The 144,179-nt window shown below is 38.5% G+C and overlaps 5 protein-coding genes and 1 long non-coding RNA gene across 8 annotated transcripts; 3 read left to right on the top strand and 3 right to left on the bottom strand.

Annotated features, from left to right (window-relative positions):
* Nucleotides 1-8,052: 8,052 nt before the first annotated feature.
* LOC106081587 (uncharacterized) lies at nucleotides 8,053-9,860 on the top strand. 2 transcript variants are annotated; one of them, XM_013243649.2, is made up of 3 exons: nucleotides 8,053-8,362; nucleotides 8,419-8,728; nucleotides 9,601-9,860. In XM_013243649.2, the coding sequence occupies exons 1-3, from the start codon at nucleotides 8,195-8,197 to the stop codon at nucleotides 9,627-9,629; spliced, it is 507 nt and encodes a 168-aa protein (XP_013099103.2). In that variant the 5' UTR covers nucleotides 8,053-8,194; the 3' UTR covers nucleotides 9,630-9,860. The 2 variants fall into 2 exon arrangements, with proteins under 2 accessions (XP_013099103.2, XP_013099102.2); XM_013243648.2 differs by having other exon boundaries at nucleotides 8,068-8,362; nucleotides 8,419-8,709.
* LOC106081589 (single-stranded DNA-binding protein, mitochondrial) lies at nucleotides 9,731-10,641 on the bottom strand. The gene is made up of 4 exons (XM_013243651.2): nucleotides 10,511-10,641; nucleotides 10,358-10,451; nucleotides 10,192-10,300; nucleotides 9,731-10,121 (listed from the first exon to the last, which is right to left on the bottom strand). The coding sequence occupies exons 1-4, from the start codon at nucleotides 10,541-10,543 to the stop codon at nucleotides 9,902-9,904; spliced, it is 456 nt and encodes a 151-aa protein (XP_013099105.1). The 5' UTR covers nucleotides 10,544-10,641; the 3' UTR covers nucleotides 9,731-9,901.
* A 7,864-nt stretch (nucleotides 10,642-18,505) lies between these two features.
* LOC106081591 (uncharacterized) lies at nucleotides 18,506-21,776 on the top strand. Its single transcript, XR_001220390.2, has 2 exons — nucleotides 18,506-19,508; nucleotides 21,258-21,776. It is a non-coding gene; the product is annotated as an uncharacterized LOC106081591 (long non-coding RNA).
* A 37,259-nt stretch (nucleotides 21,777-59,035) lies between these two features.
* Nucleotides 59,036-138,948, bottom strand: LOC106081586 (metallo-beta-lactamase domain-containing protein 1). The gene is made up of 3 exons (XM_059361872.1): nucleotides 138,911-138,948; nucleotides 138,078-138,853; nucleotides 59,036-59,225 (listed from the first exon to the last, which is right to left on the bottom strand). Exon 2 carries the CDS (start codon nucleotides 138,820-138,822, stop codon nucleotides 138,160-138,162), a length of 663 nt encoding a protein of 220 aa, XP_059217855.1. The 5' UTR covers nucleotides 138,823-138,853; nucleotides 138,911-138,948; the 3' UTR covers nucleotides 59,036-59,225; nucleotides 138,078-138,159.
* Nucleotides 64,041-133,484, top strand: LOC106081585 (TPR-containing protein DDB_G0280363). Of its 2 annotated transcripts, none has more exons than XM_013243645.2 (2): nucleotides 64,041-64,380; nucleotides 129,999-133,484. In XM_013243645.2, exons 1-2 carry the CDS (start codon nucleotides 64,363-64,365, stop codon nucleotides 132,579-132,581), a joined length of 2,601 nt encoding a protein of 866 aa, XP_013099099.2. In that variant the 5' UTR covers nucleotides 64,041-64,362; the 3' UTR covers nucleotides 132,582-133,484. The 2 variants fall into 2 exon arrangements, with proteins under 2 accessions (XP_013099099.2, XP_013099100.2); XM_013243646.2 differs by lacking the exon at nucleotides 64,041-64,380 and adding an exon at nucleotides 117,822-119,175.
* A 1,935-nt stretch (nucleotides 138,949-140,883) lies between the features above and the next one.
* Nucleotides 140,884-141,977, bottom strand: LOC106081561 (mediator of RNA polymerase II transcription subunit 4). The gene is made up of 3 exons (XM_013243585.2): nucleotides 141,878-141,977; nucleotides 141,636-141,825; nucleotides 140,884-141,569 (listed from the first exon to the last, which is right to left on the bottom strand). Exons 1-3 carry the CDS (start codon nucleotides 141,943-141,945, stop codon nucleotides 141,057-141,059), a joined length of 771 nt encoding a protein of 256 aa, XP_013099039.1. The 5' UTR covers nucleotides 141,946-141,977; the 3' UTR covers nucleotides 140,884-141,056.
* Between the last annotated feature and the right edge of the window lie 2,202 nt (nucleotides 141,978-144,179).

The raw sequence follows: 144,179 nt of genomic DNA, 5'->3' as shown, positions 1-144,179 counted from the left end.
TGCAAGCGAAAGAAGTCTTAACGTTTTGTTTACGGTCTGCTTGGTGTGTGGGACATGTGGAACACCTCACCATCCAGCCAGCCACCAGATCTACCTACTAACTCTCTGGGAATATGCACTTGCCGCTGCTGGCTAACTTTGTATTAAAACTTTTTTTGGGTGGCATTCGTCACGTTCTGCTCTCCAAAGTATACTACGGAGATAATGACGCCAATTAAACTGGTTTCATATAAGGCGAGAGGTAATGCAAAATCCCCCAACCCATCGATAATGGCAAGAGTGCAAAAATCTACAAAACAATAGGTAGTCTTATAAACAACAAGTACATCAACACCAACACCAAATAGACAATGGATACAGCTAATCCCATAAATGTGTCTTAACTAGAGCTCATTTTTAAGCTATTTTGGACTACTTTTAAACATTAAAATTTGATTGAATGCAACAGTTGCCATAATTAATCATATTTATTAGCAAAAAATGCATTAATTATAACTTACGTGTTAACTTGGCCTTCAAAACTTTGCCTTCCCTCTGGACAGCAAAGTCGAAAATATTCTTGATATTCACACATCATATGGGTCACTACATGATTAATTTTAATGGATAATTTTAGTTTCTGGAAGTTCGTGAAAGAATTATGGAACACTCAACAGGCATTAGGGCATTAGTTTAAAGAATTGACGTTTTATAGAAAGTATGAAATTTTAAATTGCACGGCGTGACGCAGTGCGACACCACTTTGGGGAAAAGTTTTTACGTGGCTCTCATACAATTTTTTTTTTCAAATAGCATGGTTCCTAGGGGATAACCACCGCTGAACATTTTTTCTAATGTTCTCGCCAGAATTCGAACCCAGGAGTTCAGCATCGAAGGCGGACATGCTAACCTATGAATATGAAATAGACACGCCAATTTTTTGCTTAATGCAAGAATCATAAAATAAATGGGAATTAATTTAAGCACAGTATTCTGTTTAGCTTTCGAAATTGTTGAGAAAAATGTTAAAAAAATATCATAATTTTTTTAAACATAATTACATGAAATTTTTTGTGCTAACTCAGTCTTACATTCCCATTACACTACGATTAATTGTTTTTAAGTGCTCCTTTTAACAAGGAATAAAAAAAGGCATTTATTTATTTCACATGTTTTTATTTATTTATTTGTTATAGTCAATGGAATTTCATATGCTTACAGACTGGGATAAAAATTCAAAAATATAAAAATATTTACAAAAATTGTGTTAGGGGAGAAGCATAATATATATGTACTTGATTTAAATACTTCATTAGTTGTGCAAAAATCAATACTTGGCATCGATTCAGTTTGAAAATTTACATTAAATCCATTTAAATTTTAAAATAAGCGAGTTTGTGGTCCATTGCGGGCATAATTGCAAATATGAAATATGTCAGTAAATATATCAGTAAATCGTAAACTCCTTACAGGAACAAAAAACGAAACTAAAGCCAACAATTCAGATGAATTGATACGAATATTTGTTAAATCAAAAATAAATAAAGCTGGCGCCGAATTACCACATACGTGATCGAGTGTGCTGTTGTATCGAATTAAACTTCATCTTGCATTCAATGGATTTTACACAGCTTTTATAGACATTTTTATGTAAAATTGTTTATTTGATAGATTTTAACATTTGCGTTCTTAAATTTCAAAAATCCTTGTTCGATAAAGAAATATATAATTGACAATAGATTTCGAACGATTTTACTCGTTCACGAATGCGGTAATTCGGACAAATTTTCTACGACAAACCAACAAACTCTGTACTCCCAGTAACAAACATCGCGACCAATATGGCGGACGTTGCAGAGGAAGGCCGAAGGCCAATATGCGAAATACAATAAGGATCCCAAATGATGGCCGCATACTCTAACATTGATCTTTTTAGCTCATACGTTTGTTTTTTATTTGGAGTTTGACAATTGTTCACGTGAAAAGCCGAATAGAGTACTAACCCTTACTAACAAAGAGAAAATTAGAAAATTGTCAAGCGTTATTGGTTGCTCTTGACCAACATACAGAAAAACATTGGCAAATTCCACCATGTATACGCTTTGACATGTTGCCATAATTACGGAGAGTTTGTTGATTTAAACGTCGATGTCCCAAAAACTATTCGCTTTGCTAAACAATAGGATCTAAATAGGTTCCACAACCATTTCCCCAGAGAAACATAAAAGGTGCCTAAAAGTATGCTTAATGAAATGCAAAATACTGGCCGAATGAAAAGAGCGTATACAAATAAAAATAACAGTTATTGAACAAAATGAACTCGACCTTCAATCTCGCTATGTATGTGAAAATAAATTTGAATATAGAATTAAAAAACATTCAAACCTCTACTCGGACATAACCATAAATATAGCATACCTTTTATATATTCACACACAGATAATATTTATTGAAAATTCCAAAAAACTATTTGCATGGTAGAATCAAATATAGGATTCTACCATGAGGGTTTTCCTAGGCGTTAGATACGTGAGTGTACCTTTTTCAAACATAACCTATGGATATGGGTTGCCCAAGGGTTAGCAGTTAGCAAACTTTTAAATAATCTATTCTCAATTAAAAAAATTAAATTCGTTTATAAATTTAATTATTGTAAGTTAAATTAAAGGTCGTTAATAAGGAAATGTACATACGCCATTCTTTAAGGAATAATTTATCATAAGATTATGTAACTGAAGCAAATGGATTTATTTCTTCAAGTACTTTATAAAGGTTTGGAGGACTCAAACGAACCAAAAACTTTCTTTTCATTTTAGTGTTTTTTGGTATTTGAGGGAATATTTGTTTTAGTTTTGGTGTTCACTTTTTGGGTATTTAAACAATTTTCTACCTAGTCTTGTGTATAATTTATGACCTATTAAATGAATTTATGAATCTTCTCCGAATCGAATTTTTAAAAAGTTATTATGGGAATTAGGTTAGCATGCGAGTATATGCCCTCCCTGCGGCTTTACTAATGGACTAAAATAGTCTAGGCGGGGTGATACCTCGAGCACAGTTTAACCTCTATTCATCCTCCATTCCAACCCCTCCAGATGGCGTAAAGATCGTATCACATGCGGACGATTGCACGATCATGGCATCATGCCCCTACCCATTGTTAACGTCTGCAATAGGTTAAACGTCTACCTCAACGAACTTGCCTCTTATTTCGCTGCAAGAGTTCTGAATGTGATGGTCGATGGAGTAACAACTCCGATCATCAAGTCTCCTAAAATACTTGGTGTCATATTTGACAGCTCTTGCAAATTCCCCTCACATTCCACTGAAATCTGCGATAAGGTCAATGCACTTGCCGGCAGCACTTGAGGTGCTGATAAAGAAACCTTGTTGACCACGTACAAAGCAACTATACGTTCAGTGGTAAGTTGTGCAGCGCCGGTATGTTCTCGTCAGCTATGTGATACGTAGTGGGCCTGGCTGGGCAGACCCACTCGACTAAGACACCTACCCCCAGTTCCTGGATCTGAAACTAAGCAGACGAATGATTAGAAAATAGTCTGCCACTCTAGCCTACTTCAAAGTAGCTTTTCTAATAGCATACTTGTGTATTTTTCTAAATGTTTCTATGTTTTGGACTTTTGTTTTTAAAAATCTACTTTAAAAAAAAAAGAATTTTTAATTATTTTTATTGCTATTTAAACAGAGCTATAGTGTTTATGTTCCATTTTGTTCACCGTACAAGCTTTCATTGATTAGTAGTTATCTCCGTATTTTCATTTGCAGAGATCTCTTTAAACGTGTAATGTATTACACGTATACTCGTATTTGTCACATGGATTCCATTAGCAAATATTTGCTGTTATTGATAACCCCGGGTTACATTTGTGCGATATAGGCTCTCATGCTCGTCGGAAATGGCAGAAAAACAACAGCGATCTAATTTGAATGTCAATATTTGACAAATAACAGAAATGTGGGCATATAAATGGTAAACAATACGGGGGAAACCATCGCCATCAAAAGATATGGAGGGAGAAATCAAATTCTAAAGACAAAATGTAAGTGCGCAAATAACATAGGCAACATAAACGGCAGAATTTTTAGTTATTTTTGAACAAGAAAAAATAAAATTAATATAGAAAATTAATTTTTTTGCGGATGAACGACGAATCGAACCAGACATGCCAGGCTAACAAAAAATGTAACACATTTATAACCTACTATCTCATCCAGTGCGATTCAATATACAGGGTAGCTGATACGAAAGCCAACGCCCAACCGTAGTAGTTTTCCATCTCAAATAATGGTGTGGGCAGCTATGACCGGCGTTGGCCGCTCAAAACGTCAACGTTAATGCGACTCATTATCGGGAAAATATATTGGAAGCGGTTTGGAGTCGACGGTAAGCAAACATTCCGGTCGTTTGCCATGAACCGTTCCCTCGGCACCGTCACATAAAGCACTTTACACAATGGCTGTCCAATTCGCTAGATGGCAGTCTAATGACTTTTATATTTGAGACATTTAAGAAACCAATGTAAAGATTGAAAAGATGCCGGTATGAATGCGCTGAAAAAAAGCCATTTGTGCAGTTTGCAGGTTTTGGCCGTCTCAATAGTCCAGCAGAAGATGGTTGCTTGAATTGGTAACAATTCGTGTCCCGGCACGGGATAGCTATGAGCACCACACAGGCTGGAACATTGAGGTCCGATATGTGTGGTGTTTATTGCTGTCACGAGAAGCTTAGCTACGATCTACCGGGCGCGTCCACAGTTTGCGGATAGTGGAATGCTCCATCCGGAGTAGCTGTAACTGTAGTCGCGGACAATCAGCGATATCGAGCGGAGAGTCTCAGTGAGAGGTCGGGTGGCACCGGCTCTTACACAAATACTGAGTGCCTACGATGCTCGATGTGACAAGGCGAGTTATTGGCGCCTTAAAATAACCAATGGCCACACTGTTCCCGCGGCGATCAGTCCTTTGGACCGGAACGAACTTGCTCACCTACATGAGCTTGACGAGGATCGCCACCTCTACATGAAAATTTTGTTACAACAACAACAATTCGTGTCAGGTACCCTGTAATTAAACTATAAATTTTAACTAAAACATTACAACTAGGAACAGGGGCAAACTTCTCACATATCAATAATCAAGTTTTCCTTTTTTATAGTCGTGCCACAGGGCGACTTTTCTTAGGGAGAAGTTTTTACATGACGTTAATGCATGCCATAGTTAGAGAAATGTTGCCAATGAATGCCAAATTTGTCTGATGTTCTCGTCAGGATTGAGGTGAAAATGCTAACCATTGTGTTGTATACCCACCCCATAGGATGGGGGGTATAATCAAGACATATTAACTTACAGGTAGAGGCAGTTTCCCAACAACAAAATATTGTGTTCACTATCTGTCAAAATCAGTGATTAATGCAACTCAAATTTTGAGTATGTTACTCGTTCGCGCCATTTTTCATTGTTTATGTGTGCTATGGTTCTTAACTGTAATACTCACACACAACCAAAACTTGTTGACTGATAGTGCACTCGCGAGAAAAAATTTTACTCAGTTGTTTAAGGTACACAACCTGGTAATTATGTCATGGGTATACTAATCTACGAATTCCGTTTGTAACACCTCAAAATATTGATCTGCGACCCCATGAAGTATATCGGCGGCTGAACCCAATTAAGGCCGAATGGGTAGAAAAATACCTTAAAATAGAACTATCTTAAAAAAAATTTTACTCGAGTTAGGAAAAAGGTATCGTTATGAAATTTGGATTGGCGTAAAGTGAACGAATGAAACTATTAGTTAAAAAAATAAAAAAAATGTTCCTGCCACATAAAGACAGCTTTTGAGGGAAAATTGGCTTCATTTTTTAAAGCTCATAAATTTAAACAAAAAAATTTCCCAAAATTCTTTGTAGTGAGATTTCTTGTATCTGGTATCTTATTGCACTTGGTGGTTTCTATATTTAAAAAAAAAAACAAATTTATAGCGATAAGCCTACTACTTTTGGCAGCGGGAGTGATTTTATGTACAAGCCATTAAAATCCAATTTTCTTCGCTAAATGGTCTTAAAATATTAGGAAAATGGTTTTTTACCCACCACCGTAGGATAGGGGGTATATTCATTTAGTCATTCCTTTTGCAACACATCGAAATATCAATTTCCGACCCTACAAAGTATATATATTTCGGATCGTCGCAAAATTCTAAGACGATTTAACGTTGTACGTGTATCTGTCCGTCTGTCCGTCCGTCTGTTGTAATCACTCTACAGCCTTCAAAAATTGAGTTATTGGCACAGATATGTATGTTTGACGCACGCTGGTTAAGTTCTTAAACGGCCAAATCGGACCATATTTGGATATAGCTGCTATATAGACCGATCTGACGATAAAGGATCTAATGACCAAAAATGCTTTAATTTTTATCCGATTTCGATTTGAAACCGTGAGTATTTTAAGGCCTTCCAATATCTGACCCAAATATGGTCTAGATCGGACTATATTTAGATATAGCTGCTTTATAGACCGATCTGCCGATAAAAAGGTCTGAAGCCCATAAAAGCTTTGTGTATTATCCGATTTCGCTGAAATTTGAAACAGTGGGTAAATTTAAGCCTCCCGATCTCTGACCTTAATATGGTTCAGATCGGACTATATCTAGATATAGCTGTCATGTAGACCGATCTCCCGATTAAGAATCTGAAGCCCATAAATGCTTTATTTATTACCCGATTTCGCTGAAATTTGAAACAGCGAGTTGTTGTGCCTCCCGATATTCGAGCTTGATGTGGTTGAGGTCGGACTATATTTAGATATAGCTGCCATATAGACCGATCTGCCGATAAAGGGTCTGAAGTTCATAAAAGCTTGATTTATTACCCGATTTTTTTGACACAATATAGTTGACAATATTCAAGTGACTTATATTTATTAGACCACTCAATGTCCGTGCCGAATTTGGGTGCATAAGTTATCCAATTTTCATCGGATTGTGACAAAAGGGGGTTTACATATATACCCGAGGTGATGGGTATCCAAAGTTCGGTCCGGCCGAACTTAAGGCCTTTATTTTTTTTTTGTGGTAAAGCCACTATGGGAAACAAAAACAATTTTTTTTTAAATTTTTTTCAAAAATTTTTTGTTTAAAAAATTGTATACGTTAATATAAATGCTAGAAATAATAAAAAAATGAAAGTTCACCAAAATCGGACAAGGAAATCGAGGGTCAGTCTTTAATGGGCTTATATAAAAAGGGCCAAAATCATTTTTTTTTTTTTTTTTTGCAAAATTGCATATTTTGTTTATTATAGAAGACAAATGTCAGATGTACATGGCCTCAAAATTTCAGGCGGATACAAATGCAAACAACTCAGTTTTAATGATTTCAAAAAAATACCTATGTCAAGTTTTTTTCTTCGCATGTAAAGTAACAAGCCATCAATATATTCTCGTCGATCTTACCATATCGGTTCGTACTTCTGTGGAAATCAAATCATCAAAATCTTTCACACATACCTCTTAAAGATGTAGGTCGTTAGGAATTGCAAATGGGTCATATCGGTTGGGATTTGAATATAGCTCCCATTCTTTATATGGGAGCCACATATATTCCTTTCCTTCGATTTAACTTGTTCAACCCCTTAGAAGCTGCAAATATTATCTGATTTGCCTGAAATTTTGTACCTAATGTAGTGACTTTCAACGATCATGCCAATTATGGTTCAAATCGTTGTATAACCTGAAACAGCTCCCATAGAAACCTTTCTTCCGATTTGACGTCGCGAGCGCAAGGAAATCTCAATTGTTTTCCGAATTCGTTGAAAATTTTGCTTGTGGTCAAAAGACTTCCTACACCCGGGGTAAGTATCGTGTTTTTATTCGTTTTAAGAAGTCTAGAATATTTTTTTGGGATTTTTGAAGAGTCACAACTCGGAAAGTACATATGGAAATGCGTTCTTATTTCAATCATAGTCGATCAAAATCCAGATCTTTTTTTCTATTGACTGCTTTCGTTTTATTCCCACATACCACAGTGCATTAGATTTTTACGATATTGTTTTGTAGTGAATATAACTTTGTTGGGTTATTTGTCAAAATTGTTATAAAAATCAAAACATGCTTGGTATAAATGTACCCTGTATCAAACATAGAATTTGTGTATTTCAAAATTTCATTGTGAACGAGTAATATAATCTCGAAAATGGCAGGATGTTTCAACAACGGAATTCACAACCCTTTGACATTTCAGCAATTAGATATTTTGGCTGATATATTGAGTCGCGAAATGTTGTCAGTCCATCAAGAGTATTGCAATAAGACAGAATTTGTTAACGAAAGACTAATGAAAGCTACCCAAAATGAACATCAGGTATGAGGTTTGATATTTTACATATCGTTTAATATATCCCGCAATTCTCTTCTAAGATTTATGATGTGGTAAAATTATTGGGAAAACTTAAACTGGATGTCGAGAGATTGGAAGTAGAATTGCAGTGTATGGATGGCGAATTACAAAGCTATATGAAAACAGTTGACGATATGCACAAGCCAAATTATGGTTACTGCAGTTATCGGCGTGAAACTAAATCAGAAAGAAATGGTTTTATGGAGTTGATGCAGCAAACAGATTTTAAAATGTTGGAAATGGAAAATTTTTTATGCGAAATGCAAGCATTTCTGAAGTTCACTGGCCTCAACAAGGGTCCATATGATGTTGTAAGTTTATGCAATATAGGTAGGTAAAGGGGGTTTTCTGAATTATAATTTTCCTTAAAACCCACTCGTTGTTATAACGCAAACAAAAAACAAAGTTAAAATGAAGTCTTGGTCGCGAAAAACATTGTTTTTTTTAGAAATCTTATGATGAAAATTTAAGAAATCTTAAGTAAGCATTTATATGTGGAGGTAACGTTCCTCGTCAAGCTCCATAGATGAGCTCGTTCGCCGCGGGATCATTATAGCCATTGGTTATTTAAAGTCGCCAATAACTCGCCTTGTTATATCGAGCATCACCACCGGTGCCATCTGACCTCTCGCTGAGATTCTCCACTCGATATCGCTGATTGTCCACGATTGCCTTTGCAGTTACTCCGTATATGGAGCATTCCACTATCCGCGATCCATGGACGCCCGATAGCTCTCAGCTAAGCTTCTCTTGGTGACGTTGAACACCTCACAAATCGGACATTAGAGATTCAAACCAAGTAATGCTCAGTCATCTCGTGCCGGAATAATATCCAGGTCTTTCAAGGGCTCAAAGGAAGAAAGAGCCTTCGAACGCACCAGTTAGTCGTGAGGCAATATGGCAGTCGTTTCGAATTGAGCATATCTAAGAGACCTCTATAATTAGTCCAGTCGCATATCTACTAAAGAAGCAACGTATGTCTTTTCTTCGTTGATTGTTAATACTTTATTTTTACAAAAAAGGACTTCACTAAACATTTGTTCCCTATTTCTTTCCAAAAGCATAATTTGTCAATAGCCTCTTCTAATACAAGTGCGCCAATATGCATTAGTAATTTTTCACATGTAAGAGGAAACACTGATGGCTATCATGCATGCATTGAAATTTAGTGTTCCTAACAGATTAAATTGTCCTTTTTATAGATCATTCAAATTTTAAACTATCACAATGAAGTGCTTTGTAGTTTGGAGAAAAAGATGGATGTGATGCTGGATAAGATCCTGATGATATCCACCACATTACAATTACCACCTACAAATTAATAAGTCATAGTTTCTATATGAACGATGATGCAATGATTTTGTATTGTCCCTCTTATTGTGTATTAACATTTCCAGCATGTAATGTGACGTTTTGTTTATAAAAATACATGGTAAATATGATTGTTTAATGAACCTTTGAATGCTTGTTTGTTTCTTATCCTAAACAATAACAAAAATAACTTTAGGCATTCTCTCGGAAGAAAATAACATCATCAGCTATTATGCTGGTACTGGGCTTGGGATTGCCTTGTTGATCGGTAATTTCGCCATAGGTAATTTTTCCTTGCACCATTGTTCGTTGGCCCTTCTTTAGAAATTGCATCACAGATTCGCGCAGGTTTGGTTTAAACACTACCACACGATGCCAGTCGGTACGCTGAGCCCAGTCTCCATTTTCATATCTATATTTAGCCAAAAATATTGAGAAGTGAAAAAGATTGAACTTTTGGTTCTCCTCCATACCATACATACTTGTAGTTTGTGTGTGTAGCCAAGGAAAACGTTACTACTGGATGTTCATTGTTTCCACGTAGCTGTGGATCAGCCCCAACACGGCCCAAAAGTGAAACAGTGTTAATGGCTGCAAGAAAATTTCAGTATTAGTTGCATGCACAGAGAAAATACAATTCATACTTACTTTTCTCAGTACGGGCCGGTGCTTCACTTGAATAAGGCCGGCTAACTGAATGTAAAACACTGCCACCGCTGTTGAATAACATGGTTGGTCTCATCTAAACGAAAATAAACATTTAGAAGATTTTTAAAAATTAAAATACCAAATAAAAACTACCAAGAGTCTGCTTTGTTTCAACATGGAAGCCATAGTTTTGTATTAAATGCACTTTTAACTTATTTAACTAGAAATAATACGGCAAAAACACGCGCTGCGCTGACTTTATATTATCAGCTGAAACTATAAATTAAACGATAATTCTGTATATTTTATCGAAATGTGTTTAGTTGCTTGAAAACTACAATTACTTGCGATCGTATGGCAAGATTCAAATGTTTCGTATGGTAACGTAATGTGCAAGTCTTTATCATAAAGCTGAAACGCAAGTCAAGCTAAAATTTTATTGGCAAAAAAGTACAATGGCGACAGTGAGTTGGAATTAGAACTCTGAACATTTCATATGCCAAATTGTATATCTGGTTAACGGAGGATATTTTAATAAAACTTTTGCTTCACAGAGTGAGTGGATAAACAAAATAGAAAAGCTTTTTCGGTATTAAGAAGAGGAAGCGTCATTAGCACCTCTATCTACCCTCAACGAAACTACCTTGATTGGCAAATGCCGTAAATTCACATACGAAATTATCAAATATCAATAAAAAAAAAACAAAATAGGTAATTTTAATTGTAAATAAATGTTTTTCGGAATCCATGAATGTTTTTTTTTTATTGCAATCCTAAGCAATTTTGCCATTTCAGAAGGTTTAATCAGTGGATAGATGTGTTGCGTTCTTCCTCTTTTAGTTTTGTCATTAAAATTGAATGATGACACCACATTTTTAATAAACGGCGATAGTAAGCGGCGAAAAGATTAGCCGCTTAGCTAAGAGGAGATAGCATTTTTCTCCATACAAACTAAGTGCGCAAAGTGCACTATCCTAGATATATTCATTTACAGGTAGTGACAGTTGCCCAACAACAAAATGTTATACACTATTTGTCAAAATAAGTGATTAGTGCAACTCTGATTTTGTGCATGTTACTAGTTCGTACCATTTTTTGTTGTTTGTTGTGTTATGGTTCTTAACTATTATACACAAACACAACCAAAACTCGTTGGTAGAAAGTGCACTAAGCGAGAAAAAATTTTACTCAGCTGTCAACAAGTTTTCATAATGTTCGGTTTTGTGTGCGTACTATAGCAGAAAGAGCCCGTTGAGAAGCGTCGCATTGAAAAATGCAACTCTGCTAACAAATGTCAAAAAATAAACTCGCAAAAGTTATACAATTATTAACTTTGACGACTAAAAACGAACATAGTACCAGTCATAAAGCTGAGTATTCTGTTCAGCTTTTCAGGCAGGCGTGTAACGAAAACTGCGATGCGTCACTGCGTCTCCCACTAAATACATACGTAAAGCCGTAAAAATAATAAATATCGAATTTTCGTCTTCATTTATCGATTTTGATTTTTTCAACAAAATGTCAATAAATGTTATCAAGTCAATTTTCCCTTTCCAATCGCATATATATATATATATATATATATATATATATATTCGTTTTAGGCTTGTTTATTTTCTTAAAAAAAGCATTAGCCCAAAAGGTCTTATTTTAAAGGATGCTGTTTTTTTTCCAATCCAACGTTTATCGATTTTGTGCAAAGCATTTTATCGAGAGAAGAGCGCCCATTTCGATAAATACCGTTATTTTTGATACTTTCTTTCAATAAAGCAAAGTATTCTGTCCAGCTTTCGAGCGGAATGCTGTCAAACTGCATATTAAAAAAGAAAGACGAACCGTTGGCGAAAAATATTCGGGAAAGTAGTACTCCGATTTAGTGAGGAAAATAGTGAAACCATTGTCGGACCCATTTTTTTTGTTTTATTTGTTTCAATTGTTTTATTTGTTTAATGGTAAATTAAATAAAGAAAAAAATCAGTGCAGATAAAAATAAATAAAGAAAAAAATCAGTGCAGATAAAAAACATGTTTTGGTATGGAAACAAAAACATTTGATTACTGTCAAATTTCGCTCGCGAAACAATCAAGAATTTTCGCGACTATTCCGAAAGCAGAATAGAATACCAACCCTTAAAAAGTAATTTTTAAAATTTAAGTTGATATTTCGAAATAGCAGTAAATCTTTTGGAATTAGAAATTTAAAAAAAAATAAATTTTTATGGTTTTCTAAATTTATTTTTATTTTCAAATGTCAAACTTTAAATAACGACGTTGCAAGTTTGACCATGAACATTCAATTACATGACAACTAAGCATTGTATTAAAATTCAGTGTCATGTCATACACTTACCATCATCGCCCCGAACGCCAGAGTTCAAATTCAAGAATGTTATGTACATACCTACTAAAAACTAATGACATTGAGTAATAAAGGCTCTTCTATTAGCCCAAGACATATAATCAGGAGACCGGTCTATATGATAGATATACCCAAATAAAGCAAGTAAGGAAAGACAACATTCTGGCGGTGTAGAGTATATCCCTACCCTATAAATGGGAATTGGTCAATATCACGATATGGATGCTATATCCAATTCTGGCGACCTTTGCAGAAGTTTTCAGATGGGTAATAAATCCGTCCCAAATTTCGAGCGAATCTCTTCAAAGTAGCAGGCATACTAAAAAAGTCTGTTGTTTGCTAAAAATGACTGCTGCTTAAATATGAAGGGGATGTTAGAAGAAAACATAGAACACATATGTAAATGTGTGTCTCAGTGGATGTTTATATTCACCACTGAATGTATTCTTTCCATAACCTTTTTCCTTTAAATTTAGATACCAAAGGCCATGCCAGTCATGTGCATGTTAGTAGAGCAACAACAAAAAATGCGAGCTAGCTCAGCTACATTTCGAAATGTATACCAATATATGGGTCACGTAGCTTCTTTACGGTAATATTCCATAATATTTCATTCTTCCGCCAAAATTTCTGAAAAAAAATCTAAACAAGTTATGGTCCGATTCGGACCATAATTGAGAGACCATAGTAAAAGTCATTGTGTAAAATTTCATCCAATTCGAGTAAGAATTGCGCCCTTTAGTGGCTCAAGAAGTAAAATAGAGAGATCAGTTTATATGAGCTTTTTCAGTATATAGACCGATTCGGACCATAATTGACACGTATATTGAAGGTCATGGGAGAAGCCGTTGTACAAAATTTCAGCCAAATCGGATAATAATTACGCCCTCTGGAGGGTCATGAAGTCAAGATCCCAGATCGGTTTATATGGCAGCTATATCAGGTTATAGTTCGATTTGAACCATATTTGGCGCAGTTGTTGAAAATCATAACGAAACACGTCGCCCTACAGACAGCCCTCTAGACGCTCAAGAAGTCAAGACCCCACATTGGTTTATATGACAGCTATATCAGGTTATGGACCGATTTCAGCCATACTCAGCACAGTTGTTAGAAGTGATAGTAAAACACCTCAGCTAACTCGGATAAGAATTGTGCCCTCAAGTAGCTCAAGAAGTCAAGATCCAAGATCGGTTTATATGGCAGCTATATCAAAACATGGACCGATATAGCCCATTTAAAATTCATCCACATTAAAAAATTGACGTTCGAAGTCGATAAAGCCGTGTCGATCCGTTCGTCCGTCTGTCGGGAGCACGCAAACTTCCGAAGGAGCAAAGCAATTATACAGAGAAAAAATTGGCCGCAAATTTAAGATCTTCCCTATTTGTGAGATTTTAGCAATGAAAAAGAGCCAAAGAACCAAAACTTTGGAATAAAATGGTCGGGTGATCTTCTCGGGGTGGAGGTTTCAAATTCGAAGTTTATCTCCAAACATCTTTCATATGATCCTCATATTGTATCAAATGTTTAAATATTTCCATTACCAGGAGAACGCTATGGAAACTGACAACCACCGTTGCACAGTAGTGGCACTTGTATGGAAAGGGGTGACAAAAAAAAGTACATTGATATTTCGGCCTAAAATTTTTAGAATGAGTTCGTGTCAGGGCCAGAATTTAAAACATGCAACGTAGTGTTGATGCTCTCACTATAACCCGCGAAAATCCGATTTTCGTCTATGTGATAACAAATGTGCTTGATTTGGAACAAATAAATTTTGCCCAGACTATACTGTCGCCATCTTCTTTAAGTGTGCTTATTGTGGACTAAATGGGTTCAGATTCAAATATAGCTCCCATATATAGTTTTGTTCGATATGAGCACATAATTCACAATTTTATCCTGATTTAAAAGAAATTTTGCTCAGACTAAACTATACTGTTGTCATTTTCTTTATGTGTGCTTATTGTGGATTAAATCGGTTCAAATTTAGATATAGCTATATAGCCCTTTTAGAATTTTGTCCGATATTGTGCAAGAGCCGGTGCCGCCAGGCCACTCACTGAGACTCTCCACTCAATTACTCCGATTGTCCACGACTGCGGTTGCAGCTACGTTTTTCATATCCTTACCGATATTTTGGATTTTTAGTTGTAATCTGCAGATCTCAGCTGACATTTTGTGTATAGTTTGTCAGTTAGTTTGGCCTCGCGGGGTAATCGATATTGAGATATTCTTAATTTATATCGAAAAATTATCGAACCTAAAACGTTAATAATATTGGGATCGTTCGATTAATCGATTAATTAAGATCGATTAATGAGATGAGTTAAGCTTCAATTAGAGCTTTTACTAGCCATCAAAATAGAATTAAAAAATATCTTATAGCACGTTTAAATTGAAATGTTTATGATATGGATTTATCTAAATCCAAAAACAAATCCTGTCCGTTTACACTGCGTTTTTGGGGATTCGAGTGACATATACAAGCATAGATGCGTATACATGAATGTCCATATATCACATCCATACACAATTCTTGAAAACAGTTGCATATTTTGTTACTTTGATCGATTATTCAGCCATTAAATCGGATTTATTTAGGATTTAAAATTAGATCCTGCAAAAATGTACTAAAAACTTTTCTAATAACGTAATTTTATGTACTTATAAACTATTTAATTATTGTTGCATCAAAATCGCGATATCCCTTTTTTTGATTTTTGTCAATGGTTGGGTTTTTTCAATGCTTGGGTTTTTTTAGTTTCACACCAGGATCGCAGGTGTGAATTTCAACCAAATCATTTGTGCGATAATTTTCACATGTGCAAACTTAAAAATTTCCTAGCATGTGTTTTATTTAATTGGTTTCTGCTAAACTTTGCCTTGATATTTTGTATACCCGCTACCATAGAATAGGGGGTATATTCATTTAGTCATTTTGTTTGCAAAACATCCAAATATACATTTCCGACCTAACAAAGTATATATATTTCGGATCATCGTAAAATGCTCAGACGATGTAATGTTGTCCGTGTGTCTGTCCGGCCGCTGTAATCACGCTACAGTCTTTAGAAGTTAATATATACAGTTGAAATTTTGCACAGACTGGTATTTATTCAACTAGCAGCTTAAGTTCACGAAAGATCGAAATCGGACTATATTTGGCAATAGGTACGATATAGACCGATCTGCCGATTAAAGGTCGCATTTTTTGTCCGATTTCGATGAAATTTGAAACAGTGAGTTGTACTAAGGACCCCGACATCCGACCTGAATATGGTATATATCAGGTCATACTCACATATAGCTGCCATATAGACCGATATGTCGAATTAATATCTTAAGAGTGTACCAGGCGACATCCATCTTGAATTTGATCCATATCGGCCAATATTTACATATAGCTGCCATATAGACCGATCTGCCACTTTAGGGTCTTAAGTCTTTAACAGCCGGATGTATTACTCGATTTCGCTGAAATTTGCGACAGTGAGTTTTATTAGGCCCTTCAATATCCGAACTAGTTTTCATGTAGACCATTCTGCCGGTCTTAGGCCCACAACAAGCGAATTTATAACCCGATTTTGATGAAATTTAAATCAGTGGGTTTAATCACCGAAATATGTTCTATATTGGATCACATTTAGATATAGCTGCCATATAGACTGATCTTCGGCTATTGGGTCTAAAGACCATAAAAGTTTCATTCATTACCAGATTTCGCTAAAATTTGAGACATCGAGCTGCTTTAAGACACCTAAATTGGCTGATCGATCGACCTAAGTATGGTCGATCGATCAGCCAATTTAGGGCTTGGGCACATAAACGGGCCACCGTAGCGCAGAGGTTAGCATGTCTGCCTATGACTCTGAACGCCTGGGTTCGAATCCTGTTGAGACCATCAGAAAAAATATGTTCAGCGTTGGTTTACCCCTCCTAATGCTGGAAACATTTGTGAGGTACTATGGCATGAGATCGGACTCGGCTCTAGAAAGTAGACCCCTCATCATTGAGCTTAAAACTTAAAATCGGACTGCACTCATTGATATGTGAGAAGCTTGCCCCTGTTTCCTAGTGGAATGTTCATGGGCAAAATTAGCTTTTTTTTCACACAAACGACGCATTTATTGTCCGTTTTGGATGAAAACCGTAAATTGTATTAATATGGTCCAGATCGAACTATATTTAGATATAGCTGCCATATAGACCCATCTGCGGCCATAAAGGCCGCATTTATTTCTCGATTTCGCTGAAATTTAGAACCGTGAGTTGTACCACCCCTTCTCTTGTCAGAGCCTGAGATGATCAAGATCAGACCATATTTCAATACCGATCTGCCGATTTAAGTTCTGAGCGCATAAAATGCTCATTTATTACCCGATTTCGTTGAAATTTGGAACTGCTACTTATGTAAAGCTTCTCGGCACCTGAACTACATATAGTTAAGATTTGCCTATATTTTGATATAAATGTGAGTTATAATAATAAATATATACTACATATATATTGTAATAGCGGGTATCAAAGGTTCGACACGGTCGAACTTAATGCGTTTCTACAAACAGCGGAATCCCTTGCACCCAAGGAATGCAACCAATCTAAGAGTTTTCTATTTTGTCCATATCACAGCATATCTTGTGACTTGCTCCATGGATACGTTATAACGTATGGAAATACACTTATATAAAATGCATTTTTATTTAAAATTGCTGGGTAAATGAGGATACGTTACATTACGAATATTTGAAAATCTGTTTCATTATTAGGGGTCGTTCATACTAACGAATGTGTGCCACGTATGTTGCAAAATAAAATGGGTTAAGAGAACTTATTGATTGATTAAATACCAAATTCCCAAATATGTTATATTTGGACCAAACGGCAGCCACCACCTAATTTGTTTAAAATGAACTCAGATGCCAACCATGCCTATGGCCAGAATAGTCATGCATCGCTTTCGACGCAATCACCTCTTTATGCTACTTGCTGCTCCCCATTAGCTGTCGATGGAAAGAAAAACGGTTCCGAATCAAAATATGTAGGTACAAATGTGTCACACATCCCACCCCTCAATCCCATTGAAAGAAAGGGCGAGCAAGTGGCATCTGTGATGAATGATCAGAAGCCCCAGCTGTGGGTGGATGAGGGCTAAAAAATGCATTATTGAATGACAGGCATTTACAGAAGGGCCCTTAAATGAAATGCACTCGGCTTGAATGCCTTTCTCCACGATATGGTGGGTTCAAAAATGCATAGCATTTTCAATTTTTTTGATATTTTTGCAAGCAATCTGCCGATTGCCCTTCGATTTACCAAAAAAAAAACAAAAACAAAAATAGACAGATCTACTTTCTCCTACAAGAATATTCCCCCAAAAAATTTATTTCTAACTTATCCCTTGGACTTCAGCAACTATGGCTGCTAGTCTTAAAGACCTTAAAAGCATTAAACCCCACTGCCACAGAGTGTGTTCATATTAAAGTGAATATATTTCGAAACCTAAACTCGAATAGAAAACAAAACGAGCACAAAATAATACAAATGAAGTACATACAGACATTCACACAAATCTTGATGGCTATGTGAGGCGGTGTGTATAGTATTTGTGTGGTGTATTCGTACATTTGGAGGTTGGATGGATGTAGGGAAGGAAAAAACCAACACAAAATTACGACGACGACGACAACCGACATCCAAAAGAAACTACGTACGTCGTATGGCAGAAAACCAAGTACCAAGCACAAGCAATCCAGCAAGCACTCAACGAACCAAGCACCAAACAGGCAACAACACACTGCGGAACGAAAAAGATAAGGGAGGGCAGCACAAGGAACGAGACATTAAAGCGCACAGTACACAATGAAATCATAGCAACGTTGTTCGCCATTATATTCGGAAAGAGGAGGCAGGGGCCTTTTTGGTTTCTTTCTAATCATTTTGATATGTTGAAACTCGCTTGAGACCACTTGTGGATCCTTAAAGCTTATAAGGTTTAAGGCAAAACCTTATAAAAGTTAAACATAGATACTTAAAAGTGCATTAAGCTATGAGTGGCATAATTACAACACCCAAAAGATTGAGTCACACAGTTTTTTCCCCAACTTTGCTTGTAATGCCAATTATCAATTATCTATAATGCCAATTCTCCGGACTTGGCATTATGGGAAACTTATCGTTAGCAAACGGCATTAAACACCGCTATAAAGAAAACACTACCGTACGGTGTTGATGATATAAAGCATTTGCTAATTTACAAAGTAATACTTGTACCGACAGGTAATTTTTCTATCAGTATAACGATGTTCGCCCACTATATTCTAAACCATTAAAAAATATGATCAGGTGGGATTGTAAATGCCCTAGATAAGGGTTTGAGCTTAAGAACGCAATTGCCCATCATAAGGTTAGTTGAAAAAATTTTCAGCCAAGCATTTCTCTATGCATTACCAATTGCATTATCGTCATACGTTTTTTTGCACGCATTTATGTCGAGGGCTCCCTTGAATGCAGAAGGCCTGCAGTTTTAACCCTCGTTCGCTGCTGGTGTGCTAAATGCACACAGCAAATGGAAGCAAATGAACGATCTGAGCTAAACTGAACTGAACCGAACTGAGGGAAAAAACTCTGAAAACAACATAAGCCATCACAAAAATTGTAATAAAAGCAGCTCTCTACGACACAAACACCAACAACAACGACATCGAGCGACCGAGTAGAATAACACCGAGGCAAACAACATTCAATGTGCCAGAGTTACCCTGTAAGTGAGCATACTTACTAACTAAAGGTACGTACTAAGTTCGAGTTTCATAGTGAAAATCAGCATAAATCTAAATGATACCATAAATAATTATTGGGTTGCCCAAAAAGTAATTGCGGATTTTTTAAAAGAAAGTAAATGCATTTTTAATAAAACTTAGAATGAACTTTAATCAAATATATTTTTTTTACACTTTTTTCTAAAGCAAGCTAAAAGTAACAGCTGATAACTGACAGAAGAAAGAATGCAATTACAGAGTCACAAGCTGTGAAAAAATTTGTCAACGCCGACTATATGAAAAATCAGCAATTACTTTTTGGGCAACCCAATAATTCAGTGGGTAGATTACTACCCATAGTAAAAGATATCCTTGACATAAAGGTAACAAATCAACCAAAATTTTCTCGGCATATCTATAAGATTGTGTTTTGGGGTAAATTGGAAAAATTGGCTTATCAAAAAAGAAACAATTTTTTCAAATTCTTTGCAGTGATATTTTCTAAAATCGCATAAAAATATAATTTTTTTTATCTTAAAAAAATTTTTAATACATTTTTTAACATCGCCACTTTAAATGAGTATATGAAATTTCATCAAAAACAAATCGAGCTCGAGGTCTCGATTTTTCAATAAGAAACAACAAATATACGAAAATAGATCGAATATTTAAATAAATCCAATTTGAACAAATTAAGTTATTAAAATTTAATAATGTCTTACTGATAAAAAATCACTTTCGCTGCGAAACACAAACTTAAATAAATGGATAACTTTTGTAACATTTAAAAAATTAGAAGAAACGTGTGTATATAGTCTAAATAGTTAATAAGTGACATATAGAACTTTTCAACTCAAATCGCCTTGAAAATGATTACCGGCTGTAATCCAAATACTGGCCGTAAAAATAAATAATAAATAAAATTTAATCAAAAATTAGGGTACTTTCAGTCCTTTGGAATTGGGTCCATTGGAATTTAATTAAACAAAAGGACCTCGAACAAAAAATTAGTTATTAAAAAAACAGGTCAATTTATAAATCAAAAGTAAAAAAATAAAATTTTAATTATTTTACTGTAGTTAAGGATTAAAAAAATCACTTTCGCTGTGAAACACAAACTTATCTTAATAACTTTTGTAACATTTAAACATGACAGAGACACTAAATAGTTTATAAGTGACACTTAGTACTTTTCATCTCAAATCGCATTGAAAATAATTACCGGCTGTAATCGAAATATGGGCCTAAAAATAAATAAAACTTAATTAAAAATACCCAACGTCCAATGGAAATTAATTAAACAAAAGGACCTCGAACTGAATAATTCAAGAAACAGGTCAATTTACAAACAAAAAGTAAAAAAATAAAATAAAATTTTTTTTTACTGTAATTAAGGAAAAATTTCAAATTTAGTATAATGACTAATCACTGACCAAAGGTAACCAAAAATAGAGCTGTCTGAGAAAAATTCGAGATGAAAAATACTTTAATTCGATTTTCAAGGCAAATACTGAAGGACTGGAAATAATTGAATACATTCTAGTATATGGTTTAGAAAACTTTCGGCTGAAAAATTTCTCTGAAAACAGTATTAAACCATGTTTCCACTTGGAGCAAATCTAGATTTGCGACGAGATTTCGGAAATCTCTTGTTTTGTCTTAGCATTCAGTCATATACTAAGACGGCAGTTATGCCTGATTTCTCAATTAAGCAGATATAAACTGCTATTGAAACAAATTTTTTTGTTTTTTTTAATTCATATCTGTTTTATGTTTAGTTCTATTATTTAAGGGAATATTCGGCAAATATCAACAGAAGAAAATTGTAAGCACCAGTATTTAGTAAAATTTTAGTGGCGGCATCCCTGATTTGTGCTGAACAAACGAACCCAACTTTATTTTTGAGCAGCAACAAACCAACGAAGCAACCAGCCAGCCAGCCATCCATCCATTCATTGATATTTTCATACATACGGACGAAATTGTGTGTGTGTGTGAGTGCGGGTACATATATGTACGTGTGTATCCAGTATCTATGGCTGTACGAATAACGTCAGCCAACAGTCAGCTAGCCAGCCAACCCCAGTTTTTCAGATTCAACGACGTCGCATCAGCCCAGCACAAGCACCAAGGCACTGGCAAAGGCAAAAGCAAGCAAACAACTTATGGAGCATTGTACAAACGGGCATTAAAGTTGAATTTTTTCATCTTTTTTTCTTCTTTTTCGTAATCAGAATAAAATGAAAACTCACTTAAATGGGCACAGTGGGCCTAAAATTTTTCAAGGCACAATCTAACCTCAAATTGTTTTTGACTATCGAGCTGTTATTTTAAATTTGTTGATATTCAAGAAACCTTTCTAAAAAACAACACATAGGTGTTGTTATTTATTTAGAAAGTGACGCAAATCTTTTGTTTTTATGCGGATTGGCGGGCTTTTGTGCGTTAGTAAAAACATAGAATCAAGTTGGATAAAACGACTCTCAAATAGCCTTAGCTTTCATAGTTCTGAATGACGGAGACAAAAGTGGGAACTTGTAAATTATGACGGCACCTGATGAAATGGCGCAAATTTGAGAAGTGAAATAGGTATAGAAGGATAGTTATAGCAACGTAGATCATAATTAGGTAGGGTCAGTTGTCCAATAGCAAGTATCTGGGCCCATTTAATAGTATATGCTCTACTTGGCACAATAACATAAGCATTAATAGAGTTGTAAAATTCATTGACTTATCTCATTAAAAAAGATTTTTTGTGATATCTTCTTCAATAAAACGTCCCATTTGCTGATTTTGCTTTACATTTTGAGGACGACTGGTCCTACTTTTTTACTTTTGGCAAACAATTGAAACTGTTTAAAAAAAAAAACCAGTTCAAACTAAAAGGTCTGGTCAATTCAAAACAAATTGAAAAGATTGCATGACTAGAGTCCGGTCGGCATCAACTCTTGCTAAAATACTGATTGCCAATGAATCGCGATATGACAAGGGGAGTTATTGGCGCCTTTAAATAACCAATGGCCATAACATTCCCGCGGAAGTCGATCCTTTGGACCGGTACGAGCTTGCCCATAAATGTGTTTACAACAACAACTAGAGTCCGGATTTTTGTGCAAAATCGAAATTCTTCCATCTATTATTTCGCAAATGCGTTGATATTTTGCATATTTTCAACGGAATTGAGGTTTTCATGTCAATATTAGTTTACAAAAAAAATATTGGAAAATACCACCGCATTAGCCAAATAATAGACATGACCCAATCTTCTATTGATCTATTTAGATGTCCTAATACAAATTTGCAGGATGTCCCATTAACTTTGTCGCTAGTATGTCAAAATCAGCTGATTTTATAATGGAAAACAGATGCTTGAGTGAGTCGAGTCACTCCCACAGCATTGGTAGAAGAGGCAGTAATTCAATTATGCAGGCATATCGCTAGCAAGAGTAATTAAAATTGCACTGGACCCTGAAATGTTTGCTTTTTCTTTTGGTTTAAAAATGTATTCTTCCTAAGGATTTGATACATTCCCATTTCTTTCAATGTTTTCTACAGACTCTGTTGGTAAATTTCCAAGAAAATTTGTTTGTAGTCTAATAACATTCTATTTTGACATCCCACTGTACATAATAAAATATCGTAACTCCACTCCAACGTAAATGTCAAGACACACCAGAATAAAAAGAAGCATATACTACGTATGGGATGTAGGGGCGAAGGAACGTACGTACCAGAATGAGTACATTCAAATATTCACCTCAACACCCTCCACGACCACGACCACCACCATCACCATTGTCATCTCATTCTGAAGGAAATACCATTCTACCAGAGTACACATTTCATGGAGCCAGGCTGCCAGCCAGCCAGCTCAAGTAAAAACTTTCTTACACGAATTGGAATACGAACTTACGTATGGATGGTTGGGTGGATGTTTGTCAGTGTATGTATGTATGTACGTGCATTTAATGTACGCGTATTCAACTTAACCCACACACACACAAACCCTTATAGGAAATATCCACTAATAGTGAAGTGAAAAACTTTGGTACAATATAAAAATTCTAGCAATACTAATAGAGATGGTGCAATAAAGTTTACATTGATTCTATTCATAGACTCGATCAAATGAAAAATTCATAAATTTTAAACAAATCTAAAACATTGATCAGATGATATGTATGTGCAATGATATATAGAACAAAGATGACCGATTAGATTCAAGGGTTTGCTAACATGATTATACATGTCATATGTCACAACAACGAAAGGTAGTAAATACGACCAACATGGTGCCTAGACGTCTACCTCGCCAAGCGCCTGGGTTCGTGTAGAACAAATCCATCTTAAGATTGAGCTACGTCCTTTCTACTCAAAACCATGGAACGTATTGTGGACACCATGATAAAGAGTAGGACATCCAGCGAACTGCTCAAATACAAACAGCATGCCTATGTCAAGCGAAGGTCGGTGGAGACTGCCCTGCTCGAGGGCCTATGACTGGGCTAGACCCAGAGGTCTCAATGTTAACCCAGAGAAGACTGAAATATGGCTGTTCACGAGGAAGACGCAAGTGGGCCAATTTAACGCACCACGTTTCCTCAATTAGACGATTTCGATATCTGACAAGATCAAATACTTAGGTGTGATCTTGGACAGGAAACTGAATTGGAAGTGTCACGTTCAGGAGCGTACTGAGAAGGCTCACAGATGTTGGTCACTATCTGCATGGGCCGTAGGCTCGAAAATGGGGCCTGGATTCGAGGATAGTCCACTGGCTCTACAGGAGCGTGATTAGACTTACTTACGCCTCAGTGGTTTGGTGGACTGCGATGGGGAAAAAGTGCAGCATAAGGACCATGCAACAGGTTCGGAGAACATGTTGTCTTGGCATAGGCGGAGCGATGAGGACCACGCCCACTAGGGCACTGGAGACTATTCTAGATATCCCACCCATTGACTTACAGATTAAGTGCGAGGCAGCCACTGAGGCTATGAGACTTAAGGCGATTGGATTGAGAATGGGAGCAGCTCATACCATCGCGGTATAATAGAGGCGACGATAGGAAACCTGGAAGGAAGGGAAGAGGTTTCCGATCGGATACCTTAGATGAACCTTGAAGTCGAGTGCGAGGAACTGCTGCCATCGGCACAGTCTTGGATTGACGGAACCCTAGTATTGTCATCTGGAAGATCATGTTACACGGATGGATCAAAGCTAGAGGACAGAGTGGGCCTGGGGGTCTACATTAAGAAACCGGGGACCGAGATCTGTTTTAGACTGCCTGACCATAATACGGTCTTGCAGGCGGAGATCCGGGAGATCACGGAATGCGTGTAGTGGTGTGGTGCTAACGCGAGGACGTGGCGTTACAGTAAAATGGCCATAAGGGCAATAACTACCAGGAGGTAAGATCACGAACAGTCTTGCAGTGTAAGGAGATTAACGCCTTCTCTGAGGATGCAAAATCCGCATCGTTTGGGTGCCGGGCCGTAACGGAGCAAGGGCAAATGAAAGGGCAGACGATTTGGCGGTGAAGGCCAGAGGACTGCCGTCAATAAACTTGGTTAATCCGAAGCCTTTCGGGTCGACGGCGTCCGAGTTAAGGGAGTGGGCGACGAATGCGCATGCAACATTGTGGAACAGCGAAACGGTCGGTAAGATGGCGAAAATCCTATGGGCGAATCCAGATCGTGAGAAGACCAGGCTATTACTGAAATGAAACAAGAAGAAGGTCAGTATAGCTATTGGTATCAAAACGGGACACATAGGACTACGAGCTCACTTTTGTAAAATCTGTGCGGAAAATGATAGAATGTGTAGGGCAAGCGGGGAAGATGATGAGACGTTGGAGCATTTCCTTAGTCATTGCCCGACTTTCGCGTCTAACAGATACCGGCACTCAGGTGGAGACACAATACCAGACATGAACCAACTTAGGGGAGTGGTATTAAAAACAATTAAGCATTTTGTAAGTAGCACGGAATTCCTAATTTAAAAATTTCTTCTTAGAGTACAACAAGTCGATTACTGGCTGAGGTATATGTTCATAGGGGCGGATGAATATCTGCACTCTCTTTTCAACCTAAGCTAAGATTGAGCTTAAAATCGAGCGCTTATAAGCACAAGAGGAGTGACCTCTCGTGGGAGTAGTTTGTCCACCTTCCTTGCCCAAAGGATTGACGAATTTGTAGTTTGTATTTTTTTTATCTTAAGTAGGCCAATGGATACGACTCTTCGTGGTTTAGTCTATCATTTGGAAGTGAAGCTGGACTATGCAAAGTAACGAGGTTGTTATTAATATTATCCAAATTCCTATCTGGAACATAGGGCCAAATCGTGGTTAGCGTAGACATTATTGATGTACTGGAAAATTACGTAGATTGCATTTGGTATCTCTATCGTTCTATTTTTCTTTTTCCCATTATCTTCTTGGCAAGATTTACTAATAAAATATGTCGTCATTTGCAAAAAACCAAAAGTGGAAAGGCCCCATAAACATCAAGAATGTCAAAATGTACCAATTAAAAAACTAATGTAAACAAGGGAAAACTGACATTCTAAATGACAATAACTGTGAAAAATTCAATAAATCGTATGACGGCCGATTGCTTTCCACAGTATAATTTAGAGAATCTTGAGTTCTTAGGCTCTAAAATGTTAGTTTCGATCGTTCTATTTTCCAATTTTAACTTCCTAGACCCTGTAGTCGACTTTTGCAATTTAAGAAGACTTTTGAGAGAGGGGTGGTGACTAACATTTAAGCGAATTTGATTGGCACATTCATTCTCTTCACCAAATAACTTTTCTTTAACTTCCATATCGTAACATCATTCCACATTCAAGTTTTGAAAAGATTTTCAAGTAGGGCCCACTCCCCAGGCATTTTGTCACAATTTTGGATATAATATTAGTATCATACTTTACTCTCAAATAACCTTTCATTTTTATACTTGATTGCAAACTTCAATATAAGTATCTTGCTCTACTTCCAAATATCTGTAATTTAATTCACATATAATCCTAATCGCCTTCGGTTTTTTTAGTTTTTAGACAGTTTCTAACTAACTTTCATTTGGGACGTATAATATTCTTATGGGTCCATATAGTTTCTAGGAGGACTTTGTTCCCATAGCACATTGCCCGCCAACATACAAAGATTGCGATGACCTTTGTTATGACTTCAAATCAAATGTGTCTAAACTTTTGTTAGCAACTGTAAATATTTTTTAGCCCACCATATACCACCGAAGCTTTGCACACAAGTTGTCCATGGTGGATGGAAGTGGAAGTGGAAAAGAGCACATCATAGTGGGGCAACACAACTTCCAAGCTGAAGCTAGCTACAGCTTGTCGGTATCGTAAGGCGTCAACGGCGAAGCTATATATTTTCTACCAGGCAGAAACGGAATAATTTTATGAAAGTGTGTACCTTACACTCGCTGTATAACACACTGCCAGCAAACGAGCACTAGGCAGGGACCGACAAATCAAAAAAAGTTCCCCTCGTGGTTTAGCTTAAAACAAAACATCGTTGTAAGGTATTTTGGGTTCGAATATGCTAGAATTTAATTTGCCTATTTGTGTTGTGTTTTGCCGATGCGCAGTTTACTTCGTCCCCATTTTTTTATTAGACGACGATGACGATGATGAGGTTGATGGTGTTTCATGGTTGTTTCGTAGAATATTCGTTAGTGCCATAAGTTCGCAAGGTTTCGTTGCTGCAAGAAAGTTAAATGTAATTTTGCGGCTAAAAAAAGGAATCTTATCGATCGAGAGCACTGGTGGTTCCCACATATCTTCATAGAGAGGTATTAGCAAAACATTCCACATTCGATGAGTTGTTGAGTGTATGTGTATGAATACAAATAAATATGGAAAGATCTTTTTAAAGAAAATGTGGCAACGATTGCAAAGGTTGCCAGTTTCCGGTCAAGCAAGTACACAATAAGGAGTGCAGTAATGTCATTGTCTTTCTTTGGTTTACATTTTCTTAGTCCTGAATTTTAAATAGCAAACCGATAGCGAAACATTCGATAAATCCATACAACCTGATAAACATTTCAGCATTTGGTATCATGGTGTTTTATTATAATATTAAGGTATTTTTTGTATTAAAGTGGCAATTTTTTTTTATAAAAGTTTTTTGATTCCCTGTTTGTTTCATTTTTTTGCGGATTTTTTAAAAGAAAGTAAATGCATTTTTAATAAAACTTAGAATGAACTTTAATCAAATATATAATTGCCATTTTGTTCGATAACCTTTTGCCATCTTCCTGGCAAATTTAGTATTCCACGCTCACAGAACTTCTGGCCTTTATCTGCAAAAAACTGAACCAAGTGCGATTTTATAGCCTCATCATTGCCGAAAGTTTTACCATTTAAGGAGTTCTGCAAAGATCGAAATAAATGGTAGTCTGATGGTGCAAGGTCAGAGCTATATGGTGGATGCATCAAAAGTTCCCAGCCAAGCTCACTCAGTTTTTGGCGAGTGACCAAAGATGTTTGCGAACGTTGTCCTGGTGGAATATGACGCCTTTACGATTGACCAATTCTGGTCGCTTCTCCAATTGTTGACAGTAAACATCCGAATTAATCGTTTGGTTCCTTGGAAGCAGCTCAAAATATACCACACCCTTCCAATCCCACCTAACAGACAGCATAACCTTCTTTTGGTGGATATCAGCCTTTGAAGTGGTTTGAGCTGGTTCACCATGCTTGGACCATGATCGTTTTCGGCTAACGTTGTTGTAAACAATCCATTTTTCATCTCCAGTTATGATTTGTTTTAAAAACGGATCGAATTCATTGCGTTTAGGGTGCATGTCACAAGCGTTGATTCGGTTTGTTAAATGAATTTCTTTCAATACATGTGGTACCCATATTAAAATTGACGCCAAACAAACAAATGTAAACAAAATTCTGCGCACTTTTTTTCTAAAGCAAGCTAAAAATAACAGCTGATAACTGACAGAAGAAAGAATGCAATTACAGAGTCACAAGCCGTTGAAAAAATTTGGCAACGCCGACTATATGAAATATTAAAATTTTGTATGTACAATATTTATAAAAATTTTGAGCTGTTTTTTACTTTTTACCATTTGAAAACAGCTAAAATGTTCGCTGTTTTAGCAAAAAATTTTTACTGTCCCCTTTTCAGCAAACTTTATGTTGTGGTAGCAAACATTTTTCTTGTTTTTCTCTGAGTGTATACTTGTTGGGTTTCAGATCAACATTTAGATTCTCTCTCTCTCCTATGGTGAAGGGTATATAAACGCCTTGTCCAGTGGTTGAAAAATTCAAATCTGGGGATCGGTTCATATGGTCGCTATACACCCAGAAAAATTTGTCTGCTGATATCAACTTATATTGTTTGAACTTTGAATGAATCCATACAAAATGTTTTCACTTCTAAACAATAATTGAGGCATTTACTATATACTAATAGAAAAATTTTCCAACTTTAGGCGTTAGTTTTTTGTTTAAAGCTGTTGTTATTTAAATACGTAAAAAATTACCTTATATGCTTTTATCCCCTGTTCCTTAGTGGAATGTTAATGGGAAATTTAGTATGGTTGTACGAAGGTTGCATTTTTTATTTCGGGATTGAACAGCCCTTGTGTTGCAATCTGCCAATTGACAGCTCTATCGTTATGCTTGACATTTTTTAAGGTTATTCGTAATCAGAACTCATAATTAAATCTTGAACATTTTCATGCGATTATTTTTTAATATAAAATTTTTTTAAATATTTATGAAATTTTTGCGTTGTTTTAACTTTTCACCATTTGAATAGAGCAGAACATGTTCGCCGTTTAAGCAAAAAATTACTACATTTCCAATTTCAGCAGACTATCTGCTATTGCAGCAAACATTTTTGGGGTTTTTACCAACAAATTTCTCTGAGTGTATATTTTTATTAAACTATCTGGCATTTTACGTATTCGTAAAAGGCCATTTGAACTAAAGCAATTTTAAGTTCTGTTATGATTTCTTATACCTGTGAAAGGATGGGGACGGATAGCAACACACTCAGAAAAATTTGTTAGTAAAAAAACAAAAATGTTTGCTACCACAAAATAAAGTTTGCTAAAAAAGGGATAGCAGTAATTTTTTGCTTAAACAGAAAACATTTTCCGGTAATAAGGTAAAAAAACATAAAAATTTCATAGTTTTATATATCATATTATCTTTTATTTTTAGAGGTATATACGGCAAAATGTTTTCTAATTTTTGAACAGTTTTAAATAACCGCACAAAAAATAAATACCAACTAAAAATGAACGCCTAAAATTAGGAAACATATATTTTAGTATATGATACATTCGTCAATCCAAGACTATGCCGATGGCAGGAGTTCCTCGCACTCGACTTCAAGGTTCATCTCAGGTATCCGATTGGAAATCTCATCCTTTCCTTTTAGGCGACGATAGGAAATCTGGAGATTCGGGCGATCGCGGAATGTGTGAAGTTGTGTGGTGCTAACGCGAGGACGACGAGTGTGAACATCTTAACCGACAATAAAATTGCCATAAGGGCAATACAAACCAGGCCGGTAAGGTCACGAACAGACTTGCAGTGTAAGAAGGAGATTAACGTCTTCTCTGAGGATGGCAAAATCGGAGTAAGGAGAAATGAAAGGGCAGACGATTTGGCGGTGAAGGCCAGAGGACTACCGTCAATAAACTTGGTTAACCCGAAGCCTTTCGGATCGATGCAGTCCGAGTTAAGGGAGTGGGCGGCGAATGCGCATGCAATATTGTGGAACAGCGAAACGGTCGGTATGACGGCGAAAATCCTATGGGGGGATCCAGATCGTGAGAAGACGAGGCTATTACTGAAAGGAAGCAAAAAGGAGGTCAGTATAGCTATTGGTATTATAACGGGACACATAGGACTACGAGCTTACTTATGTAAAATCGGTGCGGCAAGTGATATCATGTGTCGGGCATATGGGAAAGACGATGGAGCATTTCCTATCTCATTGCCTGGCTTTCGCGGCTAACAGACACTGGTACTTAGGTTGGGACACGATACCAGACATGAACCAACTTAGGGGAGTGCTATGGAAAACAATTAAGGATTTTGTAAGTAGAACGGAATTCCTAATTTAAAATTTTCTTCTTCGGGATTACTTTTTAGTTTTTAGAGAGCACAACAAGCCGATTACTGGCTTAGGTGTATGTCTATAATGGCATGGGACGAATTAATATCTGAACCCTCTTTTTAACCTAACATAACCTAACCAAATGAGACATTCTCTGGAAAAAAGGAGGAAAAAACGTTACAAAAGCAGTACTGTAAACATTTGTTAGTAAAAACAGCAAAAAGTCAGCTGAAAATAAAACAGCAATCATTATTTGCTAAAATAGCAAACTTGTTCTGTTATTTTCAAACGGAAAAAAAGTTTTAAAAACCTCAAAAACGTTGAAAAATTTTATATTTTACCTTGTCTTTCAATTTTACAAGCATATAACGTAAATTTTTTTCCAATTTTCTACGATTTGCTTATTTTTGAATGAGTTTAAATAAAACCAGACAAAATAACTACTACTCATATATTTATACGTATAAACAAAAAATTAGCGCCTAAAATTGGATTTTTTAGTAATATAAAGCTAACGCCCCAATTGTTGTTTAGAAGTAAAATTTAATGAGAATTGGTACACAAATGACGATGTTATTGAAATCGAATGAACGTTGAGAAAGTCGGGCGGAGCTGAATAATAAAGTTATATCACATACAAATATAGATGTCTCAAAGTTTGTTTTATAGAGTAGAAATGAAATAAAATAATGATAATTTTTAAATAAGTTAAAAAACCGAAGGAGGGTTTAAAATTAGAAAAAAATATTTTTGTTATGTTTTTTTTTAATGTTCGGATACATACTTTTAAAAATTAAGAAATTCATTTGTTTTAATGTTTTGGAGGTTCAAAAATTATTTTGTTAAAAAGTTTGAATCACGATAATATGGAAACCTTGAATTATACGTACCTAAGATCATGCACTTTTAGTTTCCAAATTTAGCATCAAGAGAAATTTTGTTTGCACTCTTACAGTAACATAAAAACAAATATTTGTCATCCAAATTCGGCCAAATGGATAATGATAATATGAAACTCAAATGAAAGGTATTTGAGAGTAGATAACTAATCTGATACTCAAATGTGGGGCGGCTCAACCCCCAAAGACCTGCAAATCGGCTATTCGAAATTTTTTACTATGTACTATGACGTTATTTATGATATTAAACAGATTTGCCAAGTATGGCTCGAATAAGCGTCTGGAGAGCGCTTATTCTTATCCGATGTGGCTGAAATTTTGTTTAATACAATAACTTTTCCTATGACATGCAATTTATGTGCCTGAATCGGTCTATAAACTGATATAGCTCCCATATAAACCGATGGGTTGGCTTATATAGCTCTTCTTGTCTTATTTGACTGAAATTTTGCACAATGACTTTCATTATGATCTCCGACATTCAAACTATATAGTCTCGAATCGATCCATTACCTGAAATCGCTCTAATAACATAGCAATACGTATCCATTAGCCTTTGTTTGCCTATAAAGATATAAGATTCGACCTTAAGCACGCTTTACTTGTTCTGTTCTACTCAAGTAAAAATATCGACGGTTCTTATACCTTTTTGTTTTTTTGGGGATACTTCTCTCCTATCAATGAGTGCAGACCGATTAATGATAAGGGGCCCTTTTTTATGCCGAGTCTAACGGCGTGCCGCATAGCGACACCACCCAGTAAAGAAGTTTTAACATAAAGAGGATTCCTCACATATGTATCCGGCATTAGTTAGGAGATAACCACTGATGAAATATTTTTTCAATGTTTACGCATGGATTTGGATCCATGCATTCATTTTCATAGGCGGACATGCATATAGTGTTGAAAATTGTCAATATTGACGGAAAAGTTAAAAGGTACGTTTACATTGGCCACTAAATCCGGATTTATGGTATTTTCGAGATTTAAGTGCTAAATCCTGTGCTTTTCTGCAGGTTTTACCATACAAAAATAAATCCCATTTTTGCGGGACTTATTTTTTAATCCCAAATATACCCGATTCATGGCTGAACAATCGATAAAAGTACCAAAATATGCAACTGTTTTCAAGGAATGTTTATGGATGTGTGTGATATATACATTCATGTATTTAGTTAATCATCAGATCATAATTTCAATGTTAACGTGCTAAAACCGACGATATTACTGATAGTGCCATCGATAGTTTGGCATAAACCGATCTCCCGTTTTGATTTTATGAGTCCTTAGGAGGCGCTTGTCTTATCCGATATAGTTGTAATTTAAATCCTCGTATTTTCTTAATGACATCCAATATCCATGCTGCCATATAAAAAGAACTGCAGACTTGACTTCTGGAACCTCTAGAGAGTGCAATTTCTTTGGCATCTATTGTTGTGTTTTATTTTAGCACTTTATAGTAAAAATCGCCATTAACAAGTTAGGGCGCCCCAGTAGCCGAGTTGGTAACGTGCTGGGATTACAAGTGCAGGGGTCGTGGGTTCGATTCCCGCCAGGAGCCTTGGTCTGTCGCTACTGTGGTATCACAATGGACCTAAAATTGTCTAAGTGAGTCTGTAAATGACTGCCACTCTTACATAACCTAACTTAAGTTAGTGTTATCTGTTATAGCATGTTCGATAAGTTTCCAAGATGTTGTTATGCAGACCATGACTTCCACTGGATAGGACTTAAATAAAACATTTCTGTCAATTTTGGTTCATATCGGTCCGTAGTCTATATAAACCAATCTGCCGCTCTAACTTCTTGAGAAGCTAGGGTTGCAATTCTTATATCATTTGATGCGTTTATCTAAATTGGTGCCAAACAGCATAAAGCTGCCGTATATTACTATCCGCCTCTCCTCCGATTTGACAACTTGCGTATCTGAAGAATGAAATTCTAATCCAAATTGGTTAAGATTTTTGGTTTCTGCTTATAAATACTCATAGAAATCGTCCAAAGAACGTTACAGATGCGACACATGATGGAGCTGTTAAATAAGATTAAGCTTAGCCGAACTTAACGTACTTTATCGTGTTTTTATTCTGCATTGTTTCGGCTTAGTCCAGGGAAGGAGCTGAAAGGAAATTATGGTCAAATATATACCAACATATAATTAAGTATAACTTGCAAATTCCTTTCGCACAGTCTGTACACTGCCACAATTGTAACTATTTTTTATTGCCATTTATCCATGTATGTTACAACGGATAATACAACCAACACAGTTGTATTTTTGGGCACAGTTATGACCGATCTTAAGAGAAAACCACTAAATAGAGAAAGATAATGTATAGCAACCAGTGTTGCCACAATAAGCATACATTTGCAATGAAACAAAGTGAAAACTGCCATAATAACCTTGCAGCAGATCTGGTAATTGTACGTTCGACGCGTGTGTGTGAGTATGTGTAAAAAAATGAGAAACAACAAATTGAAGCGGACAAAGAATTGAATGCGTCATGCGATGAAACATTCCTCATGTTCGTTCGCTACGTCGTCGTTGTATTCGTCAGAGTGTTATTTTCGGAGTACGAGGAATTCAGATGAACGCATGCGAGTGTAAACAGAACGTAGACGACATGCGGCACTCAACGAGTGATACACCCCGATTTTTCGAGTCGATGAATATGCCAGTAAATGCATGTATGTGTGTGTGTGCGTTGCTATAAAATAAACAATGCACACCGACTTAAGAACAACCAAGGCAACATCATGTGTAGGTTACTTTTAAAATACATATCTTTTTCTTCTTTAAATAAAAACAAAAAAAAAAACCCAAAAGAAAAAGCTCATAATGCTTAGCATTGTTGTTCGCTGTGAAGTGCGTTCTCTTTTGACCGATACTGTAGCTTAATGAAGTTGCTAATGCACATCTGCTTGCCGATCTCCGATAACAAAACATTCAACATTCTTTTGTTGTCGAATATGAATTGATCACATGAGAGAAAAAAAATTCCCGCTTGTTCCGGTTTCTGAAATCGCATAACGCAAGATTTTCTTAGCTTTATTTCTGGCAAACCTTGTCACGATGATGTTTGAATGAATCTGATCAAATTTCTATATAGTAAGGTGAACCTTTAGCGATTCCAAAATGTTTTGACTTTTAAGATTTCAAACCCTGAACCAGGGGGGGTTTTAAGTTTTTTGTATTATATGGAGGGTAAACTTCACCTTAATACTTTATGATATCTGTTCCATTTGGAAATTTAGTATTGTGCAGAATTTTGTGCAGAATTCATTATTTTATAATTTGTGATCACGCATCGAAATATTAATCTGAGACCTGGCAAAGTATGTATACACTCAGAGAAATTTGTTAGTAAAAAAGCTTGATATTACAGCCAAAAGTCTTGTACAGTGACTCACAAAAGTATTCGTTTTTCTGTTTTTTTTTTCAAATACATGTGCATTCGATTTTTTGCAACACTTTAAACATTTTTTTAAAACTATCTTTATTGGGATGCGTTAAGTCGCATATAAGGAAGCGAACTATGGCAAAAACTAATTTGGGAATATCTTAGCAATCACTAAAAATAAATTATGTAAGTGCAACAGTTAAAAATGGTGTCGTTTCAATAACGGTTTGGGCTTGTATGTCGGTATAAGGAGTTGGTAAAAAGGGTTTCCAAGATAAAGAATTGTTTGTTCCAGGAAGATAACGACCCCACACAGCATCGAACGTCGAAGTTTGGCTTCTTTACGACACAAATCATCTGCAAACCTCATTGCAAAGTCCAGACATCAACCAGATCTTTGGTCACGTTTGAAATCTCGTATTGTACAACTCTAAATTTCATTTCGGTAGGTCAACGCTTAAACAAGTTCAACAGGAAAACTAGGACCAAATCACTCCAAAAATGTGTGGAGAATGTGGCAGAATGGATGCCACGACGATTAGAGGCCATCTGTACCAATTGGGATTATCATACACAGTTCTAAATATGATCAATATATAGTCCTAACTTTGTGATAAATTTAGCGACAACGGGGAGCACCGGTAGCCGAGTTGGTAGCGTGCTTGGATTACCAGTGCAGGGGTTGTGGGTTCAATTCCCGCCAAAAATCTTGGTGGTGGTACCACAATTGACCTAAAATTGTATAAGTGAGTCTGTAAAGGACTGCAACTCTTACCTAACCTAACATACCGACTAATACAATGCATTTTTTCTAATTTTTTGAAGCATAGTTCGCTTCTTTATGTACGTCTTTGCGCATCTCGATAAACCTATTTGTTCATAGATTTTCAAAAAATCTAATATATTTGAAGAAAACAGAAAGACGAATACTTTTGTCAGTCACTGTATATTACATTCTATCTTTTAAAACAAGAAGACACAATATCTACTAAAAACTTATTAATGCTTTTAAATGTAACATTAGCGCAAAAATGTACATTACTATATAGGAAATCGCTTAGCGATCGTTTAGACATTTAAAAATTTTAAAGTGTTTCCTTCAAAGGTAAAAAATGTTTAATATCGAATCGGCAGACAATGATTGCTGATATCAGCAAACTTATTTTTCTGGGGTACATATAGTTATGATCGTCTTGACATTCCAAGTCGATTTAGCCATTTTCGTTCGTTCGTCGGTCCGTCAAAAATATGCAAACTTTGAAGGAGCATCTGAGCGAGCATCTGGAAGGCGCAAAGTTTAACCGATTTTTCTAAAATTGTACGTGTTGTTCTGTTATTACCTCCAAATTGTTTCATAGCCTGATATGCTCTGTTCAAACGATTGCAATAACGTGAGCATTTATCAAAAGATCTTGACAAACTTTTTTTATTATATTTTGGATGATGGGAGATAAGTTTATTCACACGATACATAATATATAAGATAGTGAATCAGTTTGAACTTCATAATCGGCGTTAATTGATTTGGTAAAGAAAACCCACAAAAGTTAGGTAGGGCTTTAGAACTTTATAGCGTTTAATAAAAGCTTAGCGCTTAAAGATTTTTTCTATTTGAAATTCGAATGGCAAATGTGGCGAAATAGCAGACCTGACAAGATTTCCACTTAATTGTTGTGCAATCGCAGAACTAACCCCTTACATTCAACTTTAATACCCTAACGCATTTTTGATCCTTCACAGAGTTGTATTTTGAGCCAACCACAATTGTAGTGGTTGTTCGTTTCGTAAGAACTTTAAAAGAAAAAAATCAACAACTTTATCCCATTCAGTGAGCAACTGTTAAATTCAGGGTGCAACGCTGCAAAACATTCGCATCCTTGGATTTGTGCACATAGGGTTGCCAAATGGTTCATTGTTGGATGAATTACCACCCCATTTTGTATATTGCAACGGCATTTGAAGTGAACGCGACACTGAACGTTGTAAAGAATTGAAAAACTACCACGACAAGGGCTGCAGTATTTCAACCACCGACCATGGAGCCAGAAAAAAACAGGGTGACAAATTTATTTCTTCTTTTTTTTAGATTGCTTCAATTTAGCCCACTTGGTTCAATTTAGCCCATATGGCAAAGGGAACTTTGCCTTGGAACCCTGTTTTTGTTCAACATTTTAGACAACACATCCGCACCCACAGCAGACCACACACACCCACACTCACAGGCACACACATATATCTAGATATTCTCCATTCAATTTAAGCAAATGCGAACATGAATGTGGAACTTCAACTGAAATGACTGCTTGCTTGCATGCCAGTCGGGCTGACTACGGCAAAACCTCCGCACAGTCAGGAAAGTTACACTACCATGAGCCATCATCAGCCCATTGGCATCAGGCAATTCGAATAGAAGCCACCCACCAAATGACACAGCAGCAGCCCACATTCTCCTTCACACTGCCTCTGCAACTTGTGACAGCATTCAGTATTGCTGCCACTACAATATAATGTGTACGTGTGCGAGGGGGGATATAGGGAGCAGGGAGAGAGTACAACGAACAAAAATGATGATGATGACGACGACGGCTACGGTGACGGCAATGACTACAGCTACAACATACAGTATTGGTGAGTTAACCTATTCACCATCTCGCAAGGTAAATATTGAGCATGCACAACCATACACCCATACACGGCCAACACTAAGCCAAATATAAAAATACGAATTCATCGAACCAACCGCCACCCACCGCCCACAGCCCCAAAGAGTCGGCCACTACGACGAAAGGCCGACCCACAGTCGACGTGACTTGACGACAGACTATCGAACTGACTGACTGACTGACGAACCGAAACCAAAAACCATACAATGCCGAGCACTGGGGATGCGAGTGTATTCACATTATGCCAATATTCTGTGTATGTGAGTGTGCATCAGTGTGAGTGAGGTCGCAAATGTCTGTGACTCACTCACCGAAGGATACAGATGCGATTGCAGATACACATTCAACCCACCAACAAGGCAGCACAACAATAACAGCAGCAGCAACAACAAAAACAACAGCAATATCAGCCACACTCGTGTAATAAACCAACAACTCACTCACACCACCAACACAGACATACACAGACACACGCGTGTGTTTGTTTCTAACGCAAGCAGCAAGGACTCGTTTGAACAGAGCATACAAAGCCCAAGATATGATTGTAGTCAGCCGTAGCATCCTTGCTCTTCTTCGTCTTCTTGTTTTCTTCTGCCTTGTCTTTGCTTCTGCGAGTGAGTGAGTGAGTGTGTGGGTGTGTGTGTATGTTTGTGCTCTGCTTTTGATTCAGCTTCTATCCTTCCTTCTAAGCATATTACATTAGAAATAACGATAACAATACAATGGGGATAACAGGCGCCCAAAAACGACTCATTCCGCAGGACATCAGCAACCCCGGGCACGGCCAGCACCCCTCCCGCCACCAGCCTAACATACTTAGCACACCCCACCTTCGCTTCGGCAAAACCATCATCGAATCTACAATGCAGGCAGGCACACAAATCCATGACCAGACCAATGCAGAGGCGACGGGGAGAACATCGCCCGAGCGACAACTTCTGAATACTCTGGCGAAAACGAAAACCTTTACAGGCAGTGAGGGCAAGCAAAATTGTTGATTAAATTTCTTGCATGATGCCATTGCTGGCTTGCTCGACCGGCTATGCGACGACGACAATTGATGAAAATGGAATACCGTGCGTCGTCGAACCTCTAGAAGAACATCCAACATTGTCGGTCGGTCGGTCGGTCCATGGGACGGACAAGTGTAAACATCGTAAAAAGAAACTATAAAAAGAACAACAAAATATTAAGACACCGTAATGTCGATATCTACAGACATTGACACACACGAGTGTATGTGTCAGTGTTTGTACATGTGTACGAATGAATGAATGACGAGGCAAAGCAACGGTCCCAATATCGCATCGCATGGACACCAGGATAGAAGAGTATATATTTGTTGTCAAGGATGTTTCTTGTCTTTGTGTTTAGATGAAAATGTAATGTCCTTTGCCATACAAACGAACGGACTACACACACACACACACACACACACCCAACCAAACATCTACTTTTGCACATGTTTGTAGATAGATATGTGCTTGTCTCTATGCATGCATGAGTAAGACTCGAAGGATTTTCTAAGGGTAAACTCTTTAGCAACTGTCCAGGTCCAATAAAACGCTAGGCCATCGAAAGTGATTTCTTATGATGAACTTTTTTGCTTGCAAAGTATCATTGAGCAGAAGCTAGGACGGAAGATGAATTGCATAAATATTTTAGAAATCTTGGTAAAAAAGTAGTATATCTACCTGTCGACCTATAATAATTAATGGCTTGAAAATAATATCAGAAATTAATATTAAAGGAACGATTTTGTTCATCATGTTATTAAAATGAATGCCTTAAAATTTGTGTCCAAGTATCTGGGTGGAGCACTAACCCCTAAAACCAATAACCACAAATAGGTTAACTGACCGATCATGACAATACGGGGATCGAGGGATACATATTTTAAGTAGAGTGCGAATCTAACATACAAACCTACACAATTTGAAAATTTCACAGATTGTGAAGGTGGTCTGGAAGGTGCAATAGGCCTATCATATGCTGATATGGGAAGTGGACGGCGGACCCATCCCAGAAGCCGCTCACCCATATAGGGATCAAATGAAAGCTTTTTTGAAGTAGAGCAAGATTTTGATATCCGCTTCTAGGGAAAAATGCAATCTCCCAGCTTTAGACTTGCAAATACCTATATTTTCAGCCCCATATTGCCAAAATCGGTAACTGCCCTAACCGTGGGGTGTTTTGGGGGTTGGTGGCCACTTTGATCGACCTGTGTGCTCGTTTTTAAGGGCTTTATGGGAAATGACGATCCTCAGGTACTTAGACGCAAATTTTAATACAATTTACGCATTCTACACTCAAGTTAGTAAAAATAGCAAAAATGTTTGCTGAATCAGCAGAAAGTCTTGTGAAAATGGGACAGCAGTATTTTATTGCCAAAATAGGAAACATTTCCCGCTGTTCTAATTTTGAAAAGTTAAAAAAGCTCATAAATCTCAAAAATATTTGAAAAATTTTTATATTCCATCTTTTTTTCAATTTACAAGCACGTGACATATATTTCTTTAAAATTTTTTACAATTTGCCAATTTTTGATTGAATTTAAACAACAGCAGACAAAATAACTACTACGTTTTAACATATGATTTTATATGCCAATTTGTTTACTAATATATAACCAATGTCTCAATTCCTGTTTCGAAGTTCAAAAGTTTTCGACGGATTTATTTAAAAATTTATTTAAAAATTTTTATTTAAAAATTTTTCTTGGTGTAGATACTTTAACTCAATTTTAGATATCAAATTCGTACTCTACTCCCAAATACCTTTCATTTGAGTCCCTCATTGTCTCGATCGGTTCAATTTTATTTTTGGGCGGCGGTAGGGGGAAGGGCACGCCCCCTTCCGTTTTCAACAAATTATATAGTATATTGCTCCTTACAGACCATATGCACAATCTCCTCCCAAATACCTTTCACTTGAGTCCCACATTGTCATGAACGTCCAATATACCTTTTTGAGGGGGTTTTGAGGTCGAGGCGGCTCCCTGGGTACTTCGACCCAATTTTTAATATCAAATTCTCACCTTACTCCTAAATACACAGAAAAAAAATTGGGAAAAAATTTTCCATTAAAAATTTTTTTAAATTCGTTTTTAATTAAAAAAAAAATTAATTGATTCAATAATTTTTTAATTGAAGGTGCATTTTTTTAATTACAGTCGTGATTGAAAATTTTGCCATTTTAATTAAAAAACTAATTTATTCAAGTACTGTTTTAAATTAATCTGATTTTCTCAAACATAATCGTGATTGAAAATTTAGCAAATTTTCAATTAAAAAATTAATTGATTTAATCATTTTTTAATCGAATTTTAAAACAAATTCAAATATGGTGCTAAAGTAAATTTTAAAAAATTATATTTTGTTCCCTTCAATATGAAGCGAAGGAGATTTTAAAGATCCATAGTCCCACATTTCAGCAAATCTTTAGCAATATTATGGCAGCCGGTTCTACGTGCCGGATTCATCCGATGGAGCCCTTCATCGGCCAAGGGCTGCCTCCTAAGTGCACAACACACTGCTACGACAACAACAACTATTCTATAGGACACTCTTACCCGACATCCACATATTTTTTATACGGGTGCCTGCGGACATTTGCCCAAACAAGGCACCAGGAGGTAAACAACTATGTTCCAATTATAAAAATTAATTGAAATTTCCGAAAATTTTAATAATTTTTTAATTGAATCAATTAAAAAGTTAATTGAGAATTTCAATATTTTTTTAATTGGATCATTAAAAAATGTATCCATAATTTCAGTCGTTCTTTTAATTGAATACGCTGTTTTTTTAACTAAACATTTTTTCAATTACTTTTTCAAAAAACTCTGATTGATATTATCATTTTCGCCATTGAAGCTGTTTTAATTAAAAAATTAATTGGACCAATTAATTTTGTGATTGATTGAAAAATTTCAAGAATATCGGTTAAACCGTTTTTGAGTCTCTCCTGAACAAACAAATTTATAAACCTGCTTCCAAATCCCTTTTATTTAAATCTCACATTGGTCTATATGCTCCTTTCGGTTGTCTTTTAAGTGCAGGGCAACTCCCCAGACACTTGGGTCGGCATTCTCTTCCACAAAACATTTCCCCATTCTATGGTAGTGCGTACAACAGAATTTAACGAAGTATTTAAAAATATTCCCTATGAAAGCTTTAAGGCTTTATACGATCAACACCGAAAAGATTCATACCATTCGCTGCACATTTGTTGCCTTTGAGAGTGTAAGGTGAGATAAACAAAAGATATGCAATGCACGGTTTTCGTCATATTCTCTTTCCATGAGTAGTGTTGAATGCTGCTGTTTTGAAATGATGTAGGGTGACGACAATATGTTTTTTTTTTTACGAATGGATTCATAGGATATGAAAATGGCATTCGAACCGTTCTCTGGTGCTAACAACCATTTTGTTGTTCAATATCTTGGACATGGGCGCGTATGTTTACTTTTCGATTATTCTAACCTTATATGCCATACGTAATACGCCACCCCGTTCACTTATTCACTGGAACTAAACCATATCTCGCTCATTTCTGACACATAAAATGAGGAACTCATGGTTTTTCCTTATGATGTACTTCCGTTTGAAAGTAACGCTAATATGCAATTTTGAAAAATTCCGATAAAGATTTTTACATTTCTATACCCTGTAGTATAACTGTGGAGCAGAGTATTTTAACATTTTGCATTTATTTGCAACGCTAAGAAAGAGAAGAGCCACTGTTGAGTGTACCACTCGGCTTTCTTATTCAATTTAGCTATGTCCGTCTGTCTTTCTGCCAATATATTCTTGTAATCAAGGTACAGTTCGCATTTGTTGTCCGAGAAGCATCAAATTTAGAAAATTCCAGCCTTTTGCCGCAAAGGCGAACGCTATTGATTTCGGCAATAATCGGTTCAGATTTGGATATAGCTCCAATATATATTTTTCATCCGATGAGCCTGATATGGGAGTTATATATAAATCTGGATCGATTTTTTCCGATTTTTCCCTGGGCCAAAAATAATGGCATATGGAAAACTCGATGTTTATCGGAAAACAAATTCGTCCTGAACCTTTATTACAAAAATAAATGGACAGACAGACGGACATAACAAACTCAAATCAGGAAGTAACTGTTACCCGAGCGATATACTTAACAATAAATTTAGCACGACTCCTTCTTAGCGTTTATAATACCGTATTCCATAGTTGTGTAGGGTATAAAAACAGCTGTTGCCGGATTTACAAATCACGCTCCAATTTGAGACAGAAAAACTAAAAAACTCAGAGGACACGGACAATTTTTGGGTTTTGTTGACCAGTGTTATTTATTATCGGCCGATTAAATTCAATGATAGGATGTATATATACACCATCTCCCGATTTTACTTATTCAGCTTTTAAAAGGCTATTTTTGATTCGACTTTGATGAAATTCGGCACAGTGAATTGATTAAGACCCATCGATCCAGGCAGAATAGCGTCCAGATCGTACCATATTTGAATATAGCTGCAGTAAAGCCTTGGAAGCGCTTGAACCATATTTTTTTTTGTTTTAAATGCTGGGTCGATAAAATAGGCTTTATCCGATTTGAGTGATATTTGGAACAGTGGGTGCTCTACAACCCTTCCACTATGCATTGCGCCAAATATGGTTCGATTCTTATTATAATGTAATTATAGCTGTCGTGCAGACTGATCTTTCGATTTTGGACCTTGTGCCTCTACAGAGATTTGCATACAGCCACTTGAAATCCGTGGGGAATATATATCCGCATCAGATCATATTTGGACATAGCCACATAGTGGTGTATATCAACCAAAAACTACAAGAGTTTTTGCAAAGCAAACTCCAATTATACGCCACTTTAGTGTCACTGAATTTGGTGCCGGAACCTTTCAGCCAAGTCTTATGTATGAATGGCATCATTTAAAGTTGGAATTGGAATTTCAACGAAATTTCGGAACATTTCCCAACTACCTTTGTCATAGTAAATTTTAAGTTGAAGATTCGACCAACTATCTCCGTGATGGAGAATTTTCAGCTTAAAATTCGACAATTATCCTGAGCTGGTGAACTTCATTGTGAGTAACACAATATTTCGATAACGAAATGCTTTGCCAAAATTATGAGGCTCGACTAGGAAACTTGGTTAGTATTCCTAATGAGCTCATTGGAAAAACGTTTGTTAAGCTTATAGCATATGAATGTAGTTTAGGTTTAAACCTGCCAGATTTCAATCTTAGCTAGGCATTCTATAAAAAATCGTTTAATTCCCCTTTGGGTAAATCCAGTTTTTAGTCGATTGCAGTATTTGCCGAGAAATGGTCTGAACATTGAGATGGAATTAGAAAAGCAATGCAATGCACAATATTAATTGCAATTACAATGAGGCATACGCCAATGAAATATAAAAACTTCAAGGACACTGCAATTTTTGGTGCTGGAGTAGAACATCGTACATTGATAACATGGCTGTTTAGAATGCTAGTACGATCTTTCGAATGAGCCACTAAAACAAAGTGCTCTGGGTCATGGCAATTCGATGGCACCTTATCAGCCTTGGTTGCCGCTGTGAAAGCTCCTCAATTTCCATTTGACTTATTCTGCTCTTTGCCAGCTTGTCGTCCAACTTGCAAATGCCATTTAAGTTGTAATTCTGTAAGGGGCTGCATATCCTTTTTTTCGGTGCTGTAAGTACGAAAGGTATTTCTCTGGCCACCGCTTTGCCAATGAGGAGAAAAGGTCAGAGCGGCGGAGTCGTGTTAGTGGGGATTTTTGTGAATATTTGTATTTCGTTGCTGTTTGACCTACATACGAGTGCGAGCGACTCAAGGATTTTGAAATATCCTTCGCCGCACACACATGACACACTGCATGGCATGGCACCACACCAATACCCAATCGCATTACCAGCCTTCAAAACTAAATGGAGCTCGCAGCCTTCTAACGGATTTAACTACAAATGTCTGAAGGTACGAACGTAGCGCAGTAGGGCTGCCTAAAAGTTTGAGCGTGAGAGCGTTTGTATGCCAATGGCTGCACACAACCGACTGAGATGCAAACGAGCTCAACTTTAAGGATAATTTGAATGGTGGGTGCATTTTAATGGCTTGTATCGGTTGAGTACACCGCACAAACAGCAGCCCCCACAGCCAAGCATGGCCAATGATGGCGATGGGGCAATTGAAAATTTGTTTGTTTCCCAAACGACAACAGCGGCAAATGAAAATGGCACTTAAAACTGTTTGCATTTCAGTGGGCCACGAGAATAGACGCAAATACTCCCACAACCGCACTCATACACATGCAAACATATGGTTGGCGTAGGTTAGCGAGACTGGCTTGGTGGCTGCTGCCATGCAGATCTGTCTAGGTCTGCGGATATCGTCTATGACTGCACCTACTGTCGACAATAACATTTACTCTGCCAAATATATATGAACTGCATTTAGACACTCACAAACACACACACACACACACGCACACACTATAATAACTTAAACAAATTCTACTACTATGGCCACGTGCATGTGCATGTTATGACAGTCATCCTATGCAATAGCAATAGACACACACACACACACACACACACATGGAAGGCACCTACTCCATAGCTAGGATGTGGTTAAAAGCACGTCTGCCCAACCACGCTGCAAGTGGGCCTATTTAGATTCCCAACATACGAAGTGAAATACGCGTGGATTCCAATACCATGAAAGTGGCCACGTGTGTGCGTGTGTCTGTCGCCACGTTCGTTTGTAATCCATCAGTGAGCATGGATGGCATCGTAGTCCTTCTTGCTTCTTAATGAACGTGTGCGTTTACAAACATCCTTGCAGCAGCAGCAGCAGCAGCCGCCGCCATCAAGTGAAAGTTGCCGGCATGTTCCTGCTCCTCCATGGCAGACACTCTTCTTCGTGGCTTTGGTTTCGTTGATTTTTTGGGTGAAAAGTGAAAAACGCCACTACAACTTTTGAATGACGAATTTCGTAGACACAACATGCCTCTCATAAGCCGTGGACAACGTGTCGTATGAGTATTTCGATGCCGTAGCCATCGCCGTCGTTAACGTTGTTCTTACTTGTCCAACATTTCCGGAAGTGAAAACATTCAATGCCAATTCCATACCCCCTCCCCCGCCCCATCACTTCTCTGTGTGGGTGGCTGAGCCCCACACAAACACGCAATGAGTGCGTTGATATTTTGGGTTCCTAAAATCATCATTCAAATAAATCAAACGTTGGCCGAGTATCCTGGGTAGGATGTGTGTACGAGTTTCGTCACCGTCTCCTACATTACCGTCACCATCCATTGCCTTCTTCTTCCCGGCCTCCCCCCTCTGGACTACCGCCCTTCCATTGGAGGAATGCATTACACATTCCGTATTCGGATTTTGTTACGTTGTCGTGGCCTTGACTTTTGGCAGGAGAAGGTTCTTTGCTCTTGGGAGTATGCAAACATTTTTAGCCATAAGTGGTGACGAGGTGTTCTTCACCATTGCATACGAGTTTGTGTGTGTATTTGTATGTAAATAAACATGGGTTATTTCTTTTAGCCGCCAGCTCGCTGTTGACATATTCATAACTATGGACTTGTCTGCTTATCGAGTGGCAACGATACATTTGTTGGCAGCTAAATGAGCATATGCTCAAGTTTGCAAGACAATTGTTGAAGTAGCTGGACACAAAATACCACCACTTGTACGCGCAAGGGCAAGTTGTAAAGGCTATTCTTTCAAAGGGAAGTTTTTGCTTCAAGGCGATTCTGGTGATTGAAAGGCGAAAATAAAACCTTATTTAAATAATATTTACCATGGCTCATATTTTTATGTTCCCTTCTGTGGAGCACACAAGGGATTGCTTGGAGGATAGCAGTTTTCATTGCCACTGTATTTTAGAAGTCATTGTTTTTTAGTTTCCTAGTGAAATAACAAAAATCGTCGCACAGCTTTGAAGGATAATTTCATTTTGTTATTAGAATTATGCCCAGCCAAAGGAAGCGCAAAAACAAAAATTTCTTTTTATTAAAAAGAAAAGAAATAAAAATCGAAAAATATAAAAAAATTTTCTTGCAAACCCTATTGGATTGTACAATGCATTCATGGGAAACCTAAAAAAAGAGTTCGTCCATAACACCGCCATGGAATCCTTAATTTACTTTAGTTTATATGTGGAATTAGTGACGCACAGTGGGATAGAATAAAAAAAATCCAATAAAAAATACGCCTTTTGAGAACGGGTAATGATATTAATTTGAAATTTTATATGGTTAGAGCTGGTCTACGTGGTTCTAAATTTGTTCAACTCGGCATTTCGAAAACTTGTGCCTGGGGCTGCAAAAAATTTTTTGTGTGGTACGATTTCCAAATTTTTGCTGGATAGTGCTCAAAAATCCCTGAAAAAAAGTCCACCCCAGAGACCTACATACGATAACGCATTCAACTTGGAAATGCCATTTAAGATGTATAACTGTAAGGGGGTGTTGTAAGTACAAAAGGTCTCTTCCTGCCCTCCGCATTGCCAATGAGAAGGAAAGGTCAGAGCGGCGGAGCGTTTTTTTTTTTTGACCTACATACGAGTTTGAAATAATCTTCGCGGTACACACCCGACACACTGCATGGCATGGCACCACACCTTTTGTCACTTCGGCATTTCGAAAACTTGTTCGGGCTGCCAAATTTTTATTTGTGGTCCGATTTCCAAATTTTAGCTTGATTGTGCTCAGAAATTCCTACAAAGGTCTAAAATGTCTATTCTATATCTAGTCCCGAGAATTTTCGACACAAATTCTTTTTTTTTGGAATTTCGGCCGAGCTGGCTTTTGTATTTTGCGATTTACCAAGGCATTTTTTGATTCGATTTCCAAATTGTTGCATGATATAGATTGGTGACAAAATTTACAACGAATGCCGCTAAGAGTGTCCAAATCCGATTATCCAGATAAAAGTTATTCAGTTGGGAAGTCAAAAAAATAAAAAAAAAAAATTGTTTTTTTTACATAACCAACACGCAGGGGATGTCCCCTATATATGCAGTTCATTGCGTTGGCAATTAGGAAAGCAAAGGTTTGGAGGGGGGAAATAGAGAGTAGTGTGTATTGATATTCGTCTTAAATTTCTGAACGTCAATGTGGGTGGGAAAGACATTAGCCGGAAGTCGATTCCACATACGAGTGGTTCCGACGAAAAATGAATTTTCTCGGTAATGCTGCATGGTTCGGTCGACTGCCCAATCAATTAAAAACAGGTGTGAGTTCCTGGCATGTCTTGTATTCCTGGTGAACATCCTAACGTCAGGGATAAGAAGACGAATATCCCTGAAACACACGCCATGAAAATAACGATAGAGCAATACAACGCTACCCACATTCCAACGAAGCAATAGAGTTGGATACCCTACTTCTCTAATCAAAACCATCGCTCTTCGTACCAGGTCAAGTAGCTCCAAGGATGATTTTGAAACTCCTACCCATATATGAGAGTTATATTCCATCCTCGGCCTGATATAGGTAGTATGGATATTGCGAAGATCAGATGAAGTGAAATGTTTCTTGCCCAAACACTTCAATGCTTCCTTCCTTCCGCGATTTCTGCGGAACCCATACTGTTTGTCTCCAAGAAGGCCATTGGACTCTAAGTGTCTGACAAGATGATGGTTAACCATACTCTTCATAACCTTGGAGAGCGCGGAGCATATCGCAATTGGCCGGTAATTCGCCCCACCTTTTTTGGGGATGGGCTAAACGTTCGCTGAAACGGTTGCGTAGTGGATGAGCAAGCGTCGAAGAACACTTACAAAGGACAAGTGTTGAAATACCGTCCGGGCACGGAGATTTATTAACGTCGAGATCCGCAAGGACTCTTTAAACTCCACGTGTTCGAAAGAATATCTAAGGCATCGAACTAGGTACACTATCAATCACGGTAAGAGGCTGATTGCTAAACGGCAAGGAAGAATTTCCTGCAAACATTTCAGCCGGTAGATTAGCCTTATCAAGTGGGTCAGCGAATACCTGATCATCCTTCACAAGAGTTGGTATTGCCGATGGGTTGCCCTTTACTTTTTTTACGAATGGCCAAAAGCTCTTGCTTCTCCTCGGAGAAGCAATAACGAAAATGGTCAAGGCGTCAAGGACAACTTTCATTTCGTCTAAAATAGAAATTGATATTTTCACCAGAAGCGGCAAGGTAACCACGGTGACACCTGTCTCCTTAAAAGCAGAGAATTTTTGATTTCCTAAAAGTGCAATATACCCAAGTAAGTTTAGATGGACACGAAAATTTACTTCAACTCCAACATTTCGCATAGAGCAAGAAAGGCAACTCTTGCCTTCTACAACAGCAAAATGGTTGACCAAAAAGTAATTGCGGATTTTTCATATAGTCGGCGTTGTCAAATTTTTTCACAGCTTGTGACTCTGTAATTGCATTCTTTCTTCTGTCAGTTATCAGCTGTTACTTTTAGCTTGCTTTAGAAAAAAGTGTAAAAAAAAGTATTTTTTATTAAAGTTCATTCCAAGTTTTATTAAAAATGCATTTACTTTCTTTTAAAAAATCCGCAATTACTTTTTGGGCAACCCAATATATCAGGTTATGAACCGATTTAGATTATTCTTGGCAAAGTTGTTTGAAGTCATAGCAAATCGGATATGAATTGCGCTCTCTAGAAGCTCAAGAAGTCTAATCGGGAGATTGGTTTTTTTTTGGCAACTATATCAGGTAATAGACTGATTTAGACTATACTTAGACGGTTCTTCGAAGTCATAAAAAACACCTCACTCAAAATTTCAGCTAAATCGGATAAGAATTGCTATTTGAGTTTTCGTTTTCAAAAAAAAATTATAGAAATTTTAGCGCACAAATTTTAAAAATGGAATCTCTGACTATTTTAGTTTTTTGTTTTTTTTTTCTCGTCTGTGAACATTGAAAATTCAGAATCTCAAAAAATTGTCTACGTTTAAAACTTTTTTTTATTTAAAGAAGATGGTTCAGTTAAAGTAGTTATTGGACTAAGAATATATTTACCAGACTGATTATTTGGTAATAAGATTTTTTGCTGGGATAACTTATTCAACTCATGATGCTGATAGAGAAACTGAGGAACATAAAAGGATTATTCAAAATGTTAACTTTTTAGGCCAAATCGGCCCTCGTCTATTTATAGCTGTTACATACCGACTTCTAATATATGTGCCAAGTCCGGTTTGAATCGGTTCTTTGCCAGATAAATTTCCTAAAAAAACCGACCTTTTGACTTTTTGAGCTTCTTCAGGCCTCTAACTATACCCTACACCACCACCGTGATAGAGGGTCTTATAACTTTGTGTGACATGAAGCCATAGTTTTGGTCCGACCATTGCAATGTTGGGCGTAAGGTGTTCTATTTGACGTTTCAGTATGTGTACAGAATATCATTAAAATCTGTTTAGATTTAGATATAACTCCCCTATATGTGTGTGTTTTATCTGATATGGCCTTTGTAGGTTGTAGAAAGCCACCGTTTTTGTCCTTTCGTAAGAAAATCTTACAAGATTCTATTCGATATAGGTTAGGTTAGGTAAGAGTGGCATTCGTTTACAGACTCACTTAGGCCATTTTAGGTCCATTGTGATACCTTAGAAGCGACAGACCAAGGCTTCTGGCGGGAATCGAACCCACGACCCCTGAACTGCTAATCCAAGCACGCTACCAACTCGGCTACCGGGGCGCCCTCTATTCGATATAACTATGCAAAATCAAAGTCTGACTAGATTTGGAGATAAGCTCTATATATTGAAAGTAGTACGTACACTAGGTGGTGTAGGTTATTATATAGTCGGTTCTGCCCGACATTTACCTTATCTTAAGGTTTTTTTATTTAAATGTAAATTTGCCCATGAACATTTCATTTAAGATGCCAAATGCAAACTTGAACATTTCATTTAGGATGCCCCTGTTCTTTCTCACATCTGTCCGATTCAAGTTGAAGCTCAATTATAAGGAACCTCCTTTTTATATACCGAGTCCGAACGGCGTGCCACATGTCTATCTTTGGGGGAGAAGATTTTAGATGGCTGCTATACCCAAGGGTACCGTACTTCACTAAAGTCGCCAACATTAGGAATGAGGTTACCACCGCTCGAACACAGGCGTTCAGTGTCGTAGGCGAACACGCTAACCTCTACGCTACGGTGGCCTCCAATTTTATCCACAGTGAATAAAATGTATTATACGAGTATGGACTTCTGTTATCAACTCAAACATCCCTGATCGGTCGAAAAGGTTCTTAATTCAACACAGATTGCAGGACACATGCCATATTATTCGAATCGATCGAACTTGAGGCATACATATTTTCATAGTGTTAGATTGATTATTATGATAGTAAATTTGAACACGTACATTCCATTTAGGACCATGGGGCAAACTTCGCACATACCAGTGAGTTTTGTCCGATTTAAGTCTAGGCTCTATGATAATTATGATAATCTTATATTCATCTACCGCCACTTTGTTGGCCAACAATATTTTATTAAAGATTTATTTAAAATGTGTTTCCTTGTTGTAATTTATGTGTCAGTTATCCAGAAACTTTAAGTTCTAACATTTTAAAATTCTTGGTCCCTTATTGAGGAGTTACAATTGGTGTTGCTCCTTTAGCCTATCTCTGTCTTGTGTATGTATGTCTATACGTAGATGGAGTCTTTCATTCATTATTTGACCGAATTTTCTTGTGAATATTTGTGGCAAACAAGTAGAACAACAACAAAAAACTGCTTAATAAGTAAATGATGTTCATATCATTGACAATTGCAACGATAGAACGAATATCCTGGCCTTAAAGTCGGACTGAGTTACCAATAGCAAGTGATCGCTGTTACCTATTCAGGAGGAATCATGATGGGGGGGGGGGGGGGGGGGGGGGGGGGGGGCGAGGAGGCTTATTTGAGTGAAGCACTAAATGCTCGAATTGCTGGTTCTCTGTTTAATTTTGGTTGAAAATACCGTTCACATGTGTATGTGTGTAGGTATATTTTGCGATACTACATTGTTGGTTTTGTTATAATGCATTTATATACAGATAAAGTATACAAACACACACACACACACACATATGCATGTATACATACTTTGTGTTTGGCCATATTACAGTTAAGTTTGTAGCCATGTACATGACAATCGCTTGTATGTATCAGACTCAGGCCATTTCAACTCAAAGTGTGTGTAAATATAAAATCCCTAGCAACACATAGTGAATGGCATACACAGACACACACACATACATAAACTTGTACGCACAGACACAAATAGTTCAATGCATATACATACATACTCCCATAGTGTGGTATGTAGTCGATAGATACTCAGTTGACTGACTGTATGTCAGAAATCTATGATCGCACGCATATTAGTGCAAGCAAACGTATGCATGTGTGTCTACTACATTGAGGTGTGCTCATAAAACCGATACAAGTTAAAATGTCAAACCGAAGTATGCTACACAATTTTTATAGAAATATCATTATGATTTGTACTGAATTTTACAAATCAGTGAGAATACATTTGTAATTGTTTTATATTACAAATCAAAGGGAAGATATTAAATGGGATTTGGCAATTTACTATAAAATGAACATTATTTTCAGAACAAATAAAACCTTCACCCAATATGAATAATTGGAATTAGTTTATATGTATGATGTGTTTGCAACACATCGAAATATCCATTGCCCAAGCTATAATGTATATATAGTATATTTTTGGTTGTCGTATAATTCTAAGACGATGTCAGTCCGTACTTCTCTCTATCTGTCCGTTGAAATCATGCTAGAGTGTTTAAAAGAGAAGATATTGAGATGAAACAAATAACTTTGAGACCATGGGCATGTTCGACGATGGGCAATATCGGATAATATCTTGATATAGCTCCAAATATAGAACAATCTGCCGATTCAGCTGATAACAGGCGCATTTATCATCCGATGTTTGTCATTCCGTTTGTAACACATCGAAATATTGGTCCAAGACCCCATAACGTATATATATATTCTTGATCGCCTTGGCATTTTTAGTCGATCTAGCCATGTCCATCCGTCTATGAAAAGCACGCTAACTTTCAAAAGAGTAAAGTTAGGCGCTTGAAATTTTGCACAAATACTTTCTGTTAGTGTAGGTCGGTTGGGATTGTAAATGGGCCATATCGGCCTATTTTTTATATAACTCCCATATAAACTGATCTCCCGATTACACTACAATACTTGAGCCTCTAGAGGGCGTAATTCTTATCCGATTCGAATGAAATTTTGCACTGTGATTTTTTCTATAACCTCTAACATACGTGCCAAGTATGGCTTGAATTGGATTTAAATGTGATATAGCTCCCACATAAACCGATCTCTCGAATGCAATTCTTGAGTCCCTAGAGGGCCCAGTTATTGCCTGAATTGGCTGAAATTTGCACAACGGCTTCTTCTATGACCTTCAACACACGTGGCAAATATGGTTTGAATCGGTCCATAATCTGATATAGGTCCCATCTAAACCGATCTCTCGATTAGACTTCTTAAGCCTCGAGAGTTGACTGAAACTTTGCACAGTGACATTTTCTATGACTTCTAACATATGTCCCAAATATGGTGTGAATCGGTCCATGTTTTGCTATAGCTCCCATACAAACCGATCTCTCGAATGCACTTCTTGAGACCCTAGAGGGCACAGTTATTGCCTAAATTGGCTGAAATTTGCACAACGGCTTCTTCTACGACCATCAACATACGTACCAAATATGGTCTGAATCGGTCCATAATCTGATATAGCTCCCATCTAAACCGGTCTCTCGATTATAAAGGGTGATTTTTTTGAGGTTAGGATTTTCATGCATTAGTATTTGACAGATCACGTGTGATTTCAGACATGGTGTCAAAGAGAAAGATGCTCAGTATGCTTTGACATTTCTTTCGTTAGACTTACTAACGAGCAACGCTTGCAAATCATTGAATTTTATTACCAAAATCAGTGTTCGGTTCGAAATGTGTTCATTCACCGTAACGTTGCGTCCAACAGCATCTTTGAAAACATACGGTCCAATGATTCCACCAGCGTACAAACCACACCAAACAGTGCATTTTTCGGGATGCATGGGCAGTTCTTGAACGGCTTCTGGTTGCTCTTCACTCCAAATGCGGCAATTTTGCTTATTTACGTAGCCATTCAACCAGAAATGAGCCTCATCGCTGAACGGTGAATGAACACATTTCGAACCGAACACTGATTTTGGTAATAAAATTCAATGATTTGCAAGCGTTGCTCGTTAGTAAGTCTATTCATGATGAAATGTCAATGTCTTTCTCTTTGACACCATGTCTGAAATCCCACGTGATCTGTCAAATACTAATGCATGAAAATCCTAACCTCAAAAAAATCACCCTTTACTTATTAAGCCTCGAAAGCGCGTAATACTTAACCGATTTGGCTTAAAGTTTGCACAGTAACATTTTCTATGATCTTCAACATACGTACCAAGTATGTTCAGTCGGTCTATAACTTGATATAGCTCCCATACAAACCGATCTCTCGATTTTATTTTGAGCCTCTAGAGGGCGCTATTCTTATTCGATTTGCTTGAAATTTTGAACAATGGCATCTACTAAAGTCTACAACATCCCATCCCAGTATGTCCCGAATCGGTTCATAACCTTGTATAGCTCCAATGGCATAGCAAATCTTATCCGTTATGCCCTGTTTGCCTATAAGAGATACCGGGCAAAGAAATTGACAAACGCGATCCATGGTGGAGGGTATATAAGATTCTAATGAATAGTTCATGATAATATCCTCCATCCATCCTATTGTAGAAATGAAGTTACTCATTACTCGGTGATTTTTTGTAGTTTTAAATAATTACTCATGCAAGCAATCCTCCATATACACACCCACACACTCACACACACACACCCACATACATACAGTAGCAGCATTAAACAACATGCATTTTACAGAGCCGAATATTTTAACCCCTTCGGTTAGGGCATTTTGACTTATTTAATAACCATGGAAATATTGCAGGCAAACGACTCTCAAATTCGGCAAATGATTTCGAATTCCTTAACATTAGTGAAGAATCTCAACTGTAAACTTAAGAGAGGGAGATTTCAATTCTTTAATGCTTAATTATCATCCAAATGTGAAAACGTAAAATTGTGTTGAACAAGAGGTTGAAATTGGATCATAGTTTTGGTTCTTTCTCAAGGATAATATTTTAGAGGATTTTTCATAATGAAAACCTTTTTACAGCATAAATACAAAAACTGGACAGTTTTTTATCTAGGCTTTCGACTGGGGAAAATTTTGGAGAATTACCACCAAAATTCCAATGGGACGATACCAATTGCAAATTAAAGTTGACATTGTAATACCTTACATTAAAATTCTGTATTTGTTTGCAAAGCTAAGAAGCAGAAAGACTAGAGCCATTGTAAAGGAGAATCACTTGCTGATTCTAAAAAGCCATATCTGTTTGTCAAAACTTTTAATTCCTTTAATATGCAGGGTAGCTGACACAAAGTGTTACCAATTCAAATAACATATCTACCATATAAACCTATCTCCCAATTTGACTAATTGAGCTCCTAGAAGTCGCTATTATTATCCGTTCGGGCTGCAATTCTACAAGTAGTGCTCGGTTACGATTTCCAACAATCGTCGTAAGTAGGGTCCCAATTTCTCGACGGAATTCGAACCCAGGCGTTCAGCGTCATAGGCGGACATGCTAACCTCTGCGATACGGTGGCCTCCTATTCATCGTACATGGTAGGTATTGTACAAATCGACTAATAACCTGCTCCCATATAAAGCCACATTCCACACATTAGTCTACATTTCTATGATAGTGGGTTCCCAAGATTCTGCACGGCCGAACTTAGCACATTTATACATGTTTCATATATGTTGCATCCTTTCACGGAATATTTTCAGATCTTTAGCCATTTGATAGCCACTCCGGAGTGGACTTCATAGATTTCATCGAACCTTGATCGAACAACACCTGAAATGGTTTGGCAACCATTTCAGATGTTGTTGCGGTTTTTTCGACCACCACATCATTATAACGATTTATGGTGCGATACACAAACATTTTGTTCTTTGTGAGGTGTTTGGGTCCGCCAACAATAGGTTAGGTTGTAATTTTTCAATAAACCATAACACAATCGCACTATTGAACGCCATAACGAATAATTTTGTTTTTTAAATAAACTCAGAAGCAAATGCTTTTGGTGGCTTGTAGCTGTCATTGCAAGTTTGCAGGAGGTCTTGAGTCGCCAAAAGACTTGATTTTTAACCAATTGCGTTGACATTTTGAAAGTGAAATATACTTTTTTTTACTTCTTGTCAAAAACATTTTGCATACTTCAAGAAATTCTAAATAACGTGAGGACTATATAGAAAAATGTTTTAGAAATTCGCATTCCCTCAGCAAATCTCTCAAAAGCCCTCAAACATAAAAATCGATTGAAAATACGTTTTGTTTAAGTTCCACATTTTTATAATTAGAGATACATGTCCGCATCGGAGTTGCTTGATATCAAAGCTTATAAGTTCATTGATGCTTTGGACTGTGGAGTGAAAACCTACATAATTTCAGCCACTGCATTTCAGTCACTTAAAAGTCTTTGGGTGTTAAAACAGACTTGCAAACTTGCAAAATTAAGTCAGAGTTGCTGTGCTTAGTCGATAGATCTGTGATACACAAATTAAAATAAGATCGAGGGGCTTTTAAGACCCCGACACTTCGGCTGGGGCCAAGCAATACTAGTTGAGCTAAAAGAATGATGGGTCGTATGGCAACCAATTTTCAATATAGTTGCCAGAAACTGGAAAGGGAATGCAGTCAAAGAGTGTTGAGGCCATCAGTTTTTTGGCCATCAGTTTTATTTTTGCATTTTTGCAACGCGAACATAGCCCATTGCAGCAAATTGGCAACTTGCAGTGTCATAACTACCAACAAAGGGGCTGCACAAAAAAGAATCGTTGACTAACAACCATTTCGAATGACGCATCTGTCCTCCATTCCACAAAAACTTTGCCTTGCTATTAAACAGAGAAAAACGGTTTTGCGCACAAAATAGCGAACGACAAAATGCCGTGGAAAGCCAGCACTGGAGCTACGCTTGCATGGGTCGGCCGGCTGGACGGTCGGTCTTAGACAACAGAAAATCACCCTATCTCCCTAATGCCTCCTGAGGGCAAGACCATGACAGCATTGCAGAGGGAATATTTTTCTCTTCCATTTCCTTTTCATGACCACTCAAATGCACACATACACACGCACATTAGTGCCCAGAACAACAAAAGCTGCCAAAGGATCTTGCGAATTGTTTTGGCGATCCAGTAGAGTGCAACTGGAATGATTACTGGCTTGTAGTAACATACACGCGCACAAAGACAAAGCAACGCACACCATCGCAGATAGATATGAAAGCATTCAACACATTCACATGCACACACACACACACACACTCACATGGATGTATTTAGGTGTTTATAAACATTCATGGATATCCCCATGTTCCCTCACATACACAAATTGACAAGTGTATGCATGTATGTCAAGCCATTATATGAGCCGAAAGTGTATGCATGTATATGTGTGGGTTTGGTGTAGGCTGCTACCACGCAAAACATACAACAGCAGCAGCAAAACATTAATGCCAACGACTTTACAAGGCTTTAGGGCGAGGTGCTGGTGCGAGGTGGGCAGCAGGCGGCTCTAAATGAGCGACAACCGACCCTCTGTCAGACGATTTCGCCATCGTCGTCACCAGCAACGGACGGATGGACGGCCAGCCGGTCGGTCGGTTGGTCGGCCTTACGTTCATTTGGACGATAGAATGAATGTACGGCGCTAACTGACTTGCCTTGCTGGTCGGTTGATTGTTTTCGTCGCCGCACTCATTTTGTCGCAGCCATACACAGCTCCACACAGCACCGAGCGAGCGCACAGTTCAAAACGACTTCGGACTCCGTTTTTCGCAGCATACCAACCACAGACTACGGAACACAACTGCTAGAGTGTGGTGTGCTTGCTCGTGTTGTAGCTTCAAAAACTTGGTTGGTTGGTCGGTCGATTCGTTGGTTGGCTGACTCGAATGGCATCCAGCTTGGGAAATAAACTTCACCAGTATTCATGGACGGACTCATCGTCATGACAACGACTGCTTTGATGATGATCACGATGAAGTCAAAGACGATGATGACGTTGTGAGTTGGCATTGTTTGTTAGTAAACACGTTGCTTGTTAATTCAATGAAGCTTAGGGGGGAAAGTTGCAAACGCTTTTTTGTTTTTGTTTTTTTTTTCTTTTTTGTTTTAAGTCAGGCGCATGTGCAAAACCAAGTACGTAACGAACGGTTTTCGCTTCGCTTTCCGTCCATCAGCCATATCATGCTGCTGTATGTGGCTGGATGGCTGGCTGACTGGCTGACTGGCTTCGCAATGATTACGAGTGCCAAGAGGCAAAATTTTACAGGCTACAGATATCATTCCACTTGCCCACTTATTCCTTCACCAACACAGCCATGTACACAGATACAAATATTTCAAAACTTGTGAGGATGTTGCTGACTGGCATTATAGCGTCCTCGAGGACCCTACATGCGGAAATGTACCTTGTAATTAGGAAATGTTGGTTTTCTAAAAAAAATGTTGTGTGGCATTTTCATGTATTTTCACTCAACTACAGCGACAACTATTTCTATTGGAATTGAATTTTATTTCAAATTTTATGAAAATCAAAAAAAAAAATCCAAAATTCATTCCAGCAGAAAATATGCCACGACATTTTGGACTAAAGACCATATAAACTATGGAAACATGGAGCATACTGGTCATGGCTGTTCGATAGACTAGGAGCTCAACAACTAGCAGCTGAATAGGGAGATTGGTTTATATGGTAGTTCTATGAGATCCTTTCATTATAGAACAATGGGGATACTAATCTTATATCGATGAGTGCTGTCCGATACAAGAGAAATTTGCATGCCTGATTATCAAAGGTAAATACCTCACAAGTGTCACCAGCACTATGAGGGGAAACCAACGTTGAATTTTTTTTTTTCTGTTTTTGTCGCCAGGATTTAAACCCAAGCGTTCAGCGTCAGAGGCGGACATGCTATCCTCTGAACTACGGTGGCCCCGCATAGTTTCGAACACATCCCATAATAATGGTGCCTTCTAGAGATCCAGATTCAAAAACCTCAGATCTCGGTAAGGATTAAAGTAATCTAAGAGAACTGTTTTTGGACCGATAATGACAACTTTAAATAACAGTCATTTGGGGACCCGTATCTGGTAGTCCGCTGCTCACTTAAACTCACCACACAGACATGTAACCCCATCGTAAAACAATTTGTTCAGTGCAAGTGATTTTCTTCATATAGAAAAACCTTCCAGAAGTTGCGTCCGAAATAATTAAATAAAATTACAATGACTGTACCTTCAATAGTTCAATAAATGCTTCAATAGTCCGCAAAATGGTGGAACACCGCTTCACTCACATGGCTGCCTCAGCTAAAATTGCAAACAACTCAATTTTCTCAAAAAACCGGGATCCAATATGACAGCAATGTCGATTCAAAACACGACTCTGAAGAGATGGCATAGGAAATATGTCAAGAAAACAACCGCTAGATGGCCCTTTAAAAAAAAAATAATAAAACTAATCAACTGTTCCAATGCAAAGGAGTTTTAAAAAAGCTTTGAAAATCCTAGTTTTAAATACATACACAAAAGATGAAGAAAAGCGAAAAAATTAAATGTTTTCCTTGAATGAAGTCGAATTTTTATGACAATTTTGAGCCCAAGAACAACTCAAAAAACGAATTTGCTACCTTACCTTGCTCTGTTTCCAGGGTTACCGTCGAGAATTTTAGGAAAGGGTCAAAAAAAGAGTATTTATTAAAATTTTTTTTTTTTGGAGCATCATCGCCCTTTTTTTGGTTTTTGTTAACCAAAAACATTGCAATTCATTAAATTTGCTAAAGAAATCATAGGCAAAAAATCTAATTTGAGCTTCCAATTTTTGACGCCAATTATCTCTTAATTTATCTATTTCGCCCAGATGAAACGGTAGAAAGATACTTGGCTTTGTGCGGACGAACTGAAATAACTTCCAACGATCAATTTTGGACCTGATTACGATTTTGATAAATATTTTGTCGATTGATACACCCTAATATGGATATTTTTGAATCTGTTGCAAACTGAATGAATATACTCCCTTCTTCGTGGCAGGTGGGTATAAAATTTCATTTTTATTGGATCATTTTAAAAATTAAAGTAGAATAGAAAAAATCTGGAACAGTTAATTGCTATAAAAACGGATTTCTTGCCTTGGCGCTGACACGAAGTTTTACCAAGTTCCCACTGTTACATCTGTCATCATATTGTTTACAAGCCACCAATAAGTTATGTTTCTGGTTTATTTAAACAAAAAGGTTATTCGGGATAAAGTGCAAGCGTAATAGAGGAAAATCACAACCGGCTGTTGTTGGCGAACTCAAATACCTCATGGTGAACAAAATATTTGTGTATCGCACCATAAATCGGCAGCTTGCCAAACGCCATGGTTGTGGTCCAGAAAAAAAACTACAAAAACATCTGAAATGTTTCGTCAAGTGAAAACTGGATTTCAATAATAATAATATAAATATTTGTTTTGTTGTTGGTTAGTATTTAAAGCTTTTTTATACCCACCACCATATGATAGAGGGTATATTCATTTAGTCATTCCGTTTAGAACACATCGAAATATTCATTTCCGACCCCACAAAGTATATATATTTCTGATCGTCGTAAAATTCTAAGAAGATTGAGCGATGTCCGTGCGTCTATCCATCTGCCCTTCGGTTGTAATCACTCTACAGAGTTCAAAAATAGAGATAGTTCTCCACATCTAATGGCAAGTAAAGTCAAACATAAAAAAATAATAATGTAATTGGCACAGACCCGTATATTTTCTATACGCTGGTTAAGTTATTGAATTCGCTATATCGGACTATATCTAGATATAGCTGCCTTAAAGACCTATCTGCTTATTTAGGGTCTATAGAACATAACAGGCGCATTTATTATTCGATTTCGCAATAGTTTGGAAACGGGAATTTACTTAAGACCATCAACATCCGAACCGAATATGGTTGATATCGGACCATATTTACATATAGCTAGCATATAGACCGATTTGGGGATTTGGATTTACAACTGCTGCTTGTCGATACGATGTTGTCAGTATCCGCTGAAATAGCTGAAGTGCTAGAATCTGGGACATGCATTCCCAAGCATGAGTGGTATCTCCTCAGACGATCGTGCACGTTGGAAGTATTTTCGGTTTCTGCAGTTAATTTACTTTTTCTTTCGTTATGTGTGTTTGCCTCTCGGTGCTGCAATCGCATAACTGCCTTTCAGCGCTCCCCACACTGAGTGTGAGGGAGCTCCTACGTTTACCGTGACTTCAACACATACTCAAAATACTTCATAACTAAAGGGTGATTTTTTTGAGATTAGGATTTTCATGCATTAGTATTTGACAGATCACGTGGGATTTCAGACATGGTGTCAAAGAGAAAGATGCTCAGTATGCTTTGACATTGTTTGGTTTTCACATTACCAAGTTGAATTTAGGCGTTAATTTGTGGCTCTTGCTAAAAAATATTTGTGAAAAAATTGATTTAAAAAAGAGATACTACAACAAAGTTAAATGGATCGTTTTCTTTAAAGAGGTACAATGTGTACATTATGTAAAGGGTGATTTTTTTGAGGTTAGAATTTTCATGCATTAGTATTTGACAGATCACGTGGGATTTCAGACATGGTGTCAAAGAGAAAGATGCTCAGTATGCTTTGACATTTCATCATGAATAGACTTACTAACGAGCAACGCTTGCAAATCATTGAATTTTATTACCAAAATCAGTGTTCGGTTCGAAATGTGTTCAAATTTTGACAAATTTTGTTCAGCGATGAGGCTCATTTCTGGTTGAATGGCTACGTAAATAAGCAAAATTGCCGCATTTGGAGTGAAGAGCAACCAGAAGCCGTTCAAGAACTGCCCATGCATCCCGAAAAATGCACTGTTTGGTGTGGTTTGTACGCTGGTGGAATCATTGGACCGTATTTTTTCAAAGATGCTGTTGGACGCAACGTTACGGTGAATGAACACATTTCGAACCGAACACTGATTTTGGTAATAAAATTCAATGATTTGCAAGCGTTGCTCGTTAGTAAGTCTATTCATGATGAAATGTCAAAGCATACTGAGCATCTTTCTCTTTGACACCATGTCTGAAATCCCACGTGATCTGTCAAATACTAATGCATGAAAATTCTAACCTCAAAAAAATCACCCTTTACATAATGTACACATTGTACCTCTTTAAAGAAAACGATCCATTTAACTTTGTTGTAGTATCTCTTTTTTAAATCAATTTTTTCACAAATATTTTTTAGCAAGAGCCACAAATTAACGCCTAAATTCAACTTGGTAATGTGAAAACCAAACAATCGACAATATTATCGATGGACACTATCGTCCAGTCCTAACTGCTATCGATAGTAGCGATTGTGTCCAAGTGCTATCAATAGTTCTCCACCCCTAATGACAAGTTTGGTCAAAAAATAATAATGTATGTCGGCTGATCGCTTGATACAACCTTATCAAGTGAATCCTGCAATTGTGTGAACGTGATGAATTTTCAATCATGGTGTTCTCTGATGGGAAAATTCCTCAATTGAGTAATTCGTAAACTCCCAAAATAATCGTGCTTAGTTAACCGAAAAGTTCAGCCCACAAACGGTCACCTGAAGTAATTTTCCATCTCAAATGGTATGAACAGCTGTGATCGCCAATAGCCGCTCTCCAAACGTTTTCAACGAGCCCAGCTTCAAACTTTTTATCGAGCGTCGATGTCTATCGAGAAAAGATTTTAGAAACTGCTATGGACGTGCCAACAGGACTCCCCGCCGTTACGTAAAGCACATTTAAACCACGGCCCATCTCATGATTTCGACGTAATTTGGAACCAATTTGATAAATATGGTCTAAATTGGAGCAAATTTAGATATGCATAGCTGTTACAAAAACCGATCTTCCCATTTAAAGTCTTAAGCCTATAAAAGGCGTTTTAGCGAAGGATTTTCTTGAACTGCTCTCGCTGTTGCTGCATACGGTTCAATAAGAGTCGTATATAACTCCTATAAACTGTAGCTCATTTGATATAATGACCTATGTATGTATACTGCTATTATATAGATTTGTATGCATGTATCTGTGTGTATCCTTGTATGTACATACGTAAAAGGTCCACTCTAAAACCAAAGTACAGAGGGTGCTGGCTTCATCGCATTCACGTTAGCCTTGGAGCATTTAATGTCCATATCGAAGCATCGACGGTCGATGTGAACAGAAACGGCCAGTGTGTGGGGTACGACTGTAGTGGCCTAGTAGCATAACGTTGACATGGACATTGGGGCATACATAAGCACAAACCTCTACAAAAATCCAGGCTTAAATATATACCGATGTTTGAACGCACACACACAAACACGTACACACTCGCTCACTCACTTACTGGCAATCATCCCAGCTCGTGTGTAAAAGCTTGCATACATACAGTGGTGGGAAAAATAATAGGAACAACAGCAACTAAGAATAATATTGAACGGCTGAATCTGATGGTTCGTAGATCTGTTGAATTTTGAACGGTGAACTTAAATTTGATTTGATTTGATTTGAAATTTGGCGGTTTCTTCGGCGAATCCACTTGGAAAAAATAATATAGCTGGCAAAAAAGCTATGGCACTATTGATATTTTTCTCATCGATACTATGAACAAAGTAAAATATTTTGCAAAAATGAACAAAATTATGAGATCCGACACGGGGCAAAAATTGTGTACAATGATTTCTCTTTTATTTATGTTTTTTGGTTTTATTCGGTCTGAGCATTGAATTTGCTTCTATAAAAATTGATCTCATGATTTTTAATTCTCATTTTCGTTTGAAATATAGGTGGCGGGAAATTAACTAAAGTATCGATACTATCGATAGATATTATAAGTAATATCGAATGTTGCGATTATCGGTAGCTTGCCAACTCTACCTCCTAGGGGTGCATAGGATTATATTTTTTGGTCGACTTTTCTTAGTTTTTTTTCAATATTATGATTAGTAACTATTGTCACTATAATTTTTTCCACCACTGTACATATGTATGTCCATTGTACATACTGCATGCTGGAAATCGCTCGGTTGTGCAAACGAAAGAAGTGGGATTCGGGTTGATTCGTATTTTGTCCGTCTGTCCACAACCAGAATCTTTGTGAGCTGAGCAGATATTTTTGCTGCAGCTGCAATCACTTCTGCTGCTGATTCTTTTGTTGGTACTGCTGCTGCTGATGTTGTTGTTGTTGTTACTTTTGTTTTGTCAACAACAAAAAAGCGCCCCAGTGTGAACTCTGCACTTCAAGACAGAACATGCAATACGGCGCTCTAGCGCAAATCCTTCAAACTAGAATTCACAGTTTTCGCAACTTTCGCAAATCGAATCAATAAAAAAGACGTAAATTAAGCAAAGTCAAACCAAAACCATTTTAAACACAAAAACTCCAAAAATCAAAGAAAGACTTTTTTTCATGACATTTCAAGTGTTTGGAAATTGCAACCAATATCAAAAAATTTACTTATAATTTCGAAAATTCAGATAATGGACGGAGGACCCAATTTGTGCAATTTGCCGGGCAAAACAGATAGACACAATTTAAGAAATTAAATAAAAATGTTGACTTGTCATCAAGTAAGTATACCCCACTACACCCACCCCCACTGTTACCTCATTATCAAATTCCTTTGGTCATTTCTTGTCTCAAAACCTAGTGATAGTGATTAGCGATGCAGCAATGCAGCAAGCCATTGCATTCTTGCCATGCTTGTGTCCATAGTAGTTTCGTGAGGGTAATTGAGACGCAAACAAAATGGGTAGTTGAGCAGCAGCATATGTTCTCCAAAGATTAACATGTGATGTCGAGGAGCTGCACTACACAAGCAAGCAAGAAAGACATGAATCGTATCATTGTATAATTGTCTCTGTTGTTTTTTATATTTTTCTTCTGCTTGAAACAATAGCGGCACATTTTTCCACATTTTGTTTTGATTCTCAATATTTAGCATTGGTTTTCTTTTAACTCACACGCATACACATATACGCATATGTTTATATATGTACACATGCTCCCCCATGCATATTTCATACATACATACTCACGGAAATATTAGAGGCAACCTAAAATTGGTTTGAAACCAGCTATTAATCGCCTACTAACAATTGGCCTTTTTATTAGTCTTCGTCCGCGTTGTTGTTGACGTTGACTATGGCTACTATGGTGGAGGTTCGAGGTGGTCATCGCTCTTGTTGGGGTTTGCGGTTCGTTCGTACATATGTTCTTTACAACAGGAATGCGACGACCTACGTACAATAAATACCATGCGTAAGTGTGTGTGTGTGTGCGTTTTGTGTGGGATATAAAATCTAATTCCTTTCGCGTTTATTAAAACACTTTGAAAGATTAATGACTATGGCATGCATACACTCACTACACTCGCTCACTCATTTCAAACACACTTACATACATACAAAAGAGTACATGCAAAGCCCAGTCGACCCCCTCGCAAGGCTAATGAGAAGAAACAGGGATCAAAACAAAACGCGAAAAAATAACAGCCTCAACAAAAAAACAACAAAAATAGCAAAGTAAAGCGTTTTTTATGGACACCCATGTATCGGTTACATACATATGGAAGCAAACCTGTGCCACAAACCACCCGAAACAAACAACATACCCTCTCTTGTTGCGGGCAACTAACTTTAGGTTGGGATTATGCCCAAACAAGGCAAGGCTTGCCTAAAACACTTCCGAATAATGAAAAATATTTGCAAACTGTTGACCTTATAAAGAGTTTGGTTAAAACTTTGCGGAATATGTTGGGGAATTTCTTCAAAATTCTGTTTTTCAATGAATTGACTACAATGACTTTGGAATGGTAGTGGAAGCTGTCCTACTTCAACAAAAAGCGGGGTAATTGGGTTTAATTTCATTTAAAAGGGTTTTGAAGTTAGTTTTCTGTTAACGGTTTATAAAAAATAGATACTTATTTAGTTTACTGGGACTTTTAACAGAATATTATCCAGCCTTGGACCATTAGAAGAATAGCAAAGGGCCCTCAAAACGATAGGCAAGATATTATTAGAGCATTTGATGGTCTTCGTGGATCGCTATTTCTTATTAGCCAAGACGGTTTTTAAATGATTTGTTGAATTAAGGTAATTTAAATCAGTGATGGGCACACTAACACAGTTGAAAATATTAAATTGTGTTTGTATGAGGGGCAGTAAATCCCGACCAATCAACTAAGTTTAAAAAATCAACAATACCACCGTAGCGCAGAGGTTAGCATATCCGCCTATGACGCTGAACGCCTGGATTCGAATCCTGGCGAGACCATCAGAAAAATTTTCAGCGATGGTTTTCCCCTCCTAATGCTGGCAACCTTTGTGAGGTACTATGCCATGTAGAACTTCTCTCCAAAGAGACTCGGCTATAAAAAGGAGGCCCCTTATCGTTGAGCTTAAAAAACTTGAATCGGACTGCACTCATTGGTATGTGAGAAGTTTGCCCCTGTTCCTTAGTGGAATGTTCATGGACAAAATTTGCAATTTTACTACGTAAAATAACCCCAAGGCACAAGAGTTGCTAACAATGCTCGTGTGGTCTGTTCGTTTCTCCTATGCCCACGGGCATAGGAATTTAAGTGAGGTTGTCCGTTTTTGCCCATCTAGATAGAGTGTGTGGGGCATGTGGGTAAGATGATGAGACGTTGGATCATTTGCTACGTCATTGACCTGGTTTCTCGACAAACAGACATCGGCACTAAGGTGGGGACAAATTTCCAGACATGAACCAACATAGGGGCGTGGTATGGGCATGTAAGTAGCACGGAATTCCTGACTAAGATTTTCTTTTTTTTATTACTGTCTTAGGTGCATGCCAATAGTGGCATGGGATGGATTAATATCCGTATCCTCTTTTCAACCTAACCTATACAACGAATATGAGATTCACATTTTAAGTCAAGTGTCTTTGGGGCCGTACCGCATACCTCTCATTTGTGTCACATAATGGGGAGCAAGAAAGAAAACTCATATTTGAGGCTCATATTGTTTGGGCCGCAAATGATACCATATCCACCGGTAACGCGAACCGCCTAGGTTCGAATCATGGCGAAAACATGGTCATCCGCTCTTTTGGTTGGCCCGGTAGCCGAGTTGGTAGCGTGCTCGGATTATCAGTGCGAGGTCGACGCTTCGATTCCCCCAGGAGGCCTGGTCTGTCGCTACTTTGGTATCATAATGGCCTAAAATGGTCTAAGTGTGCCTGTTTAAAAAAATAGACTGCCACTCTGACCCATTCCATCTTTATGCTGGCGACATTTCTGAGGTATTAAGTCATGTAAAAACTTTCCTGTATGGAACGCAGTTTGGACTCGACTATAAAAGGAAGGTGCATTCTCATTGAACTTAACCTTGAATGGGACAGCACTTATTCCTTAAAGGAATTTTCGTGAGCAAATTTGCAATTTGTGAAAATTTCATAAAAACATATTCAGCTGTTGCATACAAACAAAATCAAAATGATTTTTATTTAAATCCTATAGAAATTCAAAACCATTTCCTGTTTGTTTTTGAAATATTTTGAGATTTTAACGACAAAAGTGCTTTGGTTTCAGGGGACGATATAACAATAGTGTCAAATAACCGCTCTATCGCAAAACGTTATTCGCAGGTGCATTGATACGTATGAGAGTTTTCTTCAATCCGGTCAATTGTTGTTAATCATACGTTGGGCACAGTTTCAGTTCGAGCATGGCAACATGGGCATAAATTGACAGTAGCACCAAAAACTATTCTCAATATGCCTTGAAGGGTACAAAAATTAACCCTTAGATGAGGGAGGAGTTTCCCACTCGCATGCAACGGAAATCACGTTATGATTACTAGAAAATGTTTATAACATACGAGTATGCATATTAAGAAGTTAATCGCCATTATTTGGTACACAATTGGTTCATCTGCCCACAACAAGGCACAACATGTTCCCCACAATGTTGCTGCTATCCATTGGCAACACGTTAACATTAATGACCCCGTAATAAGTGGAACAATGTTTACTACCTATAGACGATCTTAGTGCATGCATAAATGCACACATACCTTCGTACATACTGATGTGTGTATACATGTGTGTATGTGCGAATAGAAACATACGCTGGCTGCACTTAGCATTCGCGTTTACACTTCGGGGCCAGCTCCATCGAAGAATTGTGAATTGAGAGCATTGTGGTGGCACATTTGTTGCCACATGGTGGTCGTGGCACCTCGATTAAAATTTCGATTATGAATGAATTGAACAAACGAACGAATGAACGATTTTCCGTCTTCCGTCTGTCTCTTAGTCTGTCTGCACACACTTTGGTAATGACGATGTTTAATGTGACAATGTCTGTCTGTCTGTTAGTCTATATGAATGTTATATGGTTATTGGTGTTGTTGTTGGCTTGTCGTAGTAAACAAAACAACCGCAAAATTCAAACCGCTGTTCACAGTGTCCACATGCTACGGCTCCGCTGTTCCTTTTTAGCATGACTACAAAACATAGTAGATGTTTGCACGTTCATAGACATACATATGTACATACATATTGCCATACAAATATATGGCATTTAAATATGTAATAAAAAATAAACAAACTTAGGAGTCTTCTCTTTCATTCATTCAAACATTTTTTTTCTGAACGTGCGGTTGTGTGTGTGTGTGCTCTGGTGTTTATGTTCTTTGTGCGCTTTCCGAAAAGGGGGTTAGGTGAGGTCGCGCGCCTTGCTGTCTTTATATTGATTTAATTTTATCCTCTCGCTCTCAGATACTCTCTGTTGCTGCTGTTATAATTTTATTACCGGTGACACAAGTGGTTTCTTTTAAAAGCATTTACTCTTATGCTGCTGCTTTCCTTCTCGTTTTTTTTTTGTTGTTGTTGCTGTTGTCATTACTCTATACGCAATGTATCAAAACGACGGAAAGCTCGACATTCATGTTTATTTTTTCTTTTTTTGGTTTTTTGTTTTTTAATAATATTTTTGTTTGTTTCTTAAATGTGCGCGAGGCTCTCATACATGTATGTATGTATGTATGCATGTCCGCACAAACCTACAGACATAGTAAATGTATGCTTGTACAATGTACGTTTTTGGGGAAAGCCTCTGCATGTACATACATATGTATGTAAGTATATTTTGGCGTTGTAGATTAGAAAATGCAAAGCAAAACAAAAACCGAAAAAAGGGTTTGTGTTGTTGTTTACAATTCATTTTCATTTTATTGAGAGTTTTTATACTACATTCTTGTATGCTGCTACTGCTGCCGCTGCCTCTGCTGCTGCTGTATGACATAGAGAGTTAGAGTATATTTTAAATTGCCTCTTGCGTTTCGTGTTTTTTTCGGCTTCATTTTTGTTTTTGTTTTTTTTTACAATGCGTTCCATTTTAATGCGTTCTCATGTAGTGTAGTCAGCCTCAGTCTGGCTGACTGGCAGGCAGTTAGCAAGTCAGCTAAATAACAAACGGCCTTTGCACTCATTCGTGGTAGGGTATGAATGAATCAATGATTGTTGAATGGGGTGAATGCTTGGATGAATAGATGGATGGATGGTTGGATAGATGGACGGATGAAGGGTAGGGGTTTTTGCTGTTGATATGTTCACAGTGTCTGGCTGACGCGACGACGACAACGGCGGCAGCAGCAACAGCGGCTGGTGAGTGTCTTTATTTATTTAATCGTGTTTTATTTGTCATTTATTTCTGTATTTTATAATTTTGATTTTTTGTCGGCAGCGTGTTTTCATTAGTTTGGCACGCGCCACCGCATGTGGTCGTAGGTCGGGATTCGCAGATTTTTTATGGTTGTTGCTGGCGCTTTAATAGTCATCGTTGTTGTTGCTGCTGTTTGGTGTTTTGTTGATGTTTTTTTTATTTCATTCCTGATTTTATTTTCATCAACAGCCGCTGTGTTGACAAGTGGTTGTTGTATAGTCACGAGTGCTAAGTATTTATGGCAGTACATACTCTGACACATACACACACATAATTAGTGTGTGATTTACCTTTACCTCTTTATTTGTTCTTAATTTGACGGTCAACTGTTGCGCTTAGTGTGTCAATGGGCATAATGAAGACTAAAAGGCAGACAGGAATCACCATTACCCTTGCTGGGCATTCAAATGCTTGTGAATGCCTAACTGCTCCGTATCCGTTTATTGTGATTCCAATTATCAATGCTAAGAGTTCACCCTCTGGTAATTTCAAGGGATATACGGCCTTTTTCACAAAACTTTATAAAGCCTTAAAATAGACTTATTTGACAGTTCTACAAAGGAAATATGTCAAATAAAACTATTTCAAATCTATATTAAGTTTTGTGAATAAGACCGCTACATTTTTTGCTGTGACTATCTACCCATTCATGTAAATCCACTAAGGAACCCCATAAACACAGATAGTTGTTTAGGTTTTCGGCTGTCAAAATGTTGCAAACTTCGAAAAAAGTAAACGTCATTCAGCTCAAAAATGCTACGCTTCTTGTCTAGTTTCAGCATCATATCATGTTGTTGCTATAGCGCCAATTATAAAATTTTTTTGAATTTTATTTATAGACAACTCTCCGCCTTCCGGAGCAATTTGGTCACATTAAGATAATGCCGCCTTTATGTATTGCCGTGGGGGAATAACAGCTAAAAAAATGTTTTAGATGTTCTCGCTAGGATTGGAACTCAAACCTTTTCTGATATAGGAGCACGTTGTAACCTATGCATCGATGCTTCCATATTCATAAATTCACAACATTTGTAAATAATAATACGATTTTCTAATTAGGATCCGTTTGTAACACATTGAAATATTCGTCTAAGACCCATAAAGTATATATATATTATTGATCGTCTCGACGCTTTCAGTCGATCTAGCAATGTCCGTCCGTCTGTCGAAATCACGATAGCGTTCGGAACTGTATGTCATATAATTCGGAGTTTCCGACAGGCCATCTCTGCCCATAAACAAGGATTAAGTAGTGGTGCTGGACGCGCTTTGAAATTTCAAGGATTTTCTTATATAAAAACACCTTGTAAAACTCGAGTTACATACCACGCGCAGCACTTATGCATACTTAAGCAATCATTATTTGGATTGAGTTACATTATTTACATTATTTGGATTGAGTTACATACCATGCAATCGATTTTCTAAAAATCCGCTTATTTATTTCATTTCCAACGTTAATTCCAATGGAAATTGTCAAAAATTTCGATTAATATGATTTTAATAAAATAATTTCTCTAATTTACGGACTGCAAAACAATTTTTGACCAGTAACAGTAAATGCGTTCAAAGTTAAGAGTTTGTTAGCTTATTCCGTCAGATGCGTGTGTGTGATTGTTGTGTTTAATCACACAAAACAGCCTAACTAATTCAACTTTTTTTACAACCATGCAAGCCCGCAGCACGAGCGCCCTCATATGTAACTCCATCTTTACTGTAATAATTTTTTAAAGTGAGTTTTGATATTTTCATCATTTTGAGCATTGTCTGCGAATAAAAATGGGGACAATTTTAATTGAAGGCTAGTCTTCGAAGTTTTACAAATCTAATACAGGTAAATGTAAATATTATGAGTCTTAGCAAGAGGTTAGTGGCAATCTGAAATCTGGCTCACTTACCCTATTTTTTTTTTTGCAACGCGATATTAAAGTAGCGACTGCGGTAATCCAACCCAAGACATCCGCACTAGGAATCAGCTACCTTGCTACCTAAGGCCATGATAATACAAGTATTCTTTATTTATTTATTTTTCAATGTTCTATCTTCTTGGCCCCCAAAAATCTCAGAAATAAAGCAAGCTCAGTGATATTTTCAAATCTCAATAAATGTCGGTAATAGAACAGTTCTTAGTCATTTTACTCTTATTCATTTAAACACTCGCCAAGAATATAAAATAATGGCTCTTGCTTTTTTCTCTAGCAATGCAAGGTCGGCTTTGCCATACAAAAGCCGCAGTCAGCCAGGCACTCATTGTTTACTGGCGCTTAGATTTGTTGCTGCCGTTAATTTGTTTACATCCACCATATAGGCATGCACATTCTTATAGTCACACATGGACACTCGCAAACAAACCCTACTAGCATAACATAGACACATATTACGTGGTTAATTGCACTCACTCAGATTGGTTGGTTGGCGGCTGGTTGAAGAGAGAACTGAAGATAGTATTTTGTGTTTCTTTCTCTTGCCTGCCAATAAAAACAAAAACAAGCACAAACACATTCAAACAAACCAACATGAAATTAATCATTACATGACTATGACTGAATGACTTGTTAAGACTTTCAGTTTCATTCATGGTGGAGTTGGGAATATACCCATGTCCAATCACTTGTACTTAGCTCTACAGCCGTACACACGCCCATACATACATACAGACATTCATGCACACCAATATGCGGCCTTGCATATTTACTACTTAGCCCGTGTTCAATGATTCACAAGTGAAGAATTTCTTGTTTCACATTTCCGCGTACTTTTCAGACATCACATTGGCTTGGAGAGAGTAACAGGGGAGAGATGGATTGTTGGAACTAAGCGTATGGTTGTTAAATCTTAATCTGGAAACATTTCCCAAGAATGAATGCGCTGCACAATTGTCTCTCAAGGCAGGCGCGCACTTAAATACAATACCCACGCACACGTACATACATGCATAACTGCCCAATGAGTGAGTAACAGGTATTTTTTTTTTTTGGTTTTCTTCTTTTAATTTCATAAAGGCAATGACTATCAAGATTGTGGTCTCTTCGGAGAGTAACTGTTAATTGTGACACCCCGCTGTTTTTGAGATCAGAGCATCACCAACGCAGGCTAGGGCAAAGGCGAGACATTTCGCTACGGGGACCAGAGCCTCATTATGCGTAATTCGCGATACTCCAACAAAATCAAATGCCAACAAAAGAAAAACAACTTGGAACATGTTGGCTGCTTATTTTTTATTTGGTTCTAACTGCAACTGCAACATAAATTCTGCGAACGCAATGAAGGAAACTCTGTACTTCGATCAAAGTATTTCGAAACAAATGCATACAAAATGAATGCACTATGTGTTTGTGTGTGTGCATATTCGTACACCGGTAGGGGGCTCAACGACCCGCATTGAGCATATCCTTCAAACCTAAAAAGCTTCCAGATGGAGATGGAAATAAGCGAAGTGCAACAACCAAAAACGTGTTCAAAAAACTGCAGTACTCAGAGGGAGTACACCACCATCTACCAACTGGAAGAATAATAAACAGGACTGTCAAAGTCCATTATTTGCCTCAATCGCATTTCATCCTTCGAGTGGTGAGCACACACCAGAGCCAGTTCGAACGGATACCATACAATTTCGTATTCACAAGGACGAAATCTGGCGAAATTTAAAAAACCTCACATACACACGCACCTACTATATGGGTTTGGGTTCGAGGGAATGTATTGTCCTTTGTTTTGGCACGTTCATATTTTTACTTTATGTTACATCTCCCCCTAGTTCTGGTAATTTTTGCAAGGATTAACAGCACCAAAATGTTCGAAACAAGAGGCATAGCACATAACACCCTCAAGTGGTGGGAGATGGAGTAAACACCTCCCTTTTTGTAAATACACCATATACTACTTCTAGCAATGTTGCCAAGTCAGTTTAATAAATGATTTCTTGCCGATGATCTTAGATATTTGAAGCAATCAGCAAAAATGTTTGAGTTGAGTTGAGTCGAGATAAACTCGCCAATTATGTAGACTGCTATTCAGCAGATAGTTATCACCAGAGGTACTAAAATATCGTATAAAAAAATTGCAGGGAGTGTGCGACAGCTGTCATTTTATTAACCCTATGGTGCCTACTTTACATTCACCAACAATCCGATAGAGATTCCACTAGAGTTCAAACGTTTTGGATGAACTGGAGGACAAGGCGAGTAATAAAATGTTAGTGACCCGGGCTCTTATTTTTCATTTCAATTATTATTAATTAAGTCTATTGATGATCGTACAAATCAAAATGTTCTCTGCAATCCTCAGCAAACAGTATTACTTGAGGCAATTCTCAGTTTGTAGGAGAGAAATTAAAGATAAGTAAAGAGAAAACCCATTCACAAAGTAAAACACATGCATTGGAAAAGAGACAGCTATTAGAACAAAGTGTCGAACTTAGTGCTGTATGCCTTTCATAGAGGTACTTTAGCAATTTCTTCGAGATAAATGCAAGCTATCAATGTATAACCTTTAAAGCTTCTCACACCCAAAGATTTCGGATGATGGATGACCCCCCTTAGTAAGAGGGCGAAACGCATCAAATCTTGAGTGGCGAGGTGTTTTGAATTTTTCCATTGCATACAAATTTTCGATCAATAAGCTTACCTTGAAAAAGTAAAATTGCATTAATATAATTGCTTGAAATACAGAATTATAAGGCTACAGATTTATTTTTTCTAATCATTGGACTTTTCAAAAATGTATGAATTTTATCGATATTTGGCAACTCCGCCTGTGCCTACCCACCATGCCATTCTAACACAAAACTTATAACGTGAAGATAGATACAATGCAAACACCCAAACACGCACACATACGTACTTACAAACATTATACATTTATATCTATCTATGTTACATACATAGAGATTTTGTTAACGAAGAGGCGAAACAACGACGCAAGTGCTATTCCATCCACAAAACAACCATGGAAACGTAAAACACAAAGGCAACCATGAGCGTAGTTGTTTTGATGTACAAAACCAATCTCATATACGTTGGCAGCGCATACTTTGATTATAGAGCAGCATATGCTAAACGATAAACTCTGTGTGAATGGCATACATTTTTCCTACGTCTCTGTCTTACTTCACCTCGAGTTCTTATAAAGTATGAACTTCTACGTTTTACATAAAGCGACACCCTACATAGAATCTGTGGAATATTTCGATAATTTTTCTTATGGGACGTTCACACTTCAATATGTTTTGAGGGAAATATCAAAACATTTTGCAGCTTTAGAAGAAAGAAAAATTTTAAATATGAAATTAAACATGTTTCACAAAAATATATTTCGTACGTTTATGTATAAAAACCAGAGTGTACATTTATTTGTATTTTTGGTTTATTCGATTAGTTGTTAATTTGAAAAGTCAGTTTCAGCGATTAATCCAACTAGACCGAAAGAGGTTGACGATTGACCAAATAACAGATTAATCGTTTAATAAGTCTAATAAAATAAAACAGATTTTATCCTTCTCATACATGAATGTATGTCGTTTTGAATTATAAATAGGGCTAATCGATCTGGTTTATTTGGTCTTCCTTTTTGAAGTAAAGAAAACAATTTCCACACCAATCGAATGAAATTTTGCCCAGAAAGATAGTAAATGATCGAACCAATGCAGAATAATTACACACTTCATATGTTTTTATACCCTCCACCATAAGATAGGGTATACTAATTTATATATATATACTAATTTCGTCATTCTGATTGTAACTACTCGAAATATTCGTCTGAGACCCCATAAAGTATATATATTCATGATCGTCGTGAAATTTAATGTCGATCTAGCCATGTCCGTCCGTCTGTCTGTCGAAAGCACGCTAACTTCTGAAGGAGTAAAGCTAGCCGCTTGAAATTTTGCACAAATACTTCTTATTAGTGTAGGTCGGTTGGTATTGTAAATGGGCCATATCGGTCTATGTTTTGATAAAGCTGCCTTATAAACCGATCTTGGGTTTTGACTTCTTGAGCCTCTAGAGTGCGCATTTCTTATTCGATTGGGATGAAATTTTGCACGACGTGTTTTGTTATGATATCCAACAACTGTCCAAAGTATGGCTCAAATCGGTTTATAACCTGATATAGCTGCCATATAAACCGATCTTGGGTCTTGACTTCTTGAGCCTCTAGAGTGCGCAATTCTTATCCGATTGGAATGAAATTTTGCACGACGTTTTTCGTTATTATATCCAACAACTGTGCCAAGTATGGTTCAAATCGGTCCATAACCTGATATAGCTGCCATATAAACCGATCTGGGGTCTTGACTTCTTGAGCCTCTAGAGTGCGCAATTCTTATCCGATTGGAATGAAATTTTGCACGACGTGTTTTGTTACGATATCCAACAACTGTGCCGAGTCTGGTTCAAATCGGTCCATAACCTTATATAGCTGTCATATAAACCGATCTTGGGTCTTGATTTCTTGAGCCTCTAGAGGGCGCAATTCCTATCCGATTTGAATGAATTTTGGCACGTAGTATTTTGTTATGATATCCAACAACTGTGCCAAATATGGTTCAAATCGGTTCATAACCTGATATAGCTGTCATATAAACAGATCTGGGGACTTGACTTCTTGAGCTTGAGGGCGCAATTCCTATCCGATTTGGCTGAAATTTTGCAAGACGTTTTTTATTGTTACTTTCAACAATTATATCAAATAAAGTACAAGTCGGTTTATAACCTGATATAGCTGCCATATAAACCGATCTGGGATCTTGACTTCTTGAGCCTCTAGAGGTCGCAATTATTATCCGATTTCCCTGAAATTTTGTACAACGGATTCTTTCATGACCATCAACATACGTGTTTATTATGGTCTGAATCGGTCCATAGCCCCATACAGCTCCCATATAAATCGATCTCTCTATTTTACTTTTTGAGCTCACAAAGAGCGCAATTCTTATTCGAATTGGCTGACATTTTACACAGGTCTCCAACATATAATTTAATTGTGGTCCAAACCGGACCACATCTTGATATCGCTCTAATAGCAGAGCAAATCTTTACTTATATCCCTTTTTATACCCTCCACCATAAGATGGGGGGTATACTAATTTCGTCATTCTGTTTGTAACTACTCGAAATATTCGTCTGAGACCCCATAAAGTATATATATTCTTGATCGTCGTGACATTTTATGTCGATCTAGCCATGTCCGTCCGTCTGTCCGTCCGTCCGTCCGTCTGTCCGTCCGTCCGTCCGTCTGTCTGTCGAAAGCACGCTAACTTCCGAAGGAGTAAAGCTAGCCGCTTGAAATTTTGCACAAATACTTCTTATTAGTGTAGGTCGGTTGGTATTGTAAATGGGCCATATCGGTCCATGTTTTGATATAGCTGACATATAAACCGATCTTGGGTCTTGAGTTCTTGAGCCTCTAGAGTGCGCAATTCTTATCCGATTCGAATGAAATTTTGTACGGCGTGTTTTTTTATGATATCCAACAACTGTGCCAAGTATGGTTGAAATCGGTCCATAACCTGATATAGCTGCCATATAAACCGATCTTGGGTCTTGACTTCTTGAGCCTCTAGAGGGCGCAATTCTTATCCGATTGAAATGGAATTTCGCACGACGTGTTTTGTTACGATATCCAACAACTGTGCCAAGTATGGTTCAAATCGGTCCATAACCTGATATAGCTGCCATATAAACCGATCTTGGGTCTTGACTTCTTGAGCCTCTAGAGTGCGCAATTCTTATCCGATCAGAATGAAATTTTGCATGACGTGTTTTGTTATGATATCCAACAACTGTGCCAAGTATGGTTCAAATCAGTCCATAACATGATATAGCTGCCATATAAACCGATCTTGGGTCTTGACTTCTTGAGCCTCTAGAGTGCGCAATTCTTATCCGATTGAAATGAAATTTTGCACAACATGTTTTGTTATTATATCCAACAACTGTGTCAAATAAGGTTCAAATCGGTTCATAACCTGATATAGCTGCCATATAAACCGATCTGGGATCTTGACTTCTTGACTCCTAGAGGTCGCAGTTATTATCCGATATGCCTGAAATTTTGTACGACGGATCCTCTCATGACCATCAACAAACGTGTTTATTATGGTCTGAATCGGTCTATAGCCCGATACAGATCTCATATAAATCGTTCTCTCTATTTTACTTCGTGAGCCCCAATGGGCGCAATTCTTATACGAATTGGCTGAAATTTTACACAGGTCTCCAACATATAATTTAATTGTGGTCCGAACCGGACCATATCTTGATATCGTTTTAATAGCAGAGCAACTCTTTTCTTATATCCTTTTTTGCCTAAGAAGAGATGCCGGGAAAAGAACTCGACAAATGCGATCCATGGTGGAGGGTATATAAGATTCGGCCCGGCCGAACTTAGCACGCTTTTACTTGTTTTTGCCTAAGAAGAGATGCCGGGAAAAGAACTCGACAAATGCGATCCATGGTGGAGGGTATATAAGATTCGGCCCGGCCGAACTTAGCACGCTTTTACTTGTTTAAGCTTTTTAACGTCATAACGATTAATCGATTAACCGTTTTAAATTATTCGATTATTTGTTTACTTGAAAATATTACATGCGTGAAGTTCGCAACGATATCTCGTAGGATGTTAGTGACACCAGCACAAAAAATTCGACGTGTACGGAAATTATCAACCGTTTTTAGCTACTATTGCCAGAATATTAAGCTGTGAATAAACTAATTCCATTCTGGAGGACGTTAATTGACTTCGCTCTAAAAAGTGCGCATACCAAATTAAAGAGGAGATCAATACATTTAATTTGGTATACCACACTTAACCCAGAACTGTCTTTCGTAGAACAATCCTTTCAGATTTCTGTTTAGAAACTGGAGCGCAGGACAAAAAATTAAGTGTGGAAGCCATAAATGGACTTCGTTCAAAAAAGTACGTACAACAAATTAAAGGGGAGATCAATGCCTTTAATTTGGTATACTACACTTACCCCATAACTGTTTTTCGTAGAACAAACCTTCGAGATTTCTGTTTAGAAACTGGTGGGCAGGACACAAAATTAAGACTGGAGACCATAAATGGACTATGTTCAAATAAGTGCCTACACCAAATTAAGGGGAAGGGAAGATCAATACATTTAATTTGGTACACCACACATATCCCAGAGCTGCTTTTTGTAGAACAAACCTTCAAGTTTCGAAACTGGAGCGTAGGACACTAAATCCACTCTGGAAGCCATAAATGGACATCGTTGAAAAAGTGCGTACACGAAATTAAAGTGAAGATCAATACATTTAATTTGGTATACCACACATATCTCAGAACGTAGAACAAACCTTCAAGTTTTCTGTTTCAAAACTGAAGGGTAGGACATTAAATCTACTCTGGAAGCCATTAATGGACTTCGTTTAAAAACTTTGGTGTTCTGAGTTGACCTCTGAACAAAACAAACAACGAAATGAAATCATATGAAAGATGTTTCATATGAGAGACGTGCTTAAGAAAGTAAAAATGCAACTTTGCCTATGAACATTCAATTAAGGAATGGAGTCAAACTTCTCACATATCAATGAGTGCTGTCCGATGTTTTTAAGCTCTGTGATAAGGAACCGTCTTTTATAACCGAATTCGAACGGCGTGCCGCAGTGTGACACCTCTTTAAAGTGAAGTTTTTCCATGGCAAAGTACCTTACATTGTCGGGAAATCCACGCTAAAAAATTGCAATAATGTTCTCACCAGGATTCGAACCCAGGGCTTTCTGCGTCATAGGCGAGCATGCTAACCACTGCGTTATGGTGGCCTCCGGAAGTAATGGCAATATCGTTAATATTATGACTCAATAAAAAGGTCAAGCGATCAAGTGGCATACAATTCCAACCATTAAGAATGTGAAATTGTTCTTTCTTTTCATACATTTTTTCCGTTTATATTCTCTCCTGTTTGGGGCATTTTCATTTCCATTTGTGGCATTTGGTTTTCCGCAAGTGACTTTACCTTCTGCTAATGAATCCGTAGTATAATATGCATCGTAGTTAACATTCTCCGTATTAAAAATTTCAGTATAATTAAATAATCGAATTAAAGAAACTGAACCCTCAAGAATTCATCTGCAGAGTTTTTTATAGACTATGCAAAAAAAGTGAGTTCACCTCGTTTGATATTGCCGCTTGACCTAACACTATCTCTCTCTATCTATCTGTATGTGTTTGCATCTACATCAGGGGTGTAAAAAATGAAAACGGGATTGCATTTGGTTAGTTACTCTTCCTAAATTTTTGTAATTCTCTCTATGAATTAAATTATCCGACAAAAATATTGAAGTTCTTCAAAAGAAAACCTAAAATAAAAAAAAATAAATTTTTCCTTTCATAGATAGCATTTAATCAGAAAAAAACATTGTTTTCAAAGTGAAACCACAAAAACGATGCGTGCACCCATGCGCATGTTCATTCATTGTTGTCTCAACAACGACTGAAACCAAGAGAAAAAATTGCAAGAGAATTGAGCACCAGCGCTGGCATAAGGAAATATTAATTTTGTTCTCCTCTGATCTACAAATATTTTAAATACAATTAGACACCTACAAACTGAATAAAATCCTGAATTAAAGATTTTTTCTTTTTCAACTAAAAACTTTGCTAATCAATATGCGTTTATCAGTTGATCTATTGGGTTGCCCAAAAAGTAATTGCGGATTTTTCATATAGTCGGCGTTGACAAATATTTTACAGCTTGTGACTCTGTAATTGCATTCTTTCTTTTGTCAGTTATCAGCTGTTACTTTTAGCTTGCTTTAGAAAAAAAGTGTAAAAAAAAGTATATTTGATTAAAGTTCATTCTAAGTTTTATTAAAAATGCATTTACTTTCTTTTAAAAAATCCGCAATTACTTTTTGGGCAACCCAATATATAGGTGTTCAACACAACGAAAGTTGACGTTTAAGACCGTACGTCCACCATACATATATTTTACTCAACAACAATTTTTGCTCCAAATTTGGGTTTGAAGTTCGATCGATCATTTTTGAACAATCTTTTACTTTAAGCTTGAAGTCCTTAGTGGGTGTATGACGTACATACCAAGTCGTGGTGAATCGCCTTTAACTAAGTTTTGCTTGTTTTTGCTGCTTTTCGTGCGTGTGTGTATGCGTTCTCTTTCCTTTTGGTTGATTCAAGTTTTTTTTTTGTTTCATTAAACTAAAGACGAAATATGTCAGTGATAGAGCGTTGCGATAATGCTGGCACGGCAATTTTTTTGTTGTTGTTTCTTTTTCGAACGCTTGCTTTTTGTTCATTCCATTGTGCGGTGAAAAACAAAAATCTACCCGACCCTTGTTTCCATATTCTAGCCAAGTCATATAAATACAGAGAAAAAAATTTTAATCATTTTTTTTTATGCCTACATATGAGCAAAGTGGATGTGGGCAAAAGGCTTGGCCACAAAATGACAAGGTTCAAATCCCGGTGTTATAATTAAGTATAGTTTCTAACGTTCTTACCAATGCAGGCGACATTATTTGAGTACAACAGCAGTGAAAGGCGTGAAAGGAATTCCTCCATGGCCTAAATAAAATGTGTGTAGACAATGTTTACTTAGCATAAGCGGTTTGCACAAGAAAAATTGGTAAGACATTCAGGTTTCACTGAAAAAGGTTTTGAAAAGCCGATATTTTTTGAATTTTTGTCACTTGTCGTTACATAAGAAGGAGTGTACTTCTTTTCTTATGTTTTCTCCTATTTGTGGCATTTTTAGTCGGCACAATTTAACTTCCTCAATGTTCATGGGGTCTTCCCACATTTGGTTTTCGGCAAGTGACGTCACCTTCCCCTGTGATACGTTTTGGGCATGATATTAATTTAGGATTTTCCATTTACCCACATTATTGCCAAATAATCGTATTGTCATACCATACAAAATTTACCGACTTTTGAAGTAAACTTCAAAAATTATCTTCAATGGCTTTTTCTTTGAGTTAAAGAGGAAAAATCTACTTTAAATAACCTGACGAATAACCAAAACCTGTATGGCAAAACAACTTCATTGTCGTTTAATGCAATCGATATATTTTCTGGGTGTAGCCATGTACAAACACACAAAACTCTCCACGACCGTGTCTGTTCGTTGACTGTCCCATTGCCTGTAGTCGTTAGCCGCTTGTACATGCACATGGATGAAATGGTGTTAGTGCATGCATGTGTGTGTGTGTGTGTGTGTGTACATTTGGTTGGCAAAAGAAGCTAAACCGAGTGCGGGCGGCTTCGGGTGTTTTGATGTGTTGGTTTTTTCGTCGAATGAAGGGGATTTATTTTACGTATTTTCGTTTTCCTCCTCCGGCCCTTTGCCGCCGCTCACCATACAACATCGACGTTTTGTTCAATTCCATTTAATGGTGTTGCTGTGCTATACTTTACTTTGCCATGCGAATGAAAAATACACAGCTCAGTACGACTTTGTGTGTTTCCACAGTATCACAGAGTTACCACGTAGGCAGAAAACTACAAATGTCAGTGTCATTAATGCAAACAGTAGCATATCTAAGTAGGTAGTATATTAAGATTACGAGATCTAGACAGGTGGTATGAGGAACAAGTATAAGGATGCAATTTCTTTCTGAATAAAGAATTTTCTGTGAAAATGTGTATTATATGTATTAAAGCGATCTTCTTCATCTCTACTGCTGCCAAACGCGTTTTTGAGAAGAGAAAAGCCAAAACTCAGATGGAAAGTTCGAATTGGGGAAGGTATTTCGAAACATGATATCAAATAGGAGAAGAATATATGCAGCCAATTGAAGCGCTGGAATTAATTGTCTAGGTTGGGCTAGAGAAAGCAAGGCTTGGTTGCAACCACCTAGTTATGATTTTAGTAGCGAAAAGTTGATTTGTGTACCTATTGTCAACTATGAGACATTTTCAAAAAGTCAACTTTAGAGTGGACTGGAACGCGCTGCCATTATATTTTTATAAGTACTTCCACTAAACTGAAGCAACTGCTTATTGTTAGCAAACGTTCGTATGGCAACACTGCTCAGTGCTGGCGTATGAAAGTTGGTTTATTTTTCATACTTTCCGTTTGTTCGATGTTGCCGTGTTACTGTTAGGTGATTGTGATGGCAATGGCGGCAACGCGATAGCGACTATGATGGCGATGGTGAGTTGACGGTGATGACGATTGTGTTGGCTCAGTGTAAATTTCCCATAGAAAAGCTTGTTGTTTTTACCGTCTGCATTAGGCGTCGTTAGAAATGACGGTGATGATGATGATGGTGGAATGGTGGGTTTTGATGTGCGTCTTTTGTGGGGATGTGGAAGCGTCTACTCATCACAGCACACAGTCGCCAGTTACATACATCCTACTCAGCACTTTGGCATTCATTCCCTCATTTGTCGTTCGAGAGGTAACGAAAGGTGTATGGGCCGCACCAAAAGCAACAGCAACGCGCCAATGAAGTTCAGCCTAGCTACACTGGGCCATGATAATACCTTCCATGGCTTTTGGTTATGTAGCTGGCGCTGGTGTGGGTACCAATAGTGCCTGGCTGCGTCTGGGAGCTTGGAGTTATGCTGTTACTTTACGTTGCGTTCAGTCAACATTTTTTGCAACAACAACCCAACATTCGTAAATTTAACACAATTTGGGATTCTTGTTGTTGCCTTCGTTCCTGCAATGATCGGTTGATGTTGGCTAATGCGTTGAAATGTTTCATTTTAGTTGCTGTTTTTCTGCTTTGTCAAGTTGGGAAACTGAACTGAACCAACAAGCAAGCTGCCAGGCAGCAACAACTAACAACCTCGAAGCTACCGACCGACAGTCCACCAGGCAACCAACCGACCGACCAACTCAAGCCTCAATAGCTGTGTTATTCACAGGCATGGAAATATTTTTTTTTTGTTTTTTGAATATAAAAACTTTACACTGGAGAAGCCATGAACTTTTTGGCTCCATAGCATATAAGTCATACAAGCGTACACATACCACTGTGTAGATGAATCGATGTATGTATATGTGTGGATGGTACATGATTGAGAGTGCACACTTTGATACGACAAACATACATACACATGCATATGAATTCCTGTATGGATGGCATTGCAATTTGAATTGGTAAGGTAGCAAGCAAGAAGTTCCCATTTCTTGCCGCTGTCAAAAGTAACATCACAGATGATTTTATGTTTAACTGTCACACTCTCAACTCTCATGATCATCTGAGTGCAGTCGTATGGCATTGCAAATGGTTACTGGGTACTCGACAACGTTACTTTGGCCAAATGTTGGAAGATTTAACAGTTTTCAAATTAAAATAGATCAGAAGAATCAGATAGAGTATAAAATGAAGTTCTAACGGGTCTGCGACGTGTGGAGCAACCATAGCTTAGAGGTTAGCATGCCCGTATTTGACCTGAAACCTTTTATCTGAAAGTGAAAGTACTAGCTCCGTCTTAATTGGCCATCTCGACAATACCCTCAGTGATCTTTCCCCGATGTCATTGATCGTCGACACGACATCTTTCGACATTCCAGAGAATCGGCGAGAACATTCCTCCTCGCCACACTGGCGAACCGCATAGAAATATTGGAATTATAAGCATATGTGAGAAGACGAGGCTATTACTGAAAGGAAGTAAGAAGGAAGTCAGAATAGCTTTCGGTATCATAACGGGATACATAGGACTACGAGCTCATTTATGTAAAGTTATAGCATGTGTAGGGCATGCGGGGAAGATGATGGGACGTTGGAGCATTTCATTGTTCCACCTTGCGGGTCTAACAGATACCGGCACTTAGGTGGGGACTCAATACCAGACATGAATCAACTTAGGGGTGTGACATGGAAGACAATTAAGGATTTTGTAAGTAGCACTTTTAGTATTTGCAAATTGCAAATTTTTCCCATGAACATTCCACTAAGGAACGGGGGCAAACTTCTTACATATCAGTGAGTGCAGTCCGATATAAGTTTAAGCTCAATGATAAGGGGCCTCCTTTTTATAGCCGAGTCCGAACGGCGTGCCGCAGTGCGACACCTCTTTGGAGAAAAGTTTTACATGGCATAGTACCTCACAAATGCAGCCAGCATAAGGAGGGGAAAATCACCGCTGATTATTTTTTCTGATGGTCTCGCCAGGATTCGAACCCAGGCGTTCAGCGTCATAGGCGGACATGCTAAGCTCTGCGCTACGATGGCTCCTTTTTTTAGTATTTAGAGCTCACAACAAGACGATTACTGGCTTAGGTGTATGTCCATAGTGGCATGTGGTGGATTAATATCCGCACCCTCTTTTCAACCTAACCTAAACATATGATGAATAAATGTCTCTATTAAGGGACGAACATTGAAAGTCTATTTTGTGTTTGAACTTCAACAAACAGGACCAGGCCCGAAGGACAACGAATGGTAAATGGTCACATACAGGGGGCTAAGAGCATTTCAAAACCATGTGGCCTAATCTAGACTAGAAGAGGTCTACTGCTTTGCTGTCATTGGCTAGAACAGATGTCTCAGTCATTGTGTCCGTCATGACAGGTCACTGTCTAATCGGAAAACATGCTGACAGACTGAAGGTTGCCAGCAACGACGCTGAAGCTTTTAGGACATCGAAGAAGAAGAGACTATAGAACACCTCTTCTGTGTGTGTCCCCCACTAGCAGTCAGAAGCTGTTCCACTTCAGGTCCTCATTTCTTTGAGAACCTCTCTGATTTAGCGGATGTGAATATTCGCAAGTTATTGGGATTTTAAAAGCTATCTGGATGGTTCAACGGTAGGAACTGGAAGGCATCTTCCTTTTTCTGTTCCTGTGGTATCACAATGGACGAAGACGACTTAGTGAGACTGATGGCAGACTGTCACTCAAACCTAACCTAACCTAGCTTGATTTCGACAGACATAGGGACACACTATGGGCGAAATGACCGATTTAGCGCCTCAAAACTTGTGGCGCTTAGGATAATTTTTGTTAAGTTTTGCTAATAATTTTTTTGTGATTGAGAATTGATTCTGCTACAATAAAAACTAAAACAAAAAGTTTTTAATTCTTTTTTGTATTTTTGCTTTTATCTAGGTTTTTCATACTTGCCAATTTTGCAGACATCTTGGGTATAAAAACATTTTTCAAAAAATCTTTGATGATTTTGTATTCTTTGTATATAAACCAGATCTTCTGATCTCATAAAATCGGATATTAGTTATATATAGCCGCTATATAGACCGATCTCCAGATTTAAAGTCTTGAGGGAATAAAGTGGCCATTTTTCATCCGATTTCGATGAAATTTGGGACAGTGAGTTCTGGTAGACCCCTATTCATTTCTGCGGTTCTGATCGGACTACATTTGGATATAGTTGCCCTTAGACCGACCACCCGATCTCGCGATATAGGGTATTGAGGCCATAAGAGATCCATTTATTACCCGAATTCGATGAAATTTGGCACAGTGTGTTCTGGTAGATCCGTACGCATTCCTGTCAAATGTGGTACAGATCGGACCATATTTGGATATAGCTGTCATATATACCGATCTCCCAATATAGAGTATTGTATAGAATATTGTATAGAGTATCTGGTCCGCATTTCCTACATAGCCCAATCTGGACGATATTGAACAAAAAGGTTTAGAGGAGTGCCAAAACGCACTGTTTCAAATTTCATCAAAATCGGATGAAAAATGCTCTTTTTATGGGCTCAAAACTCTATTTCGGGAGATCGGTCTATATGACAGCTATATCCAAATATGGTCCGATCAGGACGATATTCAACAAAAAGGTTTAGAGGAGTACAGGAACTCGCTGTGCCAAACTTCATTGAAATAGGATGAAAAATGCACCTTGTATAGGCTCATTACACAATATGGGGAGATCGGCAGCTATATCCAAATATGGTTCGATCTCTACCACATTTGACAGAAATGGATACGGGTCTACCAGAACACACTGTGCCAAATTTCTATGAATTCGGGTAATTAATGGATCTTTTATGGCCTCAATACCCTATATCGGGAAATCGGGTGGTCGGTCTAAGGGCAGCTATATCCAAATATAGTCCGATCAGAACCGCACTTCACAGAGATGAATAGGGGTCTACCAAAACTCTCTGTGCTAATCATCGAAATCGGATGAAAAATGGCCACTTTATTGCCTTACGACTTTAAGTCTGGAGATCGGTCTCTATAGCGGCTATATAAAACTAAAATCCGATTTTGTGAGATCAGAAGGTCAGGTTTATATACAAGGAATACGAATTCATCAAAAATTGTTTGGACAAATTTTTTATACCCAAGATATTTGCAAAATTATAAATACCCAAAATAGGTATTTATTGGGTATTTACCCAATTAATACCCAAGCGTTGGGTAGTTACCCAATAAATACCCAAGCGTTGGGTATTTACCCAATAAATACCCAAGCGTTGGGTATTAACCCAATAAATACCCAAGCGTTGGGTATTTACCCGGTAGAAACCCATCTCTAATAATTGATGCATTTTTATCGGACTACGACGAAAGGCGGTTAAAATATATATACGAACTAAATGCCTTTTTACTTCTTTTTTTTTGTGTAGAGTCCGAAAGAAATTCGAAAAACGTCCAAGACGTCCAAAACGTCCAAATATTTTCTTTATTTATGAAGTTAGCTGGATGCACGACCATGTCGATCTCAGAGATAGATGAGCCAATTAAAGGAAGTTTTGCGTTTTTGTTTTTCATTATGATAATCCACAAAAAAATATTGACCCTCAAAATATCCACGATCGGATATGTAAGACTAAAAACTTACATTGGCTATGACAGAACATTTGTTCCACTAGCCGAAGGTAGAATAGCGTTCCAAGCGCCTCCATCTTCTGCGCTCATTTTATAATCTTTGACACCAAGTTTCGAGGTGTATCCCACCACACGATCTTTCCATCGGACTTTCGGTCTTCCCGTTATGCGTTTTTTGCCTTCAAAAGACTTCTTTGCTGGAGCTTCTTCATCCATTCTGACAACATGACCTAGCCAAAGCACCCGTTCTATTTCAAAACATGTAACTATGCTTTTGTCGTTGTACAGCTCATACAGCTCGTGGTTCATACGATGCCTATATTCTCCATTAACGCAAACTGTTCCATATATTTTACAAAGAATCTTTCTCTTAAACACTGTCTCGTCTGCTTTCATAAGTACCCATGCCTCAGAACCATATAACAACACGGGTAGTATTAGTGTCTTGCATAGTGTAATATTCATCTGTCGAAAGGTGGCCTTGTTTCTAAACTGTCCACTTAATCCAAAGTAGCATCTGTCTGCCAGTTTGATTCTTAACTTTATCTGAAAACTGGTGTCATTCGTTTCGGCTACGGTAGTGCCGAGGTAGATAAAGTTGCCAACTATCCCAAAGTTGTGGTTCCCAAGACAAAATACTACTGCTTAATTTCCTCTGAACATTCCATTGAGGACAGGGGATACTTCTCTCATATTAATCTCATTGGATAGGGTATAACCACCAGGCGTTCGGCGTCATAGGCGGACATTCTAACCTCTGTGACAAAATGGATGGTATCAACTCCCACAACCTCTTGTACACTCGTGCAGATAAAGAAAATGTAGAATGTTGACAAGCACAACTTTGAGATAGTCAGCAACTTTATCTCCCTCGGCACAGCCATAACCGAAACGAACAACATGAGTTTTGAAATAAAACGAAGGATTATATTGGCTAACAAATGCCACTTTGGTTTGACCAAGCAGTTCAAGAGCAAAGCCACCTCTCGACGGACGACGATTACGGACGAGGCAGTGCTAGGAGTGTTTGAGAGAAAGATTCGTCGTTAGATTTATGGATCAGTTTGCGTTGATGGGATTTTCGGCGTCGTATGAAACACAAACTGTATGAGTTTTATGCCGGCGTAGGTATAGTTATACCTAGCCAACGCAACCGGCACCAGCGAAGAAGACTTTTGAAGGCGATTACTGTGGTGCACGCAAATCAGGACGACCAAAACTCCGATGGAAGGATCAAGTGGTGAAAGACATCACGAAACTTGGTGTCAAACATTGTACAAGGAGCGCAGCCCATCGAGTCTCTTGGAAATCTGTTGTAAGTTCGGTTAATTAGGTTGAAATGTCCTTGAAGTGAAAATAGGGCGATACATATACAATACATTAGACCGTCCTATCCCATAAGGAAGAAACAATTTTGGTGCAAATAAGCAAAATGCGAAATATTATGACGATCAATTAACGATAAAAAAGGGAATTTTTTGGGATCCATTGGAGGATTTTAGGTCTTAGCATTTAATTTGAGCACAAAGTAAACTTTTTTATAGCACTTATTGTCAATTAAACACAAGTTACACCTAAAACCACTACTTTGGCAGTTCAGAGTGTACCTATCAACTCAGAATAACCTCCAAGTTCGATTTATCCATGTCCGTCTGGTCGCGAATCCGCCTGCCCGTGTTTTGTAATCAAGGTACGGATCGCATTTGATATCTTATCATTCCGAAATTTTACACATACTTCTTTTTCAGTCTAGGAACAAACGGTACGAATTTTAATGAAAATCGTTGCAGATTTAGATATATGTCATATATGTCATGTTTATATATCGTCTGATGTTCGTTTAAATGGTCGTAGTTGCCCCAATTTTAAACCGATTTGCACGACATTTGGCATGGAGTGGCCTTTTACCCATATGAATTCTCAGTTATATTCAATCCAAATCGGTTCAGATTTAGATACAGTTCCCATATATATGTGTCGCCCCTGTAACACTTATAAGGCCGTAGTACCTACAACTTTCGATCTTCCCGAAATTTGTAACGATTGTTTTATTAAACATCTTCACACCTATGCTCAATACTATGAAAATCGTTTGCAATAGTTTAGTCCGATTTTCCCTTAAATGATTTGCAGCTTTAAGAACTTGTTAGAAATTTCCCAAAAATTTGTTTGATATAGCACATGCCAATGCCTCGAACGTTATAAAGCTTTATGAAAAGCAGAGGGACCCTGGAAGACCTGGCCACTTATCTTGGGTAGTCATGAAATTGGCTCACCATGAACAAAATGTCAAACGCATGAAACATATTTAGCAGCGCCTTGCTAAATATGTTTCTCCTTCGGCAATATCATATGAACCATCGCAGAGAATCTATCATGGATTTAGAAGATTTTTCAATTCCAACTCAAAGAGTACATTCGAACGAAACATTCCTGGGCAGAGATATATTATCACTCCAAAATTGGTTTCAGCATCAGATAGTGAGAAATTCAGTTTTAAGAATTGAACCAACAATCGAAGCGCTTGGATATAACGTTGATGATTCTTGATAAGCGAATCAAACATTCAGATAATTCGGAGGAGTTTGCGAAGGGAGCGTGCAAGATCCCTTAAGAAGTTTACCAAAATAAAGCTTCTCTATTGAACATTGGTCTATTCATCGAAACATTTTACGCCGAAGCTTGGTTAAAATGCCATTTAGCAGTAGTATAAGTGAAAATCGGACTATGATATGTTCTTCATCTTATATAAAAAATTCAATTTGTGTTTGTTTGTTTGTTCCGTATAGAATCAAAAACGGCTGAACCGGTTACCTTGAAATGTTCACAGATTGTTTAGGTTGGTCTGGAAGGAAACATAGGCTATATAATTTTTTGATATCTGGAGGGGGGGGACCCTTACCCCAAAAGTGGACCGATCGGGACAGTATGGGATTCAAATGAAAGGTATTCAAGAGTAGAGTACGAATTTCATAATAAAAGTTGGGTTTATGAACCTGGGGGCCGCCTCAGCCCCAAAACCCCTTAAAATAGGTTTATTTGAGGATCATGACAATATGGGACTCAAATGAAAGGTATTCGGGAGTAGATTACGAATATGGTCAGGAAGTAGGAATAGGCTTAATAATTTATTAATAACGGAAGGCAGCGGACCCTCCACCGTTATCCCAAAAACACCACCCAAAATCAAAAGTCGACCGATAAGGACGATATGGGTACCAAATGAAAAGTATACGGGAGTAGATAACGAATCTGGCATACAAATCAATGTGAAGTATAGGAGGTTACCTCACCACCACAAAAGCGTCCAAAATGGGCACATAAGCCAATCACGGATATATGGGACTCGCTTTGTTTGTTCCGTATAGACTGTAAAACGGCAGAACCGATTTTCTCGAATTTTTCGCATATTGTATAGGTTGGTCTGGAAGGAAACATAGGCTGTAAAATTTTTAGCTATCGGAAGGGGGACGGACCCTCCCCCATATGCCAAAAACACAACCCAAAATTAAAAGTGGACCGATCGAGACAATATAGGTATCAAATGAAAGGTAATGGAGAGTAAAATACGAATATGGTATTAAAATTTGAGTGTAAGTATCCATCGGGCCGTCTCAGACCCAAAACTCCCCCAAACAGAAATATTGGACGCTCATTTAAATATGGGGTTCAATTGAAAGGTATTCGGGAAAAGATTGCGAATCTGGCATACAAAATAAGATTGACGTATAGGGAGTAACGCCACCTCTCAAAAACACCATTGGGCCCCTTATGACTATTTGACACCTGGCTGAACTGATTTTCTTAATATTTTCATAGATTGTGTACGTTTGTCTGGAAGGAAACATAGGCTATATAATTTTTTGGTATGGGAAGGGGGGCGGACACTCCCCCTTATGCCAAAAACACAACCCAAAATCAAAAGTGGACCGATCGGGACAATATAGGTATCAAATGAAAGGTATTGGAGACCAGAAAACGAATATGGTATTAAAATTTGGTTCAAAGTACCCAGCGGCCCTCCCCCTTAAACCCCAAAACTCCTCTAAACAGATATATTCGAAGTTCATGTTAATAAGGGACTCAAATGAAAAGTTTTAGACATTAGGTCCAAGTAATGGGAGGTCGCCCAACCCCAAATACCCCCAAATGGGCATATTAGCCGACCATGGCTATATGGGACTCAAATGAAAGGTATTAGGGAGTAGATTTCGAATATGACATAAAAATGTTCGTTCAAGTCTAGGTGGCGCTTTGCCTCCTAAAGACACGTTAAATGGGTAATTTGACCCATTATGACAATATGGGACGCAAAAGAAAAGTATTTGAGAATAGAAAACGAGTTTGATATCCAATTTTGGAGTCAAGTGTTTTGGGGTACGCTCTAAAGCCCCCCCTAAACTGAACTTCATTTCCGTCGGGAATAAAGAACGAATTTGATATCTTATTTCAGTAACTTCAAAGTGCCGGTGGCCGCCCGATTCCGATTCAAGTTTAGACTCAATGATAAGGGAGCTTTTTTCATAGCCGATTCCGAACGGCGTCCCGCAGTGCGACACCTCTTTGCGGAAAATGTTTTAAATGACCATGCATGGCAGAAGGAATAAACAGCGCTTTGTCCGATGTTCTCGTCAGGATTCGAATGCGTTTAGCGTCACAGGCTACAATGGCACGAATTCGATGTCCGCATTCAGGGCAAAGTGTTCCCACCCTAAAAAGATATTAGAGAGTTAAAGAAGGCGCAACGGAGCGGGCCCGGTTCGACTAGTTGTATATATGGGAGCGCATCTGAACCGATGCTGATAGAATTGAGCACAGGTGTGAAGATATTAAATACAACAGTCGATACCAAATTTCGTGAAGATCGAAAGTTGTAGCTGCTATGGCCTTATAAGAGTAAATCGGGCAATACATACACATATATGGAAGTTATATGTAGGTTAGGTTAGGTTTATGTAAATCTGAACCTATTTTCAATGTAATGGTTTAAGGCTTTAATTAGCAATGTTGGCTTTAATTAGCAATAAATGCCGTATAAATATACATGGGTGCTGTCTTTAAATGTGTACCGATTTCTATTAAATTCAGTAAAAAATTCATGTGCCATAAACGAGCCAAATTTGTAAAGATCAGTGGACAAATGACCACTTTATTGCAATATAAGCTAAAATCGGACAAATATACGTATGTATATGCAAATTCGGACTCAGCATAAAAAAGGAGGCCTTGAGGTAATACTTTAATCGGACTGCAACCATTCATATGAGAGAAGTATCTCCTGTTCCTTAATGGAATGTTCATGGGAAATTTAGTTAGTATATCTAAATCGGAACGTATTTCTCTAAAATTACTCACTTATCTCAAGAGCCATAAGAAAATTTTGCGGGCCTAATTTCGTGAAGATCAGTTGACCAAAGACCAAATTATTGAAATATTAGTCCAAATAGGACGAACATAAGTTGATGTTACCGTCACTTTGTTGAGAACTAGGCTTTCAGCGTGCTGCCAAAGAATGATATAAGCGACACAAAGCCCCGTTACACAAATGCAAATTTGCCGATTGACATTCCATTAAAGAACAGCGGCCAACTGCTCACATATCAAGGAGTGCTGTCCGATTCAAGTTTAATCTCAATGATATGGGGCCTCCTTTTCGGTAGCCGAGCCTGAACGGTGTGTCGCAGTTGTAGACGTACTACACCAATTTTTAATGGCCAAATGTTATTCAGTAAAACCCTTCTCCTGTAAAATTGTGAACTTGACGCTTAAATCACTTTCGTGGAAAGGGCTCGTTTTGAATTCCGACAATCCCACAGAATACTGTCTGTTGGGTATGGTTTCTTGATGCTAAGCTGCCGACCCTACCATATACATACATAGATCCTAACTGGTCTTATAGGAATATTTTTTGAAATATATTCCTTCCCTTGACAACCTAATTGTGTTTTAAATCGCAATCGCTATGATCGCTCTCTGACAATTCCACATTTTGAAGTCTCCCACTAAATATTGCAGATACTCTGGTAGATTTTACTAACGGCTATGCCAATAGCGTATATTGTTGATAACTTCAAATTAAGGTGAAAGATTTACTCTCTATTTCGAGTATTTCATTCCTGCCATCCACATTTTTAAGATGATTTTAACAGCTGATAACTGTGATATTGCAACTCGGTGAGAGTATCAATATGTTGCTCTCTCCCTCTCTTCGAAACTCATAACCCTCTGTATCAATTGCGAGAGTTACCTACAAAATTGAAATTGCAACCTTTCGGGCCAGCAACACAGGCATGCATATAAATTTCTCAATTTATCGAACAACAAACGACAATTCTGATTCATGCCAAACATAATATCATCGCCCCCAATACACAGTTGTCGTTGTCGTCGTCATTCAGCCACTCACTCTTTCGCTGGCTCTGGCGAGGCAACCGGCGTTCGCATAGAAAATGATTTTACCTCGAAATGTTAAAGTACGCAAAGTATCTTAATTCTTTACTACAACTAACCCCGCTCGCCGTCGTCCTCGACGCCGTCATCATCGTCGTCATCATCATCACAACCATCACCGTCGTCTTTGTACAAAGAAAATTATATTTTGTTGATATTTTTCAACCCACAAGTCTTTCTCTTTTTTTTCAAATCCAACTCAACAATATTGTATTCGTATGGCCCGGCTAAGTACAAAAAAAAAAATCCAAACCAACGGCGACAACAACAACGCACGTATCTACCCATGGTTTTAATACAACAGAAATCTGTTTTTTTTTTTGTTTCTTCTTTTGCTTCTCTGAACATTCATTAGTTTGGTTTTTTTGTTGAATTTCATTCCCACATTTCGAAGCATTTACACAAGATATACTCGACGACTCGAATCGACTATGCGCTGCTCTGTGCACACACAGAACTGAACCAGACCGAGCGACCGTCGCAAGGGGTGACAGGGACCGGCATATGGGCGGACGGTCGGACAGACTGACGGCTGAACGAGCAAACACACAACAGGGCTAATGCATAGAGCAGGCAGGCGGCAAGCTGGTAAGAGGGGACCAACAAACGACAGACCGTCATTTGTTGTGTTGTTTTTGCTACGGCATTCATTCGATTGCTACACACTCTCTACTCACTCTGGTCGTCGGTCCCGTAGTCTGTAGTCGTTGTATTTTGTGTTGGTTGGGCCGTGTGCTGAGTTGAAGCACCACCATCCCATCCACAATAAAGTTACGGCATGTCTGTGTGTGTGTGCGTGTGTGTGAGTGTTTCTATGCAATATACATCCATCCATCCATACATACGAAATGTATATAAACATTTTTGTAGGTTATGTGTATATAACAGAGTTTCAAAATGAGGCGGCGTACATACTCATTTCTCGTACGGTCGGGCGGGCGTTCATCGTTCGTTTGCTCATCACCAACAAACAGCAAGCAGTAGAGGGCCTCAATGTAGAGAAACTCAACTCTGTATACGAACAATCGTTCGGATTGTGTGGTTGGTTGGTGTTTTGTATGAAGTGCCTGCCTGCCTGCCTTTCATGCCAATGTGGAAAGAAGTAAGCAACGGCAAAGGCAGCAAGCAACATCGGAAAATCTACAAAATAATGATTAAACGAGCGTCGTTCCGTCAAACGAGCGAGGCAAATGACTGGCATTCCCACCGTCCGACGATTGAATGGCAGTCGTTGCTGTGTCTTGCTAGAGCTAAGCTGATGATGATGATGATGACGGTGCTGGTGCTGGTGCTGGTGGTGGTGGTGAGTCAGGCAAGGCAAAAAAGAGAACTTTCGGTTTGGAATGTTACAATAATAAAAGTAGCAACCAGGCAAGTAAAGCAGCTCTGTTATAGCAATAAACACACATACACCAGCATCTATATTCATACGCCCCATGTCCCATAGAGTGTATGTGTGTAGAGATAGCAAAAAAAAAAAAAAATAAAACTGACTCGTTAACTCTATGGAAGAATGAGATTGTGTGTGTGTGTGTGTGTTTGCATGCTTGGATTTGTGTATGGGAGAGTTATAAATGTTGGTTGATTGTTTCAGAGTGGTTTGTTGGGCCATAGTCGTCTCTGCGTTGATGTGCCCAAGCATACAGCCAGCATAGACCATGGATATCTCTACCACTGCCACCACACTCCCTTCCAACTGCACCCAAACTCAAATGCAAGAAGGGATAGATTTTGTTATTTTCACTTCTCACAGCCAACGACCGCACAGTACATCGATTCATGTGGGAAAATGAGCATGGAAGTTGGTCAAAAAACGAGTTTCAAACTGCAATAATGTAATCTGCCGGTATTTTGGTCCATTCCTGAACAATGGCTTTCTTCAGTGCATCTATACTGGCATATTTTTACTCCTTACCTTGCTCTCTGAAATGCCTCAAAAAGAAAATTCCAACCTATTGGTATCTGCACTCATAGAAAAAGTTTGCTGAAAATAGCAAACACTGTCTGCTGATTATTATTAGTTAATTTTGCTGCTACTGTAGCAATAGTTCTGCTATTACATATGTAATGTATGTCTCAGTGGATGTTTATAATCACCACTGAATATTTTCAGACTTTTAGCTATTTGATTGCCACAACGGCGTGGACTTCATTGAATTCGCACTTGCACTTGCCAAACAATGTCAATTGTTGTTTCAGCTTTTTTTTTGACAAAGCTACCAGTCATTTCAACGATTTATGGTTCGACACACAAACATTTTGTTAATTTTGAGGTGTTTGGGTTCGCCAACAATAGCCGGTTGTGGTTCTGCAGCCAAATATAACGCAATCACACTATAAAGAATCTCGCTTGTCAAATAAGTTAAATTACGCACGCAAGCGCCTGACGCACCAACTTTTAACTTTTAAACCCGCTCAAACTGTTAAATATATGATTTTTTCGGTTTACTGTTCAAAAATTTTATTGCAATAATTTTGAACAACATTATTGATAATTTTCATTGAATTTTGTCATAAATAATTTTTGTTTTAGAAACACGTGTGCAGCAAAAGGCTCATAACATGAAACTCAATCCGAAGAAGGCATTGGGCGTCGTTTAAACAATTTTTTCCGGCCAAAAGGCAGGAGGATGGAGGAATATTAATTTTGTCTTTCCGTTTGCAACACATTGAAATATCCATTTCCGAACCTATAAAGTATATATATTCTTGATCACCGTAAAAATCTAAGGCGATCTTGTCATGTCCGTCCGTCTGTCTGCTGAAATCACGCTACAGTCTTTAAAAATAGAGATATTGAGCTGAAACTTTGCACATTTATTATCCGATTTTGCTGTATTTGGGCCAGTTAGTTATGTTAGGCCAGTCGACATCCTTCTTCAATTTGGCCCAGATCGGTTTAGATTTGGATATAGCTGCCATATAGACCGATCTCTCGATTTAAAGTCTTGGGCCCATAAAAAGCGCATTTATAATCCGATTTCGCTGAAATTTTGGAAAGTGAGTTGTGTTAGACCCTTCGACATCCCTCTTTAATTTGGCCCAGACCGGTTCAGATTTGGATATAGCTGTCATATAGCCTGATCTCTCGATTTAAAGTCTTGGGCCCATAAAAGGCGCATTCATAATCCGATTTCGCTGAAATTTGACACAGTGACTTATGTTAGAATTTTCGACATCCGTATCGTATATGGTTCAGATCGGTCTATATTTGGATATGGGTACCAAAAAGACCAATATTTTGTTCTACAAAATTGAACAATGACTTGTACTTATTAGACCGGAACATATTTCGATATAGCAGCTATGGGGACATAATTTAAGCATTTTTACCGGATTATGACGAAAGGTGGTTTACATATATACCCGAGGTGGTGGGTATCCAGATTCCAACATCGAAGGATTCGAGCGACCAAAGAGATCATGTTGTGATAGAGGCAAGGCATTCAACCAGTGTACTAGATGAACGATCGATCCGAGAGGCGAATTTCGATTCGGATCATTACCTTGGTGCAGCAAAGGTTTGCACCCGTCTTAGTGTGGCGGGAAACCTACGATCTAACATTGTGTGCAAGCTAAAATTGCAAATTGCAAATTTGCCCTTGAACATTCCATTCAAGAACAGGGGCAAACTTTTCACACATCAATGAGTGCAGTCCGATTCAAGTTCAATCTTTATGATAAGGGGTCTCCTTTTTACAACCGAATCCGAACAGCGTCCACAGTGCGACACCTCTTAGGGGAGAAGTTTTTACATGGCTGCCATACCATTTCTTTCAAATGGCAAAGTTCCTCACAAATTTCACCAGCATTAGGAGGGGATAACCACAGTTGAACTTTTTTTCTGATGTACGGAAGCTGGATGTCGGAAATATGCAAACACAGCAGGTCGCAACGGCATACTCCACTCGGCTGACCCAATTGCTTGAAGAAAGCACACCCTGTTCCAATAATATAGCAGCGCAAAAGCAAACCATATCCCACTTCATGGAAGGAGCCGCAATATCCGTACTTGAGTACCAAAAGTCTCCTCCAAGGAACCCATGGTGCGACCAGGCTACTGAAGCCAACAATGCGGCATACAGGGCAAATTTACAGTCAGTAGCAACGCCCGAGGCGAAGGAGAGGCAACGGGAGAAAAGGAGAGAAGAAAAACGTCTCTTGCGCAAGAAGAGAAAAATGGAAAGACGGGAGTGTGAGCGAATCGAAATGTTCAGGAGACAGAATGAAGTCCGAAAGTCCTGCAGAGACAAAGAAGGACATCTGGTAACTAAAACAAATAATGTGGTGAGGATATGGAAAGAACACAATTCCGAGATGATGGTATCCGATTATGGTGGCCAAGATTATACCACAGAACCTATCCCTGATGTTGGCATAGAATGGGTGCCACTTAGTCAGAACGAGGTCTACGTAGCAGTAAACCGACAGAAAAACAATAAGACAGCTGGAGCCGGTTTAACTGTTTAAGACTGGAGGCGACACTCTGATAAGGCATATGCATCAGCAAACTGAGCGATCTGGCTAGAAGAATGCATACCCGATAATTGGCAAAGTCACCGTAATAATTGGGCTCTATCAGTGTGGCTTTAAACTTGGTAAAACCACCATAGACCAGATTCGCCTATGAAAAGATGGTAGGCTTTTCGTTGACTATAAAGCCGCCTTCGACAGCCCTATACATTTGAAAGTATTTCAAGGCATGTCTGATTTTGAATGCTACTTTGCACAGTGGGATAGAATCGAAAAAAACTGTAAAAAATATGCCATTTGCGAACGGATGGCGATAACACTGTGGAATTTATAATGGTTACGAGCTGAGGTGTTATCGAGTTCATGTACAAAATTTTAGGTGATCCGGGCAAGGTCCTATATTTGGTCATCTCGGCATTTCGAAAAATTTTTCGGGTTGCCAAGCCTTTATTGTGGTCCGATATTGAATTTTGTTTTTTGCTGGACAGTGCTCAGAAATAGCTATTGATCAAGCTCGCTTGAGATAAACAATATGTCCACGGGTTTTTGGGATAATTATTTTTTCTTTGTTGAAATTTTGGACGTGATTGGCTCGATTGACGCCCGGACCACCTAAGACCTTAAAATTTTGCTCATGAACTCGATAACACCTTCGCTCTAACCATTTTAAATTTCAAAGAGTAATCTTTATGCCTTCTCAGATGGCATATTTTTACTAGTCTTTTCGTTCCCCTCCCACTGTGCGCGAAAGATGAAAATCACACTATACAAACACTGCTACTATCCGTGCTGTAGTATAGAACAGAAGCATGGGTACTTTCAAAAGCAGATGAGGCAGTACTTGAAGTGTTTGAGAGAAAGATTTTTAGCAAAATATATGATATCTCGAACCATGAGTGCTTGGAAATCTATTCTACGTTCGGCTAGTGGAATATTTTTTCTGTAATGGCCAACTAAAGACAAGTAAAAAGTACAGCTACTTGCTTAGTTATTTGGGCATAGCTTTTTTTTTCAGAGAAAATTAATCAAATGGGCTTTGGTATTGCCAACAGCTGGAAATCATTTGAAGGATATGATCAAAAACTTCTTTGAAACGTAATGCTAGAAATTGAAGAAGAAGCCCACAGGACCGAAGAAATGGGATAAATTTGTTAAGTTCGACTTTGGAATTAAGAATTCTAGAAACACCACTAAAATTGTAAAATTACATAAAATTCGTAATCCTAATTTCGTTTTCCTTCCAACACACTGTGCCTGCGTGTGTGTGTGTGTGAGTGTAATGAGAACAAAACAAGGCAAAAAAAACGATGGAAATTTCGTTTTAATAGAACCCCAACGAACGACGTCAGACGTCAGGGCGTACGACGAAGCGAAATGAAATGAATTAGACAGAAGTGAATTCAACTTCTTAAATTCAACATTTCTCAACTCAACTGGTTTAATGCACTCTTTGCTCTTCTTTATGCTCGTTGCCATTATAGTTCATATTTTAGTTGCGACCAGCAACAGCAAAACAACGGCCGCAGCAGCATTCGTATTCGTCCAATCCGTTTGTTTGATTGGATGGCCCGACCCCGACTTGTCGATTACTTACTTGCAGCTTGCAGTGATGATGAGCTGTTGCTGTGCGTTAGCTGCTGTGACTTATGATGTTACCTTGTTTTTATACAATATTTTTCTTTCATACGAGTCGCACATTCATGCTTCGCCAGTCTGTCAATGATGGTGATGATGATGATGATGACGATGATTTTTGCAATTTGAATGAGTGGAATAACACACCATCATATCAATGTTGCGCTGTGTGCCACGCCAGCTTAATCGTCGCTCAACGCCGACGAGAAGAGTCTAATTAAGAACAAGCATAATTTGGTATTGCTGGCTTTGGCGGTGGTTGTCATAAAATTTACTGTTCCTGCTAAAGCATTAGCATTATGTTCCCAAACAGCCATACAGCCAACCAACCAACCTAGCGACAAGCAAGCAACAAACGACCGACCAAGCAAGCAACAGCCGCCATAAATGTTTAGTAGTGGTCGCCACCACCGTTGTATTTTTAAAATCTGTTAAGAACATGTTGCCAATCAGGCAGGCACAGTAAACAATGCCAACAAAAGCTATTAAGGTGCTGCTGCAGCAGCCGCCAGCCTGTCATTTGAACATACAAAGGCACCAAAATGCCTTCAAGGTGATCGGTATTTGCTGCCAAAGAGCTGAGAACTCGGACATGCACTGTTATGCGAGAAAGGCAAATAGAGTGTGAGAGAGAGAGCGAGAGAGAGAGAGAGAGCGAGAGAGAGAGAGAGAGTAAATCCACCATGAGAGTTATTGGAAAAGCTATCAGGCTAGCTAACTAGTAAACAAGCTTTGTGCAAATTGCATTCACATACATACACACACACATACACAGACCCAACTGGCAGGAACACAAAAATAGTTCTGTGCGCTTTTGTTTGCTGGCTGTTGTCTTAACGGAAATGATATTTGAACTGAGAAAACCTACGACTAAAAATCTCCCCACTCAGCGGTTAACGTTAATGGCAACAACAAAAATCACCGCTATCAAAGGCGAACAAAGTACGAGAATCGCCTTCACCGTCGTGAGCTGTTGTTATTTGTTGCTTGAGATCATCATCACAATCATCATTGCGATGCCACCGCCACCGCCGCCGCCGCCGCCAGTTGTCTTCAACGTCGTCGTCGTTGCCATTTGTCCATTACTCACATTTTATGATCAGGGTCGTTCGTTGTTTGCACGCTCGCTTGCTTGCTTCATTGTTTTTTCTGTTTTCTTCGCTTTTTGCGGATGTATTGAATTCTCTGTGTTGTCGGTAGTAACATTTCCTAAAAACCCAACTGAACAGGTGGATTGTATAGAAACATTTTTACTTGCCTTCAAGTGTGCGTCACGACGCCACAAGCGATTGTGGTCCCTGGCAGGTCGAGCCACAATTCCGGTTGGGACTGATGTTTAAGTTCTGTTCTCTTTAAGGCATTCCTTGCAAAACACCAGGAATAATATTTGCCACAAACATACTTACATGCAAGAGTATATTTCTTGATTGTATGTATGTGTGTGTGTGTGTGAAAATGCATAATTCGAGAGAATTTCTTTTTATACGCGGTGATGATGATAAGTTTGGAAGGTTGATTTGTTTTGGCGACAATGTTGCCAAGTAATTTTTCTCTTGCTACTGACGATTTGTAAAACTTTAACAAAAATAAAACATTGTCCAATGAGATTTTATAAATGAGAAAAAATTACTTATTTTCTTCAATTTTTAAGGGTGATCTTTTCAATCGGTAAGTTTTAACCGACTAAACCCGATTTTATTATTCTTCATTAGAGCTTTTTCCACAATGCGCTTCGTTTTGTAGTAAAACCAACATTATTTACTGCTTTCACTCACTCGCATGTAGCGTATGATTGATACTCCACATACGCCACAAAGAGCTTTTAGACAATATCGATTGTTAGATTAATGGAGTTATACATATGGGAGTTAGTCATACCCACACGCCCCGATGATATTTAGGATTAGAACTATGAGCAAAGCAAAAATGAAGATTGGGTAATTGGTTTAGCGTTAGTTAACATTAATTTTATTGTCGACAAACCTAAGGTTTTGAAGAAAGGCGCGATCCAGGAAAGAACTTAACCCATTTTGTACCACTGGTCGCCCGGGGGGCGGACAGGCGATTTAAGCGAAATTTTGTGTGCTCTCTTATAGTAACCTACAAACAAAAATTTGGTATTCAAATTTCAAATGGGGTACCTAGGGTGCGCCCCATCCCAAAACCTACCAAATATGTATATATACACCAATCACGACAATAAGGGACTCAAAAGGTATTTAAGATTAGAAAACGTATCTGATATCCAATTGTCGAACCAAGTGTTTGAGGGACCACCCCAACCCCCAAAACACCTCTTAATCGGACATATTTACCGACCATGGCAATATGGGACTCAAATGAATGGTATCTGATTGCCAAATTTGGGTCAAAGGCTCCACCCCTTCCCTAAAACACCCCCAAACAGGGCTTATTTGCTGACCATGCCAGTTTGGGGCTTAAATGAAAGGTATTTGAGTGTAGAACACGAATCTGATATCCAGATGTGGGACCAAGTGTTTGAGGGCCCGCCCATCCCCGAGAACATCCCCCAAAGAAGGCAAATTTACGACCAAAGCAATATGGGGCTCAAATGAAAGGACTTTGGAAGTAAAGCACGAATCTGATATCAATGTTCGGGAAAAGTGTCTATGGGGCCACCCCATACCCATAACACCACCCAAACAGGAAGTATTTGCTGGCCATCGCAATATGAGGCTTAAATAAGAGGTATTTTAGTGTAGAACACTAATCTGATATATATTTTCAAAGCCAAGTCACTGAGTAGCCGCCCCGTCTCCCAAACACCCCCCCAACCGGCCATGTTTGCCGACAATGGAAAAATGGAGCTGAAATTAAGGGTATTTGGGAGTAGACCATGAATTTGACATCAACATTCGGGACCAACTGTCTAGGGGACGTCCCACCACCATAACAACCCCCAAGTAGGACGTATTTGCTTGCCAAGACAATTTGGGTCTTCAAGACTGTGGAGTTCGATATTTATAGTTTTTAGGGCCCAAACCGGACATATTTGCTAGCTCTTAACCCCTTATTGAGGTTAAAGTGATTAATATTTGAGATTAGAAAACGAATTTGATACCAATTTTGAGGCCAATGGCAATATGGGGTTCAAATATATGAGAATAAAGCACGTTGCTGATATATTTTCAGAGCTTAGTGTTTGAGGACCACCCCACCCCCCGAAACACGGGAATATTTACCGACCATGTTAATGTGGGGCATAAATGAAATATATTGGAGTGCAGAGAAAAAATTGATACCCACTTTCGGGACCAATTTTTGGGGGTCTACCCCTTTTCCAAAATTTCCCCACAAACAGCTATTTTTTACTGACCATCGCAATTTGAGCCCCAAATAAAGGTATTTGGGAGGAGAATGTGAATTTGATATCCAAATGTAGGACCATGTATTTAGGGCATGTATTTGTGTGTAAAAAAAAGTAAACAAAAATCTGATAGTTCTCCTTGCGGACGCTAGCTAGGCACGCGAATACCTTCTTGTGGATCGATCTTGAAGTCAAACTTTCGTGTAACCCCAGAGTTTGCTTGAACGTCAATTCAAGCTAAAACGAAAACTCACCGAGTAAATTCCAAAAACCATCCAGATATATTGATAATAAAGGATGTCTTCCCATCTCCTGGAATTGCTTTTTCGACAACGACAAACTAACAATCAGTCATGTCTGCAAACATGGTACTAGAATTAAAGAAGAAGTCCAACACACAAGCGCTTTGCCCATGAACATTCCATTAACGAACAGGGACAAACTTTGGAAATCACCTTAACATTGACTATGTTAAGTTTCGTGTACATATCTCGATCTGTTCAAAAGTTTCAGAATTATTTCCAAGATTTTCCAATTGGCAATACTGAGCGGTGTTGGTAAACCCTTCCAGGGTTGCCATTTAGATTTTTTGAAAATTGTTAAGGGCTTTTTTTTGAAAAAAGGTTTAAAAAAGTTTTTTTAGTGTAATCATCTTGTTTGACCTATCCATTCTGAAGTTGGGGCCACCGTAGCTCAGAGGTTGGCATGTCCAGGGTTCAAATCCCGGTGAGAACTTCAAAAACTTGTTCACCGTTGGTTATCCCCTCCTTGTGATGGGGACACCTGTGAAGGCTTTACCTTTGTTAAAAAGCCGTGTAAATTTGCCGTGTGGTATCGCTCTGCCGCAATCCGTTCGGATTCGGCAAAAAAAAAAAAAAAGATCTCTTATCATTGAGCTTAACTTGGATCAACTACTCATTAGTATGAGAGTGGTATCCTTGCTGTTAACAAATGAAATGTTCATGGGCAAATTGCATATTGGCGTTGCCATACTTTGGAGAAGATCCGGGAAATACTTTTTATGGACAATTTCGGATGGTCAACATTTCTTGGCCCGGAAAAAGGGCACAAGTTCTAATGTTCACTATAACTGGTGCGAGTGTAAAGGGATCTCATCTTACATTTCATAAATTGTGTATAGGAAATGCTGTTTTTGTGCGTTCAAAGACTTCAGTTCGAAAACTGAGATATGTGGCAGCTGCATACAGATATGGCCAAAACTAGTCCATACTCAGGGTCCATGCAACTCACTGTACCAACGAAAATTGGTAGTAAGTGTTTGCTGGGCTCAAACGCTTTAATTGGGGACCGGTTTGTCCAAACTGGGCACGGTTGTTCATTTAAATGGGGTCAAGAATGCGACTTCATGAACTCAAGAATTCTTATCGGGAGTTTAGTGTAAAGGGTACTATAACAAGGTAGAGGTCATTTTTTTACCCCCCACCATAGGATGGGGGTATACTAATTTCGTCATTCTGTTTGTACCACCTCGAAATATGAGTCTATGACCCCTAAGTGTATATTCTTGATCGTCATGACATTTTAAGTCGATCTTGCCATGTCCGTCCCTCCGTTTGTCTGGCGAAAGCACGCTAACTTTCGAAGGAGTAAAGCTTGAAATTTTACACAAATACTTTTAATTAGTGTAGGTCGGTTGGGATTGTAAGTCCATGTTTTTATATAGCTGTCATATAAACCAACCATGGGTCTTGACTTCTTCAGCTTTTAGAGGGCGCAATTTTCATCAGAATTGGCTGTAATTTTGTACGTGGTATTTTGATATCACTTCCAATAAGTGGGTTAAGTATGTTTCAAATCGGTTCATAACCTGGTATATCTTCCATATAAACCAATCTGGGATCTTGAATCCTTGAGCCTCTAGAGGGCGCAATTCTCATCAGAATTGGCTGTAATTTTGTACGTGGTGTTTTGATATCACTTCCAATAACTGTGCTAAGTATGTTTCAAATCGGTTCATAACCTGGTATAGCTGCCATATAAACCGATCTGGGATCTTGACTCCTTGAGCCTCCAAAGGTCGCAATTCTAATCAGATTTGGCAGAAGCTTTGTACAACGACTTCTCCCATGACCTTCAATATACGTGTCTAATATGTTGTGAATCGATCTATAGCTTGATACAGCTTCCATATAAACCAATCTCCCGATTTTGCTTCTTGAGCCCCTACAAGGCACAATTCTTATCTGAATGGACTGAAATATTTCACAATGACTTCTACAATGTTCATCATTCAATTCATTTATGGTCCGAATCGAACTATAACTTGATATAGCTCCAAAACCATAACAGATCTTATTCATTATTCTTTGTTGGCTACAAAAAGCCAGACCCATTTTCACCGACTCTCTTTCGATTCTTTCAAAGGCAGCAGTTACTACTTCCGGTGACCGACCTATGATGTCGATGTCGTCGACATAGGCGAGTAGCATGAGTTCTCTTTCGAATAGTGGGTCATATCTATTCACATCTGCATCTCGTATAGTCTTCTCCAGAAGGATATTAAAGAGATCACACGATAGGCTGTCTCCTTGTCTGAAACCCCGTTTGGTATTGAATGTTTTGGAGAGATTTTTTCCTATTCTTACTGAGGAACGCGTATCAGCAAGTGTCATCCTGCAGAGTCTTATTAATTTTGCAGGGATACCAAACTCAGACATGGCTTGAAATACCTTTGAACGTAAAGGAGTATCGAAGGCGGCTTTGTAGTCAACAAAGAGGTGGAAGGTGTTGATTTGTCCTTCTCGGGTCTTTTCCAGGATTTGGTGCAGTGTCAATATCTGGTCCAGGGTGGATTTACCAGGTCTAAAGTCGCATTGATAGGGCCCAATTATCTCATTGACTTTAGGTTTTAATCTTTCACACAGTACGCTCGAGAGTATCTTGTATGTGAGATATATTCCTCTTTAGTTGGCACATTCTGTCTTATCTCCTTTCTTGTGTACTGGACATGGTATGCTGAGGTTCCAATCATCGGGCATGCGTTCTTCTAGCCAGATAAGCTGATACATACGTTTTATCAGCTTGTCGCCTCCGGTCTTACATAGTTCAGCGGGTAACCCATCGGCTCCTGCTGCCTTGTTGTTCTCTAGTTGGGTCACTGCTACTTGGACCTCATTCTGACTAGGAGGTAAACATTCTATACCATCATAAGGGATTGGTTCTGCGGCATCCTCTTCGCCACCAACGTCGGACACTAGCAGTTGGGTAAAATTTTCTTCCCATATCCTTAGCATGTTATCTGTGTCAGTTACCAGAATTCCTTCTTTGTCTCTGCAGGAGGATGTGCCTGCACCAAAGCCATCGGTTTGATGTTAATTCTTTGGTAGAATTTCCGAACTTCATTCTGACTCCTGTACATCTCAATTCGCTGACGCTCACGTCTTTCCATTTCCTTTTTCTTTCTGCGGAATAGACGCTTCTCCTCTCCCCTTTTCTCCCGATTCCTCTTCATCTGGCGCGTAGCTACTGATTGCAGGGTTGCTCTATATGACGCATTCTTGGCTTCAGTAGCATTTCTCTACTTGGTCGTACCATGGGTTTCTTGGAGGAGGCTTCCGTTACCCAAGTACGGATTTCGCGGCATTTTCCATGGAGTGGGCAATAGTTTGCCACTGCGCCATTATATCATCGGAACAAGGAGTGCTTTCATCAAGTAGTTGGGTCAGTCGATCAAAGATCGATTTTTTGAGTTATTACAGACGAATTAACAGGCTTGTATTATAACCGCCATCTTGTGCATGTACCTGAATTACAAGTGGTATTTGTTCATTGACCGAGTCTCTTCTTCGGTGACTCATATTAAAACGTATTGTAGAATATTTGGACCTTTGACTCATTGATACTAAAACAAAGAAATGTGGGAAAATTTTGACTACATGCAATACCTTTTTATCTTAGCAAGTGTTATGTCTACATAGGCATAACGTTTACTTTGAGACTTATAGCCAAATTTGAAGTGGAATATTTCTTTATTAGCATCCGTCTAAAATTAAGTTTCAGGTTAACTTTATGCAACAAATAAAAAAAATACAACGCAAAGTCCAAAGAAAATATTTTCGAGTTTTTTGTCAATACTGAGGAAATTTCGATGAAAAATACTTTTGTCTATGACACTATGCATAAAAACAAAATAAATATTATTGGAGAATTTGGCACCAACAAATTTGAATGTTAAAACATTTAAATTATGTTTCGAGTTTTGATGTAAAAAATTATGAGTTATGACTTTTTTGGAATATTCTGATCAACTATAATCCCTTTTAGAACAGTTTTTAATCTTTTTTTTTTGGAAACGGTACAAATATCTATAGCTTCAGTAATTCAGTCACTAGAGGTTTAAACTCATCCACAAAAGTATTCCCCACAGTACTGTATAGTACTAACTTAAAAGACTGTCAAAGACGCTTTAGGCCTAAAATTCAAATATCCAGGGATTCTTTAGCAGAAAATTTACAAAAAAAATTCCCTAAAAGGGGAAACTGACAGAACAATCAATTAAAGTTAAATACTTACGGAATTTATCTTCAAGTGTGACCCCAAAGCATTTCAATAGTTTATGAAAAGGACATTAACAATCAGGGCAATTGTTTTGACGGAAGCAATGTGATAATCAGCAGTTTCACCACAGACACTATGGCACTTTCACATAAAAATAATTCTACATACCTACCTACCCACCTACCATTTCTAAGTGTCATTGTTTTCGTTTAGAACCGTGCACATACTCATACATCCACACATTCACACATTCACACATAGTATCAGAGTGATTAACAATCGCTTACAACAGGCTACTTGATGGTGGTTAAAACAATTGTCATACGCTAATGAGCTACAAAGGCCTACCCTTTTTCTCTCACTCTCTCAAAGAAAACAGCTGATTTTGCACGCTTCTCCAAGGAAGCAACAACTTGTCAATGGCAATAAAAAAATAAAAAAAAACACTGCCGTAGTGTGGAATGCACAATCCCTAAGTCGAAATATCAATGCTCCAGCATGAACATGCGATTCATTCATTCACTTGCAGCAGCAGCAGCAGCGAGCGTGTCGTGTTAGTTTTTATGGCCGATGGTGGTAAACTATGGCACATAATGGCGACAAACACATGTACAAGGACATTACTAACATTTTGCTCCAGCAGCAGGGGTTTTCAGCCAACACCTGCTTACAAAGCTACATACAAACTCGCGCTCATGACACTCGCACAAAGTTCTTTGCTCGTGTTTATAGGCATGTTCCAGTGTTGATTGCCAAAATGGAAAAAGAAACACCAACAATAGCGAACCAAAAGCATTAGCCCACGGTGTAGAGAAGACGTTGGTGGACGAATGGGGCAAACACAAAGCGCCATTTACGCTGAAGAACAAACTGTTAACCTAAAACCCTTTTAACATTTATGCGCCATACCGCCTCCGACACCACCATCATCACTGTTGCCCTCAACATTCGCGAAGGAGGACACACCAAACGCTCGCCAACAAAAGAATGAGCAACAAAACATCATAAAGTGCCAAGCCAAACAGACAACTGTCCTACCTGCCACTACCACCCCAAAACAGAAGACTAAATGGGTTCTCCATATGCCACTACCCTTCTCCAACTATGCATCCACACCAATAAGAAGTCGCAAGATCAAGCCTTGCTAAAGGGGGTGCCCACTACCAAAATAACAACAAAAACACACAACAACACCAACTATCAACGAGAACAAGAATCCAATCAGGGCAGCAGGCAAGCAGACTGCCGCGACGAACCAGCCACATTAATGGGATGAATGTTTGCAATGAGGTCGAAGAAGTCTGCCAAAATCATAATCAACAACTGATCGTCAAGTACTCGCAATGAGTTGTAGTATGAACTCGTCGGCTTTGATCGCACATTCATTTGTCGGCTCGGCGACCGACCCCACAATAATGGGCGCACGAGAAGCCATTAGTTGGCAGTGAGTTCTCTCTGGCAATTCTTCGGCCTGCATCAAACATCAAACGCGCAAATGGACTGGTGTGTCGCCGACGATGTTTGTTTTGCCTTGCTGCCTTAGATTGCAATTATTTGTGGCCATTCTCAAAAAAATGAGTTACCAGCAGCAGCAACAACAACAACACCGCACCGCACCACAGCACAGCGCACAACATAAATAAGTTTGAAAAAACAAAATGTTTCAAGGCAAAAAGTTACCTATAGTGGTAGCGTCATAAAGACAGCAGTCATCAGTTTGTGCTTCAGCTTTTTGCGTCTTGATTGCTGTCAGTGTGGATGGGTATGAACGGTTCGTAGAATGTATGCAAGTAGTACGTACACTTGGAAAATATCTTACAGCTTAAAAAAAAACCAACGCCATAAAACTTTGATAAAACAATTCAAAAAAAAAAAAAAAACTACGCCGTTACATTTTATTGAATTAGTATTAAGCCCCCTTGCGGTAAATTAGAGCGATAATATCAAATCAAATTGGAAGCCACCGTAGCGCAGAGGTTAGCATGTCCGCTTACGACGCTGAACTAGAATGGCAAACTATCGATATTCGCAACATTCGATATTTTCGGTAGTTTTATCGATACTATCGTTAATTTCCCATCACCTTTATATGAAACGAAAATTAGAAGTAAAAATCAGGAGATCGATTTATATAGAAGCAATATCAATGCACAGACCAAATAAAACCAAGGTTAATAAAGTCAATTGGAAGTCACGAGAGAAATCATTGTACAAAATGTTAGTCTAATCGGATGAAAATTGCGCCATCTATAGGCGCAATGTATCTTAAAGAATACATTCAGTGTTGGATTGCTTATTTTTGTTTTGTTTCCCAAAAAATTTAACTTTTGCGATAGTATCCATCGGAAAAATATGAATCGAAATTCAGTCAAAAAATTAAATATCGCCATCCATCGATATTTTGCTGAACGCCTGGGTTTGAATTCTGGCGAAAACATAAAAAAAAATTAAGCGGTGTTTATCCCCTCCTAATGCTGGCGAAATTCGTGAGGTACTATGCCATGTAAAAACTGCTCGCCAGAGAGGTGTCATCCTGCGGCACACCGTTTGGACTCGGCTATAAAAAGGAAGTCCCTTGAATCGGACAACACTCATTGATATATGAGAAGTTTGCCCCTGTTCCTTAATGGGCAAATTTTCTGCATTTGCATTTGTAGTCTTTGGTTAGTTGGGTGGTGTTGTGTTGTGTTACCCAAAAATCTGAATAAGGAACAAATCAGTGGTAAACTAACACAACATTAAATTGTGATACCACTTTGTTGAGAAGCGTTAGGTAGCTGAAATACTAACAAATGTCACTAGCATTTGATGTGGGGCTAAACTAGATGTTTGGCCATAATAGGTGGACATGTAAATCACCGTGCGCCACGTAGGTTATGTAAAAGAAAATGAAAACATTTGAGTTTCGTATATAAAATAAAAGAAAAAGCGTCATAAATCGCAAGCTGGACATAAACAGCATCATCACTAACCGGGATCGAGCTAGGATCACTCCTGGCCAAGAGCTGCTTAGTGCTGCCCCTTCCGCTATTACGCAGCTGCAGCAATAACAACTACATGACAATACAAGATTTGCGGCATAATTTTAAAAACTCCGTCTGTCGAAATGACGATAGCTTATTACTACGCTTACCGCTTGAAATTGGGATTTTTTTCATTAAAAACCTATAGCAAATGCCCCAACTGTTGTTAAAAGTTCAAAAATGTTGTATAGATAACTTCAAAAGTTTAAAATGTTGTATTTAATATCAGCAGACAATGTTTGCTGATATCAGCAGACTAATTTCTCTGGATGTGGCCCAAAGTAGCGCTTACAGCATGCCTCCGACGGAAGGACATATGACAAAATGTACATCCATTCTACGTTCGTTATTCACAACTATGGATCTTTATGACCTTTTTATTTTACGCCAGCACAATGATCTCATACCAATTTTTGCTCTTCATTGTGTTTTTTTTTCGGTGCATGCTGTAGATTAGTACTAGTACGTACGTACACTGCCAAGTTACGAGCATATGTATGTGCGAATGAATGTAGCGTGAAATAACACTCGAACTATGAAACACCAGCAACTCGAGTCGCCTTCAACTCTGGCAGTCTCCAGTCTGTCCTCTGACAAACATAAAAGCCAAAAGCAATGGCCATCCAAGCAGGCAAGAAACTTGTGCCGATGATATTCGTTAGCCGCAACCAACCAGGCTTTGCTTGTCTTTATGGTTACTTCATCATCGAACGTTTTAAAGATATGAACGACGGACGGCGAGAAACTTGTCCATTGCCGTGCCGTTGTACGGTCGCTCGCCTGTCTGTTCATTGTTCATTTTCATACCGACCGAAAAACAAAGCGGGCAAAAGCAAAAATTCACATTCAGTTCGTATAAGTGGTGTGGTATGATCCATACATCCATCCATCCATCTATCTATCTATCTATCCCATCCATCCGTTCCCCCTTTTCGACCTCCCCATTCCCCAACGTCGTCGTCTTCATCATCATCACCAGTGTATATGCAGGCATACATATCTCTTTGGTTCCGTAGTCGCCTTTGTGGATGGCTAGCTAGCTAGCTGGCTGGCTGGCTGGCTGGCTGGCTGGTTCAGTTCGGTTCGAAAACAAAAACCAAAAACCATTTTATGCGACGACATAAACGAACGAGCGAACATCAAGCATACTCTGTAGTACACTCAGTGGATGTGGAAAATATAAAAATCCCAACTGACAACATTCCACACACGTGTGCGACTGAATTGCTGTGTTTAGCTATGCTTGTATGCGAGAGTGGTTATGCCTTTGTATGTGTGTGTTTGTACAATAAAAACCTTCATCCACAGCAATATTAACATTCAGTTTGGTCGAATTGTTTAGATCTCCTACCCATTTAGCCTATGCTTTTGGAACACACATAAGGAGTCCTTATAGTTATAAGCACTGGAGTACCGCTCGATTGTATAGGATGGGACTGGAAGGCATAATAGGCCATATAATATTTTGATATAGATGATGGGGTCGGCTTTTAACTAAAAAACACCATCAAAACTGAAAAGTGGACGGATTGGGAAAATATGGGACTTCATAGAAAGGTATTTAGAGGCAAAATACGAACATTACATCAAAATATGGGACCAAGTCCTTAGGATGCCGCCCGTTTACAAAAATCCTCCTAACGAGCATGTATAAAGATCGGGACAATATGAGAATCAAAGGCGAGGTATTTATGAATAGAATACGAATAAAGAATTTGAGGCCACCGTAGCGCAGAGATTAGCAAGACCGCCTATGACCCTGATCGCCTGGGTTCGAATCCTGGCGAGGAAATCGGAAAACAATTTTCAGCGGTGGTTATCCCCTCCTAGTGCTGGCGACGCTTGTGACATACTATGCCGTGCAAAGTACGCCGTTCGGGCTCAGCTATAAAAAGGAGACCCCTTAAGGAGGCTTCAATTTTAATCGAATATCCAAATTTACCCTAAAGTCTCGGGGCGGCTGTCCCATCCAAAAGCCCCCAAACACAAAGTAGGTTCAACATGTTTAGCGAAAGGCCACTAGCACAGCATACCGGACGAGCTAACATTTTTTAAATTCACCCCATCTAGCGATGACTTTCAGAGTTGGAACTTTGAGCATTGACATCTTTCAGCCGTTTTTTCTGTGCGAGGCTTGCGGTTAACAAAAACTTATGTCGAAATAAATCGATGTTGCGACAGGTAAATGAACAAAACAAAATCATCAAACATTTCTCCTAGGGATCCCAAGTTGGAATGAAAAGTCGACTTTTATCAAAATAGAAAGTCGATTTTTGGACTTATTTTTGCAAAATGTCGGCTTAATCAAAAGGTCGACTTTTACGAAAATTTTCTAAATAAGATAGTCATATTCCATATAAGTTTGCCTAGTCTTCTGCCATCAATATATAATCATTTCTTTGTATTTTCATAAAGAGGGGCGTATTAAGAAGAGTTTTAAATGCTAAATTGGTGCATTTTTATGCCAACTGACAGCTCAATCCTAAGACTGAACACGTACTCAGAACGTTTTGACATACGAGCGCTATTTGTGTTGTTTACAGTAACTTAAAAGATTCATCTCGCCCAAAAAATGGAATTAAATCGTGAACATTCTCGTGCGATTATTTTTTTCAACTTTCGACGTGGATTTACTCAACAACAGTGCATCGGTAAACTTAATTCAATTTTTGGCGTTGAAGCTCCATCAAGGACCAGTGTTTATCGATGGTATGGTGAATTCAACCGAGATCGTAGATCACTCAAAGAAAAATTTCGTGAAGGTCGTCCAAAATCTGTTGTTGTTCCAAAAACCATTGATGCTGTGCGCCAACTGATATTGCAAAATCGTCATGTGGCCTACCGTGAGATTGAGACAACCTTAGGCATTAGTGGAACCAGCAAACATACCAAAACTACGAAACAACTGTATTTTTGAGCACTTAAAACATGGACCTGATGAGTCATCCGCCGTATGGTCCCAGCTTGGCACCTAATGAATTCTTTTTATTCCCGTACGTAAAAAATAAATTGAGAGGTCAACGTTTTTCGACATCTGAAGAAGTGGTGGATGCGTTCAGAATGCACGTTTGGTTCAAGCGAATGCAAACGAGTTTTGATCTTAATGGGGAATATTTTGAAATACAATAAAGCGAATTTTAATGATTAATATTTGTTTTTGTTCTCTCTTATCCGGAATGATAAAAGGCAACCCTCGTAGAATATCACATTTTATTGCACATATGAGTAACGAACTTTTATTCTCTATCACTTCCTCTATAAAACCCCAAAAGAAACACAAGATTATCTCTATTCTATCAGATTTTATGTATACGGCATTATCAAACACCATTTTTCAAAAATGTAGAATTTTCCCAATTTTGTTGTTGTACTCACCCTTAAACATGATAACATACCGCCTTTACCAAATCGGACTCTATCTATTCTAAATTCCATGTAGACTTCATTGAATTCGGTGCAAAAATCTCTATTTGAGAAATATACCCTTCAATGGGAGCTACTAAAAATATTGTTCGATTCGTCCATGGTTGAGAATATACTTTTGACATACCGGGAAAATGTCGCTTGTCAAATTGGAACAAAATGTGGGTTTCAGAGCAAAAATACCTAAAAATGTGGGTTCGTTTATACCCACAATATATACCATGTGGACCATATTCGCATTTTATAGACTTAAGATGTTTATTCTGGAGATCGGTATATATGATAGCTATATTAAAATATGGAATTGGGTGAATAAATTATACAAACTTTTCAAAATGTCAGCAAAATCCGACATAAAATACACCTTTTAGGAGCTGAAGATTTCAAAACTAAAGTCCAGCCTTAATAAGGGCAATGAAAAGATATAGTTCTATACAGCCCATCCTCGTACTTAAACGCTTAATGGATAAAAAAATACATTTGTCCCAAAATTCAGCTTCCATTAGACACTTTTTTCTCTATGCTCCGACAACCTGACAACCATCACTCTCGTTTTTAGTTACAATGTCGGTAAGACATCGTATCTGATATCGGATGATTCATCTGATTGTCGGACCGAAATCGGAACATTTTGTAAGGTGGAGTGTTTGTCCATGAACATTCCATTAAGGAACAAGGGCAAACTTCTCCCATATCAATGAGTGGTGTTCGATTCAAGTTTATACTCAATGATAAAGGGCCTTCTAGCCGAATCGGAACGGCGTGCCGCAGTGCTACACCTCTTTGTGAAGAAGTTTTTACATGGCTGCCATACCAAATGGTACAGTACCTCACTGATGTCGCCAACATTAGGAGGAGATAACCTCCGCTGAAAAATTTTTTAGATGTTTTCACCAGAAACGTGTTATGATTACTTTTGAAATTTTTTCAAGGAAAGTCGAGCTAAATTGTGGAACATTACTGCGAAGTAATTACATGATCAACAACTACCATGTACATCGCATCCATTAGTATAAATTTTGAAAGGTGCTGAACCCGCTTGCAATTTTATTGCTCTGCTAATGTGTACACGACTGTTGGGGCTACTTATTTATAAATTTTTCATTTTATCGCCACTCTTATGGGTGACCACCACATATAATTTATTGCGTATGCTGCCTGAGATGGGATTTAAATCCGTCAGCTACACAGACGATGTTATAATACATTTAAGGGGTTGGGATCCGAATCAGCTTTGTAGAGAGGCTGAAAGGATCTAGGAGATAACATACGACTGAGCTAGACCTAGAGGCTCGAATCTTAACCCAGATACGACTAAAATCTGCATGTTCACGAGGAATTTGACGCACCACCTTTTTTCAACAAAACGATTGTGATCGGGAGCGTACCGAGAAGATTCACAGATGTTGGGCACTATGTAGGTAAGTTTAAAATGGGGATTGAATCCGTGGATAATCCACTGGCTCTACAGGAGCGTGATTGCACCGATACTTACTTACGCCTCAGTGGTGATGAATACCACGCCCACTAGGGCCCATACTGATTAAGTGTGCGGCTATAAGACTTAAGGCGATGGGATCTCCTCATAGGTTATTAGTCGCTCGGGTGGATCAGTAGGGCGACGAATAACTTAAGAGGAGATCCGGATCGTGAGAATACGAAGCTATTAATGAAGGGAAGTAAGAAGCAGATCAGTATAGCTTTCGGAATCGTATACGAGCGAGCTTGTTGACTAATAAATTTTGATTTCCTCAAAACAACATCAACTTGCCTGTTCTAAGAATCAGAATGTATATAAGGCTTTTTTTTCATTCTACAACTTTTTTTAATGGGGAAATCTCAAAACTGTTAGAACCCTTATAGTTTGCCTCTTTTTGTGTTATAGTTTGTAAGGTCTTACCCCAACATCGAGTCATATCAAGGAAGAAAGCGAATGCTTCAAATTGTTTTTGAACAAGGGCTAATAGGAAATGTACCAAACACAATGTCGAAATGAATATGCACTCTGTGGAATAAGGGTAGAGTACGTAAAAACCCCATACTTTGGGAACGAGCGAACAAGCACACCAAGGAATCCAAATAATAAAACTAACAACACTACGTAAAAGTAAAAAAATAACCGAATAGTTCCCCCCAAACATCACCGAAATAGACAATTCTGGGTTGCCACACACTTAGTGTTGATTGGGAAGGTGACAGAGACGTGATCGCAAGAGGGGTAAATCGCATTGCAGAAAAAAATACATATATGTATATCTCAATGAAAAAATATTGTTTTTCAAGTCATTGCACCGTGTGGACTTACATTAAGTCCGCATGGGGAAATGTCTTGAAAAATTATTTTTTTGAAAAACTTCTTAATTTGTTATAATTTTATTGAACAAAATGCTTCAAAGAGAGAATTTTAAAAAGCCCTGGCTATCAATATGATTTCAAGGGTATTAGGTGATAAAGCAAATAGGTACATACTGTACTAAATTTTGCAATCATCCTCAAGGCAACCATTTGCTGTGTTTTGATTCAGTCCTATCCAGAGCAAGTCAGATGTTCCAAATAGAACTTTAGTGCAACCTTGTACTGGATGGCTATCGATATCATGCAATAACAGATAAGAATAACCGATTAATTGGGATTTGCATTTTATATGTAGTACTAAAATAAAAGGAGGTCACCGTAGCGCAGAGGTTAGTATGTTCGTCCATGATGCTGAACGTGATGCTGGGTTCGAATCATGGCGAGACCACCAGAAAAAATATTTAGCGATGGTTTTCCCCTCCTAGTACTGGCAACATTTGTGAGGTACTATGCAATGTAAAACTTCTCTCGAAAAAGGTGTCGCACTGCGGCACGCCATTCGGACTCGGCTATAAAAAGGAGATCCCTTATCATCGAGCTTTAACTTGAATCGGACTGCACTCACTGATATGTAAGAAGTTTGCCCCTGTTCCTTAGTGGAATGTTCATGGGAAAAATTTGCAATTTTTCTAAAATAAAACACAGCAATTATGTCAAGGCCACATAGAAAATTGTGCATAGTAAGAATTACATTCTAAAATCTCAAAGAAAGCATAGATTCAAACAGATTGGTACCGATGTACATGTACTTAATTAGTGCGATGCTGATTTTGCCATTCATTTTTGATCATCTCTTTGCATCGTAATGATCGTTATCTCGTTCGTTATCTGTGTCGTGAATTTATTGTTCTTTTTGTTTTCCCATGCAAATAAAGTTTAAACAACACATTCAATTTTCATCAATACAAGGGATACGACGTCTTATATCAAGTTTTTACTTTTGTTGATGAATTTCTCAAATAAAGTCAAACATGTTACTAGATTCTATCGTATTACATGTGTGTAGAAATATCGAATGCTCAAGGCTCTTAAATTCTACGCCACTGCTTGCCTGCCAACTAAAATTAAGGCCTGGTAACCCGTGACTCTCTCGTCGTCATCAAAATAATCGAATATCTTTCTCAGCAAAGCATTTGTTGTTGTGTGTGTATCCGTATCTCTCAGTTTGTTGTTCTCGTCGTATTCCATCCATTCGCTGTTAGCTGTGTGCTTTATGTAAGGTTTTGTTATTTTTGCTGTGCGCTCGACTGGCTCATGTATTATGTAGGAAAGCCAGCCAGCAGCACAAACAAAAACCATTTACTCAGTGAGTGCGATGAGAGTATGTGGTGGGCAATAATCGTGCCCTCTCGCTCGGCATATTGCCATCGCACTCATACACACTGCTCTGATTTGAACTTCCTTTGTGTGATGGTGTATATACAGCAGAGCGCAGAGCATTCGAACACAACAATGTCAGTAGAATGATGAAATGAAGGGAGGGTGACGGCAAAGAACGAGAGTGCTGGCTGGCTGGCTGACTGTATGCGGCTTTGAGGCTCTGATGAACATATCTTTCACAACGACTGCTTATTTCTGATTTTACTATGGTAGACTAAGTACACGCTCGTACGTTCGCTCGCAAGACCGCTGGAGTCACACATAAAATTTTTAGCGTAGTCGTAAATATAAAAAGCGCGTACTTTTTCGTAATTTCAAAAGTGCGACAGTTCCTCGATCCAACGAAAATCGATAGACCAACCAGCCATTTCAGAACATTGTGTTTTTTATGAATAAGTGAATGAATGATAAAAATTTGGGCAAAGCCAAACAGAAAAAATACAGTTTTTAACCAAAAATAAAACCCAAATTAAAGGGTTTTTGAGTGAACCAACAATCATAATAAGAGAAACTAGTGTAAAACAACAGAAACAGTGACCAACAACATCTAACACCGAAACGTGCAACACTAAAATTTTTGTTTATTTGTTTACATTACCTACCTGGTGTAAAGTATTTTCGGTTGTTGTCATTCCTTTTAGAGTTGAGTGCAAAGAAGGAAACGTAACACACAATTAACACACACACGTACATAGAGCCAAATTCGCATTCACCCATTGGCGCCGCGCGTAACAAGAAAGACATAATCAAAACAAACAATTAACCAACCAACCATAAACAATCAAATTAAAAGGCAAAGAAGGAAGAGCAAGAAGAATATAATCACAAACAAGATCCCATTCATTGATCAATGAATGTCGTCGTCGTGCCACCACCACCACCAACACCACCATCCATCTAATGTGCCGCGCGTACTTGCCCATCATTGAAAACAAGAACAACAACAACACCAGCAGCCGACCGACCATAGGACGGACATCAGCTGTCAACTAACTGTTGACCATTCATAAAGCACACAGCAGCAGCAGCAGCAGCATCATTAGCGATAGCGCCAAGAAACATGTCAGAATGCATCATTTTTGAAGTTTTGTCCTTGTGTTTATATCTCAATCGAATTGCCGCCACTGCAGACAAGTGCCAGTCGCGTCACTGCTGAGCCTCCTCACAAGACCCCCAAAGAATAGCGAAGAAATTCTCCCAGTCAACCCTTCCCCTCCAAAACCAACAAAAGTGGACCATTCGATTTTGGAGCCCTTTCAGCAAACACCTACATCGCCACAAAGCCTTCACGACAGTATTGTGGATTTATTCATACGCTTCAATCGAATAATGTGCACAGAGGTAAGTTAACTGCTGCCTTATTAATAGACATTTGTTTTTTTGTTATATGGCTGGCTAAAATATTCACTTCATATGGATGTTAAATCCCCAACAAACCATGGGCGAGAGAGAGTCATTACTTTGATAACAGTACCTAAGTAAAAGAGTGAATGACATTAGTAATCAAACCGTTAGAATTTTGCATTGCAGTATGTAGGTGTCTCTTTTAGAAGTTTTCATCAATCTTCAAAATCCTAAAATTTAAAATCGGATAAAAAACTTTCAATATAAAAAACTTGCCAAATGCATTCCTTAACAATATATTCACATTATTCCCAATATTTGCATTAATTTGGTAGTGCTATAACTCGTCTCTTACAATTCGCCTTTAAAAGTCAAGCTAAAATTCCTTAATAGTTGTTGTTAGGACTTAACTACCAAAGCAAATGAAGGTATGGTATTTCAACATTAAAACTTCTGAGCCTTATATTATAAACTTAATGCAATTCAATTTTTACATCTCGAGAGAAACAACTCGAAAATCTAGACAAATTCAATCTTCCTAAGCGAATGCCTAACGAAGAACAGACTTTGACTGCTGACATGCATAGTAAATACAAATCAGACTCGTTGACGGCCCTTGTCCTTAGCCTTAGAGAGTAAGTCGCAACTACTATGTAACTCACTTTTAGCTACACCCGGCTTTTGTGTAGCTCTATATGAATAGGACTTGAAAGATTATCAACTAGAACGAGGTCTACTCAAATGAGCGATCGTGAAAGCAATCTCTTACAAGTTCGAGTTGAAAATTTAAATTTTCAAGTGTTCTGAAGTCAATCTTAGGCTAGAACTACACTATGGCCTACGGTTGCAAATAGACCGCAAATAAAAACATGCACACAAAATGAAGAGATTCTGCAATGCAACTCCATCATTTAAGATAGCAGCATAATAGACAAAATAGCCTGCAATGGCATGCTTAGGATGCAGCACGTGGTTATTGAATTCCCTCTGTAGTATTTGTTTTTATTTTGTTTATTTCGTCCTCCTGCCAGTACAACACGACCCCCTGCTCCACACACAGTTGGCGTGATGGTAGTGGTGCTACTGCATGACTGTTTGCTCGTTTCGCACACAGCACTACTAGCCCTCTTGACTGTAAATTGCATTGCTTATGAAAACTGAAAAGTTTTTGCAGCAACACCCGCTAGCCACCCCAACCCACAGCAAGCAGCACACCACACGCTCAACACATCTACTATAACACTTCCTTGCCAAATATCTGCGCTTATGCATGTTTGAATCAGTCGGCTGCAATGCTCCAAGAGCAATACACTAACACAAACACACACACACACACATAGCACTTGTCAAGTCTACTAGTGCACTTCTCTCGTTTGGCAATAATAATGAAAAAAAAAAAAAACGAAAAAAAAAACAAAACAAAAGCATGCGGCTCGACACTGGGACCCTTAAGGGTTGAGTTGTCTTGCGTTATCTCGAACACAGTCAGACGCCGCAGTAAACATACGTACGACCCCCACTACCTCCTTTGCTGAAGGGTAGTAAGGCCAAACACTAACCAACCAACAACAGTCGCAGCACAATTCGCAATTCATTTCAGTAGGTAGGAGCAGCCTGTCAGCTAGCCAAAACAACAACCACAACAAAGCGGCACTCTTTAAAAGCCATCTCCTCGACGCTTGCAGTAGCAGCCAGTCATGGTGCAACAGTTCGCTGTTTTCCTATTTTACTTTTGCTTTCGATAGCACTTCCTTATGGAAAGAAACTCCACGCCAACAATGTCGCTCGTAATTGCATCAATAAGTACAAGCAACCAAACAACCAGCCATCCAACCCATCATCGCCACCAGCGAGCGCCATTAGCTCGTCTTGGTTTGAGTGTTGTGTGCTGCTGCAGTAAATCTTCCCATCATCGTCTTGGGCAAAAGAACCGCCGAAGCAGAATCACCCAGTCAGCTACAGCCAACAAAAGCACGTCGGGCGTAATGAATTCCTTTAAAAGTTTAATTTGTTTGTGGTATTCATTTAGTTTGATTTTGGCTCTCCTTCAATTAACAACCGGACGAAAAAGGAGCATATTTTGGGGCTCTCAATTCGGCAGGCACATGCTTGGGGAACACAATTTGTAAACACACATGCCGCACCACCACCACCACCACCACAAGATGTGCAACAATAATTTCACTTGGCCAGTGTATGGTCGAAGAGTAAAAGTGCGATCCCTGCTGTTGGTCCAGATATCCAAGTAATGGGAGAGTTAGTATATGTATGTAGGGGCGACCATGGGAAAACGAAACTGCCACAATGCCTCCTATGATATATCATCGCCATGTGAAATGTTTTCAAGGTAATCCTGTCGGTTTGGCAAAGTAGGTGTGCATGTCCTTTCGTTTCTTCGTCACTTTTTTCTGCCAACAAAGTGCAATGGCCAAACTACAGTACTCGTCGTACTCCGAAACAATCTTGAGATGCAGATTTTCTCATTTTCCAAACGACCACATGGTGGTATTGCGCTTCATCCTATGATGGTACCATATGTACCTACCTACCTACCTACATACATACGATGATGGGTGCGTGCGAGTACGCCATGGGAGCCGCAAGAAGAAAGCGACGAAACGTAAAATATTCATGAATGGCAACAAACTACATTTTTGTTTCACTCCTCCAACCCAACGACCCAGCCATACATTCGCACATGCATATCTTCCCTTCAATGATTGCTGCTTGCTTGCCTTGGTCCTTGGCTCTTATTTCTTATTCGGCCTTTTTGTTTTGAAATTTCTGTTGAATGCCAAAATGCAGAAAAAAAAAAACAAAAAGAAACAGAACAGGAGTCCTTTTGGTTGGTACAGGAGAGTGGTGTAAAGTTTCACTTAAACCTTTCGATGGTCGTGGGTGGTTGGTAGCCCAAAGTCTAGCGGACTATAAAGTTCATGTTCCTTTCCTTTATTTTGGCGCTTGGACTTTCAAAAAACAAATAACCATCAGCTAATATGGTGTGGCCATTAATTGCTGGTCCAATAATTAACCACATGACCTGTTGATTTCTTGTCAAGGAAGCCACCAGGCAGGAAAGGTCCCCATGGATGGTGAAAAAAGAGTGCTTAAAGGCCTCATGAAACTTACTAGAACTTTAGAACAAATTTTTGATTTCTAGTCGTCTAAAATGTTTCTATAACTAGGCTAAGGAACTCCATTCCAATCGACATCCATAATGGATGATTTCAAGAGAATCTCCTCATCGGTGGTGCCTACCCGCCCACACCTATTACCTATTAATACTGCAGCATGATATACTTCTACATCACCCAAATTTCATGATTGCGTACTCTTTTTAGATATCAACATCGCCCACTAGCTTTTGTCGGTGGCAGAGTTTAAGAGAATATCTCGGCTGACGGACGAAACGACTAACAGTTTGCCTGTCGGCAGCAGAGGCGAACAGACAAAAAGTGTGACGATTACAGGCAAACAAAAATCATCATAAATGTGTGTATATGCGCACGCAGTGCAATGGAATACTGACTGAATATCGTTATACGTTATACCTACTACATAGTGACGATGCGAGGCAGGCGGGCAGCCCACCCATCCACTGTTAGTCGTTCCGTCCGACAGTCGGTGTTATTTTGTTGAGTTGCTGGTTTAAATCATTCCCCCAGCTTACTCATCCTGCGAACGGAAATAACACCCAACGCCAACCATACCCACCCACTCGCTCACTCAAATGCCAGTACGAACACCATCCTCGTCCTTCTATAGACTTATCCTCAATTCCATGTATTTCATCCTCCTCCTCATTTACACCCAAAAAGCTCCCTTGCCTACAAATGTGAAATATCGTCATTTCAGCCATGATACGACAACAACGAGTGTAAGGTTTTATAACACAAAACCTTAGCCAAGCACCACCAACTATAAGGGAGGATGATGATGATGTAGGTACTACGGAATGACATACCAACCGACCGACCGACCGGCACACATACACGCGCACACTGAACTAAAATGCCAGAAAGACAATGAAACATCACAGCGCAGGCAATGGGGAAAGGTGGTAGTGATGGTTGGTGGTGGGTTTAAAACTGCTATACATATCACGTATACTATGTTTGTACATAAGAATGTGTTATAAAAAGTCATAATTTTATAACACAGTACTTTGCTATGGGATAAAAAGTAGTTTTCATGTTTTTTAACGATCGCATTTTTATGCAAAATCAAAATTTTGTTATCGAAAAATGCGTCGGTATTTGCAATTAAATTTAATTTTGTGGGCTAAAATTTATGACAAAATACCTATCACCGTATACCTAGTTGTCAACATTTCGATTTTGCATAAAAATCCGGACTTGAAAATGTCACAGATTATGTCAAATAATGTAAATGATCACACAACGTTTGCCTAAAAAATTTTTATCTGCAATCTTTCACCTCCGATATTTGAATGTAAAGGTCCTTAAGCAGTTGCTGCAACCTTGCTTAATTGTGACACCTTTTTCTCAATACCGATCAATGAGCCAGTGATGTCTTTGAGAACAGAGGACTAATCAGCCGTCTCTATTATGGTGACCCTTAACTGCCAGATGTTACCATGACTCACATCACTAAACTCTGGCTGGCCCACTGTGCTGTGAAACACAGAGAACAGAGCCTCCTTGAATACACAGTACCGCACAACCAGCATTTTTATCATCCGTTCATTTTTCGTATTCATACGTTGTTGGTTGTATTTTCTGTTTGCAAACGAAATTCATTCGTTCATGGGATTTTTTCCCCGACAATTTTCAAAGCAACTCTACATCATCATCTTTCTTTGTTGTGCGCTGTGCTATGTGTCGGACTGTTGATGTGGTGCTGTGCTGTGCTTGTGATGATCCCCTCTGCCATATGCCCTCTCCGAATACACCTATGTTTTATTTTTAACACTGAGACTGTACTTCGTGAATTTTGTACGAATGTGTGGAACGACATTCGTTTGCTGGTTGTTTTTGTTGTTTCCACTGCTCAGTGTGTCTCTCCTTTGCTCGTTATTCGTTCGCCGTCGTTGTCGTTGCCGTTCATTGTGCTCGTTATATGAGTTCAGAGCTATAATAAAACCAAACATTCCGTACTGCTGCTGGCTGACTCTGGCTGTTGTATCGGTCGATTCAGTTTTAGTACGAGTCAGCAACATTGGATGTGGAAATACTTTGTGTACATTCAAGTTTTTTTCTTAACTCTATGTATGTTGTTGTTGTTGGTGTACGTTTTTTTTTTACATTTTCAGTATTTTTGTTTTGTTCAAGTCGATTTTCGTCGTCGTTGGTGTTTTTGTTGCTGTTGCTTGCCGTGGTTGTCGTACTCAGTTTGGACTGTCGGTCGATCGAATAAACAACGCAACCATCCAACCTACAAGCAAGTCGGCCAACGACGTACTTTTTTCAGTATAGAATGATGATGATGACAAAAGCAGGGTGGGGAGAATCGATGTGGTGCAAGAGGGGGGATTAAAGAGCCAAGTGAATGCCATGATAGCTGACATGACGGCAGCAATGGCGACGTACAACGTCGTTTTGTCGGCAACGGTTCATACATACATTTATACCGATGCGTTTATACGATTTTACTTCTTTGGATTGTGCTTTCGAAATACACCTAGAGAATATTTTCTTTTTTTGAGACATTGATAGAAAATTCAACAAAGCGCCAATTACTTGAGTTGTGGCAAATGTCTTGCCCATTGGAGCCGAACTAACGTAATGTTTTGATATAACTAAATATTCAATGTAAACCATAGTTATCACTGCGGCAAGTAGGTACATAGTACAAACGAAATTGGTTATAGAGACGGTAAAATCTTAAATAAGGGGTATTAATATCAATCGAAGTTGTCTTTTCGAGAGTAACTCTAAATGGATTATTCTTAAATGCAGGAAATGCAACAAAACCTTCAAAATGTTACCTTAAGGGCTAGCTATGTTCTCCACTCTCAACGCTACTGTAAAGCTCTGTACTGTATCAAGTATTCGTTACTAAAAACATAGAATGTCTTGGAACTAAATAAACGGATTTCGTGGTTAGAAGTTCAAGCGCAACTAAGTTATTTTCTTCCAAACTTTTAAAGTTAAAAATGAATGTCGGCTAGTTTTTAGTAGCTTTCATTAGTGCAGCGCCGAAAATTTTTAAAAATAAAGGTATATGAGTAAAACTGCGTTTCTTGAATTGCATTTTCTCTCCAAGGGCGGCAAATATTTACAATGCTTGTTTAAGCGAGATAACAAACACTTTGCTTACGAGCTATTGTGAATGAGCGCTTTCATTTCACATATATGATATTACATATTCGATTCAGGGTTCACTAAAGAAGGTTAAGTCACTTTCCAATAATAAAAAAAATCAACGATACAACCCTATGGGTATGGTGGCGCATATTCCCACCTAGGCTGTCAAACATTCTAGTCGAAGAAATAACAAAATACCTATGAACAACCTAAAAAATATTTACAAATCATTCAACGTTCTAGTGGGATTTGACTACAACACTGAAGTAGGAAACATTTCATCAGCTGGGCAAGTGGCTTAACCTTCTTTAGTAAACCCTCAGACTCTGGTTTGATTTGTTGTTATATTGATCCTTATCTTTCAACATTGTAAAGCACCGAAGAGTATGTTTTTATTTTCGATCCCCTTTACAGGGAGCGAAATTTTAACAAATAATAAGCTGAACGCTAGAAATAAAGTAGATGTTCCCGAGCTATCCAATGCGACTTTTAAACTAAGGACTATGAAGTTAGAATAGTATAGGTGGAAACAATAACATATGAGTATTACAAAGTTGAAAGAAATAATGATACCCATTTTGGGTTTCAGCTAGGTATGTGAATGCCATTTAAAAAAATTTCATTTTTTTGGATTGGATTTATCTAAAAAGCATAAAGAACCTTAACCCTTTTGTAGCTAGGAAAATTAGTGTTTGAACTCTATTAAAATATTTTATGAATTAAACTAAACTGGAATGAATTGAGTTGAATTGAATTAGTCTTTTCCCCTCAGTGTAATACAAAAGCAGGCCTTAGTTTCACCGATGGATGGGCTGGTTGGCTGACTGGCTTGTCGGTCGGTCGGTCGGTTTGCTGGATGGCTGGCTGGATGGTTGGTTCGATGGATGGCCCGTTGTATTCCACCATCATCGCTGAATGCCTGACTGCTGTTGTTGGCTGATATTGTTCGCTTTTGTATGTTGGGAATGAAAAAAAGCCCCAAACTCTGTAAATATGTAAGAGCGCAACACAGACAAGCGAACATACATACATATATTAATAAATGTTCGTATGTATGCTTGATTATAGATATAAATGTTGGTGTGTGTGTGTGAAATGTGAAAATATTTCATTTTTCGCATTTTCCATTGGGTTTGTTGTTTAAAGCTGAAATAAAGCTGGTGGTTCGTGTGCTGTTATAACTTGACTGACGTTTAATGTTTTGATGATCCAACAGTGCCGCACCGTCGTTGTTTTCCTTTAAAGATGCGTGAGTGGTTGGTTGGCCGTTTGGTAGTCGTCGCGTATGCCGTCTTCAGTTCGCTTTTGCAACGAAGGTGTTGCGTTTTATGAATGGTTTGATGCACGGATCAGACTGCAATTGACTAGTCTGCAGTTTATCCTGTGATAATCGCCATTCTCTTCTTAATCGATCTTCTGTTTATTAACCTAGACGCAGAATAGTTTTGGGGTGGAATAATTTCAATTTAAGTTTCATTTATGGTTTTTGCTGAAAAAGGGAATGCCATTTTTCTCGAAACAAATTCATAAAGTAGCATACTGACCCTTTTTGAAGGTAAAGTTTTTCCCAAAACGAAAAAAAAAATGGATTTGTATGTCATTAAATTCAATTTAGTAAGAAATCCCTTACAGGTACACACAGTCCACTGTTAAAGTAGCCAGGGTAAATGAGCATTTTGCGAAGAACTAGAGATGAGCGTACAGGTATCAGCAGCAGGTAAAGGAAGCGCATATCATCCATTTCCTACCTTTCAAACAAAAAAGAACAATAATAATGACAACAAACCAAGTGAGCCTTGATTTCTCTCACTACCTTTTGGTGGTGTTGTAGCACTGATCACACACACACACACCATATCACTGCCATATGCCATTCGTAAGGCTCACAAAGATCTGGGGACTAGTGTGATGCATGCTCTAACCAGTGATGGTTGCAATGGAATTGGCAAAACTATTGATCGTTTGTTGGATGATGTACGTACATACTTACGCACACATATCCACAAGCTGTGATGGGAAGAGAAGGCCAGGCCAATCAACCAAAAAGCAAACATCTCAAAAAATATCATCATCGTCAACAGTACCATTGGCTTTTTGCAGACTATGGCCGATGCTGGCTGGCTGGTCGGCTGGTGCTGTGGCAGTAAGCTGGTTTCTTTTGAACGCGCAAACAAAACCAGTTTCATTACTTCCAAAATGAAAAACACATACGAATTTTATAAGAGCTCGTCGAATCAAAGTTTCAGTCTGACAGTGGCGTTTTTTCTGTTTATCTGTTTTTGCGTTGTTGGCCAACTTAAATGTTTCGACGTCTTTGAATCCACTCTGGCAATAAGCAAGCAAAGCAATTCGCCGTTTTCTGGCTCGTTAGGTTCAGTCACTGGCAAAAAAGCGAACAGGTAAAATAGCTGGCTAATGCTTTTAGTTTGAGAGCTGGTTTCACCACCAGCAACAAAGCAAGCACCACCGCCAACTTACTGCCGCTTAGACCAGCAACTAACGAACGAATTGAAAGATCCACTTGGCCGTTGTCATCGCATGTGGCGTTGAAGTTGTTTTGTCGGTCTCACAGTGGTATTGTTGTTGATGATCATCATCATGACGACGACGATGATGATTTTAGAAGTTGGACTTTTAAAAGACTTCAAATAAAGAGCTTGGATGCTTCTCCCCTGGCGCGTTACCGTTGTTCTACTATTTGGCTCACGGCATGGCAAACAGGCATGTCTTATGTAAAATTCCAAAGCTGCCGATGAGTGGCAGAAGATTGAGTCTATATACTGCACTGAAGTAGTTTCATGGTTTAAGCGTTCTTGTTAAAGTTACCAAAGGCTTTAGGTAGTTAACGTCAAAAAAAACAAAAAATGCATCGAGAAATAAGCTTTATGAGAAAAAATTATTGGATAAGAGATCCACGGAAAGATCCTGAAAACCCCATTACATCCCAAAGAGCTACACTCCAATTGATGGGATGTTGGAGGAATAAAAATGTGTCAAACACCCCAGTCTGACAGGCACACCCTTATTGTTGTGCTAAGTTATCTTCCCACATCCTGCGAGATTCAAAGCACATCCACTCTTTGTGTTCGGCTTCAAGGAAAGATCAACCCTCCCCCTCTTCAACTTAACCGATGTGTAACAAATGTGCACATTTTACTTCATCAGAAGCACACAGGCCAGAAGAGGGCAAAACGAACATAACGTCGTCCCAAAATTTGATTAACGCAGAACTCACACATACACGAAAAACCCATATTTTTGGGTATGTATGTAAGTCTATCTAGTGCATATCGCTTACCGTGCGTACTGCCTATTCCCAAAAAGGGCAGATAGATAGAAAGTCTTGCCTAAATCATTCATCCATACGTACGTATGGATGTTCGTTCTTACATCCATATGTACAGACGTTTGTATGCGCACAGATGTAAATGCAATGAGGAGTGGTGGAATAACCAAGAAGGGAGACCCTTTGAATAAAAACGCTGGATGTGGCTATGCCTGTTTCATCGGCGCTCGTTTTGTGTTCTATGCGAGAAGTATAAGTGCCTAGCCAGCTAGAGCTAAGTATAAGCCGACTGGGAAGGTACGTTATTTCATTACTCTAACAGCAGTCAGCAATGTGGCATGCTTGAATGGAGTAAGGGATGAAATGAAATTCGATTTTTACCATCCCATTATACAGCAACGGGAAAAACGTAAAACCTTCTCACAAAAGAAGAGCGCACACAAAAAGGCACGTCAAGGAAAATAACACATGCCGTGCCGTGACAGCTTAGCAGCAGTAGTAGTAGCATGAATGCCCGTAACTAGAACTCTCCTCTGAAACGAATTGAACTCACCCCGAACTCAACGTTGTTGTCGTAAAGGCGAAGGGAATTGTAAGTGCTGGCAGCAGCCGCCATACGTAAAACGAAACAAAATCCCTTTAAAGAACTTACAGCCAGCCAGCCAGCAATACCGAAGTAAGGGTCGGAATAAGAAAGTCCAACAAAAACAAAAACAACAGCACCAGCATAGAGAACAAGAACATCGGCAGGGCAACGGCATATGGCAACTCATAAACACAATGGCAACATTTTCATTATATTTTCTTTTCCTCTGCATTGTGTGTTCAGTGTGAAATGTTGAGACCGCCGTCCTCGTCCTCGTCCTCGATGGCTCTTTCATGTTCTTCTGCGTACTCGTAGTGGAATATTTATTTTACGTCTTTTGGGGCTTTGATAGCAATTTGTGTGCTAGGGTGAGCAGGGTAGGAAGGCAGCAGATAGATATATGGCTCAACGACGCCGACGACGACGACGAAGACGAAGAAGAAGCCTGTTGTAGCATTTGTTTGAGGCAACTGCGTCATCAGACTTGGCAGACCAGCCTAACAATCCTCTTCTTCTTGGCAGAAATTTTAACGATTTCGAGATTTGTAACGAACTTTTAAAATGTACGAAATTTAAAAAAAGGAAAAAAAAACATCGTCCCATCTAAACATACATATAGACAGACATTAAGCCATTTGGAATAGCAATTCTAAGATCTTCTTTTCCTTTGGTCTCTTTTTAGGTAAATTCTGCCATGGGTCTTCAAGCCACAGCCGCTACAAAGCGGAAGCATGATTTATCGTTCGATGCCAAGGACACAAACACCTATACAAATTGTCCGCCACCAATTAAAGCCAGCAAGTGGTCATTGAACAACAACAACTATATTGATGCAGCACAGGAACAAAAAGTAACAGCTCTTATCAATGGCTATAAAGTGGCCAATCACAACAACAATAACAACAATGAAAACAAAAGTTGTCAACTATCTTGCAGCAGCAACAACAACAACACCAATGTATCATCCATTAGTCTTAGAAATGGTAAAGAAGTTCCCAAATCATCAACTAGCCCAGCCATGTCGAATACAACAAATACAATCGGTGCCAATGTTTCCGTAATGGTGGCCGAGGATAACGCCACCACGCCATTGCCACCGACTTCGAGTACACCTGTGCCAGAGGATAGCATAGCGAAATTGGAAGTTGTGGCGAATGCAGCCTGCGAGCCCTGGTCATCTGCCCCCGAGCCTGTGGACTGTATATCGAAATTACAAGCCGTAGCAGTGCCCAGTGATCCATGGGGCGGCATTTCAACACGCTCGACCCTTGCAACCACACTGCTCAGCGCAGATGAATTGGACGACGATGACGATGATTTCGAAGACGACTATGAAGAAGAAGAAAGTATTATACCAACCTATTGCCCATTAAGATATCACACATTCCCGGCCACCGCCAATACGACGTCCAGTCTTCAAGGTCAGCGTATGAGCGGAAGTTTTTCTCCCGCCTCATCCCAGAGTTATGGCTCCCGGCCTAATTACTATTCAGAGCCATTCCCGCAGCAAAACTGCTCAAGAACCGGAAGTCCGCCACACATGCGAACCGGCCCGAATGGCTTCATATGGACGAACGGTCCCAATAGTCCATCGTCGTTCTATTCCTCATCTGAATCTTCGTATGCACCGCAACAACAACAACCACAGCAAACGATCAGATGCGCCGAGAATGGCAAATCGTATTTGGAACTAGGCTGCAGTAGTCCTGTCTCCAATCCCACCTTGAGTCCCATTCTCTCACCCACGCCACCCTTTATTGCATCTGGTCTGGAGGCAAGGCACCCACCACTCAAGCGATGTTGTGATGGCCGTGGCACTTGGTGTAACAACAACAAAAACTGCTATAAGGACATACGTCTGAAGATAAGGAATCTGTCAATGTTTAAGTTGTCACGCTTCCGCCAAGTGTCAGAGCAGTCGCTCTACAGATCGGTATTAATCTGCAACACCCTAAAAAGAATAGATAGAGAGATCGAAACGGAGGCTAAGGAGCTGCATCATGTGACGGCCCACGCCGCCCAACAGCAGCAACATCTGCTGCAACATTCGCTGCACCAACAACCGCAATACCATCATCATCTGCATTCGCACATGCAAATACAGTCGCCATTGCCAGTGCACACGAGCAACGGCAACCAGCAGCAATCCCTACAGCACCACAATACTCAACAGCCGATGCTGCATCCTCAACATCAAGACTACATGCCGGTGCTGAATTGTGGTAGACTTGGCGGTAGTGTGGAATATCACAACCAGCAGCAACAAACAAGCCAGAACAGTTTTCACCAGCAGCAGCAGCAGCAGCAACAGCCGCAACAGCATTACAACTCTGAGCGTTTATTGGACATTTCACAGCAATCCTTTCAAAATGTCATTCACAAACCAGTCACATCGTCGGCGCAATTCTCGCAAGGCAACAGCAGCAGCTGTTCTGGATCCATGACGGCAACAACAACAACGCTACACCCCTACGATCACTACCCATTCCGGGAGTCCAATTCAGGCCGCGTTACTCCTTTCCCCTGTCAATCTGTGATATCAACGCCACCGCCTCCTGCCTCCTCGTTGCCATCGGCTATCTCATCGTCACCTCCAACATCCACTTCGACGCTTGTGCTCTCAGCGACATCTGGCTGCACAACAAGTACAACAATGTCATCAACTTCCAACTCATTAATGTCGGATACTGATTCTGGATTTGCGGACGACGACTCGACGAGGTCCATCAACTGGAGTTCCGTTCTAAGTCTGTCGTCGCAATCAGCCTTGGATCCGTTGAACAACAATGACATATTCTCGATATTGCCGCCTGCTAATCCAGCTACAGCCGTCCCAGTATCTGTCAACTCAGCAATACCAGCCGGTGAAAGCAGTACATCTTCTACGTCTGTAGGCATAAGTGGAACATTTACCACAGTACAATCTCCCGGAACAACGTCTTCGAACACATGCAGTGCTTCAACGACACCGCCATCAGCGACCACCACAGCCACGTTCACTACACTCTCCACAATCTCATCGGCGACCCATTCGCTCACCTCATCCTATGTCACTAATATGAATTCCAATTCAGTATCCGCCTCAACATGGGAATATGGCTTCCTTGACATGGAATTCGGCCTAGGTACGGAATTTACCGAACTAGCGCCGAGCTGTAAATACTCGTCCGCCGATGATTTGTTTAAAAGTAGTCTAACGCCCGTCGCTTCCACCCGCTACGACAATGAACTGGAGCAGCCTGCTCACATAATGGTCGGCAGTTAGTATCAGTTGTAAATGAAAACGCAATTGATGCAGTCCGGTTCCTCATAATCGTCTGTATGATAAAAAATTCCCTCAAGAGCTTTCATGGAATCCAAGATGTGCTGCAAACACATATTGTGGGGCTATGTTCCAATACAATTGGACTATAATTCATATCCCTGCCACACACACACACACACACACATACATCCAAACACATCTCCTTACACATAAATAAGTAATAAGCTCAGGTTGTGAACACATCTCTTGTATCTTCAACTTCATCCTATGGTTCTCATCATCCACCGCCTCACCAGAAACAAGCATCGCCTTACCACAGATTCCTGCTACTGAAAGCTCTCAACCTTGGCTGTTTTTCCGAACGTCGGACTGAACCAAGTCCCCCGTAAAGCGGCCCGCCAACTTCCATACACTTGAACAAAATGTATTAAATTCCTAATTTCCTACACTAGACAATTTTTGATTTTGTAAATATTTAAGCATAAGAGACCAGTTAAATTATTTAAGAATTCTAAACTATTTATACAGTATGTACATAATATTGTTAGCTGCAATCTAAGATATATTGTTATTACATTAAGAATAAATAATTTAAAACAACCTTAAAGCAAAGCAAAGTGCGAACGTGGAAACATTTCTGCATGTCTGTTTCTGTTTTTTGTTTTTGTCTTTTTTTTCAATTTCGAATTGTGAAATTTATTGTAAATACTGTTTAGGCATACTACAGAAAATATTTTCTTATTTTATAATGTAAGAAAGCAAACACAAAAAATGAAAATGAAAATGGAAATTTCAAATGAACAAAAAACAAAGAAATTATTCGGAGAAAAGAAAAACAAATACTATAAATTCAAAAATGAAAGAAATATACCATGCATTGAAAAAAACTTGTTAAAAAATTAATCCGCCTGTGTTGTATTTTGACTCTTTACTACGAGGGGCTATAGGTGTGGGAGTTCGTATCATGAGGCAGAGTTGAGCACGACGCATTTCCCAATAGAGAAGACTCACTGTTTCAAATTTCATCAAAATCGGATGAAAAATGCTCCTTTTATGGCCTCAATACTCTATATGGGGAGATCGGTCTATATAGCAGCTATATCCAAATATGGTCCGATCTGGACGATATTCAATAAAAAGGTTTAGACTGCTACCGGAACTCGCTGTGCCAGATTTCATTGAAATAGGATGAACAATTCTCCTTCTATAGGCTCATTACACAATATCGGGAGATCGGTATATATGGCATCTATATCCAAATATGGTGCGATCTGTACCGCATTTGACAGAAATGGGTAGGGGTCTACCAAAACACACTGTGCCAAATTTTATCGAATTCGGGTAATAAATGGATCTTTTATGGCCTCAATACCCTATATCGGGAGATGGGGTGGTCGGTCATAGGGCAGCTATATCCAAATATAGTCCGATCTGAACCGCACTTTACAGAAATAAATAGGGGCCTACTAGAACTCACTGTGAGAAATGACCAATTTATTGCCTCATGGCTTTAAGTATGGGGATCGGTCTATTTAGCGGCTATATATAACTAAAATCCGTTTTTATGAGATCACAGAAGGTCGGGTTTATATACAAAGAATACGAAATCATCAAAAATAGTTTGGACATTTTTTTTCCCCTGAGATATCTGCAAAATTATAAATACCCAAAAAATTATATTTATTGGGTATATACCCAATTACAATCACTGCAATCAGAAAATACCATAAAATTTGTATTCTTTAGTGTCTACTTTGCGACCTTCCAATGGGCTTTTCAGGATTTTTACAGAATCCGCTTAACATATTTACAGCATACATCTGATGCAAACAAAAGACATCCAACTGCTTGCATATAAGGAACTTGCGACCTTTCTTTATTTTCTTTGACTCACATCTGTTGGTTTTGTTGTGGGATTGCAACCAGACATTCCAAAACGCTTTAAAACATCTCCAATACATTTTGTTTGGTCGATCTTTATACTATTTTTCCTCCGTGTTATGCGCATACCAAGTCTTTTTGACACCTCTCCCATGTTCTTCAATTTGAATGTCTCCGATAACTTTTTCTTCAAATTCATTATTAACATAATTTTCTCGAAAAAAATAAGTACATCATCGACTTTTATTGCCACATATAATTTAAATTCATTTGTTACTTAAAAGTATATGCATTGTTCGACTTCGCTACGCATAAGCCCCATCTTCAAAAACTCTTTCCAGACTCGTCCGGATGGTTTCAATCCACGTTTTGATTTTAGAAGTTTAAACATCTTCTAATCCCTAATCCTCCGGGTTGCTGCATATACATTTAGACTCCCGTTCAGTTACGCACTAACTGCATCCATTTCATGCATGATCATATAATATTCGGCGGCCAAAGAAACCAAATATCTTATTGAAGGCCACTGTAGCGCAGAGGTTAGCATGTCCGCCAAAGACGCCGATAGCCTGGGTTTGAATCCTGGCGAGACAAAAAAAAAATTTCCTCGGTGGTTTTCCCCTCCTAATGCTGGCAACATTTGTGAGGTGTCGCACTGCGGCACGCCGTTCGGACTGGGCTATAAAAAGGAGGCCCCTTAAACTTGAATCGGACTGCACACATTGATATGTGAGGAGTTTGTCCCTGTTCCATAGTGGAATGTTCATGGGCAAAATTTGCATTTGCAGAAGCAATCTCCAAACCATCAAAGAAGACTTTAAAATGGTAAGAAATACTTTTTTTGGTTTTGCGAATTCGAAAACCAGAACAATATTTGGAATTCGCAAATAACTAACTAATAAAAAAATAAAATAAAAGTATTTGGGACTAGAAAGCAAACTTGTCATCCGTTAATTTGGGGGGAAATTCGGAAGATTGATTTTGGAACCACCCCTTAAGGTAGGTAGAATTACATACCATGCGCATCACTTATGCGCAAGTACTACAAAGACACGCATGCATCCGGCGTAGTAAATTAGCCAGCCTTTAACTTTACTATTCAGTCTATAAAATCGAAAAATTCTTTTTTTTAACGCCATTAGAACATAAATTACAAAATTCTAAATAACTTTATTGACAATTTTTAAATGAGCTATATAAACTGATTTCAAAGACCAAAACAGAATGATCGCGTCGAGCTTTGTTCTTGAGCGTTGCGTTAAAAAATACAACTCTGAAAACAAACATTAAAAAACCAACGTGCAAAAGTTGTTAACTTTTATTCCCAAAAAAAAAAATACTTCACGTATGGCAACACAGAATGACGCTCGATTTCAGTCATCAAAGTCGAAAATTCTTTAACTTATGCGCGTTGCTTTTATGGAATTTGTTTGTAGTGTCCCATTTGTCAACGCAACGCAGCAAAACAAAACTCAACGCGCTTAATTTGCGCATGGTATGTAACTCAACCCAAAGAACGCATTTGAGAGCATAAGTGCTGCGCGAGGTTCGTGGCTCTACCTTTATACAACATTAGAGCGATTGAGACAATGTGGCACCGAAATAAAACACATTCGATCCACAGTCGAATACCATCGATCATAGGATATTAAGAATGGCATTATTTCGATCTAGGATCACTTCTCCCAAAGGAAAGTTATCCCTCCGGAAATCTGCGGTTGCAATAATTAGAGTTGTATAAAAGTTATATAAAAAATTGTCTGTGTATCCAAGCTTCCCAGCAATATCGCGCTCCAGTACACCAGTAGAATGTCATGAAGAGGAGAAAATATAGTTACAACAAGAAAAACAGTCAGTCATATGACCTAAGACAACTCTCTTTAATCTTCTACATTATAAGGGATTCTCACAATGCCAACAAATGATGTCCGATTAAAACAATAGGAGATCGATCTAGTGGTACAATACAATACACTGTGGTACAGGGTATAATAACTTAGTGAATTAGTTTATAACACCCAAAAGGAAGAGAGATAGACCCATTGATAAGTATACCGATCGATCAAGAATCATTTTCTGATCCGATTTAGCTATGTCCGTCTGTCTGCCCATGTTAGTTTGTGTACAAACTACAGGTCGCAATTTTCATCCGATCGTTCTCAAATTTGGTACATGCATGTTTTTCGGCCTAGAGATGAAGCCTTTTGTAGAAAATCAAATCAGATTTGGATTTAGCTCCCATATATATGTTCGTCCGATATGCAGTAATATTGCAATATAAACCGATTCTCTCGAAATTTGGTAAGAAGGATTTTCTTATGACTATCGACATTATTGGTGAATTTCATAGAAATCGGTTCAGATTTATATATAGCTCTTATATGTAGCCCGATTTTCACTCCTAGAGCCATTGCAAGCGCATTTATTGACCAATCTTTCCAAAATTTTGTACAACGCCTTCCTCAAAGAATACCACAATATATGAGGAGTTTGCTTGAAATCGGTTCAAATTTAGATATAGCTCCCATATATATGTTCGTCCGATTTGCAGTTATAATGGTATAAAATGGTCACTTGTTAACCCAGACGGATTTTCTTATGATTCTCGACATTGCTGGTGAATTTCAAAGAAAACGGTTCAGATTTAGATATATTTCTCATTTATATATATCGCCCGATTTTCACTCCTAGAACCATTGCAATCGCATTTATCAATTTGCCCAAAACTTTGTACAACGCCTTGCTCGACGACTTCCACATTATCTGAGAAATTTGCTAGAAATCGTTTCGGATATAGCTCCTATATATATGTTTGTCAGATTTTGGGCAATTTCCAATAATGTTGTCATTTGTCAACCGTAGTTTTTACAGCTTCCACATTGTACTTATAGGGTAGGTGTAGTGTATTATACAGTCGGCACCGCCCGACTTTTGCCCTTTCTTACTGTTTATCTTATTTCATTAAGTTTTTGGTACAATTTCTTTCACTTTAACTTCCAATATCTTTGTTAAATGTGGTCCGAATCTATCATTACCAGATACAGATCCCATATAAAAGTTAGTCCGAAGGGAAGCTAACATCTTTTAACTTGTTAGATATGCGAATGTAGCCGAGAATACGAGGAGAGTAGTTTTCTTCAAATATATGTTGGAATAGATGAGGTAGAGAAAGAGTTAAAGACGACTAGGGAAATAAATACATACAGCACATTTGTTTCTATAAAAATTCCGAAAGTATTCTTTTTAGCCTTGAGCGTATGTAATTTCTGGAGGAGGCTAAAATCCACGTAAATGTAATAAAAGAAGCAAAGTTAGTAAAAAACCAAGTGGTTTTTAAAACTTTTGAGGTGACTTAAATTTTTCTGGAAGGAGGGCCTTCCCTTCATGCATCCCTTCGGACATCGTTAAAAACAAAATAAACCTCTCTCTTTTATATGAGAAATGTTGCATATGGTTCCATTACAGCATGTTAAGCAGAAATTGTTATCAAGTTTTTTTTAGATGCTAAAACCTACTAAAATCTCTATTTGGAAGACTATACGAAGACCCTTTTCAATAAAACATTTCAGCAATAATTTGCAAAATGAAATTGCAAAAACATTTCTTTCCACTTACTTGGCATTTTTTAGATTCCATTTTCTTGTTTATTGATTTTATTGATAAACGATGGTCGACGTTTGTTCCACAAGTTCGTCCGTTATTCCAATTGTCCATTCAAATCTGAGCGTAACTTATTTCTAATGGCTTCGGTAACGTGGAAACCTTTACCATGACCAGGTATTATGTAAGAACACATGTCTGCTAGTTTGGATCGGTTCCGCCTTTGGGCTTTGGGATCTTCAGAGCCAGCACTTAACCAGATGTCTTCATTAAAAACATCTTCCTCTCTTTCGAACAAATCGCCGCAAATTCCTACAGTATTACCATTTGGTTCAGTATTGTAGACCAGCACGGAAACACAACTTAAGGTATGGCCTGGTGTTTTTATAATCACAACTTCACCATTGGCCATGGAAAATGATTCTTCAAAATCTGGATATTTGTTTGCATGATTCATGCAGGCTCCAATGAAATGCCATTTCGCATTCAAAAACAAATAATTGCATCCAACGTGATCCGAATGGCCATGAGTGCAGACAACAAAGTCTATGTCTTGGGGATTTAACCCAATTTTTCCCAATGCCTCCTTAATGACGTTTCCGTCCCAAGCCGTCATGGTGTCAACAATTATATTGCAGCCAGCTGCTTGGACCAATGAACACGAACAATTCGCTAACATATAACCCTTCGAATCGGAATTTTCCTCCTGTGTTGAATAGGTGGAATAGCCTTCAGCAAGCACATGTACTTTATTCAACATTATAATAAATATAAATTTGGAAAACCACAGTCTAAGGAATAAAAAATAATTACACTAAACGAGTCTCTCCATGGGCTTGCTCACTTACCCAAAAAAGCCTATGCAGGTACGAGGGTTGCCTTTTATATTTTGGTATAGGACAACCCTTGTGTTGCAATCTGCTAACTGACAGCTCTATCGTAAAGCTTGACATTTTTAAGGTTATACGCATGACATAATTGATAAAAGTGATAAATGAAATATCTTGGTCATCTCGCCCAAAAAATTCGTGCGAATTTTTTTTTTACAACTTTCGACGTCGATTAACTAAACAACAGTGAATCGATGAACTTAAATTAATTTTTGTCGATGAAGCTCCATCAAGGACCAGTGTTTATCGATGGTAAGGTGAATTCAACCGAGGTCGTAGTTCTCTTCTAGACGAATTTTGTGAAGGTCGTCCAAAATCAGTTGTTGTTCCAATAACCATTGATGCTGTGCGCTAACTGATTTTGCAAGATCGTCATGTGACCTATCGTGAGATTACATACAATATTGCATGAACATTTGACCGTCAAAAAAAATTTGTTCGCGTTGGATCCCACACAATTTGTCAATCGTTAAAAAAACGGCTCGTGTCGACTGGTTGAAAGAAATATTCCAAAAATATTAAAAAAAAAACAAGTGAACATCGATTTGATGAGTCATCCGCCCTATAGTCCTGAATTGGCACCTAATGACTTCTTTTTATTCTCGTGCGCTAAAAATAAAATGAGAGGTCAACGTTTTTCGACACCTGAAGAAGCGGTTGTTGTGTTCAAAATTTATGTTTTGGAGATTCCTCAATCAGAGTGGCAAAAGTGCTTCAACAATTGGTTCAAACGCATGCAAAAGTTTATTGATCGATTTTCGCAATGATTAATATTTGTTTTTGTGTTCACTAATCTCGAAAAATAAAAGGCAACCCTCGTAATAGCGTGGGCAAAAGAAAAACAATCGAATAATCGATTGAGTTATCTTTATCGAAAAATTGAGTTATCGACTTTTGGCGCCTTAAATTTTGGTTTTGGTTTTCAGTTTTGTTTTAAAGGTGGAATGATATCTTGGAATTTGTAGTGAGAAATCAAGGAATAAGAGTTGAATTGCCCAAATTATCGACGCCGCAGCTGTCTTTGGCCTGGTATAGTTCAGGATAGATCCCGAGACGTAAACCCGACTACTATATTGAGAATCCCATAGAGAATCAGAGTAAGAATTTTAAATTGACTTTTAGAGCAGTTATACCTGATTGTTATCGATAACAGCTGATAAGATGTGAACTGTACTCAAATCACACACAGTAGATGAATCTGCAGAGGTGAGCATGTCCGCCTATGACGCCTGGGTTCAAATCCCGGTGCAAACATCAGAAATTTCAGAGGTGGTTATCTCCTCACTAATGCTCACTATATTTGTGAGGTATCGTGCCATGTTAAAACTTTTCTATCAATTGGTGCCGCTATGCGGCACGCCGTTCGCACTCGACATAAAAAAGGAGGCCCCTTATTATTGAGCTTAAACTTTAATCGGACTGCACTCATTGATATGAGAGAAGTATCCCCTATTCCTTAATGGAACGTTCATGGGAAATTTAGCAAATGGATATTTACAATCTCGTGGTAGCCGGTTGTATGTTCCAGATTGACCCGATGAAGTCCTTCATCGGCAAGGGCTGCCGCCTCAGTGTACAATACACTGCTACAACAACAACAATTTATACAATGCTGGCAATGCCATAGACAATGAAAGAGTCTATGGGCAACGTCAGCTCTGATCCTGCAAGGTATAACTATGAGCACCTCACAGGTTGACACTATGAGTTCAGATCAGTGTGGTATCCAAATGACCTTAGTCATCAAACTAAATTTGAGCCAAGTCGCACAGGTGTAAGTGACGTAAAATAAATTGCATAGATCTGATTATATTATATCTATATTAATTAATGGGTCATTCTCTCCCTACAAGAATGCATCGTCAAAAATGTAGGTTGAATTTTGTAGTAGTTTTCTCAAGGTTTTAATAAAGTTAAATAGGGAGATCGGCTTAAGTGGAAGCTTTAATATATTTTACACCATTTCGAACCAAAATTACCAAGAATATAGGAATGCACAGTGTACACCGATAAGATAGTCATGCGGCCTCCGTCGCTTGCCTAATTAACGAAGGAATATTATAAGGTTCGTTCTATAAATAAATAAATATTTTTTCTATATTGTTTATTGAGAATCGCTAGAACTAGAACTCGAACTATCGGTGGACATGACTTCAACATCATCCTGAGATGTTTCTTTGTGAGAACGTGTCTCTAACGCAACAGAGTTTCCAGAAGTGCCCATTGTCATATGCAGCTCACCCATATTTGTCCAATTGAATTGGTTCTGGAAGGCGTTCGGCACCTCATTGACGCTACGTTGATTGTCGGTCAAATTGTTTTGGTGAACTACACCACCACCATTAATGTTAAGATCTGACTTTCCCAGGAAACCATTGCGCATCTCGATGTCAGTTGGGTATGGACGTCGTACGTCCCCTATACACCAAGTAATTGGAGCACTCACGGCATTCGCAGAACTTATTCTGTGTGCATATTTTATTAATTCCTCTGAAGACACTGGACGTTTGTTGGCCTGATGAATGCTTGCAAGCTTTTGACGGGCTTGGAATATAGCTGTGGCGAGAATCTGTTCTGCCTCTTTGAGAGATTTCTGCAGCTTTTGTATTTCGCGGTCCTTCGTTTAATAACAATAAATTGTGAGTTAAAACATGACCCATTACTAGTAAACATTATCACCTACCTGTACATCTACTTTAGCTTTTAACTCATCCATTTTTTGTTCAAGTTTTGCTTGCTCATCCGCTAATTCCAACATTTTTCTAAATTCTTCGTCCTTGGCTACCAAAAGATCCACCAAAGCAGTGTGCGTGTGTTCAGCAGTAGAGGACTTGATTATCTGATGCTTTGGCATTAGATTATCAATTAATTCCCTAAAACACAACAATGAAATTTGTCTAAGAAATGAAATGTTGCCGCACTCACTTTGATATTAATTCCATATCGTCTATAAGAAGAAGGAGCCGCTCCTTGGTACTTAAGTGAAAGGACATGTTGGACTTGCTAATGGAATAATGGAATGTATGTAAACATAGAGTTTTTCGATTAATCGACTTTTTATGTCGAAGTCGACTTTTGGTGGATAAAAAAATCGAATAGTCGACTTTTGGTTATATTGATCATTGCTTGGAAAACCTAGTATTGAATTCGACTTTTCATACGAACAACTAAAGGGTGATTTTTTTGAGGTTAGGATTTTCATGCATTAGTATTTGACAGATCACGTGGGATTTCAGACATGGTGTCAAAGAGAAAGATGCTCAGTATGCTTTGACATTTCATCATGAATAGACTTACTAACGAGCAACGCTTGCAAATCATTGAATTTTATTACCAAAATCAGTGTTCGGTTCGAAATGTGTTCATTCACCGTAACGTTGCGTCCAACAGCATCTTTGAAAAAATACGGTCCAATGATTCCACCAGCGTACAAACCACACCAAACAGTGCATTTTTCGGGATGCATGGGCAGTTCTTGAACGGCTTCTGGTTGCTCTTCACTCCAAATGCGGCAATTTTGCTTATTTACGTAGCCATTCAACCAAAAATGAGCCTCATCGCTGAACAAAATTTGTTAAAATTTGAACACATTTCGAACCGAACACTGATTTTGGTAATAAAATTCAATGATTTGCAAGCGTTGCTCGTTAGTAAGTCTATTCATGATGAAATGTCAAAGCATACTGAGCATCTTTCTCTTTGACACCATGTCTGAAATCCCACGTGATCTGTCAAATACTAATGCATGAAAATCCTAACCTCAAAAAAATCACCCTTTATTAAAACAGATAAAGCCTAGTACTGACTTTGACTTTTCGCCTGAACAACTGTTAAAACGGATTATAAAAATATGGTAACAAGAAAATGCGTAGATACGTAGAAGTGGTACTGAGTTCTATGCACGAAATAGATGCGACATGTCGCTGCGTCAGCATACATGTACAATAGCTTCAAATAAAGGGTGATTTTTTTGAGGTTAGGATTTTCATGCATTAGTATTTGACAGATCACGTGGGATTTCAGACATGGTGTCAAAGAGAAAGATGCTCAGTATGCTTTGACATTTCATCGTGAATAGACTTACTAACGAGCAACGCTTGCAAATCATTGAATTTTATTACCAAAATCAGTGTTCGGTTCGAAATGTGTTCATTCACCGTTCAGCGATGAGGCTCATTTCTGGTTGAATGGCTACGTAAATAAGCAAAATTGCCGCATTTGGAGTGAAGAGCAACCAGAAGCCGTTCAAGAACTGCCCATGCATCCCGAAAATGCACTGTTTGGTGTGGTTTGTACGCTGGTGGAATCATTGGACCGTATTTTTTCAAAGATGCTGTTGGACGCAACGTTACGGTGAATGAACACATTTCGAACCGAACACTGATTTTGGTAATAAAATTCAATGATTTGCAAGCGTTGCTCGTTAGTAAGTCTATTCATGATGAAATGTCAAAGCATACTGAGCATCTTTCTCTTTGACACCATGTCTGAAATCCCACGTGATCTGTCAAATACTAATGCATGAAAATCCTAACCTCAAAAAAATCACCCTTTACTTTTAAATATAATTAAATGCTCACGGAATGGGCACCAATCAACTCTGCTCCAATGCCTTCTGTGTTTTATTTTAGTTCTATCCAAAACCTGGCCGGCAGTTAACAGCTGTTACTGCCGTTGACGGTATTAAGATGTCAGGTTTTTTCGCATTCTCTTTGTTGTCATCTTCTTTCCAGCTTATTATCTGCTCATGCACGCACACGTATACACACATACTCTGGTACTATATTAGTTTTTCGCGATATTTTTTGCCGATTAGATTTTTCAGATAATAGATTTTAATGCAAAAAAACTAATTGATTTCATTCAGTAGTACATTCCCTCATTACTTATGATCAAAATTTAATAAAATTGTTGTTTTTTCATTGTTAATTGTGTAGTGTTTTAAAAAAGTGATCGTGAATAATATGTTTTTCAACGGGGAAAAACACTTTGCATTTAGAATTCGTCTGAAGCGGACGCTTCGGGATTCGATGCTTAGTCATCGTTATACACAGTACAGTTATAACTGTACATTGGTTTTAATTCTGTATTTTTAATACACGTGTTTTAATTTACAGTTGGTGGGGACACCAACTTCGGAAGTACAACCTGGCATATAGAGTCGTACTCTGCCATTTCGATTAAAGTCCAAAAAAAAAAAAACGGGGAAAAACGAACATAGTACCAA

Source organism: Stomoxys calcitrans, chromosome 2 (assembly GCF_963082655.1).
Source record: "Stomoxys calcitrans chromosome 2, idStoCalc2.1, whole genome shotgun sequence".
Taxonomy (NCBI): Eukaryota; Metazoa; Arthropoda; class Insecta; order Diptera; family Muscidae; genus Stomoxys; species Stomoxys calcitrans.
This window is presented reverse-complemented; position numbering and strand designations above follow the sequence as displayed.

Excerpts from the sequence above, each read along its gene's own strand:
- LOC106081587 (XM_013243648.2), top strand. The coding sequence starts at position 8,195 with ATGGCAGGATGTTTCAACAACGGAATTCACAACCCTTTGACATTTCAG. Across the intron at positions 8,363-8,418 it reads CTACCCAAAATGAACATCAG|ATTTATGATGTGGTAAAATT; the intron begins GTATGAGGTTTG and ends TTCTCTTCTAAG. Across the intron at positions 8,710-9,600 it reads ACAAGGGTCCATATGATGTT|ATCATTCAAATTTTAAACTA; the intron begins GTAAGTTTATGC and ends TCCTTTTTATAG.
- LOC106081589 (XM_013243651.2), bottom strand. The coding sequence starts at position 10,543 with ATGGCTTCCATGTTGAAACAAAGCAGACTCTTG. Across the intron at positions 10,452-10,510 it reads TGAAACAAAGCAGACTCTTG|ATGAGACCAACCATGTTATT; the intron begins GTAGTTTTTATT and ends ATTTTCGTTTAG. Across the intron at positions 10,122-10,191 it reads GCTACACACACAAACTACAA|ATATGAAAATGGAGACTGGG; the intron begins GTATGTATGGTA and ends GGCTAAATATAG.
- LOC106081586 (XM_059361872.1), bottom strand. The coding sequence starts at position 138,822 with ATGTTGAATAAAGTACATGTGCTTGCTGAAGGCTATTCCACCTATTCA.
- LOC106081561 (XM_013243585.2), bottom strand. The coding sequence starts at position 141,945 with ATGTCCTTTCACTTAAGTACCAAGGAGCGGCTCCTTCTTCTTATAGAC. Across the intron at positions 141,826-141,877 it reads GATATGGAATTAATATCAAA|GGAATTAATTGATAATCTAA; the intron begins GTGAGTGCGGCA and ends GTTGTGTTTTAG. Across the intron at positions 141,570-141,635 it reads AAGCTAAAGTAGATGTACAG|GACCGCGAAATACAAAAGCT; the intron begins GTAGGTGATAAT and ends TATTAAACGAAG.